General features: G+C 33.8%; 1 protein-coding gene across 3 annotated transcripts; it reads right to left on the bottom strand.

The window, feature by feature from the left end:
- Positions 1-43,763: 43,763 nt before the first annotated feature.
- Positions 43,764-129,262, bottom strand: LOC123564397 (neuropeptide SIFamide receptor-like). Of its 3 annotated transcripts, none has more exons than XM_045357945.2 (3): positions 128,912-129,262; positions 50,330-50,429; positions 43,764-44,787 (listed from the first exon to the last, which is right to left on the bottom strand). In XM_045357945.2, the coding sequence occupies exons 1-3, from the start codon at positions 129,255-129,257 to the stop codon at positions 43,971-43,973; spliced, it is 1,263 nt and encodes a 420-aa protein (XP_045213880.1). In that variant the 5' UTR covers positions 129,258-129,262; the 3' UTR covers positions 43,764-43,970. The 3 variants fall into 3 exon arrangements, with proteins under 3 accessions (XP_045213880.1, XP_045213879.1, XP_045213881.1); XM_045357944.2 differs by lacking the exon at positions 128,912-129,262 and adding an exon at positions 105,373-105,859; XM_045357946.2 differs by lacking the exon at positions 128,912-129,262 and adding an exon at positions 70,110-70,710.
- Between the last annotated feature and the right edge of the window lie 14,917 nt (positions 129,263-144,179).

Here is a 144,179-nt window from a genome sequence, read left to right as displayed (position 1 = left end):
AAAATGCATATAATAAAAAGATAAATTTAAAATTTTCAATAACAATCTGTAATATATTTGGACTTGTACCCGTCCGAGCTTACTGATTTGTCAAATAGGCTTCTTCGGATTGGTACTCTTCCAGATATATCACCGTATTGTATAAAAGCATATTAAATAAACTAATAGCATTTATGAAAATGTAGAAATTAGGATTAAAGACATTTTACTATTACTGTGTTTACAGTTGTTATTCTAGCAGTTATATTTCACATAACATAAAAAACGTCCTCAGAAAAATATAATGGCAAACATATAACATAACGTGAGCGTTGCTGAAGTATATATTCTCTGTCAAATTCAAGCCGTAGTTGAATCAGTATACAAGTCTTAATTTACATCAGCAAACGTCCTGAAATGTTACCATGTAGTCAGTTCGAAATGTTGCAACAAAATTTTGGTTACGTATTTTGACACAAATACCAGTTTGTACAAGTTAAAGCATAGCAAAAGTTCCTTCTAGGGCACATCTATATAAATATATAATGATCATTTTGTAAAATTTTGGTCATCAGTGTGCGGGACCCCAGGGTCGGACACAAGGACAAGACCATTCTACAGTATTGACATTCCGTATCCTCCCGTTTAATCAGGCAGTCGGTGGCGCAGTGGTTAGCAGTTTGGACTACAACGCCAGCGATCCGCGTTCGATTACCGGACCCGGATCGATTCACGATTGCGGCTGATATCCCGACTAGTGTTCAGTGCTGGGTGATTTACTTTAATTTGGTACTGTTTCCAACAGTATCAGTCTAGACTGGATGCTGGGGAGGTAAATGACGCCTGCCGTGAGCTCGGCGGCTGGAAATAAGTTGTTCCATCCATTCCAGGTGGGGGACTTTCGTCGACAAGAAACTTTACTTATTTTTAAGCGCCCCTTGGGGCGTTACTTTTGCACCAAGAGTGCGTTTATTTCTGTACCAAAATACAAAAAAAAAAACACTAAAATTTTGAAAAAGAACTATATTGTTTTATACTGCCCAAACATGTCAAGTAAGTATTTACGCTAACATAAATTGTGAATCCAACAACAAAGTAAATACGTTACCACTTTCAGTGGAGTGAATACGGCAATAAGAATACACTGGCTATACACAATCATTTGACCCGGTCAATCCATTTCCACATGTTACGTGAATTTGTTGCGCATTATTAGAGGGTCGCAATGGGGTTTGTTTTCACATATTGACCATGCATTCGAAGGTAACGATAATATTTATTTTGTTGTTTACATGTAAATTTGCTGATATATGTCTATCTGTTTGTACATATGTTATGCTCTTCAAGAATGGTGGAAATAAAAGAATCAGTCAATCATCCTATGTTATCCGCGGAGCGCGTTCAGTCAGAGAGTCGCCTCAATTAGGAAATAATAAGTTTAACGTTAGAGGTTATTTCTAAGGTCACGGAGTTTGATTGGCCAGCTTGTAATGACAACAGCTTTCGAGGTTTGCTCAGTCAAGTGTGACTTACCTGCCCTAAGTGTTCCTTCTCAAGAGAAGGAACAATAATAGACCTTAATGGCCAATAATATTTTTAGTAACGAGCATACATGATTTGAAAATGAAGATTTTCTTATAATGATTTTTGCAGATTACCTTTAAAAGGTATTATCATTGACAAAAAGCTTTAAATCGATGTTTTTGCAACATATTACAAAAATATTAAACGACCATTTGTATTATGATGTCACGAAGGACTTCCATAGGACATAAAAGTTCTTAAACGTTTTCGCTTTTAAATGAGTTATTTTTAAATGCTTGACAAATGACATAAGAATTGCGCTGCAGTTGCACGTAACTAACGGGAACTAATTTCCTCTGTCTTGACCTAAGCGAGTTTAAAATGTCTTTGCATGGTGAAAGCTGTAAATCAATTGACACAGACGATTTACAAGAACTGGCACGCAAATAGGTCTAAAGAAACAAATATGATGAATAGAATTATTAATTTTTAAAATAAACGTGTAATCTAGCACTTCCATACAAATTTAAACAGAAATTTGATGGATAAATTTCTATTACATTGCTAGATAGAATCTTTCTGCATTTATCTGACAAAACGTACTTAGATTTTGGAAAAAGTAGGTCAAGCAAATAATTAAAATGAGTCATTAATTGCAGCGCTGAAATTACACTAGCGTAACACAAGATCTTATCGCTTCCTTTGTAAAAGTAACATTTCTCTCCCTACCAGTCAAAGCATATCAGATAACAATATTATTAATACCAGCAGTGCTATAAAACTTGCAATAACTTTTGTATTGTGTTTTGCCATCTGTTACCAATTGACATAGACAATAAACACGAAAATGTTCCTATTCCATAAAAGTCATGGGACCAATATTTGCAGATGGAATTCTTGAGAAACGATTAGGTTGCCCTAGGCAATGTCTAGCAAAATATGAAATATTTTTATCAGTGATGATTTAGACTTACGAAGAGGCGAAAACTAGAAGTCGATCTTTATGTAATAAATGTAACTTTTAAATAATTGCTGATGTATGTGAAATGTTTAGACTAAAAGGTCCACAATGTTTTAAATTCTTATCTTAAAAACATTAAACAGCTTTCCAAATAGATGTTATGCGTAATTACATGGTTAGAATAGCACTACTTTTAATATTGCACATAAACTGCTATTGTTCGAGCTATAAAGGGAGGTAATAAAAACAATAGAATAAAAAAACATTCTAGTATGTTCAGCAATATTCAAATGGTCGACAAATGATAAAGAAAGCTTTTATCGGAAAAAGGATTTAACAAGAAATTAATGTATTTCACGTTCATAACGGAAAATGTGGCTGCCATATTTTATACAAAGGCATACAATTACATGTACCTTTTGAAATGCAATATTTGACAATAGGCGTTAGCGAATAACATTTTGCACTAACTATTTTGTTTTTAGCATTTGGCAATTAGCATGCCGCATCGGCCTTCAATATTAAAACGAAGGGATAAAAATGTACGTAAGGTGATACATGGAAATAGTGATATCACCACTAAAATAAAAGGTTAGGGCTGATTTGCCGAAAGCACATAGCAACCCAAACATGCCAAGAGATCCATGCGTCGAAATGTAGGACTGCAACAAAAAATGTAGTGGAAAGATATAGCAGATGGGTAAAAATCCAACAACAAGAACATTTTGATTATATGCAAGATACAAAATTGGGTAAGGGGTAGAGAAAATGTATGTAAGGTGTTTTGAGAATAGAGAAAAAAAGCAAGGATAAACGTTTAACAGGGGAAGACATGCTTCACAAATGCAGTCTTCCTACACCGAAAACCACAGCAGCACAAACATGGGTGTATACAAGACAAACACACATACAAACAGACAAAGAAAAAACAAACAAGCAGACAGGAAAAAACAACAACGTTAGGTACTGCCAGGCGACAGCCGTGGCCAAAAACATTGGTTGAAACGTAACACAGAAAACGTAGAGAGGGCGTAAATGCAAGCGGGAGATAGGGGCACCGCCTTGGAATGGTCAGTCAGCTCGGTCATTCTATTGTAGTGTATATCAAAATTCTAAATAGTACGTTTGTGTCACAGGATATAATTTATTATAAAAAACATTTATATTGAGATATATAGAAGAACTGGTTTGACTTCTGAGTGTTAGACAACTGCACTTAATGAGCATAACTGTATCACTTACTCTGGTGCAACTTTTACTGTCTAGCAAGGAAATAAATCTATATATCAAAATATTTAGCCGTTACCAAAGAAATTCTGATGTCATCAGATATGTCTGTATTATTTGTTTAAGGTCTTGAATGTACAAATTCTCTCAATGCCAATTACATTAAAAGACATCAGTTGTGTCATTTAATGTTCCAGTAGGCTCTGTGGCTATGACAAGAGATGATCGAATTTTATGTTGAATAAAATTTTCAGTAGACCATTATAATATATAAGCGCTCTTTATAATAAAGGGTTTTTAAAGAATAATGTACATATGAATTCGAGAACTTGTACTCTTAAACTTGAAACTGTAGTACAATTTGACATATTTCAGTAACATGTGTAATTTCCGAAATACGAAAAGCACACTGTACAATTCCGAGTGTATGTCAAAAAAGGTTCAGTTGGATGTTAGAAATGTATGTATTATATTTCATATTAAGAAAATATATTTTTAAGTCTAAAATAGAGGCTGAAATAATTATATGGATGGCTTTGAAGTTGTACCAGCATTTAGTTATAAACTGTACACGCATTAACTCCATGACTTTATCAAATATGTATTTAAACTGGAAGAAATCAAGTGGTATATCTGTATTAACTAAATATCAGTAAGTGCAATGATTTCGAAACTCGTTTAGAACCGATTTATATTTTTCAAAACAGTTATCACGGAAATGATCTAAAAGCCTGAACCGTTATTTCCCTGTTGTTTAAAGTGACCATTATGTTTTTATTACTTGATGCTTTGTTTTCTCTTGTTTATGGCCTTTTTTCGTGTCCAATTGATTTAGCTATAATTTGCCACGTTAGTAATGCTACATGTAGTGCCTAAAGTAAGTGTACATCTTCTGTGTTATCTGAATGCCAATTTGGAAAGCCTGTTAAAGCATCTCTGACACCTTTTACTGAAAAAGCAGTACATTTGTATATTATTTGATTCATTTTGCCGTATGATCGAGCCACTGCGTGAAGTGCAAGGATATTCAAAGTTAAAGTTGTTAACGTTATCTTTAAAATCTTCTCCTCCATGTAAACCTCCAGTTACTGCGTACAGAGGAAGCAACGAAATTGCAAAAACATTAATCTTAACTATCAACATTATTAAAACATTTATTTTAGATTTGTACAATGATAACACTTGCAATTGTTTGAATCCTACGCGCATTTTTTCCAGACTTTAACGTAATACAACAGAATCATAATTAATGGTACACGAAACAAGGCTCCAAAAATATCCATAAATAAGCTCTCTTGTCGACCGAGACACGTACCAAATGGAATGTCGAGTGCAGCATGCAAAATACATGATAATATCAATGTTTGTATAAAATATTAGCAGACAATCTTTCCAATTCTCTTTAAAAATTTGGACAGAAATTTTAATATAGATATTCATTCAGACATACTTGAAGAACGTATGATATATCTATGTACATGAAACGCCCAAAATTGCTGTAAGTAATATGTTGGAGAAACGAAACGACCACTTAATATCAACATAATTAACATAAGAGCATGCTTTTGAAGATAAAAATATATTTAAACAATTAATTTTAAACAGAAGAGACCAAGACAACCTTGCGCTTATCATATTTGCAACAAGTTAGACAAGACAGTGTAAATAGAATAACTCACTGCTGAGAAATGGCCCAATATTAATGACGTAACACCAGTTTGTATAAAATAAAAAATGTAATTAAGGGCCAATCTCACATATAAGTACACCAATTTCCTCAACAGCTTGCCTGTCTGAAGTCAGAGAAACATGAGACTAAATTTAAGAGCACGAATAAGCAAGTTGACAGACAGAATCACATGCCTCCGTCCGTTTTTGAAGGATTTAGGAGAAAAGCATCACCGACTCTTGCGCTGTATTAGTTATCGCACCATTAGATAGGAAAACAAAACAATTTACTGCACATGTATTTTAGCTAATTTATATAAATTGAAATACACTCACAAAACAGTATAGTTCCATACTTCTGAAGCAGTGAGTATGTTTCCATATAGATTCTTTAATATACTTTATCATTGTATTTGGTTGTATTCAAAAGCATGTAGGGAGAAATCATCGAACTCATTGCTATCAATATAATGTTATCATTGATTTGTTTGAACTTTAACATAATAGTTCTAACATTTTATCTTTTCTTGTGAAAATCAATAAATCATCTGAAATATTCATTACACATTCTAAGTTACTGTTTCGTTTTAAGTTAAGTTAAACTCACTACTATCAAAACTCTATTACAAATCCGTGTTCTTTATAAAGCACATATTTCTGAAATTCAAAAAATACTTTTTTTGTATAAAACTTGCTTTCTCACTCAAGGGTAAGCCTGAATATATAATCTTTATGATCTCAAAACTGAACAGATCAATAGTATTTTGTGTATTTATTGATATTGTATCCAGTACAATAGTGATACAATCAACTTGAAATGACACAGAAACAAAGATTGTGTTATATATTTTGGGCAATTTCTTAATTAACAGAAAACAATCTCTTGATGTACCCCTTGAAGGTAAAATAAATGTGTTGATAAATGTGGCTTAAATGTATTGTTTATGTATGTTTTGAGTAGAAGCAATGGTAGAGTAACGCATTTTAAACTCTGTTACTGAAAATAATCTCGCTGTCTGAAACATACTGTATTCTTTGAGTATAAAGTGTGTGTGTGTGTGTGTGTGTGTGTGTGTGTGTGTGTGTTCGGGTTTAATGTTTTCTAAATAAGGGATGCAATAAGTTATTCAAGTGATAACGTAATCTGTGCAAAGTATATAACATACTGATTTCTTCATTAGTGTTTATACTATAATTATTTTTCAAAATTATAGCTCACAAAATCATCAATTTATTGATGACAATCAATTTGATATTTTATTCAGTGATAGTGATATAGTGGTTCAATTCAATTAATGCGAATTAGCTAAACCTACCTAGTTCGGTGTAAATTGTTTACCTTCAGAGTAGTCAAATAATTGCATCCCAGTGGGAATCAAATAATTGTATCCCAGTGGGAATTAAATGCGTTCCACCTAATGCAGATTTATTTTTATTCTTTTACAAATAAGATTTTATTTTATGTTGCCTACTGAGAATCGGTTTGATGTTACTAAAGTTTTTTAAGCAACTTCATAGTATGTTGATGATATTTCAAAACTTTAATTGACAATTATATTTTGTTAGAAATGGTGAAACACATTTATATGGAAAACTTATTAAAATTTATTCCTTAGACATAAAGGCCTCATTGTTTGAGTGACAATTAACATGGTAACTTAAAAAAAACATAAGTGTTAAAAGTGTTTGACAAAAGAGAATTTCAACTGTAATATGTCCCTTGAGCAACATCACACATATCACTAATAAACTAATTCGTTCAGATTTAGCTTGCTAGAAATTCATGGACTTTAAAAATGAAACTTTTATATTACAAAAAGCAAGGTTGCCGCTTTTACAAACTACGGAAGACTTCCACTAAATTTTACTACAAATCGTTGGAACAATTTAAGAACTATACAACAAACTTTACATCACTTCTTTTTCCTGGTCCTACACACCTATTAAACGATGAGGATATGGAAAATTAAATTAAATACTTATTTTAATGACATTTTGTAAAATCTGTGAGAAACTTTGGATACAATGGAAATCGCATCGCGCATGTTTGTAAATTGATCCCTCAACAGTCAGTCGCATTCATTAGTACTCAAGTGTGAGACGCTTAAATGTTCTTCTCCAGTGTCCTACTAAAACGGATGGAGGGAGTGGATTTTTTCTTTTGATTTGCCTTGGCGTGCTAGATACTATAATTTTGTATGATTTACTTTATACAGTCTGAAATTTGTTCTCTTCTGTTAGCACTTATCTCGGCAGGAATTTATTTCATTTATGCTGTCTTGAAAGCAAAAAAAAAAAGATTGTGACGTCATTGGAAAACAATTTAATTTAATGGTTTGCTCTAAGTCCCCTATTCGAAATACATCTGTAAAGTTAAAATGCATTATCAGAAGAAGTATAAAGGCGCACCCTTCCTAATAAACCTACCCATCCTATCCTATAACAAAGTTTCAATTATGTATTTTACTGACGAGATTTTAAAGAATAAATTGGCTTTCCAAGTAAACGTACTCTTCGTAAAATGAATATGCAGCTACAGCTTTTTGAATTACTTTTTGAATTACTAATGCTGTCAATGGGATAACGTAAGAATGCCTTGAACATAATCCACTAAACAGAACTGTCACTACTGAACTGAATGAGGTTTTAATACAGTTGCAATAACTCTGTTTTAAATGTTTCTTTTATGTCCGTAAATAAATTGTCGTCGCACTTCCTGTGTTCAGAATCTGTTCTGGGAGCATCGGAACATCAGTTTACTGGTAGCTCTTGGTTTGTGTTGCAAAAAGTAAATACATCTGTTGTTATTTTATTGTCAAATACAGCTTCAGATTTATGGTGTTCATACTGTCAAAAATGTATTTCCAAGACCAGATTAATTGCGAAATTATTCGGATAACAATACTATAGTTTCTGTTTGGTCTTGAATCATTTTACAATAACTTTCCAGTAGTGTTTATCATCAGTATAAATAAAACCTACATCAGGAAGATAATCCAGCATCACGCTTTACGGAACGTACATAGTTTAATTATATTACATATTTGCTTTGACCAATCAAGCAATCGGATATTTGGACAGATGTTATTTTAGTTTTACATCGTACATTGTACTTTATCCCGAAAAAATTCATATGCGCTGAATGTGCAGCTGTAACAGCAACACATTCCATAGATAAAAAGGGTCGGCTGCTTGTGATTAAACATGATTGCCAACCATTTTGATTGATTATCTTCAAATCCTGCTTCCGTCGAACGAACATTTATAATTGCATTATTAGCAGCTGCAGTATGTTTTGACATGTTGGACGTAGTACTATAGATAAATTATTTTCCGTACGTACGGACATAGGAACTTCTGCAATAATATTTAGGTAGTACTGTTACAACTGTACGTATTCTACAAATCTTAATATATGTCTTGAGATCATCTATGAATCATAATGACCTTACTCTGACATTTGTAAGCATGTAATAAATTGTTAAAAACATTCCTAAGAAGAGAGCATTGTACAGTGAAACGTTTTTAAACGCAACCGTTGATTTAGAAATGTTTAGGTTAAAAGTTTGGTTTTCTAAGTCTAAATACGTTGCATTTTATATTTCTCATACTTGACTTTTTATTATGAAAATGTGCCGGTTGGCATAACTGTTTGCTGTATAAGACATAAACTACGAAAAATGAAACGTTTGCAAGATCAGTTTTTTTTTTATTAAAATGATATTTAGCGCATTCTTCATTGCCCAGGCCAATACAGTTTATTAACATTGAGTTTCATGTGTTTATACGAATATTACACAGACGAGTGTTTATTCTTATATTGATTTCTGCAGAAACTATTACATTTAATTTATAAAGCACATTTTTGGAAACGTCACGACTTGCTTACATGTTATGTAATCAATTTAACAATCAGCATGTAATCAAGTTATTGGAAAAAAAAACAATCAATTGCTCCTTTGCGCAATTTAGCTGTAATTCTAACTGACTGTTTTACGTCATTATTGATCAGGAAATATGATATACATTTTACCTGATATCAGCGGAGTAATAAAATATTCGAAGGAAGTGTTTCATTGCGCCATAAATTACCTCTATTTAAATGCCACTGCGGCCTGTCGCTAACTACTTTAATATATTCCTAATACAAACACGTGAAATAATTTTAATTAAGTTTATCTATTGATGATCAGAGATTGTTCAAATCATAAGAACAGGTGTCAGTAATTATCTAATGCACTTTGCATGTAGACACAATTTCCGTTACAGGAAAATAGTAATTTTATTTAATTTGTTATTCCTGTCAGAAATTAATTTCTTAAATCATTTCTTAATCATACAAATATTAAAAGACTTAGTGGGAGTTTTGCATGTATCTTGTGAAATACAGACAAAAATTGTAATACTAAACTCAATTCATAGTTTATCATAGTCCCAACCTTGTACACAATGGTAAGATAATAAAATGACTATACTTAAATAATTGCAAAGCTGTTTTTAAAATAGAAGTACAAGAGATAAATTACATTTAAAATACGTTTAAATGAAACTATACAAGTATAAAAAAAGAAATAAAATAAATAATTATCTAACCTACTATAAAATACCATTATCTCCACTATTAGCTTTTCTAAACTCACACAATGTATTAAACTAAATTGTCTTTATAGAAACAAGAAAAGAAGCATTTGGAAAAAAATGATATTATTGTTTTTCTCTTCAACAGTACGCGCTTTCAGCTTAGTTAATTGACAGTAATCCGTTGCAGGCTTGTTCTTCTTCCGGCTAGCTACGGCATTCCTTGTCATCTATTAAGTGGCCAACGACTCCCATACTACTTTAATCAATTCTTTAATTACAAATATTTGGTTATGTGTTGTGACAGTTTGTGACAAATAGGTAACACTTCGTTGTCTGTCAGTCCATCCGTCTGTTCGTATATTTAGAGCTGTCAATTATATATAAAGGTATTTACATCACTCTTGAAATGATCGAAGCTCTTGTCATAGGTTACATTGCCGCCTTGGCGTTCAATCAAACGTCAAATCCTGCAGGTGGCGCTTGTCTGTATGTCATGAGTCTCTCATTTGGTTTTCGGGATGATAACAAATGTTTATGTCGTAAATTTTATAAAAATCTCTTCCCGAATATCAGTATATAGAGGGCATATTAATAATAATAAATTGGCTCCTCATTAGCAAAAAAAAGGAAGCCCACGCGCATACATTTAAACGGGGTGATCCCTGCGCGTGTACCCTGGCTATTGACCAATGCAAATGCGACTTTCGTTTTCAAGCTTAGCCTCTTTGCCTGTGTACTTTCATTTTCTTTTCTTTCGGGAAAAGTTGAAAGTCATCTGACGTCATTTTCTGTGTTGTCAAAAACATACGTATGCCTGGCGAGATCTGGCCGTCCTAAGGATATATCTAAAACTATACTGAAAAGAAAATGACTGAATAAGTTTGCAGATGAAGTTGTAAAAACACATTTATTCAGGGAGGGCCTAAAGTGTCCTCCTGTTATCTTGTAACATAGCTGTATTATACCAGTAATATCAGAATGATTTACACGAAGTTCATGTGGGAGGAAAAATGGATCACATGCTCACGTAATATGCCTGATTTTAAAATCGCATTTTAATTTGAAATGCTGTTTCAAATGATCCGTAAACTACGCAAGATATCAAAACCTTCCTACGTAATAAGTCATAATAAGTTTATCTCATTGATCAATGATGTATCGCTGCATATGCACTCTGTCGGCAGACAAATATGCGTCATTAAAAAATAGCAATTTAGTTAGCCCCGCAAGAACTTTTTTCAATTTAATATTAGTTTGTAAAACAGTGTGGGATATTGTGCAGCAGGCTTTGGATTCTGTACGAAGTTATAAACTGTTTGAAACACAAATAAAACCAAACAGAATGTAAGACCCTAAACAAAGACTTGAAATTTGTATGTGATGCTATTATTTCATAAATATTCTAAAATAGATAGACTTTACTTTGTATGTCCGTGGTGCAAAGCTGTATGTACGAGAGTTGTTTTATAAAAATGTACACTGGCTCTGCAGCTTTGTTCATTTTATTTCGGCCCGCCTCGGCGTTTTAATGTTATCCATGTAAAATTACCAATAACTGCAAACAGAATTACATAGTAATGTCTGCAATAGAAAATCAAATCTATGCAGTGACTTCAGTAACTTGGCTATGTATAGTGCACCTATATAAAGATTGTTTAGTGATTTATTTACCTGAACAGAGACTTAATCTTAAACAAAAATTTATGAAGACATCGCTGACATCGGCCGGGAAGCGTAAATAACCATAAACAAACGTAATGCATGGATTTAGCAAAGATATAAAAGCAGATCAATATTTTCCAAAATGATGCAAATTTAAGATGACTTTGACTTTGTCCGCTAGTTTGGAATTTAAGGCATCATTCTACGTATTTTGAGAACGTTCTCGTATTAGGTATAGTAATAATTGTTGAAATGGTCTAATTGTACCATGTATATTTCATTATATAATATCTATATTGGACAATATCATACAAACTATAATGTCTTTCATGTCCTGAATCATTCACAAGCAATAAATAAGTATAAACGGCTATAAATTTTTACTGCAACCTGTCATTTTATCAGTTTTAAACAATACAGGTCAATCTAAATCGGTTATTGTGAAGTTGTTCAATCGTAGTAATGTCTTAAAATAGCTATGCATGTTCAGATCAAATATTTTTCTACAATGTATAATTTCATTAACCCTTAATTATCGAAACGTCAGAATATACCTAGAGCATTCGGTGAATAAAAAGATAAGGCCGTGTGCTTGAGTTAATGCTAGACTGATTTAAAACAATTTGTCCTCACAAAAAAATCATAATTGGAGTCTATGGGAAAATCACAATTGTAATAACATTTTCGCGTATAGAATTATTTCTACCTTGTAGATTTTAGTTTAAGTTATCAGTCAAAAATAAACATATGTCCTATAATATGATGAAATAAAATGTATAGGTCCGTTTGCTTGTTTTCGAGATATTTGCCGATGGTTATAGGGATTGGCACATTTCAAGCTGATTTTAAGACATTTTATTATCATTTAACGTGTCAAATGGTCTATTATCATTTTCTAACTTTAGAAAGATAGTAACATTGCCGTTGTTATAATTTACCATTTATTCATATAATAACGCCGAATTCTGGCTTAAATCTACGTTATCCAGGTAAATGACATCATGTCTTCGCTTCCGCTTTATTAAACGACGTGCAGAACTACCTTAACATATCTCTAGTTAAGGATACATGTTCTGTCCCAACAATGCAAAGAATATTGAACATTATGATTGTTAACAGAAACATAGCAGTTTTCATAATTTGATAATGGTGGAAATATTTGACTTTATCTTTGTTTCATTCTTTTATAAATTCTTTCTATGGAAGTATGGCAATAGTCATTTGTAATATCAAGAACTTACTCATATTTTTTCTATTCTTGGCTGTGATAATGATTTTGGTTAAAGCTCACAATTCAAATACTTTTTTGTATACAAAAAGACTATTTAAAATCTTGTGCATGTATCTGTGTAAAACATCAATATCTTTACACCTCTGTTAATAAATTGAATAAAAACAAGCGGACTGAAAAGTTTCGAGTGCAATTCCACTCAATGGTGTTCTGCTACCCTAGAAAGAAGCATACGCTCTTCTTTGTTTGCACATTACATCACCACATTTCTGTACGATCTGCAAAACTTGCCATCCTTGGAGTTTAAACATGAAAACCGTCTTACACAGGAAATGAAAACAATAAAATATTTTTACTTTCTATTTCTTTCGATTACACTATGGCTGCATATTTTTACCGAATTTCTGACCTTATTCCTATAGGTTCTTAGGTAAAAACAGAACCATAACGATTTGTCAGTTTGGAGTTAAGAGCCAAGGGTATGAAGCATCATGTTATGCTAATGTTTGTAAACAATGTCGTTTTTACTGGCCAAACTGAAAACAACTTCGAATGCAATTAACTTATCTTTATGATAATTTATACTCTCGGATATATAGGTAAAAAATATGTATTTCTATGTAGATAATGTCTTTTCACGCTAACAATAGTAACTGGATTTAATAGCAACTTTATCATTCAATGAGGTATTTCATGTGCAATGTAACAGTTACATAATAATTAATGATTTGAATGTATCTTAAAGGATAACTGTTCATATCCTTTCCGCAGCCTTAACGTATTAAAACGTATTAGCGTCTGATGGCCCTTTCACGCTTCCATAGAAACAACATTTATTACACGAAATTTATTTTGAAAATATTTCTGAAATGTCTAGGTCTGCAGCTCTCAAATACGGTTATATCTTACATCCAAGGCATATACTGACACTCTCAGACAACATCAATAATGACCTTTTGAGCGATTTGATGAAGTTCCAAAATTATCAATGTACCTTTGGTCCGTTACGGACCCCTGTGGGATTTGTGTTTATCCCGAGCTCAAATATCTTTTCGTAGATGTAAAGCATACATGCCATACTAAAGCCCAGGTAATTTCAATTGGTTAGAAAGTTCTGAAAAATGACTCCCCAGTAGAAAAGAAAAAGAAAAAGAAAAAGAAGAAGTCCACGCGCATACATTTAGACGGGGTGACCTCTGCGCGCGACCCCTGACTATCTACGAATCAAAATACGGCTTTCGTTTTCAAGTTTAGCATTTCTACTTTCGTTTTCTTTACTTCCGGAAATAGCTGAAGGTCGAGTGACGTCATTTTCTGTGTTGTCAAAACATATATGAGCCGTGCCATGAGAAAACCAACATAGTGGGTTTGCGACCAGCATGGATCAAGACCAGCCTGCGCATCCGCGCAGTCTGGTCAGGCTCCATTCTGTTCGCTTTTAAAGCCTATTGGAATTGGAGAAACTGTTAGCGAACAGCATGGATCCTGACCAGACTGCGCGGATGCGCAGGCTGGTCTGGATCCATGCTGGTCGCAAACCCACTATGTTGGTTTTCTCATGGCACGGCTCAAATATGCCTGGCTGGATTGCATAAATATGTGCTGGCCGTCCTAAGGATATTGAAACAGAGACACAACCAAAATATTTCCGTTAGAGTTGCTAATGATTACAAAAGGGTTTCTAAATGTTGAACAGAAGTGCATTAATATGCCATTGCAATAAATTTTACAGATCTTTGTTGCATTGTAACTGTCTTTTATAGACTTACAGACTAGAAATAATATATCAAATTTAAACTTATTTCAAGAAATCTTGATAAAATGAGTTTCTCAGTTGAAATATCATCTGTCAAACAGGCTATGCATACAAAATATCCCTCAAAGCCAATTACATTAAAATTTTACTGTTATGTCTCTACTGATGTCTTATAGGGCGCCGTAAGGTTAAAATATCTTGCAAAACGTTTTGTTATCTATACATCAGGCGAGTAATGTGTCGCCTATCTTAACACGTCAATGTGTTTCAGATTTTGCTTTGCTTTTAAGATGAGATGTGATGTGAAAGTTATGTGATGTGAAAGTTATATTTTATTACTGATGGAATAGTTATAAAGGCATATACTAGTACTAACATATCTTACACGAGGATACAATAAATAGAAGTAATTGCATTAGCTGCATACTTTTAGTGAAAATAAATACAAGAACTAGGATCAAGTCATGCAATAGCCCCATACTTATATACCAGTTCACATCCAGTCCTTGGCTAGGTCATGGTTAACATTACATATTAGTATTAAACAAAAAAATGATTTCAGAAATACAAGTTTCCAAACGTGGCTAGTTTGATGCCTTAAGTTAAAGTGTAATATTTTTATATTTTCGTTTTATATTGTTTTTATTAGTTGATTAAATTGGGTGTGTCACTACCACTTTCAGCGTACGTTCAATGGGAACATGGAACTAGTTTCTTTCATAGGTAACATTTTATCATTGTTGTATCTTTTGCAACCGCATACAAACTGTTAGGCATTTTCGAACATTTTGCTTTGAATTTTCTCTTGTTTGTAAAAAGTATCTATCTGGTAACGGGGCATCATTCCGCAGTAAAAGGTAGTCAGTTTTGTTTTGTGTTGAACTGCATGCATTTAAATCAATGTATTCCGTAATTTGGTAGTCGAAGCTATAATCTCAGCGATAAATGAGTTTTAAAGTTTCTTGAAGAGTGAGAAGAGTCCAATTATTTGAAATAAAGAGCGTTAATATACATTTACTATTACTACCTACATTATTGTTTGTATTTTTAATGTTGTAGTTTGAAAATATCGGGCAAGATGGAGAGCAGTAGTCTTATTCTACAACCAAAACAAAACCTATCAAGGACAACATACATGCAGATTTGTATTTTTTTCTCCTAAAGATAGCTTTTCAATACAAAAATACCTATTCAAATTTTACTAGTTTGTAAAAGTCTGCTTAATTCAGTATTGTATGATTATATATTACAATACTAACCTTAATTCTTATTTTCAGGGTTGACTTCCGTGTAATAAAAATCGGAGGATCTCATCAGATATTGATGCACAAAACAAGCACAGACAGATAAAATACAATCGAAACCGACCATTAAATTGTTAAGAACTACTTTAAATACTACATTTTCTGCATGATAAAGTGAATGAATTTACTGAAAATTGTTTCACTATAAAACGCTTATATTCTATGTATTCAAAGGGTCTTCTTTCAGATTTTATTTACATTCAACAACTACAATAGATGACTGCTTATAACATGTTAAAAGGCTAAATGTCTACAACAGAAAGGAAGAAACTGTAACAACATTCAAATTTGGTTCACCAAGATCGTTTTCTGTTAAATCTTCTGTAATGTTAGGTACACTGCGTAAAGTGAACGTTACGAGAATACAAGCAAAATCACAGCTACTGCCAACATTTTTAAAGCCTTCACATCAGATTTGTAGATTATTAAACTTGTATTTGTTTGAACGCCAGACACGTTCCTTTCCAATTAGAACGTAACACAACAGAATCATAATGAATGTTAAAACCTAACAAACATAAAACAAAGCTTTGAGATCTAAATGTTGCCTCATTTGATAATACACTGGTATGTCGTGAAAATCTAGATGCATATAATAAAAATGGAAACATGATTCAGGCGCACGATAGATTCCACGTAGGTATTGTTGTCCGGAAAACGCAAGTGTCAAGTTTACCGTCTGACAAAAGATGATATCATCAATTGTAAATTGCATTATATTTATCAGAATGTCAGTAGAACAAGCATCTAATTTCCTCTAAAGATAGGCAAAACTTTCAAATAACACTACATAAAAATGCCATATATTTATTTTTTTAGTGTCTTTTGAAGATGTTCCAGCATATTTTTCCTACGAATGGTTACACTGTTTTAAAACTGAATGGTAGTTCTAGATACTGGATATTGATAAAATATGCGCTAAGATTAAGCCGTTCTTATAAAAACACGACAGAGTTATCCAAGTTAAAATAATATATTCCGAATTTGTCTTGAATTTGCAAGTACCAAAAGGTATCTGTTGCAACTTTTCTTGTTCAATTTGGCTTACTTCTCGAGCGAGCTTTTCGGAGAGAAAACAATGTTCCTGTTTTATTAGTCTCAGTCTACGCAATGTTGAAAGAACACTAACGCAGTTGATTTAGAGGGTAATATGTGGCCCTTCGTAACTTATATGTTTAAATATATGTACTTCATTATGGAGATATTTATACTTTAACATCAACGATGGCTAGTTTGTATGGTAATGTTTGATTATAGTTTATTTATTATTATATTACGCGACTTTTGCAGAGTACAATACCGCATCTTGTATCAATTTTAAGAGGACCTATGTGACATCATGATACAACAGTTGTCTGATGCTTAACCAATATGATCTCATGTGTGTGTTATATTTAGAATATTATGTCATTTTTGTAAAGATTTTTTTTCACGCATAAAGCTATATGAAGAACGAAAAAGCAATAAATAAAAATCAGACACATAACCTGACTTTTAAGAGACAGGCAAGGTTACACTACAAGTAGTTTCCAGTCCCGAAAAAAAACATATACCCCGCACTACACCCCCATTCAGTATTGCCGTTAAAATTGATATGTACAATTGTGAAATGGCGGCAAAGGAGTTATAAGACGTAGTGCAAATTTAATTATAGGTTTCGCGGTTTTTCACAAATTCATGTTTAAATTTTAAAACGTTTGAAGGGTTTGTATTCGTAATATTATCCTTAGATTTTTGTTCAAATTAGGTCTACATTATCAGAAAGTAGATTTAGTGCGTAAACGCCTCCAGCTTAAATTAAGAGTGTCTGTAGTTACTGTCTAATCTAAGGATTATCCGAAACAAAAAAACTTTACAATAGTATATCTGCAAAGCACGGGATGATGAAACAGTAACGATTACTTTTTAAACGTGCTTGTAGATTAATAATAGTTCTCAATTAGATACAAAACGTTTATGTTTACGTCATGAATTTGAGTTCATTCTTAATTTCCATTTTTGAAATTAGCTGCGTCGTCATACATCGGCATTGCAAATAAATAAATCAGAAGCGAAAGTTATAAAGTCCTTTCTTTGATGAATTTGATAAAAAAATGAAAGTTTCTAGATAAAGGACAAAAGCTCGACAATTTGAATCACACGTACGTTTACTTTTAAATATTGTCATAACAAATTATTTTCTTATTGCATCTTATAGATTTTATTTGTTACAAAATTGTAGAAAAGCTCCAGTATGAGATTTGATATATCAAAGATATATGAATAGTTTTATGATAAAAACTGAAGAAGCTATTAGTTTTTATTGGAAAACAGAAATCAGTCGCAAAAATGAGTCACTTAACCGGAAATATATTACTTGGCTTACGCAATAATTTCCTCTTTACCAAGACATTTGATATACTTGACATTCTCCGTATTTGAAAATGTAGGTCAAGTGTTATTACCATGTTGTTTAGGAAATCGGAAATCTTAGTTACTGGACAATTTAAATGCGTATATGTACGTAAAACACATTAAACATTAACATGCTTTACAAAGTTTATATCAACCTTAAAATCCTTTACAATGATATTAAATTTATTTGTTCAAGTTCTTAAAAACCCTGTTACGATATTGGATACGCAAAGAGCAGGTAGTAAAACATATTGTTAATAATATAACAGGTCATCATTTATATGTGGAGAAATACTTATGGAATTGATAAAGAATGACAGTGTAGAAAATTGACCGCTCTGTAATTTCATTGCTAGTAAATGAGCATGACAAAAATATATTATATTTCTTGCGTCTGTTGCAGCCTTGACTTCTAATATGGAAAACAAATAATATATATCATAAGACTAAGCGATTTACTTAGAAATTATTGAAATGTGAGCTATATTGATATATGTTTGTCTTACATGCCTTCATTATTAGTGATGGGCCGACAAGAGGCGACAATTGGATAATAGGTCGCGGTTGCCGACATCATGATTCACCATCCGATTAATTACTTGCCACCACAAGCTGAAATTTTGTATTTATCTGACCCAGAGAACAGAGCGTTTGAAATGTGTATTCATTTTAATCCATTTGAGGTTAATTTGCTCAGTATTTAACCAATAGTATTAATATAAGCATGCATTTTGTATGTTTTAAGCCAAACTAAGTTTTACTTACGGCTTCGAAAACGTGTTGATGCAATAAAAAAATTTGATGGACATGGCTAAATAATGGTCATGATTGAATGGGAAAATAGTTAATGGTATTTTTTCCTGGCCGTATAAAAAGAGTATCTGTCGATATCTACGTGAAGTGCAGGATATTTTGAAAGTTTTGGCTCTAGGACATGGAGATAAGTCAATAACTCAATCAAACCACATTTAAACACAATCCACATATGTGCCGGTCCCTTTTGCATTAAACGTACCGTAAGTTTAAAGGTTTTTTGTCTTTACGAGTAAACTATTGCTGATTAAATATAAAAACAAAATAATCGAAACATAGTATATATTAACAGACCTGGAAATAATTTTCTGATTTTATATTCTGATAGTACCAAGTACATACACAATTAGGCAATTTTGAATTTATCTCAGCAAGTGGGTAAATACATTTTTGTTTAATTAGATATAAGAACGAATATGTAAACACGAAAGTGACAGGTTTTTAAATATTCAAACTTTATCTAGACATTTTCTCAAGTCATGTTGATGCTGCTTCCACCTATTAGCTGGCGTTTTGATTATAGTTACACTGACACAATTTAAGTCATATGGCGCATTTCCCAGCTCTAGGAGGTGGAGGTAGACCCCAGGTTCTCCTATAGGCATAATGCCGGTAATGGTAGGACACCTGGGTATATATTTTGCAAACTTCAAGTTATCTATGTTATGATTTAGACCAAACGAGAATATGAGATGCCAGTGACAATGACATTAATATTGTCAAACTTGAAAATTAAACATCTTCATTGGCTTTGATTTAGGTGACTGATTATTTCTTGGACTGTTTATTAATCCACCGCCGTGGCGGAGGGATTATAGGAATGGTCTGTGCCCGTCCATCCTTCCGTCCGTCCTTCCGTCCGTAACAAAATCGTGTCCGGTCCATATCTCCTAAACCCCTTGAAGGATTTTCATGAAACTTGGGTCAAATGATTACCTCATCCAGACGACGTGCAGAACCCATGAGTCAGCCTTGTCGGTTCAAGGTCAAAGTCACAACTCAAGGTCAAAGGTTTGAGCCTGCCATTTTGTGTCCGCTCTATATCTCATAAACCCCTTGAAGGAATTTTATAAAACTTGGGTCAAATGATCACCTCATCAAGACGAAATGCAGAACCTATGAGTCAGCCATGCCGGCTCAAGGTCAAGGTCAAAACTTAGGGTCAAAGGTTTTGAGCCTTCCATTTTGTGTCCGCTCTATGTCTTCTAAACTCCTTGAAGGATTTTCATCAAACTTGGGTCAAATGATAACCTCATCATGGCGATGTGCAGAACTTATGAGTCAGCCATGTCGGCTCAAGGTCAAGGTCACAACTGAAGGTCAAAGGTTTGAGCCTTCCATTTCGTGTCCGCTCTATATCTCCTAAACCCCTTGAAGGAATTTTATAAAACTGGGGTAAAATGATAACCTCATCAAAACGATGTGCAGAAATTATGAGTCAACCATGCCAGCTCAAGGTCAAGGTCACAACTAAAGGTCGAAGGTTTGAGCCTTCCATTTTGTGTCCACTCTGTATCTCCTAAACCCCTTGAAGGATTTTCATCAAACTTGGGTCAAATGATCACCTCATCAAGAACCCATGAGTCAGCCATGTCAACTCAAGGTCAAGGTCACAACTGAAGATCAATGGTTTCAGCTCTGTATCTCCTAAACCCCTTGAAGGATTTTCATGAAACTTGGGTCAAATGATCACCTCATCAAGACGTTGTGCAGAATTTATGAGTCAGCCATGTCAGTTCAAGGTCAAGGTCACAGCTAAAATCAAAGGTTTACCCTATCACTATCCATAGCAGTGGCGGGGGATTTAGCTGTCTTTCCGACTGCCTTGTTTTACTAACAATTAGTCTTTGTGTCCTTTATTGAAATGTATGCTGAAATACTTCAAATATCAGGCATACCCTTATACTAGATATAATTTTCTTACAAGAGTTTCAAAAGGAGAAATTATAAACAAATTAAACTGGTGTATCAAGAAAGCATTTCGGACACTTGATATGTATTTGAAACGTAAAATCGTAAGTATACATTTGTTGGCAATGGTTATTGGCATGACACTGTTAAGTGGTAATAATCTAGCCAATGATAAAGAACTTGAGCTGACGGTGAATTTGCCATCATTTCGTTTTCAATATCAAATAAATATTCCCAAAACTTCTTGCTTTCAGATGCATTCTGCATGATGCACGGCTGCTGATTGAAACATACACACAGTGACTCCTAACAAAATATGTTCTCAAAACTAAAACCACAGTTTTTTTGTTTTGTTTTTTTTTTTTTTTTTGTCTTTTTTTTTGTATTTTGGATTAATGATCGGGATCGTTTATCTCGTTTATCTTTTTTGCACAAGTAGTTATAATCAATCAAAAGAAACATCCATAAAGTCCCCATTTTGTTCTCTTAAGGCCACGGGAATAGTCAGCACATTCTGTTTCCAGGTTTGAAGGCATTAACACGTTTGGTTATACTATCAATTTCTTTTTCTGAAGGCTTTGTTCATATATCAATAACATTGATGTTTATTTAAATGTTTGAACAGATGTCGTCTTTGAGTTAAACTAAATAATGTCGAGTATAATGTCAAGTTACATTCTTTGTGATAGTTCATGTTATCATCAAAGAGATTTAAGTCGTTTCAGTAAATATGCTGACAGAAAGATCTGCATCAGTTGCACCATAACATACACGCTACTTTAAATACCATCCGGTATATTATTGATTCCAGAACATTCCTGATAAAAACCTGCATAAGCTAAGGTGTGTGGTTTTTAGCAGTAATATGTATTACAATTACCACCTAAACAATAAATAAAGTGATATTAATAAACCTTTCAGAAAATAATTTGTACAATAACTTTGAAAAACAAGTCTCTGTGCGTTTGATATGTTTTCTTTGCCTTAAAATGTCAAGGTACTACCTCTATATGCTATACGTGTAGATAGAAATTCAACTGTAATTATTTTCGTTAAACAGCATTACTTTACATATCTGTCAGTGAAATTAGTTTGCTTGGTCACCTAAATCGTTTTACGAAAATATAAAGTACAGTCTTTTTGTCAAAGATGACGGAAAATCTACCTCAACGCTAATTACGTTAAAAAGGATTTTATTTTGATCAGTTTTCTACTTCATTTCTTTAAGGCTAATGTTGAAAAGAAATTACAGTTACTTTAGAGAGTAATATACTGAATTTAATGTTAAAACAAGGTACTTGCAATTAAATACATTGAATTTTTTCGTAAAGTAACGCGAAGTTTCCTGATTGAATTACTATACTTACACGACTCGAATGGCGAATTCATTGTATCAGTCATGATGATTATTCAAAATTACATGATTGCATAATGATTACTAAAACTATTATGTAAAGTTAAGATGCATACATATATCAAGAATAATAAACAATAAGTTAAGAGAAAACACATACGCTTGTTACTTCAGAGTGAGCATGCGTGCATGACATCATGCATACAAAAATACATTATCAAAGAGAACTAAATGATAAACATATTTAAAAACATTGAGGATACGTACACACCGGGTCACCGCCTTGGAACCGTTAATAAAGAAATGGGATATCAAACCAAAAATATTTATCATTCCACGTTTGTCCTCAAGTTACAGGACATTGCATATAAACAAAATAACCCGCCATTTGAATCACTTACAAACTTAATGGTAATTAGCCGAATGATGTATAAAGTACAGAAATGATTAATTATATAAATATCTCTAAATATATACACAATGAAGCATTTAAGTACATACAAATTGAGGATGCAGAAGGTAGAGAAATAACAAAAACAGGATTAACCACCCACTAAAACAGAGCAGAAGACATAAATCTGACAGTTACCATATGCTAACGCCAACATATTTATTTTGAAAATCAAAATACATTTGCTGATGAAGGTTTTTTCTGATCTCTTAACAGTGTTGAATCATCAGAGTACATAAAATAAATTGAGCATGACATCATTGCTAATTGTAACATTAATTGTAACATACGCTTAAGACTTGTAGCAGATGTGTCTATGTCAGCTGTATGTTTTTAACTTGGTTCTTGGACAACATAATACTGTAAATCACTTTATATTCACGTGATCTTTATTTCGCGATTTCCCACACCCCGAATTATTTCGCGGATTTATGAATTCGCGGCGGGAGGGTCCGAATATTAAATTCGCGACGATTCATAATCTTATATTCGCGAAATTCCAATTCAGCAAGTCGTTATTATATTAATGTCCCGTACCATACAAATCTTATGCGCGCCAAAGACTTGTTAAATACATGATCCGTAACGGTAATTTAGTAATAATAATCGGTTACTTTATCCACACAAATTGCCTTTAGTCCGACTGAAATTGATTGAAAAGAGCCTTTAAATCTTATGCGATTATTCTGATATGTATTCACCATAGTTTTCACGAAGTACAGTTATCTCAAGTAACAGTAGCCAAATTTATTCCGTACTAGTAGTCTGTGCATGTAAACATGGCCACAGGACGGATTGATTCGTTTTTTAATAATGTTGGATCGGAAACTTTGCCGATTCCGTCTAGTCCTGTAGAAAAATCTGCAAATAATGCTGTTAGTGAAGCTGTGGTTAATACACCAACAAAAGGAATTAAACGAAAGCGTGGACAGTATGGGGAATATTCTCCCGAAACACGGTGCAAAATCGCTAAATTTGCTATTGAAAATGGCAACACGAAGGCCGCACGTCATTTCAGTGACATTCTGAAAAAGGATATAAACGAAAGCACAGTTAGAAGCATAAAATCTTCGTACAACAAGAAAAAAACACTTGAGCGACAATTCATGGGCACATCACTTCCAAAATCACCCCGTGGCAGGCCGTTGAAGATTGGAAAATATGATGACCAGGTTAAAGATTACATAAAAAAACTTCGACTTTCAGGTGGAATAGTAAACAGTCGAATCCTGATTTCTGCTGCCAAGGGCAGCAATACGGCGGGACAGTTGAACTTACCAAAGCATGGGCGATTTCGATGATGAATCGCATGGGTTTGTCAAAAAGAAAGGGGACTAAAGGCATTAAGCATCTCCTAGACGACTTCAACGAAATTCAGCGCGTGTTCCTAGATAGGATTAAAACTACAGTCGAGAAACATAATATTCCAGATGAACTGATCGTGAACTGGGACCAAACAGGAAGCAACTTTGTCCCCGTTAGCTCTTGGACCATGGAGGAAAAGGGATCGAAACAGGTAATTATTATTACACTATTTTAGGCACTTCTGAATGATCGCTGTGATATGACTGAAATATTGTTATTTTGCGATAATGCATGATGAATTCGTGCTGCATTAACGTTTTTTACTAAAAATGATAAGAACGACATTAATCAGATGATTATTCAATCCCTTTTTAGGTTCCTATAACACAGCTAGACGACAAGCGTCAGATGACCGTTCTTATGGCCTGCAGTAAGTCTGGAACACTTCTCCCCCCGCAGCTTATTTACAGGGTCAATATGGTGCTGCGATTTTGTATAACGATAATGACGTCAGAGGTGGTAATTTATTCCGCACTGAACTACATTTTACAGCGGATAGGTACGAAATAGTTGTGAGACAGTCTATTCCTGATTAAATTCTGCGGGGACACGCAGAGAAGATGATTTTGATTAATCATTTTCCAAACATTGTGAATTCCACAGGTCGTCCACAAAGACATAAATAAAAACGTTGCATGCTCGGTTTGATGGAGCTTGTTCATGAACTATAGTTTAAATGCTACACCCGCTAGGCCCGGATTGAACAGAACTCAACCTTCACACATTTGACAAGTTAAGAGACGTCCGCTGACGTATTCATACGGTCTTTAATGATACACAGAGTGCAATTCCATGTAAAGTGGTGTATAGTCCCCTATCAAAACAAAGGGTTTGCCTTAAACGAGAAAACAATGGGCAGAACTATGTTAGCTTGAATTTAGAGAGAGGGCCTGCGGTTTTGGAAACTGCATATCACAGAAACTGCCAAAAGACAAAATTAAAGGGAAGGCATCATATCCAAAGGAAGATTAAACCAACTTACAGCTATCAAGGCGGAAGTATTGGAACCACTTAAGCCGAAATGTTCAAGCTTAAATTAAACTGTACGATAACATAACAAAAATGTTTTGATGAATGATCAGAAGAGATTGAAATTTTACAGCTCTGATTGAATCTACGGATATACATTTTACGTCTGCTACACGGCACTAACAACAATGATGTCAAATCATGTATAGAATAAGTATGAATGTTATGTTCTTTTAACTTTGGTTACACTTTGGAGCGAAATAATTAACATATAACATAGAAAGGAACATATCTATCCCGATTTAGCTATATGGATATTTTAAAACCTAGGTTAATTAATTTTTGTGATATATATATATATATATATATATATATATATATATATATATATATATATATATATATATATATATATATGTATATATACCAATCCCGTTTTGATTATCTGTCTGTAAAATAGATAAAATAAATTTTAAATCAGAGTGTAATTTAAAATTCGATAAACGTTCTGTCTTTTGAAAAAGCTACAGCTTTCATTAAAATATATTGATTATTCATAAACATAGACAGTAAATTAAGTAAACTTTATTGACAGGCTTAGTTTGTACATCAATAACCCATATGCATTTCAATGTACATCTTTTTTCGCGACTTGTTATCATAATCAGCAGTCCTTTTCTGTTGTTGTGACCACAGGAATTGTTATTTGATTGACATATACAGCTCCTTATCAATGTCTTATTCATACTGTAATGGTTTCTTTCCAAGCTGTCATCTTTTCGTTTAAATGATCAGAAAAGTAAACTTCCTACAATGTACTGGATCCAAACAACATAAAAACACATATAGCTCGTTCATCGCTAATGCTAATTCAAGCTCTTGTACTATCACTAATATTTCTAAGTTTTAACATGTCTTGTCAAAGCAAACTTGAAGAGGTAAATTGCGATAAAGTATACGAAAATACTTCTTTTGGTCTGTAAGAAATTCCCGTGAAATCATAGATAAGTTTAGAATTATTAATTACAAGCTTTTCCAGTCAGTATATATGATTTCTTATTAGTCGCCGGTAGAAAAACCGGCGACTATATTTGACACACTTTAGGGTTCTTCAGCTGGTAGGAGGAGTTATTAAAGTGTGACAATGAAAAACTATTATTGTAAAGAAAAGAAAAATAAGGCAGTTAATGAAAGGCTTACATAAAGGAATTAGAAGCTGATAATTGCATAAGATTTTTATAATTTCTAAAGATAACTTTATAGGAAAATAGGACAAAATGTATAAATAATATCCCTATCCTATTCAGCCGTTAATAAATTAACGACTGCTAGAGATTCCAGCAGGCATTGATTGGTTGAGTCTTTATATGGGCCTACGTCATATTAAGAATATACTACGGCAGACGACAAAAAAAAAGATCAACATGAGCGCATGTAAGACAAGGGAAGTAGCACAGTCTAAGAGCAAATTATGTGACTGTCTATAGTCTGTAAGACAAGGGCAGTAACACAGTCTATATATGAATATAATTAAATTTTATGATTTTATTTACTTTATTGTCAAACTATGGGCCTTTCATTAGAAGATATATAATGGTTTCGGCTGCAAGAAATCTTTTGCATTTATTGTTTGAAAATGTGAAAAATATACGCCGTAAGATGGTAAGATGATTTCTGGCATACAATGCACCGCAATAGCTGTTATAGCTGTATTAGCCTTTTTTCAATCCAATCTTCAAAATATTAGCCGACAGTTCTCCGGCGACTTGATGCTCTGCATCAAAATTTTACGTGTATTTTTTTATACCACTTACCACATAATTCAACAATGAAATACTTACAGCAAGACAATTCCAAGGGGGAATTCTGCATTTCTCGCATGCAATTTCGGCAAAGCTGCTTTGTTCAAAATTATACCATGTTAACCTCTGGCCATTTTATTAAACAAACATTACGGCAGTTTTCCTTCAAATCATTGGCATTCCCATGGGAACAAATTGCACATCCCTTGTAGCAGATTTGCTTTCGTATTATCATATAAGAGAGATTTTATGTTGAGTCTTTTTGCAGACATGCAGAAAGACATTATTATTGCATTTCAAAATACATAACGTTATCTGGCAGATATTCTTGATATGGATAATCAATTTTTTACCAGTGGTAGCCCAAGTTAGATACAAGAGGGTCATGATGACCCCGGATCGCTCACCCGAGTAATATGAGCTACATGTTTCAAATGTCAAACTGATGATTTTTATAATTTTTTGGAAGATTTTCCGATGTACAATCAAGTAACCCCTGAGGCGGGGCCAATTTTACCTCGGGGGTCATGATTTGAACAAAGTTTGTAGAAGTCTACTAGGCAATGTAACATATCAAATATCTAATATTTAAGCCTTCTGGTTTATTTTTAGCAAATTTATGAAGATTTCCCTTTGTACAATCAAGTAACTCCTGGGGCGGGGGCAATTTGACCCTGGGGGGTCAAGATTTGAACAAATTTTGTAGAGGTCCACTAGGCAATGCTACATGTGAAATATCTAAGCTCTAGGCCTTCTGGTTCATTTCTAGAATTTTTTTGAAGATTTTCCTATGTAAAATCAAGTGACCCCTCGGGCGGTCTATTCTGACCTCAGGGGTCATGATTTGAACAAATTTTGTAGAGGTCCACTAGGCAATGCTACCTGTGAAATATCTAAGCTCTAGGCCTTCTAGTTTATTTTTAGAAAATTTTTCAGATTTTTCTATGTACAATCAAGTAACCCCATGGGGCGGGGTCAATTTGACCCCGGGGGTAATGATTTGAACAAATTTTGTAGAAGTCTACTAGGCAATGCTACATGTCAACTATCTTAAGATCTAGGCCTTCTGGTTTATTTTGAGAAATTTTTTGAAGATTTTCCTATGTAAAATCAAGTGACCCCTGGGGCGGGGTCAATTTTGACCCCGGGGGTCATGATATGAACAAATTTTGTAGAGGTCCACTAGGCAATGCTACATGTGAAATATCTAAGCTCTAGGGCTTCTGGTTTATTTTTAGAAAATTTTTGAAAATTTTCCTATGTAAAATCAAGTGACCCCTGGGGCTGGGTCAATTTTGACCCCGGGGGTAATGATTTGAACAAATTTTGTAGAGGTCCACCAGGCAATGCTACATGTCAAATATCTAAGCTCTAGGCCTTCTGGTTTATTTTTAGAAAAGTTTTGAAGATTTTCCTATGTAAAATCAAGTGACCCCTGGGGCGGAGTCAATTTTGACCCAGGGGTCACGATTTGAACACTTTTAGTAGAGGTCCACTAGGCAATGCTACATGTCAAATATCTAAGCTCTAGGCTTCTGGTTTTTAAGAAGATTTTTTAAGATTTTCCTATGTAAAATCAAGTGACCCCTGAGACGGGGTCAATTTTGACCCCGGGATCATGATTTGAACAAACTTGGTAGAGATCTACTAGGCAATGCTTCACACCAAATATCTAAGCTCTAGAGCTTTTGGTTTTTGAGAAGAAGATTTTTAAAGTTTTTCCTTTCGGTTGCCATGGCAACCAGAGTTCTGCATGGAATTCAATTCTTTGAACAATTTTTGTAGAGCTTCACCCAAGGAATATTCCTGTGAAGTTTGGAAGAAATTGGCCTAGCGGTTTATGAGGAGATGTCGTTTAAAGTAAAAGTTTACGGACGGACAACGGACGACGGACGACGGACGATTGACGACGGACGCCGGACGCCGGACGGTGAGTGATCAGAATAGCTCACCCTGAGCCTTTGGCTCTGGTGAGCTAAAACTAACAATTCAGATATTACTGGTTCATAATACTACACATACCTAAATTTATGACAATAGTGATTATTTTGATTTAAGTATTAAGTATGTAAAATTAATTTCCCTTATTTGGATAGGAATGTACCGAAGGCAACATCTTATGGGATATCTATTCGGTTTGCCAAAGCGTATTATCATATTGAAGAATTCAATAAACGTAATCACTTTATTACAAATAAACTGTTTCAGCAGAGCTACCGTTAATGAACTTCATAAATATTTTCTAATATTTACTATGGTTATAAGTTTAAGTAGTAATTCAAAGCAATTTCGGCGAGAACCTGATTTTTATTTGGGTTTTGTTTAGAAACTTCGTAAGGTTTTGGGTCTTGATAGTTTCCCAACTGTACTTGTTAAAATTCTAAAACGTTTCATTAAAAGAGGATATGATTCAACTGTCTTGAGACACACCACATGTTTAGTGTTAAGTCTTTTATAGATGGACGCTACGCTTTCCTCTTTTATTGTGTCTGGGATATAATGTTAGTTATTTTTTAAATACCACCGAGTCTGAGCTGTATTGTTCACTTTATTATATGTTTTAATCCATTAATACTGAATTTCTAATATTCAGCATACGCTATTTTTAAACCCACCAAAGTTTGGAATTTGTAGACCATGTTTCAAAATATGACTGAGTGCAAATTGTTACATTACTGAATCATAGATATAATCAGTTCCGCCTTCCGGCATCAGTTGGATGTAATATAATTTACAAGCATTATATCCTCCATCGATACTCAAATACTATCTTTGGAAACGGAATCTTGCACTGATCTTTCAGTTTTACACAAATGGAACAAAAGTTTGTACATAAATATGTAGTTGACATTTTTAAAGACTCACATATGTCAAAGAAATACATTATTTCTTGAGATGCAGTCAGAATAATTTGTATATGTGATGTATTAGTAACGTGATGATTTAGCACAACTAGTGCTCGATTTCACTTACATCCGTTTACAACTTTTTATTGCTATATCTATATTTAATTTTCTGTACATAAGAAGATTTATGGTACTTAAAGTCGTTATTGATAGTTATATCTGGATTCCTATATCACGCATTATACTATATACAATTGTTAAAGAGGCAAACGAATTGTTTAGATAAATACTAGTTGTAAACTGTTATTTATGATTTTCATCCAATCCGAAAAGACTTTTATTGATAGCACCAATCAGAGCACACCTCGGCTAACGGTAAAGGGAGTGAGAATTGATAATTGAGCATTCGGAATCCAGCGACCGACGAGACCATACCGTAGCGTTACTACTGAAGTATAACCAAGACATCCTGGGTATACCTTCATGGTAGATGAATGCTTTAAGTGATAACATATATAAACTGAGCATCAGGGAGTCAGGGCAAATATATAAGTTGCAGCCTTAATTTAAGAAGACGATACATCGATACGACAGCATGTAGTTGAATCAAAGAAATCGTTTAAGGGGAACTTTATCAAATCGGTCAGTAAAGTATAAGTTCCAGCCTTAAGGAAATTTACCTGCACATTAATTACTTCAAATTATGGAGCTCCTAATCAAAAGCATTTGAAAATCTTTGCCATACGAAGCATTTAGGCTAGGTAGCCAGAGAAAATTGTATACGGGATAGATAGGTCTCACCAGCTGTATGTTCTAATAAAGGACATTCAATTTTGTTTGTCAGCTAGTCAACTTAGCTGCTGGACCTCTTTCATTGTTCAAGATAAGATAAAAACGATAAACTTCCTTCGGTTATATACCGGTACTAAATATCTTTTCAACTCTATAGATTATAGCAATATTAAAAATTCCTCACACTTACAAACAATGTAATAAACCATCTTAACACTTACAAAAAGCCAATAAATATTGACTGAATCACATAAAAAATACCACGATTTTGGGTATTTGGGTACGTTACATGGTCCGCGTAAAGTAGAATATAGAGGATATAGTGTTAAAAAATATCATATATCTGTAGAAGCTATATGTATTCACTAACTAGCTACGTTATATGAATTTTAGAAACTTACTTGTAGTTTATATGAATTAACTGTTGCTTTTTCGGAACAATAAGCTCCATTTCTGCACCATTTAACAGTTATGCTAAACGAACATTTTTTATATTAATGTAATTAAGAAAATGCACAAGCAAATATTCTTGATTTAACATTACGCACATTCTGATTGCACTTTAAGTCATGAAAATACATGTGTAGTCCTTTATTAACATATTCCAAAATTCTGACTTTGCCTAGGTGAACATGGAAACTTGTCTTCTCATTTTAGGGGAAATACATTAAACAAAGGGTTTATTTAATGGTAAATATTGCAACTGAAATTTATTCAGATATTTTACTGTTAAATCGCGATTGAACCGGAAATGCTATCAAAGAACGTAAGATAAATGTCGAATCATTACTACAAAGTAAGTGGAGTTATAAACATATGCAATAATTTCAATTAAGTTTATCTATTGATTATCATGGACTGTTCAGATACTTAGAAGATGTATTCGTTGCATGTGCTCTTGGCATGCAGACAAATATGCGTCAATTAACTTTTCCAGCCAGGAATTAATTTCTCAATTCAATACAACTTTGTAAATCGTGATGTAAATTCTGCAAGTATGACAAGGTTGTAATTTGTTTGGACGTAGAATCTGTGTTCGCCAATCGGTTATTAACAAACTATGAAACTATGCCAGCGTCATAATATATCAAAAACACAAGCCAGAGGTATGACATATTGTTAAATTGAGAAAAGTAATACCACCCGAGGTGCCAGACAAAGGTGTTTTCATTTTAACCACGTCCCTTAACACTCGCACAGGATTAATTTGTTCTAATATGTTATTTCAATTCATGTGTTTCACTTCCCTGTCTATGTTACATACTGAATTTTTACATTATTATGTTTGAGGACCATAATATGATGTTAGACATGCTAGATTTCCGTAGCAAACCATATTATCCTCTTTGAATAAAGCTATTATTATTGTTATTTTTTTTAAACAGCAATGTTGTTAACAGCGGGGCATAAATTCATACTTAGATAGGAAGAACACATTAATTTTAGAAGAGATTTTTTAAGCGACACATTCGCCTGATCGACTTGTTTTGAACAATAGTAGACCTAGGGATTTGGAAACGAATAATACTTGGATTATTGACAAAATCAACAGCAGGATAAAATCATTGGAAAAATTTTCTGTACAGGGTTTGGGGTCTGGGTGATATTCAAAACTTAACACACCTGTATATTGCTCGAACTGTAGTACTCACAAGAAGCTCCATGTTGGTCTATGGAAATTATACATTCAATTCAGTGTTTATTTTAGGTATAATTATACTCGTACGCATTACCGTATCTCTAATTAAAGGCAAGCAACTCGTATTGTAATGAGAACCATTATGATTTGCAATTATAGTAAAACAGCAAAAGCTATAACCCGTGATAATCTGACTTTCTGACTTAACTTAAAGAAGATTCCTTTAGTTAACAATAATTATTTATGGACTTCTGATGACAATGATTAAGTAATTCGTCATAATAAGTGAGTGAGTTAATCACATTTCAAAACTATTTCAGAACATTCATTCCCGTGTTAAATAAAAGCAAAACCTGACATAAAGGCGGGATTAAGGTGTAACTACAACTATTTGTTTTCGTAACTAATTACGTAAATAATGACAACGACAACGACAAAAAACATTTGACGGTTTCAGCTACACTGTGCAAAGCCCGAAAACAGTTTAAAGTTTACAGTAAAACTGATTTTTAAAAGATGACGTTTTCGGTTTATCTACCTTATTGAAACAGCGAATTGCGACTAGTGCGATCATTTTAGATTTCCTACAGCTTGTGTATTTGATTTCCAGCTGAAATATTTAGTATATTGTACATTGAATTATAGGTAATGTCCTACACGTATGGCATGTCAAACGTTGCTAAATTATATATGTATGTTATTATTATTGTATATTTGTTATTGTTATTCAATGTCGTGTCATTCATATTCTAAAAGTCATTATTGTTATTCTGTATTTCGTTATTCTTATTGTATCTTTGATATTGTTATTCAATGTCGTGTCATTCATATTCTAAGTATTACCATTGTTATTGTATATGTCGTTATTCTTACTGTATGTTCGATATTCTTATGGTAAAAGTCATCATTGTTGTTCAATATTTGACGATTCTATTTACAAAACGTGTCATTCTTATTATATGTTATGTGATTGTATTTGTATAGCGTCGCTGTGCTATTTATATCGCTGGAAATCGCACATACAATAAGAATATTAAGCTTACAAAAACAATAATGAATATACAACAACAATAACGTCTTTTACAATAAGAATATCGAACATACAGTCAATAAGAATAACGACATATACAATAACAATGGTAACACTTATAATATGAATGACACGACATTGAATAACAATATCAAAGTTACTATAAGAATAACGAAATATAGAATAACAATAATGACCTTTACCATAAGAGTATCGAACATACAATAAGAATAACGACATATACAATAACAATGGTAAGACTTAGAATATAAATGACACGTTATTGAATAACAATATCAAAGATACAATAACAATAAAGAAACATAGAATAACAATAATGACTTTTACAATATTAAGAATATCGAACATACCATAAGGATAACGACATATACAATGACAATAGCAAATTTTAGAATATGAATGACACGACATTGAATAACAATAACAAACAAACAATAATAATAACATACATATATAATTTAGCAACGTTTGACATGCCATATACAAGTGTATGTTCCAGACACATACTAAGTAGTCAAAACAGTTACGAAATATAAATATCAATACATTTAATAGACAAACAAAATACTTGGCCTAAAGTTGCTAATGATTACACTGATTAAAAAGCAATTCTTCCATTATATGTCTATGCAACACATCTTAACACGCCTCTGGTGCTTTATATTTGTCTTGTTCGGCGGAAGATAAATTACATATCCAGATGTAGACAGAAATGTCATTTGACAAACAAGCTTTGATCCTACACAAATATTCCAAGCCAATTACATTACATATCATGCATTGGGTCTTTTTTATATCATCTAGAGCACCAGTAGGCTCAAAATTGTTTCGTAAAACTTCAGAATGTGTTTGTTAAAGAAAGTTTGAAATGACTTAACATTTATATTTGGAGATTAATATGTAGTCCATGTAAACGCAACGAGTTTGAGATCATTGTTTGTAATACAGTGGTGGTCACCCTGAGCAACAGATTATATCGTAAATACCTAATTTAATTTGAAAAGTACGCAAATGCGTAAAAATCTCATATAAGCTAGAATCAGTTACCTAAATCGTATCCTGATGCGTGCGTATCATTATATATGTCCCCGAAAATTTAGTAGTTGTCGCTGGTAGTCTCAGACATACGTAAACCACGATGAAGTCCGAAAATACCCATATTTATTGATCTGTTTCAATAATGTGCTAAAATTAAAGCGTCTCTGCGCACTATAATACAGTCAAACTTGCTTAAGAGACCACCTGTATTAAGCAAAAACCTGTGTTATAAGACCTTTAATTTTAGGTCCCAATATAGTGCCTTTCGTATAGAATAAAACTGTATTAAAAGACCATCTGTCTTATGAGACCATTTTTTGCTCTCTCTTAAGTGGTCTCTTAAAACAGATTTCACTGTATATATTTGTCGAAACTTGGAAGAAAGTTACGAATACTTACGGAAAATGAAAAGTTAGTACTAAGGTCTTTAATAGTAGTAATGCGGCCTCGGCGTAGCCTAGGGAATAAAATGAGAAAGTTATAGCATCATATCGAGTATTCTGTGTACTTTTTGCAGTAAATGTGTGCATTTAGGCGATTGTGTTGAATTAACTTTAAGTGAATGGGCAAGTAAATGTCCATTTCTGCTCAGAATATGTGAATAACATAGCTGAATATACAAAATGATTGAGTATCCTTTATTTTGTTTATTTCTTTGCTCTACAGAAAGCATCAACAATTGATATAATTTTAATCAAAGTAACATTATTAGTAAAGTGTTTTAGAATACCCTAGTATGTCTAGTCAGTACAAAATTTAAACTAAAATGATGAGGTAGTACCTTTTACACTCTGAAGCTTATCTTCTGCCCTGAATAATCATACTCTGAGTTTCGGTATTGTTATTTTCTATGTTCCTTTGAGAAGATGGGATGCATTCAACTTTATTGTATTAGAGTTCAAATTAAGCTTATGCTTAGGGGCGTAAGGGGTGTTGAACATTTCAATATCCCTAATGAACAGACAGAATCAAACAAAGTCTACCATTAATTTGCTTAGTTGCGTTCATCTTCTTGTAGATTTGATTATATACCTAATATGAATTAGCCTAATATGAAATGTTTATATTGCAGCGATGAACAATTTGAATGGCACATTGGCGAAATCATGATGATACCAGCAAATGTCATTAAACCTCTAGGTTCACAATACCCACGCAGCCATGTGCCTGTGATTGGGACAATAATTACTCTTGAACCACGCACCATATCCCAAACACCTGCTTTATTAAGACTGGAATTTACATAGTGCTATTTCACAAATTGTGTACACAGATTTCGGCAAAACTAGTATTCAAATGTTGTTTTGGTGTAGTTTGATACTTTGTCGCTGGTTTTCTGTTTTGTTCGAAATTTGATGTCGCTACCAAATAGTATTAAAGGTGCGTTTAGTTGGTAAATGGTGCTAGTTTGTGATAACTATTTTATTTTGTTTCTGTCTGATCGTAGATTATATGATATGAAATGTAAGAAGTTTTCAAATTTTATCTATCTTTAGGGGCCTCTATGACCGAATGGTTAAGATCTCTGACTTCGAATCACTTACCGATGTTGGATCGAAACATTGCATCCGGTGTTGAATTCCTCAGGGGAGGAAGCCGTCATGGTTTGAGGTTTGTCCGAGGTGCAAACAAGCTCGGGCATGGACGAGCACCTGGAATCTTCCTCCACCAGCAAAAGCTAGAAAAGTAGCCGTATGATCTAAATTGTATCGTTGTGAGTCTTAACCCAACAAAACACTATTTGCCATTGCATATGGCATTTTTGTTTTGACATGTGCTTTATTGAGAAAGTAAGATGAACACTAAAGATCAGTTTAAAGACAGTCTTTGTTAGCATGCATTTCAATTTTTCAAAACTATTTAAAGCATCATGCTATTTTCATATTGGACTTATTTTCTCAGACTAGTATTTAGGCACTTCAAGTGATGTCAGTCAAAGTAATAAATTATACAGACGTATTAAACAAACATTAAACTGATGCATAGTCAAGATGTTTTCAACGGTATTGACTTAATTACAGTACTGCCTCTTAACATACGTCAATAAGATATGTCAAATATTATAGTTAACAGACTGATAGCACTACCTTTGTATATGCTGTTCACTTTTAGATATAGAATTGAATTTTCTTATAGTATGTAATATAATGTTATACTGTGTTCGGCAGACACAAAATCTCAGAATACCGATTTTATGATAGATATATACAGAAAGAAAACTTACTATATACGGCGGAAACAGTATACTGAACAGTCCCGAAAACACTTTCCGCTGGTAATGCACTTTTTTCTTTGTACAAAGTACATCATCAAATACATAATTACGATATGCAAACGAACATGTTAGTGTAAGGTAACATAGTATAGTGGAGAATGAATACTACATCAGAATGAATATATTTACATATTAAAATTTAAATTCTTACAATAATTGTCAAAATATCACATTTTATCATCACATTTATTTAATTTCTGTCGAAGGCAAAAATGTTTTTACCGAATTGTTCTGCGCTTTCTAACAACCGGTTTACGTCGTTTGGTACTTTTTAGATTGTAAAATGTACATGGTACAATATGTTGAAAAATAACCATCAAGCAGTGTAATAACACGTTACGCTGTGTCTTGTTTGACATCTTAACTTTCCAACAACGGCATCTGACAGGTATTTAAATCTCTGCTAAGTAGATCTGCAAATAATCTGAAAATCAATGTATATATGATAACAACAATACATGCGAATTTTTTGTGAAAGCGTCCTGTAAGACTGAAATCTACTGTATTACTGGACTATGCCCCTGGTATATCTACTTACTTTAGTCTACCAAATGGGCCGGTCACATAACTCTAGTTAATCGAAGAAGCTGTTACGTAAGTTTGAAAAAGACGAATTGAATGACCTAAATGGATTAAAGTGATAAATCATTCCTTCTTCTTCCATACAATGTAATAAAATCTTTCTTCAGAAGAGGGCGGAAAGACCTGTAAGTGCTAGCACAAGCTATTAAATGGAATTACAAGTACATGTAGTTCTTCACGTCAATGGTCAGTGTTGATTTCTGTAGAATTCTGCATACTTATCCACTAATATAAAATGAAACAGGATTCTCAATCTAACCAAAGCTTGTGATAAAAGCCATGATAAAAGACATCACGAAAAGGCACCTGAAATATAGATGTCCTGTTACAGTTATTTAACTGCACTGTATACACATTAAGGCTGCCCGAAACGATGGTGTTCTTTTATTGTTTATTCCGTATGTTAGGTATTCTTTAACCGGCGTAAAAGGATTATGTTCATTTCAATATAAGACCACAAATTACTGTCGCTTTGTTTCAATGGTCTTTTAAATACTTATATACATTGAACTTTCTTCATCTTTAAAGCTATTTTACTTTTCTTTTTTCAACTATAACGACGGGAATTATCAAGCTTTACATCCTAACCGGAAGACATTGAAAGTAATCTGTGTTAAAGGATATTTGTTAAACGAATATTTAACCCGTCTGTAAGAGACGTTATAAACACTAAAATGGTTTTCTTGAATTTTAAATTGCCATTATGTAATTTTAATGGTGGTTCGATTCAATCTTAAAAAAAAACTTCCAACAATATGAATCTCTGGACGATGGCGTTATATACAATATGGGCAAGGTAATTCTTCATCTTAAAATAAGCTGTTACAAAAATGGTGCTTACAATGTCTTCCGTCAAAAATGAGGTTTGGCTATACAAGGCGAAGAATACTCGTGGTCTGAATGATAACAAATATTGGAATACCTGTAAAATGTGCTGAGTAATGGAGAAAAATAAAAGCACCATGTTTTAATAAACCTCGTTTGATACATTTGATAAAGGTCAAGATTGAAAATCGCATGGCTTAAAGTATTTTCAAATGCACAATAAATTTAATTTAAAATATAGCACAAAATACAGTGGACATTATCAGTAACACTATTCAAACACTGGGCACATTATTTCAAACGTAGAAACTCGACATAAGTGATGTAAATTAGCAATACTGGAGGAAGCGTTGAATCGCTGTTTTGCCCCACTTAGCTGTATTAGATTTCTTCTATAATGTCATCAAAGAAATCAACCAGGAAATATACTCGTACCTGGTTTAGCGGAAATCTGAAATCTGTTTTCAGTTATATAATAAAACATTTCGCAGAATTGTTGCAGCACTTTCTAAATTAAAATATACTCTGAAATGCATTCCTGGTCAAAGTATTTATGAAACATAACTCCGTCTAGGTTTAAAATCATACAACACATGACCCTTAGCAATGAAAGAGAATCTCAAGACTATATTAAGAACTCTTAGTGGAGTTATGGGTCTGGTACACTGCATTTTTTAACTTTAATGTCCTCTGTCATTGAGTGAAGGGGTCATAAATGCTTTTTAAAGTTTTAAATTTGTGCTTCGGACAAAATTGTTACATGAATTGTTATAATGTTCATAATTTAAAATCTAGCCAGGTAGAGTACACTTCCCTCCTTCCTTATGTTCTTTATCATGGTGCGAAGTGACGAAAAGACGACTGGTTCGCTTTGAAGCTGAGTATGGGAGAATTAACGTTGCAACTGTAAGTAGACTGGTTCGGTTGGTCAATGATCATCTAAGTGGTATGGAGAAAAAGGAAGTCACGACCCTTATTGCCATTGACTTAAGTGCGGCATTTGACACTGTCGACCACGACATTCTTCTAGATGTCCTAAAAGCACAACATGGTGTCTGTGATACAGCTCTTCAATGGGTAGACTCCTATCTAAGGCCTCGTACTTGTAAGATTAATATCAACAATGTATATTCATCAGACCGCCATCTTGAATGCAGTGTGCCCCATGGCAGTTGCCTTGGTCCGTGGCTGTATCTCACCTATGCTGGAAATCTTTTTGATGTCATTCTAAAATCCATATCAGTCTACGGTTTTGCTGATGATCATATAGCAAATAAAAGCTTTCGTCCTACATCTGTTTTCATAGAATTAAAAGCGATCGGAGACCTTGAAAGGTGCGCAGTTATATTCAATGACTGGATGAATAGAAACAAACAGAAAATGAACACTTCCAAAACTGAATATCTTATGTTTGGTAGCAGACCTCAATTGAACAAATGTTTTACAAATTCCATTAACATTGCTGGTGATGATGTCAAACGTGAAAGCAAAATTAGATATCTCGTTGCATTTCTTGACGAAACCTTGAACTTTAAAGATCATGTAAATCGCAGATGTCGCACAACCATGTTGAATTACCTACGAATTAAAAACATCCGAAACTATTTAACAAAAGCAGCCACTGAAATTCTAGTTTTGTCTCTAGTTATTTCACATGTGGATTATTGCAATGTCATACTGTATGGTGTAACTAACTATGAGGTGCGTAAGATGCCACGTATTCAAACATGTGCACAAAACTTGTCCTTAACAGGAGGAAATTTGACAGTTCTTAACAAGCATTGTATCCCGGTGAAAGCAAGAACTGAGTTCAAGATACTTTCTTTCATGTATAGCTGTCACACTGGCAGAGCATCTACGTATTGAACAGAATTGCTTAAAGAGTATATTCCTAGTAGACAAGTTTTGAGATCGTCTGAAAATTCTGAATGTCGTTATGCTGTTCCATACAACAAGTGCAAAACATTCAATGATAGAAGTTTCTGTATTATTTGTCCAAAACTTTCGAATGAACTGCCGTTAGAACTACGCAAAAGTAAATCACTTGACACATTCAAAAATAATCTTAAGACACTGTATTTCAGAGATTGCGTGGCATTGTTTTAATTTGTTTGATAACTGTGTATTATGCGAAAACAGCAGGTGATCGGTTTTACATTTCAAACATTTATATTTCCAAGGTTTGTTTAATTAAACGCACTTGTTGGTTCAGGCTCTATAGGTAGGGTAGTGTGTAGTATTTTTTTTTTAAATAGTATATGATGGCACCATTAACCTGGAGGTTTGAACCTCTATGTTCTGCCCGACTGGGCGCACCATATGATGCTTTAAGCACTGGTATTGGCAATAGGGGTAAAATGACCTCAAGGGGAGGGATGCGTTCATGACTGTTTGTTAAAATAAGGCTGTTATTATTGTAATCATTATTTTCGTTATTTATATGATTATTATTATTATTATTATTATTATTATTATTATTATGTACAACGCCATTGAATATGTCATTGTATAAAAATAGGCATTTAATCAAATTGCATGTATTCAGTTTCAGTTTCAGTTTTAGACCTGGTTCTGATTTTAAATCATGTTTTAACAGAACATATTGTCTGTCAGGTACTGCTGCCTATCGCATCATACATGCTGATTGCTTTGGAATACAAATATGTGCAACGATTTTCAATTAAGATTATCTCGTGATGATCAGAGACTTTTCAAATATTTAGAAAATATATTGTTACATTTGCATCTGACACGCAGACAAATATGCGTGTGGGAGTGGTTTATTTGTGTCGAAAGTAATCAATATTTTCATAGATTAAATAAATCATGCATGATGTATTGTAACTACTTTTATTAGAATAGAATTATTATATTATTTGGATGGTATCAAACAAGTACTAGTAATAGCGTGTCTTAAATGTCCTTAACCATGTACAATCTAACTTTTAATTGTCTTCAATGTTTACTGTTGACTGTAATTAACATTACAAAATCTCAAGGTAAAGTCTAACTCTATTCAACAATAGAGTATATGCCAAAAAAGGGTGTCTCCACTATTATAACTGTCGTCATAACATGTGTAGCGGTACTGCGTGCCATATGCGATCAAGTGACTATCAGGCATTATTAATAACAAAATCTTCATTCATTTGGACAGCGGTAATTGTTTGTAAAAAACTTTTGCACATCACTTGCAAGTAATGGCTGTATTCAGTCGATAACATACTTTATTTTCTAGTAAGAGAATTATTTTTTACTGTTATATCTTGAGAAACGACAATTCAAAATGTTCTGTATTTTCAACAGTATATTACGGTGCCCCTAAAGTGACATGTTACACACATTTTTTCCAATTAGGTAATGTGAGACTTTTTTTTATTTCGTTTAAACGAAATAACTTATTCACATTACCTAATTGGAAAAAATGTGTGTAACATGTCACTTTAGGGGCACCGTAGTATATCTATAATTGCATATAAAATTGTCCCTTCCTTTCAAACATCTGTTAAACCGACATTATCAAATAACTGCAATTAAACTAGTATGCAGAACTAGTAATAATTTACCCTTCACCAAATTGAAAACAAAATCTAATCAATGTATCGCACCTCAATTTTATTCCCTTCAATACCGCTTAAACCGATGCTAGGGGACTGAGGAGTGTTACACATTTTATTACCGTGTCTGTTATTATGTTGCTTGGTTACGTTATATGTTTCCAAAAGATCTGTTCATAGATTTTATAAAATATCACAAAAGCAGTTTTAAGTGCCGTTCGGCGACAGTAAAATGTCTGCCTGTACTTTAACTCAGTGCTGTTATATTTTCTTGTCCTTTTGGCTCATGGCGTATGTTAATGTTTACTATTACATGGCCCTCCGGACCAGCCTAAAAGTTCGGTTTTTGGAAGTTTCCGGAATTCAGAGGTTTGAAAGTTTGTAGGCAAAATGGACGTGGTGCACAAGAGTTATGTTTTCTTACACGTAGGATGAAGGAGATTTTTATCCTTTTTAATTTTACAATTTCATATTAAGTTATTAATTAATTAGATAATTAATCAATTATTTTCAAACATTAAGGATAATAAATACACAAATAACAAATATAAAAAAAACAAAACAGAACTTTAATACAATAGCATTTACGCAAACATTTTCCATTTACATTTTACCATCTTTGGACCCGAGTTCGTCAACATTAAAATTTAATTAATGTTGATAATGCATAGTTTAATCCATGTTACCAAATCATTTAAAACATCCATCTTTCTTTCGTTCAAACATTAAGAAAGTTTTTAACACATAAGATAATTAATTCATAAATTGAATACAAATGAAAATAATTGCTAATTACTTCTTTTCTTTTGCATCGAATGATCATTGTGATTATATAACGTGTCAAAATAAACGCGCACCGCTAATAAATAAACAAAAGAACATGTTGACAGCGTTTCTGGATTATCAGGTGACACTTTTAATCAAGCAAATATTTTGCTGTTCGGTTTTCAGAAGTCAATGTTAGTGTTAAAATATAAACGATGCTTCAAAAATCGTCCGGTTTTCAGAATTCGGAAGTTCCGGTTTTCAGAGGTTAAAAATATATAGAAATAAGAACAGAAAAAACGGGACTTTGAGTTTCGTGCGGTTTTCAAAGGTTTCCGGTTTTCAGAAGGTCCGGTTTTCGGAAGTTACACTGTATAAAGTTCCGCTTAAACTGGTGTTGGGGGTGTGTGTTGGGGTGGGGGTGGGGGGCTGAGGGGTATTGAACATTTCATTTCAATTATGAACAGACTCAATCAAACTGAGTCTGCTATTTTTCTTGCTTAGTTGCGTTATATGTTTTCAGATGATCTTTTCGAAGAATTTTTAGTCTAAATGTAAATGCATGTTATAAATCTAAATTGTAAATGTCTTCAAATTTATCTGTTGCTGTGGTGATTGTTTAAAAATGTCATAAAATACAGATGTTTGGTAAACAATCGTTAGTCAAACGTTAAGGATGTTTTTCACAATGATCTAGTTTCAAGAATAATTCAGAATAACGTTAATTTTCTACAGCCGCAGTCATTTTTAGTATATATACAGTCTTAACTCTTTAAACTAGAACAGTGAATGTCGTAACTACCAAGGACTGTATTCCAGAGTGTGTGTTCGCAGCCATAGTCTTTAATAAACGGATAATCCTTAAGAACCGGGTGCAGGAGCAGTGCTTAAGGACAAATGGAAGAAAACTTGACTAATGAAGTAACAATACAACTTTGTCGCTTTTATTTAAGTGTTGTAGAATGTATTTTATCGTAACAGATATCAAATCAGACATTTATTCCAATACAATGCAGATTAACGAACATTATGAAATGTTAAAATGTAAGCTGATGTAATGTGACTAAACCTAAAAGAGGACTCTGGAAGCATAGAACGCTATCAAGCAAAATGCACGAGTTGATTGATAGCTTTCATCTAGAGTACGGATATTCGCAACACCCTCAACGCCCATTACATATAGCATCGATTTAACGGAAGTCTTGTAGAAACATTATAAAGATTCCACAGTCTAGAAGAATATCAACGTTATCAGTGGTCTAGTGGTTAAGATGTCGACCACTTAACACGCGTACCGTTTTTTTCTTCAAATAAATGTTTTTGCAATCCTTCGGTAGAAATAATACGTGAAAATGTATGCAGTTTACCAGTATTTTTTTCCTCGAACCATTTGTTGATAATGTAATTTCCAGGATAAATGTGTTAATGCAAATAACAGAAATACGATGTTATAATAAATTTTAATGACGTCCTGCATCATATATAATATATACATTCCATATTTATATTTCATATCTATTAAGAGTGGAATTATATCAACACAAATATTTAGATAAGTTGACATCGGTATAAGCATTGGCTTAGATAGCTCAGTCAATATCCCTTTATACATGCTTAAATACAGATGTCTAAACCTGTAAATCAAAACCTAAAAACTTGAATCGTCAGAGGCATTTTCTTTCCTGAACGACACTGTCATTCTCCCGTTGTTAAAAGCGACCACCATGTATTTGTTACTTGAAACTTTGTTTTCTTTATTGTGACCAGTCTTTGTGTCCATTTGATTTCCGCTAGAATTGTCTACATTTATGTATCTAGTGCTTAAAGAACGAGTAGTTCTACTGTGCCTTCTGAATGCCAGAGTCTGAAATCTGCAATAGAGGAGCTTTTTAAAACCTCTTCGATACTTTTTGCTGAAGAAGCAGTATATTATTGGATTCATTCCACAGTTTGATGCACCAAGCCATTGTGCGAATGGCACCACTATTTCGAATATAATCTTGCGATCGTTTTCTGTTAAATCTTCTGCTCCAAAGTAAACCTTTAGGTACACTGCGTACAAAGGAAGCCAGGAGAATGCAAACAGAATCACAATTACTGCCAACATTTTTAAAACCTTCACTTTAGATTTGTAGATAATCAGTCTTCCATTTGTTTGAACGCCAGGCGCATTTCTTTTCCAGACTTTGACAGCAATTAGGACGTAACACAACAAGATCATAATGAGAGGTAAAACGTAACACACACAGAACAAAGCTATGAGAAAATACCCTCTTTGAAGATCAAAATTTGGCCACAACTGATGACACATCGGTACATCATGATAGTCTGGATGCATATATTTCTGATAGAATACTAAAAGAGGAATCATGATCGAGGCCGCAAATATCCATATAGAAGCTATTGTCGTCCGAGAAGCACATGCCGATATTTTGGAATGTCTGGTGTAGCAAATCGCTAGGTACCTGTTGAATAATATTTTATCGATGAAATTTACAAGTACGTTCAATAATTTAGTACATACGCATTTACTACAAAAAATCTTTAAACGTAAGCAATATTTATTTAGTATGATAGTCATAATGAAACATTTCCCTAAACTGTCGTTAAACAGAAATTCTGTAAATTATCAGAGATTATACCCCCACCAAACACCTCTTTTCAACAATTATAATCAAAAGATTTCGTAGGAAACTAGCGTGAATAAATACCTTGTTCATTCTTATCGTAGGTGTAATATCGACAAAATCGACTGTAGAGCTATAAAGACAACATTTTAAGGTATTTTCATGGCCGCTTTATCTTTTAAGGTGGCATGTAATACTTTATGAAATTTCGTTCGCTGAAATCTGTATTATATTTAGAAAAGACATATGACTATGTGAATTTCTTTAAACAGATAAGATATTTGACGATAGAGCTTATGACCATTACACAAATAGAACAAGATATCCTGCCAATCATTCATTTTGAATGAGGCTAAAGGAGAACTTAGAACCATTACTACATGTTATTTATTTGTACCTAAAATTTAACAAGAGGACCATGATGGTCCTGAATCGCTCACCTCTTCCCACATGACCCAGTTTTGAGTATGACGTCGTCATTTTTTCTATTATTTGACATAGTGACCTAGTTTTTGAGCTCATGTGACCCAGTTTTGAACTTGACCTAGATATCATCAAGATAAAAATTCTGACCAATTTTCATGAAGATCCACTGAAAAATATGGTCTCTAGAGAGGTCACAAGGTTTTTCTATTATTTGACCTATTGACCTAGTTTTCGAAGGTACGTGACCCTCTTTTGAACTTTACCTAGATATCATCAAGGAGAACATTCTCACTAACTTTCACGAAGATCTCATGAAAAATATGGCCTTTAGAGAGGTCACAAGGTTTTTCTATTTTTATACCTACTGGCCTAGTTTTTAGCCGCACGTGACCCAGTTTCAAAACTGACCTAGATAACATCAAGTTGAACAATGAGATCAATTTTCATGAAGATCCATTGAAAAATATGGCCTCTAGAGAGGTCACAAGGTTTTTTTATTTTTAGGCCTACTGACCTAGTTTTTGACCGCACGTGACCCAGTTTCGAACTTGACCTAGATATCATCAAGATGAACATTCAGACCAACTTTCATACAGATCCCATGAAAAATATGGCCTTTAGAGAGGTCACAAGGTTTTTCTATTATTTGACCTACTGGCCTAGTTTTTGATGGCACATGACCCAGTTTCAAACTTGACCTAGAAATCATTAAGATAAACGTTCTAACCAAATTTCATGAAGATCTTTTGTAAAATATGGCCTCTAGAGAGGTCACAAGGTTTTTCTATTTTTAGACCTACTGACCTAGTTTTTGATGGCACGTGACCCAGTTTCGAACTTGACCTAGATATCATCAAGATAAACATTCTGACCAACTTTCATAAAGATCCCGTGAAAAATGTGACCTCTAGAGTGGTCACAAGCAAAAGTTTACGGACGCACGCACGCACGGACGCACGCACGCACGGACGACGGACGACGGACGACGGACACCGCGCGATCACAAAAGCTCACCTTGTCACTTTGTGACAGGTGAGCTAAAAAAACGCAAACCTATTTTAAAGATTTTTATATCAGCGAATAAAAAAATACAATACTGCTATAGGAAATTCAGTATTGTTATACCCGTATCGTACTAAACGTATTAAGTATACATACAATTAATTTAGGTATGCTTAACCTTTAGCATGCTAGATAAATTGTCGTCTGCTGGAAATGTCGTCTGCTAAAATTGTAAAGTCCATTCAATTTGCTCCAAAAATGGAAGAAATATTGTCAGAGTAGCAAACAGCTTGGAACCTGATCAGACGCCGATTTAATCGGTTCCAAGCTGTTTGCAAAGGCTGTTAAATTCGCCTGCAGCAGGCTAAGGGTTAAAAATACTAAACGTTTTTTCCGCCATTCAACGTAAAGTTAACTTCATGACGTCATGTCTATTGTTTTATTATGTATTTATCCTAATGAAGGCGTAAGCGCCGAAACGTTTATAAAAGATTAATATTCACGTGTTGTTGTTGAATTTTACCATCGTAAATCAGTGAATAAAATTTCTGATATAGATTAAAGACTACTAAGGAAACACATTCTGTAAAAGATTTCATAAAGCGCTATACGAAGTGATTTCATTAGTCCTGCATTAGCTTACTTAAGAAGGTCCTGGGTGCTTTTAACAATAGTAATGCAACACAGATATGTGTATTTGTCGAAATTTACTCTCAAAATACATTTGCACTGAGGGTTTAAGGACAAACTGTAAAAATGAGAATACAAATAGAAGTCCATGAAATCCGCATATACAGTTTCGGTTCTAACGAGGTATATATTGTGTCTTTTAAGGGGGAATGGTACTTTGTCAAAATTTAAGATTTGCTGATTGTCTTATATACCAAAATAATCTTGAAGATATTTCCAATTGATATCATCATCTTTTAGAGCAATAAACATGCGTATGACGTTACCATGCTATGGTATTCACTGGAAGAGGTCAATATTGTCCTCCTCCGTTGAATATCACATCATATCTGATGGCTTAACAGTCAATAACTGTTTTTAATCCCCCGCCGTGGCGGAGGGATTATAGGAATGGTCTGCGTCCGTCCGTCCTTCCGTCCTTCCGTCTTTCCGTCCGTCCGTCCTTCCGTCCGTAACAAAATCTTGTCCGGTCCATATCTCCTAAACCCCTTGAAGGATTTTCATGAAACTTGGGTCAAATGATCACCTCACCAAGACGATGTGCAGAACCCATGAGCCAGCCTTGTCAGTTCAAGGTCAAGGTCACAACTCGAGGTCAAAGGTTTGAGCCTGCCATTTTGTGTCCGCTCTATATCTCATTAACCTCTTGAAGAAATTTTATAAAACTTGGGTCAAATGATCACTTCATCAAGACGATGTGCAGAACCCATGAGTCAGCCATGCCGGCTCAAGGTCAAGGTCACAACTTAGGGTCAAAGGTTTTGAGCCTTCCATTTTGTGTCCGCTCTATATCTTCTAAACTCCTTGAAGGATTTTCATGAAACTTGGGTCAAATGATCACCTCATCAAGACGATGTGCAGAACCCATGGGTCAGCCTTGTCAGCTCAAGGTCAAGGTCACAACTCAAGGTCAAAGGTTTGAGCTTTCCATTTTGTGTCCGCTCTATATCTCCAAAACCCCTTGAAGGAATTTTATCAAACTTGGGTCAAATGATCACCTCATCAAGAAGATGTGCAGAACTTATGAGTCATTCATGCCAGCTCAAGGTCAAGGTCACAACTTAGGGTCAAAGGTTTGAGCCTTCCATTTTGTGTCCGCTCTATATCTCCTAAACTCCTTGAAGGATTTTCATCAAACTTGGGTCAAATGATCACCTCATCAAGGCGATGTGCAGAACTAATGAGTCAGCCATGTCGGCTCAAGGTCAAGGTCACAACTGAAGGTCAAAGGTTTGAGCCTTCCATTTCGTGTCCGCTCTACATCTCCTAAACCCCTTGAAGGAATTTTATAAAACTTGGGTAAAATGATTACCTCATCAAAACGATGTGCAGAAATTATGAGTCAACCATGCCAGCTCATTGTCAAGGTCACAACTAAGGGTCGAAGGTTTGAGCCTTCCATTTTGTGTCCACTCTGTATATCCTAAACCCCTTGAAGGATTTTCATCAAACCTGGGTCAAATGATCACCTCATCAAGAGCTCATGAGTCAGCCATGTCAACTCAAGGTCAAGGTCACAACTGAAGGTCAAAGGTTTCAGCTCTGTATCTCCTAAACCCCTTGAAGGATTTTCATGAAAATTGGGTCAAATGATCACCTCATCAAGACGTTGTGCAGAATTCATGAGTCAGCCATGTCAGTTCAAGGTTAAGGTCACAGCTAAAATCAAAGGTTTACCCTTTCACTATACATAGCAGTGGCGGGGGATTTAGCTGTCTTTCAGACTGCCTTGTATTATTTGGGTTCAAGTTTATAAATAAGTAACAAATATTGTTGCAATATATGTAATGTTTGAAAGTAACAATAACTGTGTGAAAACTTATCAAAGTTTACACGAAAACAATTAAATATGGTCAACTTCACAGATGCCAAAAAATTGGAGCAATTCTGTAAAAGCTATGGAGCCCGATATTCGTGCTCAATTGCATAAAGAGGCATGCAATTCTGGACTGATGTACAAACATATTATAGAGGACGATGACTCTACAGCAACGAAATAAACATAGGAGAAAGTTAATTCTGACATTGTAAAATTTTCAGATCCAGCACATACAAAACGGATCGTAGGAAATAAACTTGAAAAGATTAGTCGAGCCTGTCCATCATTAACCGAAAAAGTGAAATCATCATTCATTAAACAATTCACATACGCTGTCAATCAAAACAAACAAAAAGGAGAAGCTGAATTAATACAGGCGCTAGAAAGCATCGTTCCACATATGTATGGAGAGCACCATCTTTGCAGCCACTGGTGTAAAAATAAGGCTAATAATGTAAATATTCACGTGCTTACGTCATGTCTTAAGCGACGTTGTTTATTGCGTCACAATACTCTAATTTAAACGGTTGTACTAGAAAAATGCTACGGTGAACTTTTTTCTATTTTGGCACAGCCATTAACAACATAATGAATTTTTACATACAAAAATTTGGCAAAAATTCCACGGGCCATTCTTTGACAAAATGGATCAGAAGCGATTTTTTTCCTGAATTTTCTTAAACAACCAAAAGTCTGTTTTCGCACCTCCTTCGAAAATTCGGATAGAAAATACCTTTTCAAGTTAATGATCACTAAGAAATTGCTTTATTCTGTCGTTTGATATATAATCTAATGCATTGACGCCAACAATACGTTTGTAGTATCGAGTTTTATACCATTTTAGTGCTACCATTAACGGACGTAAAAAGCGCGAAAACGGGTCATGTTTGCGACGTCATGGTAACGTCATACGCATGTTTATCGCTCTAAAAGATGATGATACAAATTTGAAATATCTTCAAGTTTATTTTGATATATACGACTATTAGCAAATCTTAAATTTTGACAAAGTACCATTCCCCCTTAAATACGAATTTTCGCACATATATTATTCAGATTAACAATGATGGCAAACTTTGTCATTTAAACTTTGTGCACTCAATCAAGGGATACTAATTTCATAAATTTCGTTTATCGCTTTCATTATATTCTAGCAGAATAAGGTTATATTTAGTCTACAGAGTTGGAAGTTCTTTTGTAATAAATGCATTTGTACAAAAATATTTACATCAGTATGAATATTGGCATTACATTTATCAAGCATACATGACTGATTTACAAAATTATTGAATTGCATCTTGTATCCTTTATATATATTTAAATTAGAATAAAATATGCAAAACATTTAATCAAAATACATGTTATGGTGCTCATATTTAGGCTCCAATTGAAATATTCATGCATTTAAAACCGCTCTCAAACGTAAGATAGAAAGCAATATACCTGTCAAATGCGATCGCTGCAAGAGTATTTACAGAGGCGCATTGTACAACACTCTGAACATAGGGTGTGATTTTGCAGAGAAAAGCACCGTATCTCCAACCTGAAAAATAAAGACAGACATTGTTCCTAATAATCGCTAGTATTTTTATCACATAAATACTTTCGCACTTTTTTTGCAGTGGAAAATTGTAAGAATATTTACTATCCTATTGTAGTGCAATCACAGAAAAAAAAAACAACTGCTGTTCACGATTGTGTCTCATCAGAAGGAGTTCCATATGGATGATAATAATTACAGCAAATCCAATAAATATATACATATCAAACATGTTGCAAAAGGAAAAGAACAATCTTTTTCCGGAATGGTGCGAGGTTTGTTGCGTATGGGTTTTAGATAACTATCAAAAATTACCCTGCTGAAGTACTTTATTTGCAATATATTGATTAAGTTTGTTTGCTGGAGGTCAAATCGCGACTTTCTAGCTTTTGAAGATGGAGACAGGACACAGCTGCATCTCCCTACATTATTTCATCACGTGCGGGCTCCTATAGGTAGATCCGCCGACTTTTCGTAACATAAATAATACAACGCTTCGAGCGGAGCTCGAATCCACATCTGTGAAGGGTAAGTGATTTGAAATCAGGTACCTTAACCACTCGACCACGGAGACCCCTGATAAGTGTGGAAAATATTTATTCTGCAAGATGTAGCATAAAGCATGCATGACAATATCAAAATTAAAAATATCTGCCTTATCATAAATTCATGTAAGTACACATCGACGTAAAGCAAAATACTAGATGAAACGGTATCATTTTTACATAGATTTCAAGTATGTACAACTGGAGGAAAACCAGATTATAGGTATTAAAAATATCACACTGACAATATTTCATTTCAAATTAGATAAAGCATTGGCTATTTTAGGTATTATGCATTATTAAACGGGTAGAAAAACTCTCACTATAGAAATTCAGATACATTGTATCGTTTAACGTCATGAACAATTCAGGCTGCAATACCGTAAGGTCAACATAATTATTTTCAAAATCAAAATCAACACTATGATCTGCTGATAAAATTATTCTGTCTCATTTCTGTAACTTTTAGTGATTCATCTTCTGATGACGCATGTATTTTTAATAATGTGTTCCATGACTGATAATTGCAACATTCAAGCAAACACTCAATCAGATTTTTCTCAGTAATATGTCTGTAAACCTTCTGCGACAAATATAGACAGACAGATCCAGAAAAAATACAAGATAAATTGAATGTCCTATTTATTTGACTGAACTCCTGAAATTATTGTTTTAATTAGCAAACATTGCTAAGATGAAATTCTTTTCCATAGCACCTACGCGGCTGAGTGGTTAAGGTCTCTTACTTTGAACCACTTGTCCCTCGCCGAAGTGGGTTCGTGCCTTTCTCGGACTACTGAGTTCTTTATGTCAAGAAACCATCCAGCTGGCTTACGGAAGGTCGGTTGATCCACCCAGGTGCCCACTCCTGATGAAGTAATGCACATAGGGGCACCTTGGGTGAGTCTTCCTCTACCATCAAAACTGGAAAGTCGCCGTATTATCTTTAAGTGTATCGGCCCGATGATAAACCCAACACATAATAGAGTTTTCTTAATGCTTAATACTTATGAAACGATCACTTTGATTGATGTTTGAACAGACTTACACTTCTGGTGTCAATTTCGTTCTTAAAAGCTTTAAGAGTTTAGCAGTAACCAGAGTTACAACATTTCTTCCAACTGGAATGTATCTCTGAATTAAAGAACAAAATAACACAGAACAAAGTGAAATTGAACAGACAGGTGCCTCATATTTTAAATCAGAAGCATTTATTTTACTTCAATGCCAAATGGACATGAAAAAGTACTAAACCAGACAGCTCACGTTTAGCGTATTTATGGCTTGTTACGTGCCAGTTGCAAAGGCTTCTGTTTTGACCAATGAATTGTTCTATGATTGACATATATGGCTTCGTATGTATGTTTTATTCATATTGTAATAGTTTCTTTCCAAGTTGTCAAGTGAATAAGCCGGGTAATAAATCAAACGACCGTGGTAATATTACGCATTATTCTGAATAACAAACTAAAAGTTGCTTTGACATAAAATTAATAGTGCTTTGAAAGCATATGATAAGGAAAAAAATCTTGAATTTTGAGGACACAACATTTAGGGGAGGGGGAAAGAAAACCCAGTTTGATCCCTTCATGCTCGCCTCGGTACGCACTGCATCAAATGACCGTTAATATAATTACGTCATTAAGAGAATCAATAATTTAATTAACACAATTTACATATTGATCAGATTATTTAAATCGTTTTAAATTGGGTGTTTTTTGTTGTACCAATTATAAGTTTCTAACGACAAATGTTCTAGCGTGAAAAACACTTTGTAAACTTACTTTTGTGCACATTTTTGTTTTTGTTTTAGAAGATTTTCAAACGTAATTCTATATCTCTATTGCGAACATAGAACCTAGACCTTGGATGATGTATACTGCTGCTTTTTAAAGAATTATCACAAGAGGATGCACTTAATTACTATTTGTATTATATTTACAGAAATTTGAAACAATATGTAGGAAACTGGTAAGTTTTCAATGTAGCACCGTTTCTGATTCTTGCTGCATAATAACATAAAAGACAGATTTGTCCGATGATATTACCGAGGTAAAGTCTTATTTTCAATGTTGTTATTATAGAAATTGCATCAATTAAATTACGCCAGATCTGTTTTGATTCAAACAATAAATAAAATAGCCGCCTGCTAAATAAACATGTTTAAGTGCATTGTATGTATTAAGACACTTCTGCGTGAATTTTTACAGATACAAATCGATTCGGAAAACAAAGTTCCTTTAAATGTATGTTATTCAGTTGTGCCGCCAACAGTAATAAATCTTACAATACCACTATATTAAATCTCTTCTCCTCCACAAACTGCAATGTATGTAGCCCAAGCAGAATTCGTATCAGTCCCGGCATTAACATTACAATTATAATAACATTTGTGATGGCATTTTCTTTCAGCTGGGATCATCTGATATTAAACAAAGACGTTTATATAAGGTTTGAGTCTTTAATAAATCATACATAGTTTACATGATTGAGAAGACATCCAAGTCGATGGTGACAAAGATATCATGAAAGAACACAATTAATTTGACGGTGTGTAGTATCTCTGTTCAATAAAATAAAGCGAACAATTTTTCTAAAAGCTATGATTAATTTTGTTATAGTAATCTCCCTGAATATAAAAAAGTTGATGATGTTTATCGGATTGATGGGAGTCTTCACTTCATTATAACGGGACCGAGATTAGATTCTGGGAAATGGTGTGTAAAATGGCACTAAATCAAAATTTATATAAAATATGGCGTGCCTGTGAAGATCATTGCGTTTTAGTACGACTGTTTTACAATTAGGTCGATTTCAATGTAATTTGGTCCAATTAAAAATGGTAACATTAATAAATTTTATAACCTATAAATGTTATATGTTATATACAGAAACAGACAGACAGACATAGTGTTTTCTACCAACTAGTTACTATTTCAATGCTTTGAAATGAGCGGATGTTCTAAATAGACGCTGTTTGACAAAATATGCACATAATAGTTATGCGATATATTTTGACAGACCTCTAGAGTGTTGTAAACGTCGTTTCGTAGTTTTCAAGAAAATCCGTTCAAATGAGAGTTTTCTAAATTTACATGTTATTTGTCGAATAGGCTTTATACACACAAATTCTGTCAAAGCCAGTTACATTAAAATATTCTGCTTTTCAGACAAGCACAATTTTCCTCTTTTTTGTCTCAGATTAAGTAATGTAGAAAGAACGTAATTTATCGCCCTTATATCTATATTTCGAGTTGATATATATATAGTTTAATACACCTACCGTAATGTGAAGTAAAATTGTGTTTCTTTACAACTTGTACGAATTTAACATATATTAGTTACGCGGTCGGTAACTTTTTTATGAAAAAAATATATGACATTGTGTGACAGTCTTCGATTATATTCCTATGGGACACTGTCAACCTCATATGTTCTTGTTAAAACTTAGACTAGATGCCCACGGGCAACATGTCAACTCCCGAACTGTGACCTTGACCTTTGAGATAGAGTCCGTCCCTTTGAGGTAAACATTGCCAAATATAAACAAGTCAATGCATGTCAAAGTTATGAACTGGACAAGACCTGACATGACTTTTGACCTCAACTGTGACCTTGAACTTTAAGATAGGAACCTGGGGTTTGTGCAAGACACTTCGTCTTACTAAGGTTAACATTCATGCTAAACATAAACAAGATTCCTCAATGCTTGTCAAATTTATCGGCGGGACAATATCTGACATAACCTTTGACCTCCAACTGTGACCTTGAACTTTAAGATAGGAACCTGGGGTTTGTGCAAGACACTTCGTCTTACTAAGGTTAACATTCATGCTAAACATAAACAAGATTCCTCAATGCTTGTCAAATTTATCGGCGGGACAATATCTGACATAACCTTTGACCTCCAACTGTGACCTTGACCTTTAAGATAGGAACCTGGGCTTTGCACATGACATTCCCTTTCACTTAGGCTAACATTCACGTCTAATATAAACAAGATTCTTCAATGCATGTCAAAGTTATGGGCCGGAAAAGATCTGACATGACCTTTGACCTCTAACTGTGACCTTGATCTTTTGGATAGGAACCTGGGGTTTGCGCAAGGCACTCCGTCTCACTGAGGTTAACATACATGCCAAATATAAACAAGATTCCTCTATGCATGTGGAGAAACAAATTCGGACGAACGAACGCACACACGCACGCACATACACCGAACAACCATTTAGACAACTTTATGTCTTCGCTTCCGCAGGCGGGTTTGACAAAAACGAAACAAAAACAAGCCAATAACTTGAAGCAACAGCATCAGCGTGATACATACACATAAGTCACATTGCAGATAATACGTATCAAGTCGTATAATAACCCTAAACATTGACATCCTACCCTACATCCCGTGTTAGATTAAGGATGACGGCATGTACATACTAGTACTCAACATGCTCGAAAAATAGAATTCAACCTTAAACTGATATTGATATTCCACAGATTTAAAGTTTTTAACATAGTTTTATAAATTAAGGCAATTTTAAATATTTCAATTTTGAAGTTTTACGTGTTACAAACAAACAGCTGTAAGTATCCAACATACTTACCAAATAACACGTAAGTTTCCACTTAGTGGACACAAGTCCCTTTTATATTACGTCTGTAATTTGTTACTGCTATATCTTACGGCATCTAAACTAGCATATATAGAATCTTCTCTTAAATAATGAAATAACTGCAATGATACATGTACTTAACACTTTTACATGCAGAAAGGAGAAAAACCGCGCAGGTATACCCAGAGATTTTTAAAATTTTATTTCATTCAGTAGTGCAAGGTAAAAGGAATAAGGGATGTAACTAAGAGCCAGATGAATTGGAGAGTGTTGGTATACACAGGTTAAAGTATGATTATTTCATCAAGAGGAATCCCAGTATCAATTTAGACGCAATTCTTCACTTGGAATTCATAGAATAAGTGTACATTCCTTCTTTGAAACATCATAAAACATTCTCCAGGAACAATGTTAATTTCTGTTATGTAAAATAATTCATTTAAACATATAATGGTAATAGCCTTAATTATGAAACGGCCACAGGAAATCGAAATCAGAAAGTATGACAACTAGCGCAAGGTTGCTGGGTTTTATGTATTATTGTAATGATTTCCTTATTGTCAATATATTTAACATATCTGACATTCACCTTATTAAAAATCTAGGTAGAAGTATAATTTATTAAAATATTCCAAGACATTGGCAAGTGGGCGCAATAAATATAGTATACATGTAGGTCATACGAATGGTGATATAGGGAATTTTTTTAGGCAACAAAATTCTAAAATTGCAAATCACGGCAAAAAACAAACAAACAAAAAAAAAACAACATCAAAACATCTGATACCACAATGTTGAAATACTATGCCGGACCGACAATATAACCTCCATTGTAATGACGTAAATTGAAATCAAGACTGGCCATATGGAATATTGATCTTACAGTGTATCTTATTTTTTCTACAAATAAAATTTATCAAGTAACTGGCGGCAGCAAAAAATGATGTAGAAATGATTTTAGTGAAAGGATCGTAGTTACGTGTACTGTTATATCAAAATTATACAGTACTAAATGAGCGAGGAATGTTCAATCAATTGTAGAACATCGTAATAGATAAAACATGTTAATATATCAAATACACTGCGTTTTTATCTGTATTAAGCAAGCTCAAAAGTTAAAAAATAAAGCTATATGACATAACAGTCAGCATTGTTTGCTGTTATGCCCAAGTTAGACTAATATGTCTATATATTTTTGGCTTATTTTTTAACTTGTTTCGATCATTTTAAAGTGTATGTCTAAGCTAGACATTACTCAATGTCACTCTATGAAACTTTTGTTATCAAAAATGTTGACACTTCTTTTCTTAAGACTATTTGGGTACGCAATTTCAAAGCCGTTTACAATTAGAGGAAAATATCTTTTTACAGAATTAACTCAGTTAATTTATTCCTAAAACCCATGATGTAGGTAGACGTTCTGTCAGTGACAGTAACACAAAATAATCGAAGCTCATCTCACCTGAGTATATGTTGCCCAATAACGTAAATGGTACACATAAGACGGCAATAAGAATATCTGCAACTGACATATTTAAAATGAAATAGTTAGTCACGTTCCGCATACTTGGATCTTTATAAATAACAGCAATGACGAAGCTGTTGCCAATTAATCCAAAAATAAACACAAGACTATATGCTAACGAGTAAACAATTATCATATGTTGAGGTTGTTTAATTAATGGGATATCTATTAAAGTTACATTTTCAAACGTTACACTTTGTAATACTGTAGATCTTTCCATTTCTATTTCATTGTTACATGCATTTATATATCCAACACTGCTATTAACATTAATATCCATTGCTTTTCATTTGCTTTTCCTCTCAACAACTACAATAAATGTCTTCACTCTGTCTCAGAGATTTACTCTTGTTGATTATAGGAAAAACGTTTCCGCAAGAAAAGACCTCTCAGTCGCGCTCTCTCTTTTGTAGCGATCAGGACACGAGAGATTAACCATCAGAAAATGGAAAACCGAAAAAGAACAAATACTTTGTGATTAATTACTATTAAAGCGATTTTGCGGGAGCGAGAAAAACACCATGCACACCTGGTGATTGCGGCAAAGGCAATAACGGTGCATTCCGTCATATGTAAAAGTTGTCAGCCATTTGCAGAAAACACAGAAACATAACCACTGTTTTAAACAACCTGTCTTCAAATGGCCATTCGTTTCATTAACAAGTGTTTCATCACTGGACTTCAGATGTAAATCGCATTGAAACGTCAAACGTGACAAACAAATTAAATACATAACTTCGTGTATATGCTTTTTATATTATTAAAATCATTTTTTTTATATTTTCAATTAACTTTTGTATTTCAATGCGTTTTAAACAAGTGACCGAGTATTGCAGTGGCAATACAGAAGTCCTCTACCGGTAAAAAAACTTTGTTAATGTTCGTCCCTTGTGGTTGTTGGCAACAGTGTTAAGGCTAAAATGCTTCAAGGCATTTAGGAGCTAAGTAAAAAAAAACTATTTTACTTGAATTTCAGTAGTAACCTTGACCTATAAGCACAGATCATGTAAGCGGCATATTGTCTCATCATGGGGAATATTTGTGTGCAGTATTAAGACAATCCATCAATACACTTAAAAGTTATCGAGTGGAAACGATTTTTCATGACCTTCAATAGTGACCTTGACCTTTGACTGATTTCAATGGTCCAACTGCATCACATTCTAATCATGGGGAACTATTTTGTGAAGTAATAAAAGAAATTCTTCAATGAAATTAAAAGTTATGGGGAAGAAACAAATTTTACTTGACCTTAAACAGTGACCTTGACCTTCAACCGACAAGCATAGATCATGTGCTGACACATTGTCTCGTCATGGGAAACGTTTGTGAGTACAACTAAGATAATCCATCAATTCATTTAAAAGTTATGGAGCAGAAACGATCTTTACTTGACCTTCGATAGTGACCTTGCCCTTTGACCTATAAGCATAAGTCATGTACATGCATAATCTACATATTGCGCTCTATTCATATACCAAGTTTGAAGAACATAGCTTGAATAATTCCTTTTGAGTGATTACAGGATCAAGATTTGCAGACAGACGGACGCAGGGCATTCCTACAGCCCCCTCCGGTGTTCCACCGGTAGGGGAATAGCAAACATTTAATAGATCGTTTGTCTGCCGTTTCGTTAGTAAATACATCCTGAATGTCATATACTAGGATATAGCGTTGAAAGCTTGATAGCATCAATTGACCCAGAGACAAAATAGTTATACATGTTGCCTCTTCCTTTAACCTAACTTCATACCTTTAACTATTATTATTTCTTTATCTTCAAAGTGTTAGGCGAAGGAGTTATAATGTAATTTCATAAAAAGGCGCTAGGCTATTGTTTTAAAAGACTAAATTATTCAATGTCTTGGAGAGTATATATTCATACTCTTGACCTTTTAAAATTGTTGAAACATAAAACTGACAAGTTATCGTAGCTCTGGGCAGGTTAAGACATAACACCAGGAAAACTACATCTTAATTTGGTAATCAACAGTCTAGCCGGTGCATATAAAAGGTCTATGTACTAGACATTCAGGGAGGCGAGGCGGCAGAGCCACCAACCGTGGTTCTGCCAACGTAAGTCAAAAATACTTTTATGCCTCCTTAGGTTAATTTCCAAATATGTTATGTAGATTTCATGAAAGACAACTTCAGAATATACATAATTAGTTCTTAAAATTTATAGTAGCTAAATATTATTTGAAAGATGGACACTGAGACAATAAAACTACTTGTACTAAAAGAATTTCTTTAAATACCTGAAATTAAATAAACATCAGAAAAAAAAAGAAAGTATTTTACTATCCTCGAAAACTTTTGAATGTTATGAATTGTAATGCAAATATAGGTGTTTGAACACATATGCTTGTTTCTTATAGGTATTATCAGACGTTTTTGCTGACAAATACACAGATTTAAAACAAAAAATGATGGACATATAGCTAACAACCAAAAAAAAATATTCAAAACGCAATGGGTAAATATCTGAAATGGTAATACATGTACATAAAATTCCACGACTATTTAATCTGCTGTGTTTCGTCGTTGCCCTGTGGTATTACGTGCAGACATCGTCATGTTGTAGGCTTGTGTCGTCAATCGGCATGTATTGTGTAACCTCATCGGTGAATTATCATATACTGAAATTAACTAAAAGTATGGTCAGCAAATGTCATGTTGTTATTGAATTTCGACAGCTCATTCCTAAAGGCATTTTTATATTCGGCTGTGATCTTGAAAGAGTTTCTCCGTCTAAAATTAAAATTGATAGGTCATGCTTAAATGTCGATCAAAACGCATGTTATAAATTTATAAAGATTCTATGATAGTGTCACCATGATTGTTGTAAAACATTCATTGTTTCTATGGATATATTTTCTATGGATTTTTTAATCCGAAGGCTAGTCCATGTGAAAACGACTATTTGAATTCCCCTTGTCAAGAGCTCGAAGAAATCCCCAATCTGAATATGAATTTATTTTACTTCTTTTTTTTTCACAGAATTTCCAGTACGACTTTGCATTTTTTTATTTTTTCCATGATGACTTCTGATTTTTCACAAACTTGCACAGCATATTTATGCACATAGCAAGTGTCTTCGCCCATTTTTCTTTCCCCTTACGTGTTTTTGAAATTTTGAACAAAATAATTGCACCAAATTTATTACTTCCTTTATATAAATATTATATAATTTATATTTAGATCTATACGGTTTCAATACAAGAGAACATGACATACCAACTTTCTGACAGCTGGCGAAAGGCCTTAATAAAAAAAAAATTGCCCTTAAGAAAAATATTGATATTAACCATCTTCTATTTTCATTTACATTTATTTTACTATGCGTTTTAAATTCTATTTTGATGAACTGTACATTTAAGCAAATTTTGGTCTTATCATTTTTTTACGAATAATTTTTAACTTTTCTTATGTATAACTTATGCACATCAAAGATATATTTTCTACATATCTATTAAGTTGAATTGATGCATTTTTTTTGTAGCGTCTAAAGAAGACGATGTGTTGTGATATAATATAAAAATCTCTTCAGGTTTGGAGTTGATTACTCCAAGTAATATGTTGTAGTACATATTAATTTGTAATATTAATACAAAAAGGCTCAGGGATAAGGTATGAATATATACTCTCCAAGACATTGAATAATTTAGTCTTTTAAAACAATAGCCTAGCGCCCTTTTATGAAATTACATTATAGATTCATTGCCCCAAATCGAATGATTTTGTATTGTAATTTATATTCAATGTGTGCGTTACGTCAGCCCTGTGTTGATGCGTGCTGAACATGTTTCTATGAACAAAATTAAATGAACCATGAAAATTTTCCGTGATCATTATCAGATTTGAACCTGCAATTAATTAAATAACAAACAGCTCTTTAACTTATCATTCCACATTAAAACTCTATTTTTGTAAACTGCAAAAGTCTAAGCAACGGGTACGAAGTTGGTCGACATTTTGAGAAGTTTACTTAAACGATTCGAGTACAAAAATCGGTGTTTATTTTAATCTAAGTCAAATATGAAATAAAGATTTCCAATATTACAAAAATATGATTACTAGACTATAAGCGTATAAGTATATTTTATTGTTTCGTTTATAAAATTATTCACTTATAAATTGGAAAAAAATAAAATAAAAGGCAAATACTTTTCAGCAGAGAACGAACTTGACGAGACGCACCTTAACAGAAGTGTCAAATCTTTTGATATTTTTTTCTACAATCAGACTATAAAGTAGTTTGTTATATTTTTCAAAAAAATGAATGAAGTAATATCTTACCACTTGATTTAAGCCATTTCAAGTAATATAATATTTTTGACAGAGTTTCACACCGATTATTCGCCCACATTGGAATTTTCACAGTAAACATTGCGACCATTGATAAGAATTGAAAGCATCAAATGAATAATTAATTTCTAAAAGGCGACTTGAAATATAGAATAGTTCGGACCCGCATTCTACGTTTAGTAATGTGTGTGAAGTTGGCTCTGGGATTGGTTATCGGCATTCATAAAGTGAGAAACGAATGCCGAGCTGCAATGCCTAGCTCGGCCGCCGGCATCCGATTTTATATAGCTGAAAGAAAAAAGTACGAAGCTAGAATGTCGAGCTCGGCAACAGGCATTCAACCTTTCATAGGAATAAAGGAATGCCTCTCTAGACTGCAGAGCTCGGCTACAGGCATTTGATTGTCTAAAACTGCGGGGTCACGCTCAATGTGTCACGACATTGTCTCTAATACTTTTTTCTTAATACTTAAGAGAATGACAGACCGGAGAGACAATCACTTAATTTATCGTTAAAATATCGCGTCATTGTAAATGCATCATCGCATGTTCTTTCAAAGAAGCAAGTACACATCAAGTTGTTGGCTTTCACATACACAAAAAAAAAACTAGAACTCCGTCGCTAGGATACGGATGTCCCATTTTTACCGTTTTTTCACAAAACGAAAGCATTGACATTTATTCAACTTTGAGACTACATGAAACTTTTATTACATGTGGTGACTGTAATGCTTTTAAAGACCAATTTGTGTCGCAATATCTCACATATAAAGTCTGAAATCTAATGCAAGGACCGTAACTTAACCACTATTTGCCAGTCAATACATCTGTTCAGTTTTGCGACTTTGTGGCAATTACTTTATTTCGTAGAGGATTATAATTCTCCGGTTACTGGTCCAATACCAAATATAAAATTGCCACTTACACCTCATGAAAATTGGTTTCAAACTTGCTGAAGATGAATGCATGTCAGAGTATGATCAATTATGTTTTTTGCTCTAAATCAAAGGCCAGAACTGCCGAGTATGATCAATTATGTCTTTTTACTCTAAATCAAAGGCCACAACTGCCAGACCATGATACAAAAGTTAAAAAAAACCACGTAGTTAAATTCACTTGCCAGGCCATTTTTGTAATGTTTGGTGATTGTCTATCAAATACAGTAACTATAAAATACATCAAACTGTTTTCATATGAATTTACTTTGTCTTAAAAAAGTTACCTCAAACTTAATTTGTTGTAAATTCTACAAATTATTTGGGGACGTCCAACTTACGTTACTATCAGTGTTAAATATTTACGAAATGGAAGACACATATAAGTACAGTCCATAAAAAAAAAACGTGTTTGTAAACATGGACGGATCCACACGGAAGGGGAAAAAGCATTTTATAGAAATATTTCCATGGCAAATACAATACATATCCTTAGCCCTGACCAACCTATAAACCGGGGCAGTCTATTTTATAAGTGCAACAACACGGTTGACCCATTTAAACGAGCTGTACCGCACAGTATTATGGCATTTTTATTTTTAGCAACATGTAAATAAACAATCAGTACTTAGCACTCTCTTTTAAAATCAAAAGATATAGGAAGTTAGTTCAAAAGTTGGCTTGATGGCGCAGCAGGTTGAGTGGATAGATATGTTATCATTTTGATAGTTTTGATGGTTCGAACCTTGCATCCGTCCAATATTTTTTTTCATTTTGCATTTAAAATAATTTACATACTTTGAGTATATTTGTTTTTCTCTGGTTTCTAATTCATTCATGAAAGCTTCAAAAAAATTAAATCATATTAAAGACGAAGCGTATTTAAACATAATTACTCAATAATTTCAGAATATTTCAAGTACAAATGACATTCATTTTCAAAGGGAAACAATTTTTTCCGAATATTTTAAGTATTCGTCGAGAAAAAGTTGTCTCCCTTTGAAAATAAATGCCTTTTGTGAAGAAATAAAGATAAACAATTGCTGAAAACTGTGTTCCACCTTGTTATGTGAAATTCCACCACTCGCACGCTATTGCAAATGCATCAAACCGAACATGTGTAACAGATCTTTGAAAATGGTGAGTTTTTAAAGGCGTTTGACTGTCCGAAAGTGGGGCCCCTTTAGGCAGTCATTTTCTGGAATTCAATGTTTATAACAGTACACTGACACTTGTTTAGTAAAGTAATATACATGTTTTACATGCTGTTCAATTTTCATGTCAAACAACTCTTTCTTTCTGTGATTTGGTTTTGTTTGATTTTTGTTTCTCAAGGCCTAATTCTATACCTTAAGAATCGCATTAGCGGCTCGTTTCTTTTGTGTATTTTTTCATGTTTTTTGCGCAACATTTTATCAGGTACTGTACTGCACAATATGTGATAGTCATTTCAGTGTGTGTATAACCAATATTCACAGATAGTCTGATGAATTATTAATCTAAATTTATCATTATAAAACCTCTCTTGTTAATATTATACAATAGTTGTATCTCTTATAAATCTCAATTGTTTCGTAATGTAAAGCCTATATTTATACCTGAGTTGATATTTCAAATGTATCAGGTACTAGTTAAATTCACTCACTTCTGCGTAACGCATAAAACTCAGTTCGTAACTTGAACGACCTAACATTATTACAAAAACAAGTTATGCTAAACTATCTGTATTTTATATGATCGCGCACACTAAGCATTGACACTACCTTCTCGGGTAAGTCTTCGGAAATGGTTATTAACGGAAATTCTAGATTAGTCACAGTGCGGAAAATATTAATATGAAGTTTGACGTCTTCTACAGTTAATAATCCGAAACGGACAGACGAACGAATGGAATGGACGGTCCGATTTCTATATACCCTCCTGTTGGATGGCATACACATCTGTGAATACTTTGTTTTGTAAAATACCAAAAGTAATGAATATATCAGTCAATAAATAACTGTACATACTCCAACTTGATAGTGCATACCTTCTCGTTAACATGTTTTATTACTTGGCAATGCCAAGTGTTTTCCAATTTTCAAAGATCAGACATTTATCGGGTAATTAATCAACAAACATTTGAAGTTTCAGTTGATATCTTTATCTACAATTTGCAGTGCTTAGAATATAAAGAAAGGAATTGACAACATTTTCTTCGATTAAATTTAATTAAGCGCCAAGTGACACAAATAAATGTATAAGATCAATGTTAATATTTAAGATCTGAGTAACCGCCTTTTAATTCTAAATGAAAAATCTCTCAATTCGTTTACATTGAGCATTGAGTTTTTCTTACATGCGAAATAAGGAATCTGAACATTTCTTTGGCAAAATATCACATATACACTGATAGACTTTTATAATCGGTCATTGTTGTAATTGCGATAACATGGATAATATTTAAATTACATTACTGAAATTTTCTCGATCACTGTTGTTTCCATATGCTATTTATTCGTGAGGGTAATTTTCCATTAAAATTGCTGAAATAAGCCATTCGTGGTATACTTTATTGTTTTGTTTACAGCGTAGTCTTAACGAAATATATGACAATCATAGGTGACCGATTATAAATGTCTATGAGAGTACATGATTTTCGTTTTATCATATCAAAATCCAAACTTGCGCGAACGCATAAAAAGAAATGTTGGAACAGTACTTTTTAAATTGTCATTACGCTTACAGCTAAATCAGTTCGTTATGATAAATGTACGGCAACCTATAAATTACTATTATCAAAAACCGCAAACTTTACAAGTTGCAAAATACCCTAATACCATAGTTGTTGTACTGACAAAATGAGGCTGGAACTTACTCTCAAACCATTTCAAAAGTGAACCTGCTTTTAGTAAATTATTAGTGCATAAGTTTTATCTGCGGATATGTGATAATTAGATACAGACAAAAGACATTTTATATTGATTGCTATAGGCTTTCAGGTGACGTGTGTCTACTCGCAATGGGTGACAGTTACTGTATTAATTTATGTATAATAACTAATAGCTAATTTCATTTATTGAAAAATTCCGAAATTACAACATAACATTATAAACATATTATTATCATTTCTGGTAATTTGGAATCATAATGCTCATTCGATGTTATTTTTAAGAGAATTCCGTTTAAGCCAGTGCTCTTCCATCTCCTGCACATAATGAAACCGCATCATGGTTCCGCTCTACATTTTTCTAATAAATTTGTTTAGTTTTTTTTTTAATTTCCTTTGAACCGATGTTACCTGAACGCAGGTGTGTTATATGTTATGTGTGTTATATGTTATATAAGTCTTTCGTGATGTGTATCTAGCCTGATATGAATAATGTCATTTGTTAATATCTATAAGATAAAATAATTCCTCCGTTCTTGTGCATTTGTTTTGATTCTGAGAAACGAAGCCCTTAAATTGTGCAGTCAGAGTTTATTAATGATAAATTTCTTGATATACAAGAGCTAAGAGTTTACAGGATTAATCTAAAACGTGCAGCATATCAACAAAGGAAATGACACTGTTGTAGTGATGATGTTACTATCCTGCAATTAAATTGCTTCAGCAATAAGAGAGACAATTATCGAGACAAGTTCTGCCCACACATGACCAGTAATAGTGATTTCGTGTTTCACTCCTAACTTATCGCATGGCTACACATTTAAAGCTTAATGCAGAAATGTTTGAATTACATGTCACGTAAATGACGGTTTGTTGTATCTAATACAATTATAGATGAAATAAAACACACGTTTCCTTGATAAATAAACACTTGCCTTTTCATTAATGTATTATCAGAATTGGAAGTGTTCAATGCCAAAATGTTGACTTCAATGTACATTTAATTTTATTGGAATAACGAAGTAAATTCAATGTTCTTTTTGTTCTTTTCTCCTGTTCCACCTCACTCGCCGCTAGGGGACTTTGTGCATGGTTATCACCTCTCGTGAATGTTCTGACAATTCGAGATAGCTGTCATTTTTCTAGGTTGCAACAAATTAACAGGTTGATACAATTCACCAGAACATAACAACACATCTAAAACTTTGCAGCGCTTCCTGGATGGTCATTAACTACGCCTCTTTGCACATTACCATCCTGTTTAAGTGACGTCATTTCAATAGCCGAGAAAATAATTGCAAAAGGGTTTGTCATACAATATGGACACATTTGATAAAGACTTTTAATCAAATGAAAGTGGATTGTGCAGTTCAATTTTTACTAGTCAATTTAAACGAAAATGTGTTTTCTAGTTACATAAATGAAAGTCTTGATTTATATACATATTACTTTTACCGAGAGTTACGCTGTGTCGTGTAAAAGATGCAAGTGTATTGTTACATCGTCTCTAGTAATTAAAGTGTGTTTCGATAATTGCTTAAGAGCCTAAATCAGTCACATCTTCAGCTAAATGCAGGTTTTCGTAAAAAATAGTTTTAATAAACAACAAAATCACACGCGTTTTCTCATAAATGTGGTTTGCTTGATTGCATGGTAGCATTCTCTACTATTTTCCAAAAAGCATTTACCCCCTTAGTTTACTAGGAGGAAATAATATCACAGAAAAGATACAATTTCAATAAGATAATTATTTCACAAGTTTTACAAAGAACTAAGACGTGATTATTTGTTGTTGTTTTTTTTGCACAAAACATATAAATTACGAAACTTATTGCGTTCCATATCCCTTACAACTATTTCCCTAAGCAAAACAATGTTTTATCTCTAAGGTTAGCCAGTAAGACTGTGGGTAGCAATTATTTAGATGTTTATGTAGGTTACAGATCATTTAGTTACATTGTAATGAAATTAAACTTGCCGTAGTAAAGACAAAATTTAATTCATTAGCATATATTAAGTTGTCTATAACCGACTTATAGTTATAATGATTATGTTAACTCGACACATCCCCGTCTCAAGTAAACTAAACCACGCCTTTTATAGTTTCTTGAATAGCGTTTGCTAGTATTTATCAGCACTCATGTCCTTTTTGTAAACATGTATCATCGGGACTTCAGGGTCATCACATAGCCAAACGACCGATGCGCCGTTCTTCAGTGTTTTGATGTAACGAACCTTAAGTAAAATTGAATATAGAAGACATGAAATACGTTACTTTTATTAATTAATTAAAAACGGAAGGCCTGTTTACAGGGTAACATGAAATGTCACAATTAGGACGATAATTCCAATTTTTCGCCCTTTAAACTGTAAACGAACACATTAATAATGTATTGGACACGGATAATATAAATCCACAGAATACCTCTTTGTCAGTATCTTTGCATACATGTGGTAGACTTAATGACAGGCAGTGATTTTTGTCTGCTGTTATGTTTCGTTGGACCCTTAGCGATTTTTACTGTTGCAATGCATTCTGTATGTTCGCTATTTTCCAAATTATATCAGGAATATCTGTTCTTTACTGCTTTTAGACCGTTATCAGATAGCTGATATCCATTCGATTTAGTTGAAGATACATGCAACAAATTTCTACAACCTATATGAATGAGTCACTAAACCTGACGCCTCATGATACCCATCGCCACAAGGATATGAGAGAAGAGAAACCAGTTTGTCTTTTAGTACTTAGCAGCAAGCAAGAAAATTGCTGGCACCATTTTTTTCTCGTTTTTGGATTGATGCGACCAGGGAGCGAACTTATGACGTCCCGCACTCAAAATCGGCACTCTACCGCAAGGATACTAAGGCGGCCCGTGCAGATGAACGCCTGTTCCCTATCTTCTATAAATCCTTGGACGGCTCAGTTAATTGTGAATGCAAGTGCACAGGCTAGTTTGCACATGTATTGGAATAAGGACTGGGTTGATTTCTGTCTGTGAGTACACACACGACAGCTAGCAATTTCTGTACCGCCGTAATGTTTGTCTCATAAATTTTCACCGTCTTTATCAGTATAGTTTGCTATGTAATTTGTGTTGGTACTATAACTGATAAATCATAATTTATCATTTTATTAAGCTCGTTTAATAAAGTCAATATAAAAAGACACTCGTATAAGAACTTGTCTTGTTCTTTAATCATACCGGTGTGTTGCGCAGATACAAGCAAAGCCGATTTTCTTGGGAAGAACCAGATCTGGCCTCTTGAGCAGGCCCTTTAAAGAAAGCTATATTGATATAATAAGTTGTTCTCTATTTATATATATATGTTTAGTTTAACATGAGAACCAAAGCTAATTACGACAAACGACAAAGTTTAAAAGTAGGTGGAAGGTGTATTATGATAATTTATATAGCGCAAGTATGTTAAGCAAAATGACCGTAATTAATTGTTTATAAAGAAATCATGGTTAATACTTAATTACCTTATAGCATGTTTATCAACTTTTCCATAAACAAATGAGCCGTGCCATGAGAAAACCAACATAGTGGGTATGCGACCAGCATGGATCCAGACCAGCCTGCGCATCCGCGCAGTCTGGTCAGGCTCCATGCTGTTCGCTTTTAAAGCTTTGGAATTCGAAAACTGTTAAGCGAACAGCATGGAGCCTGACCAGACTGCGCGGATGCGCAGGCTGGTCTGGATCCATGCTGGTCGCACACCCACTATGTTGGTTTTCCCATGGCACGGCTCAAATAACGTTGACAAATGGATTATGTCACTTGTGTATGCTGGCATTTATTTCTCAATATCGAATACAGATTCATATTTTATCGATATTTTACAAATATAACGCTACTGAACTAATTAAAATGTTTTCGTTTGATAGAATTCTGTGTTAATGAGGTAAATTCAGAAGCATAAAAGGGGCTTTCATTTTAACCTTATTTTCACATGGTCCTTATAATACAGAAACGGTACGCTACAAGACGTTAAAAATGTTGACGTTTTTGGTCTCATTAACTGTTGTTGATGTTTTTTTCTTTGTTTTTTTTTAATTATATGGAACATTAATTGAATGTATAGAGGAGAATAGGTGAAGATGAGAGAAATTATGAATGTGTACTGCGAAATTACAAAATACCACATGTACGTGTCAGTTTGTGCCGAAAGAGAGAGAGAGAGTAATAGTTGGTAAAGTTTCAAGCATCTCTTAGATTTGAAAATTCCTGTAATATAGCCAGGACGTTTTTTTCTTTTGAAGCATTTAACGATTTAAGGACTTAAGCTGTCTTTTTTTTTTTGCTCTGTAACAATTAGCCATTGCTGAGAAAATGACAGGCAGAGTTAAGGCAGAATTAGAAATACAATATACATTTTACAATCAGCAATGTAAAGGTAAAATCATGAATATTTTTGTTTCCAAAGTTAAATATTTGATCTTTGTACATCTTAAATTTCATCCTTTCTCCGCAAGTGAATACGTTCGAATTATTTTGATATTAAAATTATTCATGATCAACTGAACATTTTTATATATGTTTCGAAACAATATTTATTACATTTTTATACCAGAAATGCATGGGCTTTTAAGGGATTTATCTAATTGTACATGGGCGTTTACATAGGTATTCTCTATATTAGGTATTATGCTACATTTGATAAGTTAACGAGTAGTTTCAAGTTGACAACGAATTGAAACTTATCATTCCTCGGTCCTTAGCTGTGACTTTTGGTCGGCAAGCCATTCGTAAGTGCATATTAATAAATAATGATAATAATAATAATTATTAACATTAATTTGTAATAATTAACTCTTAATATTTCAATGATGCATAATCAACAAAAATCCAAAAATATTTGACAGTATAAATAAAATATCGACCTACCTGTAAATATGTTTGTGAATAATGTGATAGGCACACATAAAAACGTTACCAGGATATCCGCTACAGCTAAATTTAGAATAAAGTAGTTTGTTACATTTCTCATGCTAGGCTCCCTTATTATCACGGCTATCACAAAAATATTCCCAATTAATCCGGATATAAAAACCAATCCATATGCCACTGAAAACACTGCAATTAAATGAGCAGGTTGTTTTAATAACGGGATTGCAGGTGTTTCATAGTAAGTAAAATTTCCATCATATTCATAATAAGGAAGTGATGTTGTCTCCATTCTGTTTTCTATAACAACTTTTCCACAGTAATCAATGTCACTAATGTTTTTATTTTGTATTTTTAACGTAACTATCGAGAAAACTATTCATTGTTTTTGTCATTACTTTCTTCTGGAAACACCGCTGGCGTAGTTCTCCGCTGTCCTATTAAGATTGTTATGATCGCTGAAAGGCGGTTTTCGCAAACAAGTAATTATCCAAATATTGTTAAGGTAAAGAGAGCGCTGGCACTGATTGTCAATATATCGTTTTATATTCGGATATGTGGAGTCAGCATAAACCAATGGCACCTAATGGTACCTAATTAGTTTAAGATATACTGATTTGAAAAAGAGCTTTCAAGAAAATGTTCATTATCTGTTCATGAAAAAATAGTTTCCTCTGCCAGTATCTACGACTAGACAATTCAGTTTGAAAGGCTTGTATCTATGTTTCCAAGGGATTTTAACTATCAGAACAGCAGTCTTTAAAGTACCATCCAGCGGCCGTAAAAAGTCTCCCCGTACTTTGATTGAGTGTTTTAATATTTTCGGGTCTTTTGGGATCACGGGTCTATTCAATATTTATGTAATATAATTCCATTTACGCGGGTGCTTGCAGACGTGAGGGGTGTTTCACATTTCATTACTTATTTTTAGCAGTTACAGTCAAACCCAGTCTGCTATTACTTTACTTGGTTGCTTTCTATGCTTCAAAATACCTTTTCACGGATTTTATTGACTGTCACAATAGCAGTCTAAGTGCCATGTGGCGGGTATAAAACGTCTCTCCGTATGTTGTTATATTTTCTGGTCCTTTAAGATCATGGACATTATTAAATTTTAATATTAAAGAATTCCGATTTAACTGGTGCTATGGGCATGAGGATGTTGCACATTTTATTAATTATCTCTCATAAAGTGTTTCAATCAAATCGAGGCTGCTCTAATGTTGCTAGGTTGTGTTCTGTGCTAACAAAGGATCTTCTCGAAAGTTTTATTATAGATTTGATGTTTGCAAAACACATTTGACACAATGGTCAATGAACGTAATATTCATTTTGCAAGGCCTTTCCCGTAATACTGCTGGTACTCGCAATTTCTTAATCAGCTATTGCACGACTGGATTTATTCTTCCTCTGCCGATTAACATTAAATAAAAGATATTCAGAATAACTAGATATTTAATCAAGAGCACAACAAAGTATTAAACACATCAAACAGAGTAGTCTATTGGTAATATGCTTGACTGTCAATCAAATAGTCGCGAGTTCGAATCCCTTGTAAAGCACTGAACATTTCTAAGATGCAATTAAGTGTGTCTCATCCAACTATGACGCCAGTACTGGAAAGAGGGTTTCACAAGTTTCAGTGCCAGTTACCAGGACATGTCTGTATCAGATTTCTCGGCCTCTGTTAGGAGGAAGCGGGTAGGGGTTTCTATTTTCTCTCTTGTCAGATCGTTCTTTGTTTGCACTGATAGAAAGTGCATTTATTGCCCTGGTTGAGTGCTGTTGTATATAAAGCACATTCCAACGTGCTTATCAGGAAAAGGCTGCCTTTATATTAAGATGTTTTTCCAACGAAGTCTTTGTTTATATAAATGAGCTGTTCTATAAACACACTCAGCAACACGAGAAGTTAGACTTATTAATCGCACGAAGCAAATAAACTACTACTAAATGTTGAATTAAAAAATAAAAGATATTGTAAATGAAATCTGTAAGAAGATGCTTTGGAAGCATAAAATGCAAACCAAGCAAAGTAATAGCAGGCGCGGTTTGACTGAGTCTGCTGATGAGAGCTAATGAGAAGTGCAACACCCCTCACGCCCCTAGCACTGGCTTAAGAGGAATTGTTTAACGCTCGTATTGAATAAACTCAATGATCTCACAGGACCAGAGAAGATAACAATTATACTCAGTTCCAAAAAAAAGTGTGCACTTTTTAAGTTTAAATATTTAAAAAAATTCCCTGACGTTTTTGTTTCATTATTTTCATACACTAACTGTCAGGTATAACTCAAAATCTAAAATGCATACAAATTTGTTTACGAACTGATTTAAATTTTGGTACCAAACATTATAAGTTTTCATGAAAATAACCGAGAAAAAATAACAGAAAACTTAGTGCACACTTTCTTTTGGAACTGAGTGTACTGAATCAAAGTAGAGTGAAAATTTTCACAGCCACCACACGTTACTTAAACATTGCTGTTGTAACGGTAAATAAATTCTACAAGAAACTTTGGAAGCGATGTAACTCAATGCAGACTTGGCAGCGGATCTTTTTGCGCATGCCAAAGTGATTATCCGTTCTACGCACGGCAAAAACTTTGCAATTTTTGCATGTCGCATCATTAGTGACAATATGCATACATACTGATAAGGTAGGGTTAGTATCACCATGGTTCACAAATATACATTTAGATATTTTCGTTACAATTAAGTTATCGGTATGTACGGAGACTGTAATTATACAGCGCCCAAGTCTGATTGAGTCACAGTCTTTGGAAGCATAAACTGAACAGAAAAATATGGCAGACTCGGTTTGATTGAGTGTTCATAACAGGAAATGGTAGTGCAAACCTTTCACTGCCTTAGCAGAACTGTATTACACACGTTTTGAATTGACTATATGATGCCAAAGGACCTGACAAGATAACGATACTGGATCCAAGTACGGGGGAACTTTTTACAATATCTTTTTTTTAACGGAATAAGTGGAATGGGAAAACAATATTTATAATAAAGGGTTAACGTATTTGTTTTGGTGTCATGCATGTGCAAACTGATTATAGCACCCATTGAATAAAGCACCGAAGAGGTTTTGTGTTAAATGTATGCGTTAAATCCTGGGTGTGCGACAATATTGATTTACAATGTAGTTCTAAACTTCAAGTATTTTCGTTTTTAAAAAACTTCCTCACACGTATTAGGTTAGGGACCACCAATTGTTTTCCCTGTAACTTTCATTTGAAAATTATGCTACGGCCTTCCATACATCGAAACATGTATATCTAATTACAAGTTTTTCAAGAACTATCCTAGTTCTACCAAAATATCGGACGAAAAACATATGAATAGTGATACTTTATTTAAGTAATTTTCGTGTGAATGAGATGACCCCCTGTTTACATCATTGACATGGCGGGAGAAATTCGTTTGATAAAACTTTTTTTCAATACACATAAAATGTAGCAAATTTTGTCAAAATGTATAATAAAATACTGTAAATGCAGTGAAAAACTATCAATTTTGAAAAAATAATCACTTCCTGGGTTTGTTTACATGACTGACCAATCAGAACGCACAGACGTTACCTTATTCCCAGGTATACACTTACCTCATTCCCAGTAAGTTCCCTGTACTTTTTTGAATTGGTGGTCTCTGACCATTAAACATTTCGAAAACAAACTGTTATCAAATTTTGCATGGAAACCATGATCGATGGATAGGAAAAATGGTCTGATTAAGAAAGTGATTGCATAAGCATATGTTTCTTTCAAAAATAAGAATGTTGTCGCCGTTTTACTTATATTCGGCATTGGGCCAACGCTGCAATACAAGCTTGAATACAAAATGATATACAAGGAGCTCATCGATGTGTGCACGTCTCTGCTAAGCCAGTCAAATTGCTTGAATAAATAGCTCTGAGAATTATGTATAATTCCGACAAAATTGTGCACACATAATTATGTCAAATGGTGCGTTCTAAGTAAGAAATTTGTCTACAACAAATCTTTAATATTCCTTAACTGACGATGCGTTTTGTTGGATTTCCGATCATTGAAATACTAATATCCCTGTGATATCTGTTGTTTAAAAAAAAAAAAATAATAATAATTCAGTTTATTTTCCTAACGAGAAACACCATCTTTTAAACAAGTGCAAAATATCTCCATGAATCACATTAAGTTACTGCAGACGGAGACCTTAATCGTTTAGTGCGTGTGTGTTCGGGTTTAAAGTCTTTTTCAACAATTGTTCAGTCATATAAACGAAGGAGTGAGCGCAGTGCCCAACTTCATAGTGCTGTCTTACTGGAATATCACGCCGTAGACACGTGACATGATACCCCAATTCGGCACATTATACTGACACCGGGGTAACCAGTCCTAGCACTAGTCCTCATAATGCTGTGCGCTATGCGCGTATGATACTGGTACCATTTTTTACGTCTTTGGTATGACGCGGCTATGGATCGAACCCACGACCTCCCGCACTCAAAGCGGGCGCTCTACCACTAGGCTACCGAGGCACAAAATTCCTGTTATAACCTGAACTTTGGTTTTTATAAAGTTAGTGACATAGTACTACATATGTTTAAGCTTGTGTATTATTATGAAAATTTTTTCCAGGTTATGTTTATTTGCTTTGAACAGAAAGCACTTACAGAATAGGCTCTGTTTATATTTTCTACTGAAGCTTCACCCTGTGCACGTCTTGTATGACTGTTTGTGTTGTCAGATGTACTTTCATGCGTTAGGTGTATTTTACTTTGCTTGTTTTTTGACAATGTCAATAACATCTTCGGTGGCAAGTTCGAAGCATTTAAATACGATGTGCCAGGATCATCCTTATCATACCATTGTTAAAATGTTTAAGTATTTCAAAATACAAATCCTGTAACGATTTAAAGAACAATTGCATTTGATTCGAGTTTTAAAAATGAATCGGACACATGTTTCCATTACTTCAGTGAGGGCCTTTTTGATTTAAGAAACTGGAAGCATGACAAACGACAATTTACGTATTATCTTATGTGATATTTCGACATTCTCCGGGTTTTTCCGGAAAGCCATGTACACGTTGAGCTATATTTACATCCGTAGAACGCCGAAAAGCTAACGAGATAACATATTTAACGGAAATTACCGAATGTCAGTACGGGGCCACTATCTTACTCATAAATGGACACCAGAATATTATACAAAGTTTGCGTCATTACGAACATTTCAATACAGAGATGTAATTGCCTGCTGATGAACTTCTAAGAGAAATGAGAAATGAAATGACAAACGATCACATCAGTGGTTTGCATTTGTATTAATGTGGTCACTGTCGCGTTATATCAGTGATGAACTGATGGGAAATACGGTCAAGTATATTATCAAAACAGAGCTGACAGTTAATTCGCTAGTTCAACAACCAAGATCTATGTTGTTTAATGCCCTGATTTCTAATACGATTCAAACATCTGCCTAGTAAAGAGGATTATTCTTATTACAATGTGATAACCTTAACAGCATTTGACCTTGAAATAAATATGAAAAAGAGCCTGTACATCTTTAGTGCGTACAAAATAGTATAGTTTTGATTAAGCAGCTAAATGTAACAAACATGAATTGTAACCGTTTTTATCGTAACGATTCTAAATATAATTCTATATACCGTTAATTTACGATTTGAAAAACACAAGTACTTTGTAATAAATTGCAAATGTACTAATTATACGCAATGTTTATAGTAAACTAACTTTATGAAAAATTCCATAGAAGTTCATGGTCATTCTTGGCATAGTTAAATTGCATTATGTTATGCAAAAAAATAACTCACTTCAGCAACAGCAAATTACAAATTTAACGCAACTGCTTAAAGTAAAACTAACTTTTTTTTTTACAAATTTCAATATTCTCCCAGTCAGCTGTTAAGACATGGCTTCTTTCGTTCCATGAGTTAACTTAGAATTTCTAGATTTTAGAATAATGCAAGCATATTACTCGTGCTAATTCGGCCCGAATCTACTGCATTATATTTAAGATAAAAACTTATTCGTTTACAAGTAGAGGAATATATGATTCATTGCATTTCCCCCCTGAATATTTTGATGTATTAACTCTCAAAAACCGGCCGAATCGAATTTGCATGCTGCACTGACTTTTCAAGGTTCGTATAAAGGAAGACTCTTCATATTTTTTATGAGCAGATCTATGTTTTAAGTCAAATAAAAGTTAGGAAGGAAAAGACACGGATCTAAATGTTGTTTCAATAGCACATATAAAAATCAGTGTAATAGAAGAAACTGCAATTGAATAGCTCTTGTTTTAAAAATATTTATATAATTACCACCTATATCAAAACTTTTGACCTTTTACTGTCAAATTTGCCATGCTGATGAAATGAACATTTGGATATACACTGACATTATCTGTCATCTATACATTTTTTCTGATGACTACAATAGACGTTGACATAAAACACTTATATTTCATTCGTAAGTCTGCAACATAAACGTTTGCCTAGAAAAATGTTACATGTGCCCATGATCATGAGGTTTTTTTAATTTTAAAAATATTTTTGATATTAATAATATTTTCGACTGATATGACGTGGTATTACAACTTCGCTTGCATTACGAGCAGTATGGCTGCATAAGAGCATATTATAGTCACACGTGATTTCTCGTGAAGCCAGTAACGAAAGGTACGATTATCAATATTTACACCCATTGTCCCTAGAAGTCTTTCACAAATTGAACGATCACTTATTAGTAAACACATCATAACAACTTAAAGTGATTGTGTAAAGATACATACAGTTACTGCAATAACCGGAAACATGATGGAATATTCTTTTTAAAAGGAACTTTAATAGTGTCAACAAAGCTGTAATATTTGAAGGAATTAGAAGTCAATTTATTAGTTATTTTTTTTCTTTCTATCTTTGAACAAAATGGGTTCTATCTTCAATCAAACTGAAAGCCCTTATTTACGCGACAGACATGACCATTTAAACCCAATAATCACATTATCCGTATGACAAGGCATCGACCACATAAATAACAATGCTGAACATTGATGTGACGATGATAGCAAGTATAATTTCCCCCAGAACTTCTAGCCGAGGTCCATCGGTAATAAAATCTGTAAGAAGTTATCTGGAAGTATATAATGCAAATAAATAGACAATTCCCGTTTTGTATTATCTTGATAGATAGAAATTTCTTAATGACAAACTATGATGTCCCACTTAATATTGGACATGTTTTAATTACAGAAAGAAAACAGTCCATTATAGGAAGGTTTGTCCGCTCTTACATCAAACTCGATTTTTTTTTTCATGTTTGACAGTATTTCAGTTGAACAATGTTAGTTAGATTTTAATGCATTGCCAATATAATTGAATGCATTTTTGTCATTCTTACCATTGGTCAACTGTGTTATACGTCTCATCGATGGAGCGTTGTAGATAGTTTCAAAATTGAAGCCCCGCAAAATGCGACCTCCACACGCATTGTCACATGACGTTTGTTACGAGATAAACGATTTTTGTTAGTGTTTGAATTCAATACGTTAAACGCATGCTGCAATGGTTTATACTAACCATGACTTTTTAGTATGTTACTTACGAAACTGTGTTTGAAATTCATAATAGAATTCCTTCTAACATACAAAGAAAAAGAACGCATATCACGAAACGTCCTTATTTTGCAATAAAAATATGGTAATTGTGCACATTCGGATAAAATATTCCAAAATGTAGAACGTTTGATTTAAACCAGATTTTCAATACGCCATAATACTGAAAACATTCAGACAATAAAAACAATGCGGTCGTATGCATGATTTATTTTGTACCGCAGTAAGCTAATTTGAACAAAAGGACATAAAACAAATGTTCATAAAAGGTTCCATGGGAAAATCGCTGTTGTGATAAAAGTAAGCTCCTACGATACAGATTTTTACGAAAATTTTCTCTCGTAAAACTTCCTAACTTTTCTCATATAGTTAATATATAAGATCTATTGGCCTTGAGATAGATTTGAACATGATTAAAGTAGGCCAAAGAAGTAACTATAAAATATTTATTTTTATAGAACACAGAACAGAACAGAACAGAACAGACATTTTATTATATCTAACTTGAACATTTACAGTTCATCGTTATATACAAATAAAATCATACATGCACGCAGTAATGTAATAAATAATACCAAATAATGACAATAAACTAATGCAAGTAAAAAGAATATAATTATAATCTATTGCAATGAATTCACATGATTTGATCTTAGCTTAAAGGCTTTTTTACAAAACAGAGCCAATTTATTCAACACTTTAACATTTGTAGAATTTAACAATTGAATAAATTTTAACATACTTGGGTGTTTATAGTAATATCTAGGAATATATTGTGCTCTTAATAAGGCATACATTGGACATATTAAAACAAAATGATATTCATCTTCAAGGTCGTTACTTTGACAAAGTATGCATTTTCTATCGTTTCTATCTATATTTCTATGTCTACCAGTTTCAATAGAAAGCTGATGTGAAGATAAACGTAATTTAGCTAAAATATTTATTAAACTATGACAATTCATTTTACTAATATATTCTGACATTTCAAAATCTTGTTTTAATTCTTTATATAAAAACAAAGAAGATCTTGAACATATATCTTGTCTCCAATTATTTATATATATATCTATAAGTCTAGTGCGCAAGACGGGTACAAACATATTAATATCTATGGAAGACGGAAATATCCATACTTCATGAAAGCCTGCGCTTTGTAATAAATCCCTTACTTTTGAAGCCCAATTTACAACATTATTATTTTCAGCATCATTTCTTAAGACGTTTAAAGTGCTTGATAAAATACAGTTATTATTCTTTTCAGCATATAACTTTAAAAAATATTTGACAATTCTAACTTGTCTTGCTATATATAGTGGGTATCTTCCCATTTCCCCATACAACGCAGAATTTGATGTAGACATTTTAACATTTAGTATCCATTTCATAAATTTTCTATGTATTCGTTCAATGTTTTCAGCTCTATCAAAACCCCATACTTCACAAGAATAATTTAATATAGAGGCTACATATGAATCAAATAAATTTAACATGATCTTTACAGGAACTTCTAAATCTTTTGTAATGGAGAATAATGATCCCATAGCTTTAAGAGCTTTACCTGCTAACGTTTTAGTTGCGGTCATAAAAGATCCGCCATTGGATAACACTATACCCAAGTAATTGAAACTTGAAACGAATTCTAATTCTTCGCCATCATAGTAAATGTGTTCGTTTTCATTTATCCTTCCACCTTTTTTAAAGACTAGGACCTTTGTTTTATTAACATTTACCTTTAGCTTCCATTTATTGCAATAATCGTTTAAATTGTTTAATGAATTTTGTAGTCCTGACGCCGTCTCTGAGAAAATTACGGCATCATCAGCAAAAAGCAATAGATATATCGTTAGTTGATCTAATGTTAAACAAGAATTATTGTCGCTTTGTAAAAACATCTCTATATCATTTACAAACAATGAAAATAGTATCGGAGAAATTATCTCCCCTTGTAATAATCCAACATCACAGTTGAAAAAATCTGACAAGGAACCCATATGCCGTACACATAATTTAACTTCGTCATACAAAGATCTTATAATACAAAATAAGCGACCATTTACACCATTTTTTAATAATTTTACCCATAATGCATTCCTATAAATAGAATCAAAACATTTCATAAGATCCACAAAGCAACAATACAATTTCTTTTTCTGTTTTAATTGTCTTTCTATAAAAGCTTGAAGGAGAAAAATAGCATCTACCGTGCTGTAATTAGATTTAAAACCAAACTGAGCGTCGGTGAGAATATCGTTCACATAGGCCCATTTTTTTAATCGTTCATTTATAATAACAGTAAATAATTTAGCAAAACAGCTTATTAATGTTATCCCTCTATAGTTTGTCGGTTCATTAGAATCACCTTTTTTAAAAACAGGTATAATCACACCTTGTGACCAAGATTTCGGAAAACAACCTTTATCTAAAATGTAATTAAATAAGATCTCTAAGGGTTTGTCTAGAATATCAATACCTTCTTTAAAGTACTCGTACATAATATGATCAAAAGAGCTTGCTTTATTTGTACCTAATTTTTTAACTGCCTTTCTTATTTCGTCAATCGTGAAAGGTAAATCAAGCTCCTCAAATGCAGAACTTAAGTTTGCATTATTGTCAAAATTATACAAATGCTCCTCTATTTCATCATCTTGCTCTACTGACAATTCTGATGCTAAATTTTTGAAATGATTGTAAAATTCTTCCATTTGTATATTATCACCAGAACCTGTAGATTTACTTTGACGGAACAACTTCCAAAAATCTTTAGGTTTCTTATTTCTCATTTCATTCATAGTTGAGGCTTGTTTTCTATTAAAATTCCGTCTTGCTTTCCTACAGTGATATTTGTAATCCTTTTTTCTTAAATACAATATTTCTCTATTTTCAATTGTTTTGTTAGCATTAAATTCTGACACGGCGTTTTTATATAAAGTATATTTTTGCTTACAACTATCATCAAACCATTTGTTTTTTCTATTGTTATCGCTAAAATATGTGTGAACTGTCGTCGTACGGCAGTTTTCAAAATACACATTACCTCTTTCGGATAAAAACCTTGTAAATAAATTAACTAATATATCTGGATCATGATTATTTTGTTTGCATTCATTTAAATCTCGACAAAGCATTTCTATGTCGCGCGAAATATCGTTTATGAAATCCGCCCTGTAATCGGGGTTCCATTTATATATCGTACTTTTCCGAGGTTTTGCGCTGATTGGCGTTGTCATTACTTTCAACGAGAATGAAATCGGAGCGTGATTTGAGTGGGCGGTTAAATCATGAACATAAAACTTGGAAATATTTTCAAAATTGCACGCTTTAGTCAATAAATAGTCAACGACGCTATTCCCGTTATACGTATAACATGTCGGTTTACCGTGATTAGCGTCCATATCTAATCGCCCGTTCACAATGCGAATACCCGTTGATTTGCAAAGATCAAGTAATTGTTCCCCAAAGCGGTTTGTACCACGATCCGTCGTCGTCCGCGGTAAAAATGAATCAATATCAAAATAATCATAATCTCGTAATGGTACATCGTAGTCTGTAAAATCGGATTTAGTCCCAATCCTTGAATTTGTGTCCCCACACACAAATACCTTTCCTTTATTTTGATAAAGTATAATATCATTCTCTAACTGTCTAAATAAATCAGTTTCATACAGACTGTGTATCGGTGAATTTTCGGGGGCAATGTATGTAGAACATATATAAATATCGTCTTGTACTTGAAAGAAATGCTTATCCAATTTTAGCCACATTATACAATCAACATCATTTTTTATTAATTTTACACCTTTAATAATAGAGTTATTAACATAGGCTAAAATGCCCCCACTGCTCCGCTTAGCCCTTTTATTCTGAAATTTCCTATACGAATGAAAAAGTTTGTATCCATTTAGCTCTATATTTGATGATTTATTGGTCCAAGTTTCACTGAGAAATATAATATCGTATTCTCCAATGAAGTTTGTGAAATCAGTGTTAGTTCTTTTTAACTGCGAGAGTCCTTCAATATTCCAACTTATACACCGGATTTCTGCCCTGTATCTCTCCTAGCCAGAACCGGAAGCCGTCTCACCCCTGTATAAACGACCATCGATGTAGAGCTTGTCCGTTACCAGATAAGCTTCTTTTCCAGACTTCCTTGCATCGAGCATAACCGGAATCAGTTTCCGTCGGCGTTCCATCACTTCAACCGGAAATTGCTGACTAATACCATAAGGCCTACTTAACTTTTTGGCGTCCATGCGCACTTTTTCCCTATCTGGAAAATATGCAAACTTTGCAACTATAGGCCTTACACTTGCAGGCTTGTATTTTCCTATTCTGTGAGCCCGGTGAAGCTTAACATCCGATGCTGCATTTTCATGTCCTAACTTTTCTTCTATAAAAGACAGCACCTTATTTACACAATCGGAGTCCTTCTCTCCCTTTTCTTCTTCAATTCCAAAGAATAACAGGTTATCACGCATACTCCTCCCTTTATAGCTCTTTGAGTAGACCTTCCTACAGGTTTAATTATAGATTTAATAAATAGGACAAACATTTAACGCAGTTCTCACTAAACGTGAAATTAGAGAGGGTATCATGTTATGCGTATTGTTCAAATAATTTTCTATTATTTAAAGTTATTAAACAGGTATAATTATTAAGTTCGTGTTAGTTTTAAAGAAAATACAATGAGTCTTTGAAGAAACAAAAACGATTTCCATCAGGTTTAGACATAAGATGTGGATATGAACAGTTAGATTGTTTTATCAGCATTATAACTTAATAAATTGCGTTAACCAATAGAGCTTGTAGGAGGCATTGGAAATTGATAAAACTGATATCGTTAAATGAAGAAAGGGAATCATAGATATGTAATGAGATTTATAATAAGACGAAAACGCTGTTCTGATGTATGACTCTAGATATGAGTCTACTTGGCGAATAAATTCCCACTGTTCTTTTAAATTTTCTTGACACAAGTATATTAACATATGCGTAATTACTTTATAAAATTATTTTATACCTATGAAAAGGGTTTGGCTAGATCTCTGATAACTGAATAACTTATAGATATATATCAATATCCAAGTTGTATCTTCATATGCACACAGACATCAAGGATTACTTGACGTCTTAAAGATGTTGAAAAACCTAATGCACGAAAGTTTTATTTGGAGCGATTCCATGAAATAATTGCTTATTCCAAAACTGTGATAATAAGTGGGGAATAAAACATTAAGTGCAAATTGAACATGCTGCAGATGAATGACAAATGCTGTCGTGATTTAGCTGACATGTTGACGCGGTTAGTGTCTTTTAAAATTCCCATAACGTTCAGTTTTTTTTTCTAACAGTCAATCTGATTGTCTAATATTTTAGACAAATATGGTTAGATATACATTATTTATTTAAAATCTCCACATTACGGAATACGTTCAATGTACATTTCATACTGAAGCTTAGTCAAGTTTGTGTTCTGCGTCACGCATTGTTTAATGACAGAAACGCCTAATTGTGTGCCATTATTTAAATTTGCAAATATTTTGGTAACTGTTTTACCTATCAGACCCTAGCAAAAATTTTAAAATTGCGATGTGCGAGATATTGGCTTTGGCGTATTTGTGTCAAATGATTTATAGTATAAAATATTTGAATAGCGCTGAACTCAACTGCAACAAAGCTATCCATCAATGCATGACGTTAAAACAAGTGTGATTTTGGTGGCTGTAATATGGAACAAATCCGCACGGTATCGTTATTTGTATAACCTTTCGGAGACAGACTGTCTATTAACGAAGTCAGGCTTTGACCGAAGAAATAAAGAAGAAAGACATCAGAGTGTGGCATATATTTTATGTTAGTATCCAAATAAGATAAGATTCACTAGCTGATAATGTTCTACGGGAAATTACAATTTCTACGATCAATGATGATATCAATATTCTTCATCTATATTGATGTGGTCATGAATTAGGAAATGACGTTGGAAGAGATGGCAATGATTTTCTAGAATCAGTAAACATTCAAATTAGTGCATGCACTAATTTGAATGTTTACTGCAAACACGTTCAAAAAACTACATTACAATGTCATTTTGTCACGCTTGTTCCTGACAACGAAGTAAGTAAAATTACATTTTTTCTTCAGACATCCAAGAACACGAGCACATTTAATGCAAATTCTATTTAAGACCAAATCAAGTCAATTCATAGCTCTTCTGATATTTTTAAACAAAGAAGGGGACGAGCGAGCAATTTCTAATTATTAAAATTCGACATTTTAAAAATTCACTTGAAACAAAGTATATACACATATGCATAATTACTTAATTTATAAAATTATTTTATACCTATGAAATCATGTCAAGACAAGGAATTAAACTAATTGTTCAGCTTTCACCGATTAAGTCCTACGTGAAATTGTCGGACTAAAGAGACTGTAAAGAAAGGCATCTAGAACATATTCTTTTAAAGAATAAAGAGTTAATCACGGTATTTATACAAAAATAAACTATGTTCTTATTGATGCAATCAATTGATGAAACCATAGCTGAACATCTTAATTATCGACATTTACTTTGTTGCTATATTACAAGTCCTTCTAATTATACTTTTTAAGAAGCGTCGTAAAAAATTTATTTCCGGTCATATCGCCAGACTTGTAAAAGTACCTAATGCATCGACTCTACCTTTTAGGTCATAAAGAGACATTGCAATTCCTCATTATGTTTTTTAGCATGCCATATGCAGTATCAAGCCGTTTACCTAGTGACCATTTGTCAATTAATGGTAACTTCCAACCATTTGTTTTACAGTAAGAAATGCCTTCCTTTTGTTCTGAAGGAGTTCCAAGAAGTTAAACTAATTTTCATTCCATTTTAATTCAGATTCTTTGAAATCTGACACTTTATCTTTTCAGAAGGCAGCACCCAGGTGTCTTAAATTACAAGTTTCTAAATGTTTAACAGATCATTCATAAGCATCTTATGCATATTAAGTATAAGAAATTGATTATTTACTTAAGTATTACTTAAGTAAAAAAAATATTTTACTTAAGTATAATTTTTTATTTGTTATTCATAAAACAACTTAATAAGTAATTCTTGACTTTTATTGTGGACGAAAACATTAAAAAAGAACAACATTAATTTCAGACAGATACCACATGCACAATTATGTTCAAAGTGCTTTTATCTGAAAAAAAAACAACACTTTAATCGTACTCACGACGCCATTTTGTTTTCTGACTTAAGGCATTTCTTACGTATCTTAAGTTCAAGCTGTTTTATGAATAGGACTTAAGTTTTTTACTTAGACTTAAGTTGAAATCACCACAAACTTAAGTAAAATCTTCAACTTAAGTCAAAACTTATACTTAAGATGCTTTATGAATACGGCCCCAGGTCAGTTATATTATAAGAGAAAAACAAGTAGACAAAATTATTACGTTTACTCTGCTTGTCAGGTTTATTCAAGAATTTTAGTTTGACGTCTTTAGGGTCCCTTTATAAGCAGCTGTAAGAAAATAGTAGCAAATGAAACGTATGTGAGAATTTCATTGACGGTGCTGACTGCACACACACCGTAATCAACACCGTTTATGTTTGTGTTATAAACGCTTGATATTCGAAAATAGTCTCGTAAAGTTTCTTGAAACATGCTGTACTTTTGGACTGTACAATAACAAAGTTCACGTTGGCGTTTGTATTTTTGAGAAATCGTTGATGTGGTCGCTGATGGACACACGATTTTTCACTTTAGAATTATTTGACTACAAAATGGCATGATCTTGTAATTTTAGTCTTTTTATCGCACAGTCGATCGTTAGTGCCTATATTATTATAAAATGCAATTGTCTCTGGTTTAACGAAGATTTGAACATTAAAATATCTATACTGAGTGAGTTTATCATAATACTAAACGAGGAAACCAGGGAGTTTAAAGCTTAAATTCGCATCAATTTAAAATTAATCATGACCTACTTTTGATACCTTCCACCGACTCTATTTACAGACTGAAATCAATGCAGTAATATTATTGTATTTTTTGATAACATCTCTGATAATTCTTTATTCTACTTTTATATGTTGAAGTACACAACCAACCGGAATATCAGCATTTTGCCATTATAACATGGTGATAATATTTGTCTGCGTAATAGTTCATTAAAAAGTAGCGATAAGCGGGCAAAATTCACACAATAATAGTAATTAATTGTATTTCTTGCTAAGGAAGACACAAGTCATTTGTTTAATTACTAATTAATATACATCCTGCATGCTGTAAACTTTTATTTTCAGCTATCTTTGTTTTGTAAAAAAAACTGTTAACACGTTTTTTTTTTCAATTGTTTGTTCTTAATGCACTGATATCAAACAACCATAAGATCAATGTTTACATGAACTAACGTTAAACATATGGCACGGATAGTTCTTACATAAAACTTTATAAATATATGAATATCAAGGAAATGTAACGGCGTGTAATCTGGCACCATATTGCAACTTGTAGTAGAACAATTTAATGAATTAGAACGATTATATACATATAATTTGTACATGTTAACAATGTTGTACAATTAACAATTTTTCCTTAAACGAGGACGCATTTGTTATTCATAACTTCAGATAGATCTTTTTCATAGTTTGTTAAAAAAAAAAAACATGTTTATAAAGTTAGAGTTGTGTCTTTATTTATCGAAAATTCAAGGCCTTCAACAGGTATGTCGCCTGATTTATCATGGTTCAGATGCGCAGGAACTGAACGACAAGGGCGTTAGCCCGGGTGGATCCTAACGATTATCCGAAGTAAATTAAATGATTAACCACAAGGTCTTGGTTGATTTCATTCCTATATGCTCAATGAAAAATTTTAATCAAAATCATGCTGGAGTTCAATTAAGCAGTAATAAACCGGACGACATGATTGGCGTTATAATGCTCTCTTACCAGTCCGCGCGTAAAGCGTTGTTTATCGCATAGCCTGGTCCCCCCTTTTTTTGTTTAATTGACAATTAAGTCACTTTACAAAAGCTTTATCAAAACTAGACCATTTTTTTTTACCTGACGACAGTCGTTCGCCTAACATAACTCCAATCCAAACAGTACACCAAAGACGTAAAAAATGGTACTAGTAGCTTCCTCGCTTGGCGCTCAGCATTTAGAGGATAGTACTAGGACTGGTCAGCCCGGTGTCAGTATAGTGTGACTGGGTGGGGTATCATGTCATGTGTCTACGGCGTGATATTCCAGTGAGGCAGCACTATAAAGTTGAGCATTGTGCTCACTGCTACAAGTAGACACCGTCGTTCATATGACTGAAAAATTGTTGAGAAAGACGTTAAACCCGAACACACACACACAAACAGTACACTTTTGAATTTCAGTATCACAAATAACAAACGGAAGCGTGATTGTTAAAAATGTCTGCTTAAATTTCTAATATTTTACTTATATTTTTATATAAGTATCATATATTATAAAGAATAAGTTATAACATTCACCACATTTGTATTAGGATACCCTTACAAGGAAATTAAGCTGGAGTTTTAAAATAGTGTTCTATTTCTCTTGCTATTGGGCTAGCATGGTTTGCATTATATATATACGATTTTTATACCTCTGTTTACAAACCAACAGGAAAAGCCACATTCAAAGTTGCAGCTGCCCATACATCATTCTACATGACAATAGGGATATTTATGTATGGGCGAGTCAACATGTACAAAGTGCCCGGGCACATAAATGAATGTAATAATAATAACACAGACGAGACACATAGATACAAACAGACAGGAAGAAGGAATACCGCCGTGTACCAGTTTTAAACAGTCAACTGACGTCAACCGCACTTGTTTAACCCCTAGTATGTATTACATTTCTAGACAGTGTAAAGAAAATTACTCCCCACATGGTAACCGTCAAATCGTACATGTATGTACTTTGTCATGGCACTGAAGGAGGGAACACATTTAAGAGCACGACGAGGTAGCACAGTGGTCAGTGATTAAACCAGGTCTTCGCTAACGGATGTTTAAGAGCTGGATGCCACGGAGTCCCCAAGCTTTCCCGTCATAACACACTCAAAGTAGAGTCGATCATAGTGACTAGCTATAAACGGACAAACCAGTAAAATGCATTATGTCTCAGATCTATACGGTCATAGGCCTCTTGCAGTAAACACTGATAGTTTAAATAAATAATGGTCGGATTGCTATGCTCGAGACTTTTTACAAAGCTCCATGAAAATCAGGCTGAAAAATGCCTTGTCACAGAAGAGCAAATTTAATAATTTCAAATCACGTTCACAAATTTTAGCAAACGGTAGGGGCGTGTTTGTTTTGGGTTAAACGCCGTTTTTCAACAGTATTTCAGTCATGTAACGGCTGGCAGTTACCTGGATTCTGTACCAGTACAAACCTGTTCTCCGCAAGTAACTGCCAACTGGTGTAGGGTGTTGCTCTCTCTCATGTCATAAACAGACTCAGTTTAACCATTGCTTTTATTACATTCTATGCGTCCAAAGGATCGATTACAGATTAACGTCAACAGGAAATCCAATATACCGAAAGTAATTGCAATAAAAATATCTTATTTCCAATCCTAATTTAATGAATTCTGTCTTAGAAACTAACAAATGGCAACGTTAAGTCCTTTTACTCTCAGGCATAGGTTTCTTTTAAACAAATTGATCAGGCTGATAAACTGAAATCATTGCATCCAGTTTGTATACCAGACGTAGACGTTAATAATTTATTTACATAACTCCGCTTCACGAAGTAAGAAATCAGTTGGTGGAGACAAAAGCATCTGAACATTACTTTGATTGATATGAGATTGTATGAGTGGGAAATGATACATCATTGAGAGCAATTTAGCTGCTTTTGGGCATTAAATGATCACAGACTTGTCTAGACACAATGCCACTTGAAGTTATCATGAGATGTACGAGACGTATTGATACATTGATTTATATCGTAGAAACATACTTGTTTGTGTTCACAGATCTCTTTTTGAATTTTAAAGATAATCTTTACATAAATTACCTGTTTTGTTATAAAACTTAACTTTCAGGTTTTGTTGCACATCTGCAAAACATTATATTATACTTGAAAAAAACATTGAACCTCGAGCAAATTTGATAATGAGTTTCATGAGAAAATCACAGTTTGATGACATATATGCGAAAAACAATCAACTTAATTTTTATGAAGCATATTGTCATTGTAAATATTATATTATCATATTCTTAGATAAAACATTTAGGTGTTGGTGGTACGTTTTCAGGTATGTGTACATATTTGAAAAGAACTGCAAAATTCAATTGATAACATTATTTGGAATTGTTTCGCGATCAAACCCTTTTTCGTCATTTTCATAAGCATTATGACATAGGCGAAAATTATTCCAATAATTTAGGATTTGTTTTGTTATTCAATAGTAAGTTTTATTTGTTGTTTTTATCCTTTAAACATTATGATGAATAAAACATTTGAGACATTAAAGCTTCCATAGAAACAGCAGGTATTGCCAAATTATTACCTATTTGCCAGGTTTGAAATTCTTCATAAATTATTAGGAATTCTGTCACTTCAGGAATATTTAAGGCGGAATGCTTAGAAAACATACAAGGTTACCACATGTCTTTTTTCATTGGTAACTTTCACGCATGCTAGGTTTACGATAAGCGAATGCGAAACTGATTTTACATTTGTGAAAGCTCACTGAAGCTTATATATAGATTAGGTAGGATAGAAAATGTCACACTTTTGGTATTTTACTGGCTAGCAGGGACGTGAAGTCCATGCAAATGACTTTTATCTTACATGAGAGAGAATTTCTATTAATCTCTCTGCTGCGTCAAATACGACAGTGTTGTTTCTCTTTTGGCTTGTTATTCTGTTTTTATGAGGTTTTGCAAATCTAAATGTACTTTTATTGTTATTACTTATATAGAAAACTTGCTCATTCCCTCTTTAAATGTGATACATATTATTAATCATAATAAAATGTTGTTTTCTATGGTCATGCTATTTTGTTACATGACTGTATAATTTATGGACCCCCAACAACCTTGCTTTTCTTTTGAATTAGAATTTCAAACTTTAATCACGCTGTTTTGGCCATTGTAACCATACTTGAAATATAAAAGGCTTTCTCAAATATTGTTCTTGCAAATTTATTCCGCGATTTAATTTGTTTTACAAGGTTGTATGAATTATTACTTTGCTTGAGATTTACAATTGCCCCACTTATAATTTTTATCAATACAATATTTCAGGTACATGGAATCAGAATAGGCGAATCTGAACGGTCTTAGTACTTTACGAATTAAAGCAAAATGGGGCCTTGCATTTTTTTTATGTAACGACATGGTAATGCTCTGGCATGACATAAATCTAGTCTTTTTCGTCTCTTTACAAAACCAAACTTGAAGAAATAAATATAACGACATCGGAGATAAAGGAATTGCACAAACGCAAAAATGTTATGTGGTAATCCTTATCTATATTGTCTACATCTCTTCTGAATGAACATGGAATAACCGAACTCGTTTTTTTTTGTGCATTTTTGTGTTTTACATGCCATGCCTTTTGTTTTCATTGTGTGTGTTAGAGATTCACCTGGCGGGGATTTACACTGTCCCGTGACTTTGGAACATGGTGGAGGTAAGAGTGAGGTTGGGCGCGCACCATAAACCGGTTTAAGCTTCCCAGTGGTGTTTTTGCCACTGGCTGTTCCAGTGGCGGTGCCCCACTGTGTTCATTTATTTGTGTGTTTTGTCCTCGTGTGTTTGCTTTGTATGCGAGTGTGTGTGTGTGTGTGTAGAAGTGTGCACTTCTGCGTGCTGTAGATTTGGTTTGGGGAGACGTGGTATTTCCCTGTTTGATATTTATCCTTGTTTTTTTTTTTTGATGATAAATCATTCAAGGTTAATACTCCTGTGTACAACTGGTGTTTTGGACAGTTCGAAAAACTAATTTTGATAGAAACTAACTCGACCTGCAGATGTTTGAGATATTATAGAAATTTTCTTTATTAATGGTCTGTAATTGTATTTGCAGCAATTAACAGGGACATTAACTATTATGTGTAACTCAGTGACATATTAAGAAGTAACGTACCAGTTTGTCTTTCATTTTTCATATGTCAGTGATCAGACGTTTGGTTGTTCTTATGGAATATTGATTTAGGGTCTTGTTTCTTTATGTTTTAGAAATCAAACAGCGGGTCTATATTTTTCTTTAGATATCGCGTTTCAGATTTATAAAATAGTCAGAAAGCTCCTGGAGTGTTTTTCTGTAAACGGTAACCCTAAGTACAATTTCTAGAAGATCATATGACGCATAAAGAAAAAAAGTGAATAATTCTACGTTCACGATAGATTGCATGCAATGTATCTTAAAGGCTCATAATGCCTTTATTTGAAATGTGACTGCCATGAATACAAAACTATTAGTATGTTGTTAAATCCTATTTTCGGTAACTTTTTTCTCTTACAGTTAAAGGTTTGAATATTGATGGATATAGTAGAAAGTTTATATGGATCTATTTGTTTTGGTTAACTCCCTTTATGGCTAGCGCTCTAACTGTAAATGTTCATGTACAGTATTAAAATAGCACTTTTCTGACCATATAATTGTGCATATCATCTCTCTTTGTTTTTATTATAAAATTTAAAGCCTTATGGAACTTTAAAGTAATAACATACACGTCGCGGTACAAATATATTTTTAAAGAAATGTGTGTTAACTCTTCGTTAAAAACGTAAACATTTAAACATAAATTTCACAAAACATTTTTTTTTTGTATTTCAATATTCAATATGACAAAACAATTCAATTTCGACAGTAATTGGTCATCTGCGTGTGAAAACATTAGTCAGCAGTGTGAATGGCACACACTGAAAAAATGTTACAAAAAATATTCGCAAAATACTAAATTTAGAATAAAATAATTCGTAGCATTCTTCAAATATCACAGCTATCACAAATTTTAAACTGTGTCCCACTCATCTGGGACGAATCAACCAGAATACAATGCAGCCCACTGATCAGGTTGTTTTAATAATGTTATTGCATGTGTTTCGTTGTAAGTGGCATGTCCCTCAGGAAACTGTTAAAGATACTTTACTTATTTAACTTTCCACACTTGAGACTGTACGTTTCTGCTTTATCTTTTTTTAACATACGTGACAACTTACTTGCATTACAAATATCCATACAACTATCATTGATAATTGCTAGTATTTGTTATCAGTAAACAGCCATAGAGAAACTCTCTATAGCAATAATCGACACAAGGCTGGTTCCGCAAACGAATCATTATCCAGAAATGATGCCGAGACTGTTTTTCGATTCGGATCTCCGGAGTCGTAATGCATAACAAGAGGGCCATGATGGCCCTATATCGCTCACCTGAGTTTAATTGCTTTCTTGAAAAAAATTCTTTGCTAAAGCTAAACAAATAACCCCATGGGGTGGGGTCAATTTGACCCCGGAGGTAATGATTTGAACAAATTTTGTAGAAGTCTACTAGGCAATGCTACATGTCAAATATCTAAGATCTAAGCCTTCTGGTTTATTTTTAGAAATTTTTTGAAGATTTTCCTATGTAAAATCAAGTGACCCCTGGGATGGGGTCAATTTTAACCCCGGGGGTCATGATTTGAACAAATTTTGTAGAGGTCCACTAGGCAATGCTACATATGAAATATCTAAGCTCTAGGCCTTCTGGTTTATTTTAAAGATTTTTCTATGTACAATCAAGTAATCCCATGGGGCGGGGTCAATTTGACCCCGGGGGTCATGATTTGAATAAATTTTGCAGAAGTCTACTAGGCAATGCTACATGTCAAATATCTAAGACCTAGACCTTCTGGTTTATTTTTAGAAAATTTTTGAAGATTTACCTATGTAAAATCAAGTGACCCCTGGGGTGGGGTCAATTTTGACCCGGAGGTCATGATTTGAACAAATTTTGTAGAGGTCCACTAGGCAATGCTACATGTCAAATATCTAAGCTCTAAGCCTTCTGGTTTATTTTTAGAAATTTTTTGAAGATTTTCCTATGTAAAACCAAGTGACCCCTGGGGCGAGGTCAATTTTGACCCCGGGGTCATGATTTGAACAATTTTAGTAGAGGTCCACTAGGCAATGCTACAAGTCAAATATCTAAGCTCTAGGGCTTCTGGTTTTTGAGAAGAAGATTTTTTAAGATTTTCCTATGTAAAATCAAGTGACCCCCGGGGCGGGGTCAATTTTGACCCTGGGGTCATGATTTGAACAAACTTGGTAGAGGTCCACTAGGCAATGCTTCACACCAAATATCTAAGCTCTAGGGCTTCTGGTTTTTGAGAAGAAGATTTTTAAAGTTTTTACTTTTGGTTGCCATGGCAACCAGAATTCTGTATGGAATTCAATTCTTTGAACAATTTTTAAAGAAGACCATCCATGGAACAACCCTGTGAAGTTTCATCAAAATTGGCCTGTTGGTTTAGGAGGAGATATTGTTTAAAGGAAAGTGTGGACGGACGGACGGACGACGGACGGACGGACGGACGGACGGACGCCGGACGGTGAGTGATCACAATACCTCACCCTGAGCACTTTGTGCTCAGGTGAGCTAAAAAGCATAAAATACTCAACTAATGTGAAAGGAAAATTGATCTAAAAGTGTTCTCATGAATTCACACCAATATTTAAGATTTGATAAGTTAGATGGATTCTATTAGGACGATTTATTTGACATGTATACCGAGGTAACATCACACTATTCATATTGCAAGTTCTATTACTCGCTATTCCAAAACTTTTATAATTCGGTTCTATCATTTATTATTCCATTTCGATGGAAATTTGGGAAAGATATTTAGGAGTAAAGTTTTGAATCAAGCACACATTAAGCCTTTGATGTTTTCCTCTATGAGAAGTCTGTTTTGTTTTATTTACATCATAACAGCAACCCGAACTCATCAAGTGTAACACATGAACTAGCAGGAATGTATAGGTATAATGCCAGTTAAATTGATAGAATTAAAACAAAAATAACGCATTATTACGGTAAAGATGAAGTCTGACTTTATGATCTTCACTTATCACATCAATCTTTCTAATGAAGAATTTTGTATCGAATCTTTTTTCTAGCCAAATAGTTAAGAGCAGTACGTAATTGAGTATAATTATTATTTACTTATGAATTTTTACTTAACGTCTTGGGGAACATTACTGTGATTGTAATATCAAGGTTTTGCTTTTGAACTAAATATTGTCATTGACTTGTCATAATGGTTGTGCCCAGTCTCATTAGCATCTTTATTGTCAACAGAGAACGACCACATCAATGCTCTGCTACATTAGCATTAGCCATGGTGATAAAAACAGATGATAAAAGGTCTGAAATTGGACTTATAAGTCATTATATGAATTCGGTATTATTATAAGCAGGGTACTAAGAAATCTTACGCTGTTTTCAGAAGCTGCGAATCTGAATTCACACTAATGTTCTTGGAACTTACTGATTCTAATAAACTTATAATGTAGGATATAAATTGTCACATTTCAGGTGCTTTAAAGACTAGGTTGGACTTGAAATTAATGTAAATAACTGTTATGAAATACAACAGCCAATATTAGCACGTATCATGCAAAATCCTGTGAATACTACATTGTACATTTGAGCCGTGCCATGAGAAAACCAACATAGTGGTTCTCCAATTCCAATAGGCTTTAAAAGCGAACAGCATGGATCCTGACCAGACTGCGCGGATGCGTAGGCTGGTCTGGATCCATGCTGGTCGCAAACCCACTATGTTGGTTTTCTCATGGCATGGCTCATTTCTTGTTTATGGAAGGTTAAAACATTTTTTTCGACAAGAACAGAGAAATACGGATTGAATCTACATTCACAAATTGCAAGTGACATCAAACCTTTTGTGGGATTAAAGGAAAATTACAAAATGTTAGCAACATCACAGCTTGTTTTTGTTGAAGCTTTATTAATGATGATGAGCGCTTATATGATTAAAGACAGTTCCCTGAAAATAGAACTAACTTTACGATTTTTAATTCATATTTTATAATTGTGTTAATAATTCATTAGATTTTCAGAGGCAATGGGAGAATTACGAGGATATTAGGATGATGTAAGACCTGACTGACAGATTAAAACGTGGCGTGCGAAAATGTCTTTCATTTTTCACAACGTGCTATTGTTAGTAGAATGTCAGTTAAGGATATTAGTTTTTTCTTCTGGATTTAGAAATTAATTTATGCGTCTGAAATTGTTTTTGGTTTATTGTGTATCAGAGTTTCTAAATTGTTTGAAAGCTGTTAGGAATTTGTTTTTAAACATGTAGCCCTCAATTTTAGCAGAACACTTCACATATTTCACTGGTATATAAAGGAGGTGACCTCGACGTTGTCTGAATAATTGTATATAAAATATCTTGAAATAATGACAAATACGACAAACGTAATACCCAAACATGATCAAGTAATGCATTTTAAACAGCACCTGGTCATCAACCATGAATGTATATCACAGCTGTTTTAGTAAGTAGAATTTCAATTTATTCATAATACATGCAAAGAAACTGTTGATCTTTTAATACTGTTTTCATAACATCTTTTCCTCAATCGTCTGTCTAACTTTCTGTAATATTTTCAATGCTTTTCAACTAATGTACATTATAACTGTCAATACAACTGCCATTGATAAGTGACATTGTATTCATGTAACACCTCCTTGTTCTAATACGATAATAGTAATCGCTGCAAAGCGGGCTCCACAAACAACAAGTTGTCCAAATATTGTTAACTGGAAAGTATTCAAATATTTATCCAAATAATGCCCAAGTAATGACGGTGCGGTTTATTTGATAAATCGATCTGTTTTCAGATATTTTGAGTTCGGTGAATGAATGGAATGACACAATTTTTTTAAATAATGTAAATTAAACTTATCTAAAACGTGTTCTCAGGAATGTTTATTTTAGTTCGCAAAGAAATTAGGTTCCTTCAAATAACAGCTAGGACTTGATTATCCGTTTTTACTGTAATGCCTTCTCTGTTGATGAAAAGTTGGAAAAAAGTACTTTTAATGTTCAATTAAAGTTTGAATCAAAAGCACAGTAGGTGTTTGAAGAATACCAAACATATGTTCGTTTGCTTTTCCTAGATGAGAAGTCTGGCTTGTTTTATTAACATTAAATGTTAGAATACTTAATCGGGCGGAACAAATGAGCTAGTAGGAAATGTTTAAAGGTTTTATAAAACTAATATAGTCAGATAAATTAACGGAATCAAAATAAAAGGTCAAAACAAAAACAATGCATGCATGTACCTCAGACAAAGGTGATATCTATTCATTCTTTTTAATGTCCCCGTTATACAAATAAAAACTAGAATGTGTTTGTAGGACACAGGGTGTGCTCCCACCGGTACATTTGTTACAAATAAGGGACGACAATAATTACAATGTTTGCAGTCTTTGGGTATAGCCTCAACAAACATTTTATATAAAGGATTCATTATTCTAGGCCATATACTTTTTGAGCTATGATCATCACAAACACAAACTTCACTATTTTGACTATTTCATGGGCTGTAACTCTATAATTAGCGCTAAAATTTCTAGAATGCCAGGTGTGCAAGGTCGCATCATGATAAAGACTCAAGCAAGGTTTCATGAATTTACATCAAATACGGTAGTAAACTGTTACAACTCTTCTGAAATAATGATGAAAATGTACATTCCTCTTGCAATACCAATATCTAACTTTTATTTTCACCCATTTCATTTCTCAGTGTCATATATACATTTCATGCCACACTTAGGCGGAAATGAACATGTTGAAAAATGTCACACAAATTGTGAGTGAATAGTTTTAATACAGTTTAAATCTTTATTAAAGTCTCATCAATGTATTATGTACATCATATTAACAATTATACTAATACAAGTTGACCGAAATACACTGACATTCAGCTAATGAATTATAAGAGACTATATTAAGAATAAATATCACAACTGAACCAGAAAATTAACAGTTTTCTAAAATATAATATCAAGCAGTAGTAGCTGATCATTGTAAAAGAAAATAATATCTTCATTAAAACTATATATAATACTAACATACAGAATTTAAAAAAAAATGATACAATTAAGAGAAATTTGGAAAAATGATCGAAAAGACAGTTATTATTAAACATATACATGTAGCCACATGCACGCAGTTGTAGAACTGATTAGCTACTACTTCTTGGGAGGCAGTAAAATGACGAATTCAAAAACTATATAATTAAAAGACATTATTAACACAAATAAAATGCTCTCCTACATAAAATATTATGGCAGGTTTTGGCACAAATTCTTATCAATGAATGTTTGGTAAAAATAAATTTCATCTTATCTTAATCTAACATATTTAAAAATTTCTGTTCAACAGAAACAGCTTTATGAAAAAGACTAGTACGTAAATCATCATAAATATTACAATTTATTAAAACATGACTTTCATTTTCTACCGAGTTACAAAACGGGCTTTTGCGGTCCTGGACTGGAAGATTTTCGTATCTGCCTGTTTTTATTCTAATAGGAGCAACGTCACACCTAAACTTACTAAATGCTGCTCTGTGAGAAGGAGGAAGGATGAGTTTGCAATAGTTCTCAACATGAAAGTCTGTTTTAAATGTGCAGTAAGTTCTGAGCTTATTGCGACCCATTCCACTAGCACTATCATGTCTGCAAACCATATTCTTCCATTCAGCAAAATATTTCTCCATAACCCAGCTAGTAACGTGTTTACAATGAATTTCTAGATACACGATTAGCAATAGAAGCACCTGTCAAATTACACTGAATGAACGTTAAACTGTTTAACAAGTGAAAACCAGTTTTTACATGAGCTTCCTGCTTGATTTGCTGCCCAAAGTGCCACTCTTTTATTTACTCTAGATAATGCAGTGTTACAAATGCGTGTCCAGAAGACAGAAACGGCTTTCAATTGTCGAACAATAGGTGGATCCCAGGCCATGTACCCTGCCACCGCAGCATTAGGTGTGTATTTTCCGATGCCCAAAAAATATCTCATGGCCCGATTGTGCACTGCATTGATACAGGAATATGTTCTATGACCCTAAATAGGAGAGCTATAACTAATTATCGGCCAAACAATGGCGTCATATAACTTAGTAAATAAATACATTATATGGAACTCCTCCTGCCAATTTACATTTAGCAATTAATAAACCAAGAGCTCGACGGGCACTCTGAGCAGCTGCCTTTGCTGATACATTATGATCTGGATGCTCATCAATTAGCATACCCAAATATGTATACTTTCTAACAACAGCCAATTCATCATTACTGCAGGTAAAAGTTCTATCAACACACTGAACAGAAGCTGGTCTGAAATGAACGATATTACTTTTACCACTGTTAATATTCATATCATTATTATTACACCAGTCTGACAAAGCTGTACAAAGGGTTTGTAGATCATCAGCAGATTCAGTTAAAATGACAATGTTTTCAGCGTATAACAAAATATTTTTTCGTCTCTTACAGAGATACCAACGTCAAAACTCTTTAAGTATGAAATAAAATCATTAATGTATAAATTAAAGAGCAAAGGAGACAGGACGCAGCCTTGTCTTAAACCAGAATGCACATGGAACCAATCGGTATTAAGAGAATTAACCCTAACACAAGAAATTACAGATAAGTAAAGTGACTTTATAGCTTTTAGTATTTTACCAGAAATTCCAGAATCACAAAGCCTTTTCCAAAGTTTCTCTGTGTTTATAAAATCATAAGCTTTTCTGAAATATATAAATGCTGCAAATGCGGATTTCCTACGTTTCTTTCTAGTGTCGATAATATTTGTAAGTGTAGAAATTTGATCTATAGTACTGTTTTTTTTCCTAAATCCACCCTGCTCATCTGACAATTTATCATCAGCCCATTCTTGAAGGCGATCATTTAATATATTACAATAAATTTTATAGACAGCTGATACCCCTATATGACAGAGGATCTCTTGGATTTAGTGTAGATGTTTTCGGAATAGGATTAATTACACATTTCCCCCAACAAGTTGGAACATTTCCTTTCTCAAAACAGACATTAAACAATGTATGCAAAAATAAAATAGTGGTGTCATTTTTCAAAACTTCTGCATGAATAGAATCAACCCCGACCGCTTTCCCGCATTTTGCCCTATCAACAGCCCGTTTTACTTCTGTAATAGAAATACAGCTATTGAAAGGTAAATTACTGCCCTCGTTCACTACATACGTGTTAGTCTCTGGTGTTAGAGTAATACTATTAAACAGAGTGCTAAAATCATGCTTCCACTTATCTAAAACCTCAGACACTACTGTAGTGGTGCTGCCGATATGTAAAATAACTTCCATAGGTTTTGTTTCTTTTTAAATTGATTTACTCCAATTTTTCCAAAAAGATTCCCAGAACTTATTATAATCACTATTACAGTCATTTACCAGATTAATTTGCATTGTATACCAATAAAAACGTTTTGCTTTCTGGACTTCCCGATCAAACAACTAACGCTTACTGACAGAAACAGTCTTAATTTATCACTTCTAACTTTACATGTAATCCAGTTACTTTCAGCAATACATAAATCAGACCATAGTTTAGACAAATTATCCGACTATCATGGTTTTCCTGGTCTACGTTTTTTGTTCGAGATACCAACACTTATGGTTTTGTACGGAATGTCATTATACATACTATGCCTAACTATGCCACACCATTCTTTATAAATAGTATCAATATCAGACTGGGTACGCAGACCCTGTTCAAATTTATCTATAACGCTATTGATCTGTAATACAGTGCCACGTTCCCCAATGAAAGCACTGGGAATATTGCTGACATCAAATTTGTCAAATTTAATATCTTGCGACGTATCGTCAGAATGTAAAGTTAATAAATCACTACATAAAATATTCCAAACCAATAGCGAATGGTCTGGAAAGCTCGTAGGAGTTAAAGTGGACACGTCCCCAGCACTGTTAATAAAGTCAGTTACACGTATTACAGAGAAGTCTTGAAAACAGTTTAGACTGTCATAAGGAGTTATACAATAATCAACAACAGCTAAACCTTTAACAGAAATTGAAGTAAAATCATTTTTATTGTATTTCTCCCATTAAGTATACACATGTTAGTATTGATAAACAAATCTACAAGCATTTCGCTGTAAGTAAATAACATCATCTTGTTCCGGTAAACTGTCGACCCCGACTATATTCTAACTGCCCACATCTGCTATTCAAATCACCGCAGGTGAAAATTAAGCCATCATTTTGAAAACTTAAAATGTCTGTTAAAAGCTTATCAAAAAAGGAATTAACGTCAAAATACCTTGACAAGTTTTCAGGAGGAAAGTAACATACACACGGCAGTAAAGTAAAATTTTCGCTCTTATGTTCCATCTTAAGCCATAATATACCTTTAAAGAAGAGTCTAAAATAGATACATCAAAAATGCTGTCTTTAATTAAAAACCCAACGCCACCAGACTCAAGTCTGGCACGTTTATGAATATTTTGGCGGTTGAAACCGAACCAGCGGTAACCGGCAACATTTAACATGGAGCCATTGGTTAAATGCGTTTCAGCGACGCCTAAAATATCAAAGTCTTGAAAGTCTTAAAACACAAGTTAAACGTTAAATAAAATTTCCAAAACCCAGTTTTCAGCTAGTATCTCCTGGAACCTTGACCCCTGGAATTGCCATGACCGCCACCATTACTTGATCTATTGTTGAAACGGCCATTACCCCGGTAAGTGCCACCACGCGCGTTGCTACCCTGCTGTCTCTCCTGACGATCGTTGTTTCCACGACGTCTGTGCTGATCACGTGGAGAATCGTATGGCCCCTTGTTGGAATTCTGGCGTTCTCTGGAACTCTTCCGGACGACACGTGAACCTTTTATTCAAGGCCATGCGGTTTGAGAGCAGACAAAATAGTCCAAAGTTACTCGACATGACACGGTCTGCTTTTGTCTGATTATGATTCAGGTACACCGAAGCATACTGGCTACTAGATTTCAGATCCGCTTTTTTGAACATGACTTTACGCTTGTCCTCATGAGTTTTCATTGTTGCGATAAGACACCAGGCGTGGAATCGTTCGCCGAAGACTTAAGCTCCGTTCTTGCGCACACAACACCCTGGACCTTTAAACCACCACTAATTAAACTGTTCACTTTATTAGTAACATTTTCATTTGAAGTTTCATGAAGGCCACGGATAATGATGTTCTTGGTATGTCATCGCCAGAATCGCACTTGGTACCATTAGAAATACTTCGCCGTATTGTCAGCTCGAATTGACTCTTGAAATGATTCGAGCTTACCATCAATGTCCTTGCGTATACGACTTAATTCCAAGTTAACCCTTTTATCTAGTAGTTGTGATACCTTATTTAATATGCGCTGTTCCAATCCTGATTCTAATCCGATGATAATAATAGTCAATAATGGTCAATAAATACAAATTGCAACCTCCAAATATTCCAAATGAATCACAAGTAAGTCCCTCTTCAGTATTCACAAAATTTACTCCAAAAGTCTCTGTTCAAGTCAAAACTCACGATAAGTAACACTGCTAAATTGTAAACAACCTGACAGGTAAACCGAAAGTTATATATACACGTATGGTTCTATGTCAGTAAAACAAACCAGTCGTATAATTAAGGTTTACATGAACAATATTTTATGTATAATAAAACTATCAACTTTCCTTCAATGATAAACGCTGATAAAAATACTTTACATTAAAATGTAATGGTGCGCACAATTGTTATAAATTTTACTCAAAACTGATGTCTTTCTTTCGTATTTGCCAAACCTATTACTACATGTATAAGCACTGACATTTTACACCTGTCACTGCAGCTGTATTACAACAAAGGAACCAAGTTTTTTATATCTGGCATACCCTGTTGATATTAATATAACAGCCGGTACTAGAAATAGCTTCCCATCAACTCTTGGTGATATTTCACACACTGACGACGAAGCATCTGGCATTGTTGCAGAACTAGTATTAGCAAATGCCAGATATGAATTTGTCGTCAAAATAACGTTGTTTTTATTTTCTGACACTTTCACTAGCTATTCTTTTTCCTCAAAGGGCCCATGGCAACTGAAATGTTTTATGGTCAAATGAAGTGCGAAATGGCAACTGAAATGTTTTATCAATCTTAATTGATTAAGAAAGTCAACAACAAGTTTTACCTTGATTATCCGCATAAAAACGACTTGATAAAAAGTTATTTTGTCAGGCTGGTAACAGGAAAATATTTTCTCATACTTACCTACTTTTTAGAGGGGTTTACTAGACGTGGAAATTAGGTATAAACAATTCAAATACTACATTACTCAAAATGTAGACAGAGCGGACACTTAAATATCTGAAAGTAATATCATTACTTTGATTGATGTGAGATTGTAAAAGTGACAAATGGTACATCTTTCTTTTTCGTGTGAGCTATTTAACTGCTTTCGGACGGTTGCATAAGAGCATTACATAGTCACAGCTCTGTCACGATCTGCACGATATTTGATTAGCATTTATACCATGACAATTGTATTCTATGCACATTATCTAAAACAAATCGTAATCATAAAATTATTTTAGACTTCCGAGACTCTTTTTAAAATACAAAAATAATTCTTATCTTCATGGCATGTTTTACAGGTGGTTTTCCGAATTCGGTTGAAAAATTCCAACCATGTAATAGATATTTCCAAAAACAATAATTAACTTTGAAATTGCTTGACATATGTTCAGTTTTGTTCAACGTTCGTAACCCTGTTACTTTTAAAGTCGTCGATGAATGACTACTAGTATCTCTTTAAATATATTGTAACTAAAACCAGATGACTTTAACGAGCAGGATTTCTATGATTTTTAAAATTTGATGAAACGAAACCTCGTTTCTGTCTTTGAATATTAATTTATTAGGTTTTTAAATTTTGTGTGATACACTTTAAAGAGTCACAAGCGAAATTACAAGCGAAATTATGTTTTGTGGGACTTTCGGGTTTTCGTCATAACAACAATTATTGCCAAGTCACTATTTGCTGCCTTGTTATAAGCAGCGTATCATATCATAGCCATGAACATAAAATAACAACGTCTTAGCGAGATAAGAACAAATAATAACTGTTTTCAGAACAACTTTGCCAACTTGAAAATGAGTCATATTAGGCTGTTCAGGAGTATACTTCAGCAATATACTTAAAATAATGAGCTGTAATTCCTTATTTATTTATAAAACAACGCTGGTATCTTTTAACTGTAAAATATATCAGCAGTGAAACTGGTTTTACTTTTGTGAAAGCTTACTGCCGCTTAGCATTCGGATTATGTAGGATAAAAAGTGCAATACTTCCGGCAATTTGCAGCCTATGATGAACGTGAATGTCATGCAAACGGCTGCTGTTTTCTTGAAGAGATTTGTGATTAATCTCTCTGCTTGGATATACAAACACTGATGATTTTGTCATAAGATAAACTTAAATCGCATATCCTATTCTCGGGGAAAGGAACCTATACTAGTATTTAGATTTAAGAATAGGGTTTGCAGTTGTTTATAATTGATTCAAATGGAATAAAATCTGTTAAAAGATAATTTGGGAGAAAAGAATGCAACAAAATAGAACACTCGCAGACTGCTTGATTGAGTCTGTTCATGAGAGGTAATGGAAAGTCTAACACCTTTACTGACATTAATCACTGTTTACTTGCTCTACATCAATTTAATTGGTTCACAAATAAGAGTCTTAGACTTTAGAGTCATCACTTAGGTTGCAGAATCGCTTTATTTAATGTATTTGCCCTTTCAATACATATCATGAAAAATAAATCGTTCAACACTTCACAATATCTCCATCTCTTTTATTACAACCTATGTTATCCACGTTTTTATTTGCTTCAGTAAATCTAGTTTGAAAAATGCTCAATGAATTTTTATACCAGTAACAAGACTGAGTATTTGGCCATAGTAAAACAGAAGCTGTAGAAACTTATCCTAAGCTCTCTTTGATAGTTTAGGCATTCGAAGACCGATGACAGAGTTTATTAAATCACACTCGTACGAGTATATTAGGGCTTGCTCGGTTCGACAGTTATATCAATGCCAATCGGACTGCCAATATGTGACCCTAAAACAGAAAATTATGTTATGTTTGTCATAATAAGGAGTCTATTAGCTAATATTCACTGACATGACATAATTTTGTTCTATACAATTGCAAGAAGGAATTGTTGTTATTCTCTTATTATCATTTTGACTTCATATCTTTTCAAACTGACGGTAAGGGAAGACGTGCCAAGTAATAGTTCATTTAACTGCATAACCGTATATAAAGTGGTCTATTTGTAATAATATTAGTCTGCACATTTGGGACTTTGACAGACTTGAGCAACTTATTTTGATTTAAACAGAGAAGGAAGCAAACATTGTAGGTGCACAGACAACATCTTTTTAAAATTATTTTGAAGTATGACAGCAAAAGAAACGTAGCAACGTCAAAAAGTGTCTATTGGCAAGTATTTGTTTAATAACGTAAAATTAATAAACACTTTAAAGATAATGAACTACTAACAATATCCCTGCAATCTCTTTTAAAATTTGATTATGCTAATAATACTTTATTGCATTTAATTATTTTCATCGAACAAAAATCGATTGGATTTAAAGAGGTCAGTTTGAGAATACATGAGGTATGACTTGACTAAGAACTGGCGTAGACAATTTTCCTTCTTCAAGATGCAATATGATCTATAAAAATGTGTGGCATTTACAATTTATCTGATGTTATGCCGGTTTTCAACAGTATTTCAATTATCTTAGGCGGGAAGTTAACCTAGCCAGTGGTCCTTGATTCTGTACCAGTACTAAATTCTTTTTTTAAGCAAGTAACTGTCGACTTTTCAAAATGGAGGTCGAAATGAATTCTGACAAAACAGCTTCCATTAAGTCGTCACGAAGAATTTAGGGCTCCTTGAGGGATCGATCACGCGACCGCTTAATTAAGCTAAGCGGGAAGAATCAAATATATTGCATCAATCTATCAATATTTCAAAATAGTTTGATGGCTCTTGAAGATAGCTCTTGTTTTCTTTTTGTAAACTGTAGCCCTTGTAACAATTTCTAACTCAGTACATGGCAAACTACACTAGTATTTAAAGAATGCATCTTAAAATCGAGATAAATACGACACTGAAGAAATAAACCATTTAATTAATGTATGAACTTGTGTCCCTTTAAATCCGTAGTTTGATAATTAATATTTAAGCAAAGTTTTCAATTCCTGTTTTAAGCCGGTGCTAAGGGGCGTGGGCAGTGTTGCTTTTTCCATTACTGCTCATGAACAGACTCAATCAAACCGAGTCTGCAATTTTCACTGTTTGCCTTGTTCTCGGTGCTTCCGAGGGTCTACTTTCCAGATTTTATTTAAAATGCCCATGACGATCAAATTATTTAAGTTGAACTTGATCATCTAAATATATTCTGTTAGACAGGTTCCTGTCAAACTAAACAGCGTAATTATACTGGAAGCACAGGTTATGGTATTAAAAGAAATATAAGCCTACCTGTGAATATATTTGTTAGCAATGTGATTGGCACACACAGAAACGTTACAAGAGTATCCGCCACTGCTAAATTTAGAATGAAATAATTCGTAACATTCCTCATGGTAGGGTCCTTAATTATCACTGCTATCACAAAACTATTCCCAATTAACCCGGTAATAAAAACCAAACCATATGCGACCGAATACACTGCAATTAAATGAGCAGGCTGTTTTAATAATTGGATCGCGGGTGCTTCATAGTAAGTAAAATTCCCATCATGTTCATAATAAGAAGCTGTTGACGTTTCCATTCTGTTTTCTGTAAATACTTTTCCACAATCATCAATGTAACTTTCTGTAATATCATAATTATGTTCCAATACATTTTCATTATAACTTTGAGAAAAATTGTTATTGATATTTTCCATTGTTTTCTTCTGTAAACACCGCTGGAGTAGCTCTCCAATTTTCTATTGAGATGGTTATAATCGCTGCAAGGCGGGTCTCGCAAACTAGCAATTATCCAAATATTGTTAAGGTAAAGACAGCACTAGCACTGTTTGCCGATAAATCATGTTATGTTCGGACTCTATAGTGTAAAATGAACCAATGACATAATCTGTCTCATTAGTTGGCGGGGTCAGTTTGCACTTAAGTTTTCATTTTCATATTCGAATTTTACCACTTCTATTAGAAATTATAAGTGAAAATTCTAAAACATTTTATGTGAAATCTTTCTAATTCGGTCATTGAACTGATAAAATAAAGAGCTCTTTTGAAATCTTCGATTAAATCACATAAGCTATTATAAGCATGGAACCGTTTTAGATTTTTAGTTGTTTTCTTTTTTCCACGTTTTCAGCTATTTCAAACGAGTGTATTGTTTTATACTGAAACAGACATCACGATTTCTACTTCCTGCAAAGTAAAATGTTATGATAATTAATCGGTCGTGGCAGATGTATGCAATATTTAGTTTGAAAGAATCAATTCCGTAACTTGAAGTAATACAAGACGAAGTACAGAAGAATAAGCTGTAAGTAAACATAATTTATACAATCAAGATTATGAATGAAAGATGCATGTATTTATAGGTGTTAATTAATTGCAGGTTGTAAGCTATTTGTTGCTTACTGCAACGATTAAAGCTTTATAAATTGGACAACTGGTAACCGTCTTGAGTGTCACGTGGCCTCTGTTCAAGTTGTCGTCAGAGCTCTGTATTACATGCAAATAAATGACATCTGATTGGAGAAGAAAACTTCTTGATAGAATGGAACAATGTTGACTGCTTTGGTGAAAATACGTAATATTTATTAATAGTTAACGTCACGCAATCCTTTGGTACTTGTCAAAGGAAAACCAATTATGTTTTAGTGTCCCAGACGTGTTTCAATAAAGCAAATACAAAGTGAAGGTTTAAGGTATAGGTTAAACTTGTTTAGACGTCAAAAGAAAAGAGAGATCACACTCATACTTTGCTGTTATATTTGCAGTTAATTTAGAAAATAATCAAATTAGTGATGACATTCAAACTTTAAGAAATGCACTTGACATTAAGCCTTTAATCAGACAAATAACAGATGTTTGTATGTATAACCCCTCATTTGGATGCATATATCCCCCTAACAATTACTCTCTTATCAAATATTCTACCTCTATATTTTTTTCAAAAATATTAATTAGAAAAACTCAGAAGTCTACTGCTGATTTTCCTTGGAAATTGAACTTTTATATAATTTATACCTGCACAAGGATTTTACCGACTTTTTCACACACACACACACACACATATATATATATATATATATATATATATAAGAAAAATATTATAGAAAATATATTTAAAAAATATATTTAAGCCAAAACTAAACAAATATTGATGACGTCATAAAATAACGTTGCGTACACATGTGTACACATGTGACGTTGCGTAGCAACTACACATTTTTTATATGTCTGCCCTGATGATTATGATATGAAACCGGTAGGTGGACAGAAATACAGATAGAGGAAACCCATTGGATGTTTTTCTTTTTATTTTATATATATATATATACTTTTGGATCATATAAAGATTGATAGTCCAATTTCTGCATGGTTATATGTATAGTATTCAATGACGTTTGGAATGATATTTTGTGAAATGTTCTATTTTTCCTATTTTTTTTATCCTGCCAGAGATACAAGAGAAAATTGCAAAAATGACAAAACATGACTGTGTGAAAAATGTTCTTCGTAAGCGTTTTCTAAACAAATTCTCATCTCATCAAAGGTTTTCATTCTATAATACCGTAGTTGCAAGGAAACCATGTTAAGAAGTAGAGACTACTGTGTTACGTTTCTCACCGTTGTATATCAAATCTTCGAAATCAAATAAGAATTTAACAACATAACGATTTACCGGCTATGAATCCACTTTTCAATGCTCTTTTTATGTTGTTTGCTTTGTCACGCTATGTTTTTCAGTTTTAAAACAAACAAAAGGTCCAATGATTTGGACAGTAAATGCATAGAGTTAAATGGCACGAATAAGTCAACCAGCACTATTCCTCTAATAGAGCATATAAAACATCTTGGAGACAGTTGATTCAACATGCAATTGTATTATACAACGGCTCGGTATCAGCGGTAGGATTTGATGGAAACTAAGACATGAAGGGGCTAAATAAAACTAATCACATACATTGCGTGTAATTTTGGACTTTATTCATCCAGCCACATATTACACAAATGACATTTTCTACAGTAATGATTTGCTGATGAACTTCTCGAGGAAATGACCATTTCTAGAGTAATCAAAGCAATGTCTTGTGGTCATTGGCTTGCCGTATCGGTGATCAACAGATCTTATTACTTTATTGTTAATTACTAAGAAACGAACCGGTTAGTCAGTCAATATGCTGCTTTTCCCTGAGACAGTCATATCTTGCTGGGATAGTTTATTTTTATTTGTTTTTCTTTAACGGGTGAAGGATGACAAGGTAGAGATTGGGAATACGTAATGAAATGACATTTGTTATTTCGGGTCAATTCCCTCAAGTTATTTTAGGTAATTAATATTTTCTGATGTGTTGATATACTAGAATCCTTAGTTATAATATTGTATCGTTACCTGGCGTAATCTTACTATACCCACACCTGAGACTGTAACAATTATTATACAACCAATCTGACTGAAGTGCATCTCCTATTACGCTACGCATAGGATCTGAGAACGACCTATTCATAGCCTCGTTCTGACAACCCTTTCGCTAGCCAATCAGAGCCTAACTTACAACATCTTGCAAATCTACCTGTAGCCTTGACTTTTGATATTTACAATTCTTATGTCGTAATGTATCAGATAGCCGGTTAGCTAAGTCGATAGGCCACTAGGTTTGTAAGCGAGGGGTCCCGGGTCCGAGCCCTAGAATGACTGCACATTTTTCTTACTCTTTGACATTCGAACAAGTCGTCTGATTGGATAAAATAAAAATAGCAATACTGGAAATCCAAAATATACAGAAGACGAATGTGAATGGGTCGTTCTCAGATCTTCGTTTAGAAGATCAAGTACTTTAGTCAGATTGATTATACAACAAAACAGTTTTCAAATAATAGCAGTCATTAGAAAAACTAACTTAGATTTAAATATTGTATTTTATGCCAAACATGACTAGAATTCGAGTGGTTGTTTTTTTTATTTTCTGACTTGATACGACCCCCATGTATTGTCAAGAAATAGTATTATACAACAGCTCGTCATCGTATCATTTTAAAAGGACTTTACTGTTTTGAAGTATACATTTCTAAAATGCTCACGTATGAAATGATGAAAGCATGCTGTAAATTAAAATGAACATGCAGTTTTGTTCTTCTTGTAACCCTAATACGATAAAGTGCATGTTCACAGAAACCAAGAGTATTTATTTAATCAGCACTTTTTTCCAGGCGAGGATATATCCGGCGCATCATGATGTCCCTCAGCAGAAATTAGACCAAGTTAAACAAGACACATCTCTGCTTTATTCCTTCCACTTTCTAAAGGTCTTTTACGAGATGAAAGGTGATACGTCTGCAGGTGCAGCCATTTGACATATCTTGGTTCTTAATATGTTTTTGCGACTTCTGAGAAATAATTATTGCACTAATAGTTTTGTCCATTGCTCTCTTTCATCAAGTCTAGTGTGAAATATTTAAGTTTAACCAACCAGAACAAGCATGATGAAATAAAAACTAATTTCATATTTCAGATGTTACTAGAAACGAATTATATGTGTATTAAGCAGTTTTCGTTATCTTTTGTTTCGGTTTCCTATAATTTAATAAAAATCTCAAGCTTGAAACAATGATTTGTAGAAAATATTTAATTATGATTGAAACGAGTTTCGCTACTATCTTTTAGAAAGGTTTGCACACATTTAATTGTAGAGAAGTAGAGGATATCAAGTTTACCGTGTTTGGTTGTTTTCGATTCTTTTTTCTTCTATTTTTTGGGGGTGGATGGGGGGGGGGGGGGGGGGGGGAGGCGAGGGGTAGTTTCGAGACGGTTTGCACCAGTATGGTAGGCAGTTAACCTGGCCAGGTTTCCTGCATTTTTACTAGACTAGTACTAAACTGTTCTTTAAACGTCATTTATACGGAAAACGTAAAATAAAGCCTAGATTCGGCGTATGGAACTGAAAATCATTTTATGAATTGCGATTCAATTGCATATTATTACTTCTGTGTTTCCTTTGTTTAACTGTTTGTTTTGGGTTTAACGCCATTTTTCAACAGTATTTCAGGTATGTTACGGCGGGCAGTTAACCTAACCAGTGTTCCTGGATTCTGTACCAGTACAAACCTATTCTCCGCAAGTAACTGCCAACTTCCCCACACGAATCAGAGGTGGAGGACGAATGATATCAGACACAATGTCTTTTATCAAATCGTCACGGAGAACATACGATCTGCGCTCTCCCTATTGAGCTAAGCGGGCGGGTTCTGTGTTTCCTTTGACACATAAAAAAACCTATTCTGTTGCCAAACCTGAGCGTTATCTTTGATTTTGTGTATTTACCTTCCTGAATGAAATTTTGATTTGTGTCCTATCATTGTGTCTTATATACCCCTTACAATAATCACAGTTAATATGAAATGCACTGACAATCAATCCATGAACTGTAGGATAACTACATCAACGGTGACCGCAAAGGATAATTGATTTTTAAAAATAGATAGATATCGCATAGCAATATGAAGGTATACCATTAACTGCTGTTTGTAGTGTTTTGGGTCTTCCGCCATTCTGCAATCTGGGTTTAGGTGGACAACAGCAGGAAGTTATTCTAATTTCAGTTTTTCGCTAGAAACTGCAAATTTCTCCACAAAAATCAGAGGGAGGGACGAATGATTTTAATGCCTTCTACCAAATTTGACAAAGTACATACGCCTTGTCCAGGGATCAAACTCACGGTCCCGCAATCCTTATATCTGCGAACTCCCTATTGAGCTGAGAAGGATTAACGATTATGTCTGAATATATTTTAAATCATTTATGTAACGCTGAACAAGTTCAGCGCTGGTATCTGAATTTACAATTATTACTACTGAAGCAAGCACACCAGAAGAGTTAGATGAATGTGGAATACTTTCCTTCGATCATCTAATCAATTCCTACCATCACGTGAAATATAATTATTTTTTTAAAAAGTTACAAAATTACGTTTCAAGCTGAACATTTGTAAATTACGAATTATCATTAAACTGAACATACTCCAAGACCCCAAAGGACAAAACATATAGCAACTTAAGAATTCCATCTTTGAACAATTCGATCATATTAGTTATTTTTAATACTAGCTTGTCATATCTACAGACATGCATGCGCTTTATTATAGATATCTGTTCAGTATACGCTAGGTAATTTTAGAACCATGTTCAAATACGATTACTAGTATTCAGGGTATACGTGTCGCTTCAACTGACATCATTTTTATAAATGCCTTACTTTTCTCGAGTATACTTTTATTTTTACAGTCTAAGAATGAAATTTGATCTATTAATAGACTATTTAAAAGCGCTTCCGGAGAGTGAATTCATTATTCTACTACAACACAATTTCATTTATAACTAAACGATGATTTCATTTGGATTTTATGTATTCTTAGAACAATAAACAACAGTTTAAAAGTATGTTCATCACCATAAAAATGCCCATAAAACAAAAAAGTGGCTTTACAATACACTCGCATTACATTTTTTTCGATCTTGTTTTTAAAGTATAGATGTTTTGATACTTTTCATCCAACTAGATCTAAGTATTAAAACTCATCCTGGATTTTAATCGTCCATAAAACAATATTTATGCCATATCATATTATAATCATAGTAATAAATCTATTACCAGATCCTTTGGAATCATAGTATAATGATAGAAACAATCTGAGTTTCAGAGAGAGGTGATAAAATCTGCAGCATCTCTCACATCCCCTAGCATTGGTCTCGGCGAAACCTTTTTACTACTGAAAACAATAACCACCGTATATATTATATACTGATATAAATATAAACTGAACTTTTATACTCCATCAATTCCCAAATAATAACTAGCTGAACATTTTTATGCATTTTTGAAATTGAAACTAATGGCATTCAGCTTTACCGATAATTGTCGTTCAGCTCTATATACTAATAAATTAACAACATTTATTCTATGTCTATTTTATTTATCCAATCGTAAACGTTCATTTGCAACACGTGACCGTACAATATATAACCTTATTGGACGCACGTGCGTACAAAAAAAACTGTATTTTTCCCGTATTTGGACGGTTCAAAAAGTCCTTTGTTAAACATATGATAAAGCCCGAAACGCGTGAAAATGTTCCGAATGTAAATCGGGTGAAGTGGACGCTCTATGCACAGAGTTTGATTAGGCGCCTTGAAGGCAGAAATACAATATTCAGTGAATCATTTTTAATTTACGATATAGAATAAAAAGGTTATTGAACATTGAACTGTACAATACGAGATATATTTGGACTCGTACCCAGCTGGGAAAACCATATTGGACTCGCCTAGCGGCTCGTCCAATATGGTTTTCTCAGCCGCCTAGCGGCTCGTCCAATATGGTTTTCTCAGCTGGGTACTCGTCCAAATATATCTCCGTATTGTACAGAACAACGTTAAATAACCTAATATTATTTGATGCATGAAAACCTGATACACATTTAGTGTATCATAAAAAAAATTATTCTTTTCATGCACTAACATTTTTTTTCGTATTTTTATCCGATTTAGAGTTATAACAAGATATTCATTGATACGTGTTTGAATAGTTCAAAAAAAATAAAAATTATTATATTTACAACACTAATGCGATTACTTTTACAGGACTCGTTACTATATAATGTCCAAAGGACCATTAATTTGACAAATTAACTGACATTTTCAATATATTTGACATCAATGCTGTATTGGTTAATCTGCCATATAACAATAGTCTAATCAGCCGTTCACCCATTATTAATATAATGTTTCCTGTCATCTGGTTACTTGTAAATAACAATTGTGGGTAAGCCTAATTTAATTCAAAGTAATATTGATGTGCCATTGAAATCTGCAGGAAAAATGCTGAACATTTTACTTCAAAAGTTGCGGTATAGTCCTTCCAATTATTGAAAACAAATATTCAAGGAAATCACCGAAAGAGTCGTACTATTCTACAAAAATCAGCGATAAAGAAGGAAAAACGATTATTTACACAATATTTTAATCAAGATATTAGCTCTTCTCCATATTCAACTAAAACAAGTGTGTTCAACTGAGCTTATATCAGTTGAACAGGTTATATATTCTAACGTTATAAATTTAACCATTAGGCAAATAATTTAGTCAATATGGATCATTTATTTAATGACTATTAAATTTTTACCTTGAACATCTTTGGAAAAAATGTCTTTGACATCGGTCACGAAATTTGACCAGCACCATAACTTCAAAGGTGTCATTACAAACGATCTGATACCGCAAAATGAATTATCTCGTGTATCGTTGACCTTCTCAATTTCATTATCGTCCGATTTTCGATATACTTAAGAGATTTTCCCTCGTCAATGAAAAATGCAAGAAATGATTTGATAAGTGACTGTGTTGATCGTGGGAGAACCCGCTCACGTGGCAAAAAAGTAAACAACATTAAAAATTATTTCAATGAGGAAAATTAACTAATCTTTTCTCAATGAAGTAGTTTTCCACCATTTTACGATGTCCATTTTCTGATCTTTGTAAAATCTCTTTTTTATTATATTAAAATTTGATTGAAATATGGTTTGTCTGTAAAGCTTTACGGTCAATGTCAGTTTTTAGGATAGATATTTATTTGTAAGCTGGATTAAAGTTATGGTTCTAAAATTTCGTATTCTGTAAATGAGCCGTGCCATGAGAAAACCAACATAGTGGGTTTGCGACCAGCATGGATCCAGACCAGCCTGCGCATCCGCGCAGTCTGGTCAGGATCCATGCTGTTCGTTAACAGTTTCTCCAATTCCAATAGGCTTTAAAAGCGAACAGCATGGAGCCTGACCAGACTGCGCGGACGCGCAGGCTGGTCTGGATCCATGCTGGTCGCAAACCCACTATGTTGGTTTTCTCATGGCACGGCTCAAATGGTTTCTTTTCCTCTGTGCATATGCATTTTTCTTTATATATACTCTTTTTCAATAACAGCAGCTTATAAACTGAATAAATTGTAAACTACATCTAAGAGGACTACCTTGTAAGTACAGATGTTGCCCACAGACTATACTAACCAATGCCCAACAAACAGTAAAAGTGCAAATCATGCCAGTCTGAAGGGCATCTTTTACATGACAGCAAATAACGTTGCCTTTGGAATAAGAAGAATATTGAATTCTCTGAACAATGTGACTTTCTATCAACTGAAACTGTTACATTATTTTTGCACTGTGTTCAGTTTCATTTGACCGTCCACCTGTCATGCAAATGGCGGGGTTAAGTGTGTTGTATATTGTTTGACATTTCTACGAGTACACAGCAGAATGAAGTTAAAATAGATGTTTAATTAGAATACTGTACATTAAATTTGCTTAATGTTTGTATCTTTCTGTTCTTTTTTTTTAAATGTTTTAGGATTGCAATCACTGAGAGTGCGTTAGGCTAACGCAAACTGGATTGTCAACGCAAACTAACTATTTATGACAGTTTTACACAGTCTTCATAGAATTTCGATGAAATCTACTTACTAGCTCTCTTTTACACCATTAAGTTCCCACTTCACAGATTTCACATATTGGTTATTAGCCACACTTTTGATCTTTGACCACATTTAAAGAAACTGATACAGTTCATTCCTTGGGCAACTATTTTCATTCGTATCGAAGCAGTTTAATTAACAATATAACTTTGTCAATTATTCTGTACAAATAAAGAAAACAATAAATACAACTTCAAGGTTTATGTTTCCTTTATAGGCTTTGCAACTCGATTGAGTGACATTTATTCACAAAAGGGTACCTTGAATTTAATTATACTGACCCGTGTATTCCTGTAGCGATTCGTAGAAAAATCAATACGAATATAATAATCAAAGGATCTTATTTTATTTGTTTCGTTATTTTAAGTTAGTCTCCTGAACCACACCACCTTGAAGACGCCTATTATTTGTTTGATGTTCCAACCTTCTGAAAAGGTTATTTTCTCACCGGTTGTCAGTTAGATGTATACGCATTCTAAATAGAAATACTATGTAATTCAACTCCGCATGAATTGCAATGAAAATGATTATTACTTGAACATTCGTTTCAATATTTCTTAGTAAGGCTACTTGGGTATATTATCCTCAAGGGGTTATGTGTGGTATGCTTGAAATAAATAACAAGTGGTGATACTAATAACTAGGGGATTTGAACCTTTAATTAGTGTTGTTTATATCCTTGGTGAACATGGGAGTATATTCACTTTACTACAACAGAATTACGTTTAAGCCGGTTCTAGTTGGGTGTGAGGGATAACGCACATATTATTACTTCTCATGAACAGACTCGATCAAACTAGGTCTGCCAATAGTTTGTTAGTTGCGTTCTGTGTTACCTAAGAATTATATGCCGATTTGCATGTAAAGTGTACCACAAAATACAAACTTTGATTTGTTATTTGTAATGCAACTAACTTCTCTGTATGATTGTTATTTGGTAGTGAAGCGGATACGCAAACATGTTTTATGCTTGTTGTTTTCCCAAATAGGAAATGTTGAGGTATGATTATCGGTAATTCTTTAAGTGTGTGTAATCAAATAGAGTAATTTTCATGTAGCATCCTGAAAGTTTATCTTAATGGAACGATTTGTCTGTAACAAGTCAACAGGAAAATGCTGTCATAAAAGTTTCAATGACGCTGAAGCACTTTCTTATCGTTATATCGCCAATGCTTTTAGTAAACAGAGAAAATTTATTATTGCATGCCGGATATGATAACTATAACGCCAACAGAATCGTCTATGGTTTTAGTAATAGTTTTATCTCTTAAAGGTCCATTACTAAGGGAAAGTGAGTTGGCAATTTTTTCATAGCCAGTGCATAGACTTCTGCAAGACACTAAATAATGAAGATTGGCAGGTCAAAATTTACAGAAGGTCTTTGGAACTCAAAGAAATATATGTGTATTATGTTGAAATTTCAATGAATCGACAGAATGACCCCCCAGGTCTTTTTAACTTTCTTCATACTTCATAGAAAAAAAATTGTACATATACTGCGATTTATTTCGAATTTCTACATACCAACTTTCATTTTCCAATAAAATGAAACAGTTTCTCTGCTTTTTAAAAGAAATTTAAACGTTCACTTTCCTTAGTATTGGACCTTTAAATACCGTACGTGTAAACAATTATACTACAATCGGAAAACATAAGACTTATTTAGATTTAAACTTACTGTATATCTTACCGTATATTAGTTTGTTACTAAGTGTTATGTTTTTGTTCTCTCCTTTTTTTTTTAAATAACCTTGTTTTCTAGAGAACGAAGTATACAATAAGGAAAAAAGTACAATCAAGATAAGTTCATTAAAACGCTTATCATCCAAATTTTTATTGAAAACAAACCCAATTTACCGAAGCGGAAATGATCAATCACTGATACAGTTCAGATATAACATTGACGTCTAGAAATAAAACTTTTGTCAACCTGGCGAACTTGGTTTCGTTGATTATTTGAGCCGTGCCATGAGAAAACCAACATAGTGGGTTTGCGACCAGCATGGATCCAGACCAGCCTGCGCATCCGCGCAGTCTGGTCAGGATCCATGCTGTTCGCTATTAGTTTCTCTAATTCCATTAGGCTTTGAAAGCGAACAGCATGGATCCTGACCAGACTGCGCGGAGGCGCAGGCTGGTCTGGATCCATGCTGGTCGCAAAGCCACTATGTTGGTTTTCACATGGCACGGCTCATTTCTCTTTTTTCAAGACATTTTCAATTAAAGTTTACGTTGAAGATTAAAGTTTGTCCGGGTGTTAGCACAATACAAATGAACTTTAGCCACATATTCTAAAGACATGATAGAAAATTTTCAAATAATCCTTATCATGTTGAACACATTTGTTTATTTGGTTAACCGCGTCATCAATGAAAATGTTTGTTTCAGAAATTGACACATTTTCAGCAAGACGTAATACATAAAAACATTCAAGAAACTCGTACCTCAGGCCAATATTTATTCGTAATATAACATTCTACCCACAAGTTGAAGCAAATCATAAATAAAAAAAAGAAGGAAAGTCATCAAGACTTTTGTCAATTTGTTTTTTTTATGTTTTGAACCTTTATGTAAAAACAAACATAATGTTAAGAAATTAAAAAAAAAAACGAGAAAATTGGTATGTTTTCATTTGCACATAGAAGACTTGACAGTGATGTGAAAAGATTAGAATTAGTGAATCAGCGGAAGGTCTCTAGTTTTAGTAAGATGTTCCATCATCGACTGCAAATTGAAATTATAATTTAGGTATCACCATCTTCCCAGTATGAAGGAAAATAAGTCACAATACAAGGATACGTCTATTCCTCACGATTATCATTTTCAAGTCCGCAACAATATTGAAGCATCAAGCACTGCAGTGCGTGTAAATGAGTTTAAATATGATACATATCAGCACTTTAAGAGCGTATTCCTTGCCATGAAATTGCCGTGATTGCATCAGATTCCTCTTAAAATTGTGAAATCTTCTTATCAGGACACATGTTTTGGTACTTAACAATACACTAAGTATTTAGAGTGTAAAATAGATTTTGTTTCTGAAATATCCTTTTTGTCCTAATTTACTATAACCATTGTAATACAATCTGTGAAAAGGGCTATAAAACTAAGCAAAATTTCGTATTCAGTTTGTTTGACTGTGTCTGTTCTTCAGAGTAATATAACGCACGGAACACTTGTGCCTTCAGCACCAAGCCATAGCAGAATTCTGTTATACATATAATTGATACATCACAAAATAACTGCTTCGAGACCTTGCGTGTACTTGTACGTGACACATTACAATATTCCAAAAAGACCATTCATTTGACAAATTAACTGACATTTTCAATATCATTTGACATCCGTGCGAAATCAGCTGATCTGCCATATAACACTCGCTTAATCATCCATTCAGCCATTACTAATGTAATGTTTACTGTCATCTGGTTATGTGTAAGCAACCATACGCTGACCTCCACTATCAGTTACGTTTATGTGGAGAGGATTCAAGAAGTAAATTCATAAGAATATCTGAAGCCTATAAATTGATATTTCGGTAATGGAGGTAAAGTGCAACTTTCATTTCCTCTCTTTAGGATACCGCCAAATATATCATAACGTTTAACAAAATAAACCATACACTTGTTTACTGATAATGAATGAATAATATATATATGATATATAATATATGATAGTCAGTAAGATAACTTGATTTTTACACAATATTTAACCTACGGTTGTTTAGTGGTACATGTATGTTGGTTCAGATTCTGGACCGCAGATGTAATGAATTCACATTTTTGTACAAAATACTCGACTGAAATCTTTATCAGAGCCGAGCCAAACTAAATTACTGTATACCGAATTGTATGCCTTTGCAACCCTGCTACATTTTAAGACACTACGGCATGCACACACGTTTCTCTTGCCTAGTGTTTGGAACGACTGATATTTAAGTGTACAGAGACTATTAAAGATTAATATTAGTGTTTTTATATGTTTGCGAAAAAGGTAAAACCAATTTATAGTTCACAAAACTATTTGGTGGCAAGACGGTTCAGAAAACTTAAGATTCGATACAACTGCAAACTAACCGAAGTTACATTCAACAATTCAGTTAAAGTAGTTGTTTACGGTGAGAAACAAAATGGGACATCAAAGGGATATATTCACTTTATTTCATTCCTATTTTACTGGCTAGTTGTTTTGAATGATGTCATTTGAATAAAATTAAACGGAACATAGTTGTCTCAAGACCAAGTGGCATTATTATCGTCTACTATCCTCTTGATGCTGAGCGCCAAGCAAGAAAGCTACTAGTACCATTTTTACGTCTTTGGTATGACGCGGCCATGGATCGAACCCATGACCTCACGCACTCGAAACGGGTGCTCTATCGCACGGCTACCGAGGCGCTCTGTAACTGATAAGACCACAACTTATAAGATGCTACTCCTATTACCTTTTACTTTATTGTAATGCCATGATATCATTTTAGCTAGTACTTTATGACATCATATACTAGAAAGACGATCACAAAGAGAAGACATAGGGGCACCGACTTTAAACGGTTTACCATGTTATTTTTACCTGAAGACGAAAACATAATCATTACAATGACTGTCACTATACGCGTTTGCAAATCTAATTAGCTGGTAGATCATTTTCATATTGACAAAAGAAATTACATTGTTATTACAAAATTTAGCTACATCACGGCTATAGGTATATACTTTCTTTATTTCGCGTAAGCATTTATTCTTTGCATGGTTCAATTTATGGTTTTATAATGGAGAAATAATTTACGCTTTATCACATCTGGGTTTAATTAAAATACCAATGAGATTAATGCATGTAAGCCGTATTTCGCTTATCGAGGATTTACCAATGCGATATACAGCGTTACAATTACAAAAAAAAGCTATCTAGTTAAATAGTTTGGCAGTTCTGCACGTTTGGAAACCGGAAGTGAAAATCGTTCTATGAACTAACTGCAACCGGTTAGTAAATGTACTACAACAACTATCTTTCTAAAATTAGACATGACATCAAAACATGACAGGTTAAATGATTCCAAAACTGTCTTTAAATTAGCTTGAAATACGCAGATTTCTTTAATCATGGGCAACATTCCCAAAATCAAGCACACGAACCAATACAATTTATTTCACCATATTATAGGCAATGTTTTTTTTTTATTTACGACTGTTAGAAATTGTATTAAAATCTACATTGTAGCAAAAATTCTATTCGCAAAAATGTAATTAAAAATTGTGATTTTTTTCATATTTTACTTGCCGAATTTTCTAAGTATATTCTGAAGAATTGAAAAACAGGACTGTAGAAAAAACGATCCGAACGTGCAGAATTACAATAAGAGTGCTATGCTAAAGTCAAAACTTGTCTATTAGAAGGGTCACATTTGCGCACTTGCCTAATAAAGTTTGCTAAACCGATTCTATAAAATGGATTTTCGTTAACTTCCTTACTTATGACAATTGTATTTCTAAATTCATCAGATTTGCCAGAGAGGTGCTGCCAGCTTTCTTGAGCAGAGGTATCGTTATCGTAAGCTATATGTACATGTATATTGTACTAGGTTTTATTATAAACTTCAGTTTTGAAAGTTAATATTCATCAGTATACAGTTCTGCGACTTGGTAAATCACAAATACACTATCTCTGAATCTTGGCAATTGTGCTATGATAGTCAGTAAAAATATTGTTTTATTTAATGAGATAATTACCTAACTATTTGTAAAAGCACCGCATGATGAAGAAATAACACAAGGAAAGATTTTTATTATATAATTTTTAGTTCTACATCATCAATCATATCACACGACACAAGGTTCGTAACTCTGGCACAATTATTTCATGAATTCAGGCCCTTTTTACTTAGAACATAGCACTAGTGTCACGGTATAGAACTTGATTACTAAAAAAGGGAAGAGCCTGTTAGCGCAGTCGTTAGAGTATTCGCCATGTAAACGAGAGGTCCCTGCTTCTAGCCCCGGACTGCCCACACCATTTACTTACACTGTGACATTTGTCGCCCAATGCTTCACGTGTCGGTAGTTGAAAATTGACATTAATTTATATTTTTAGGTCTGTCTTGTCAGGTACCTTACATCTAAATGAATCTACGAGTTTTTTTTTCAATAATTTGCATCATAAATATGTATAAAATATTTTCTGAAAACAGAATTCGCATAGCAATTCAAATATTTGATTATCATTTAACTTTTCATGTGTCGTAGTAACGCATATCTGGAGCATTTCAACTTAATCATTGGACTGAAAATGGTATGATCAAATTAATCCAATACTAAAGTTATCCATGTATTTTTTTCTATAAAATTCGAGAAACATTTTTTACGATGGGTGCTTCCGTTATACGAGTCACGCGAATCTAAGGCAGAATTTGTATCAATTTCAAATCATTACCTTCTGAGAACACTTCACTCAATATAAAGTAGATGGTTCTGGTCAAGCAGGCACTTCATGGTCTTATTGGAAACATTAAAGGTTATATCTTCCAACAATCAAATCTCCTTCTGAACGTATTTTCTCTCAAATTGTTAAGATTTATCAGTTTTCTTATTAGCCTGAAGAACTAACTATACGAGCATTTTCCTAATCATATACATTGAATTTATAAAGATCCAGTAAAGTATGTATATAAATTTGTTAACCTGCATTGTTCCAAGCAAAGTCTTCATTCACATAGTATGTTTTGTTCTTGTATTTCATCTGTCAGCGTTAACCGTTACATGGGATTTGCACAATTTCTTCCCACTGCAGCCGTTAAAATGCAAACTTTTTTTGGGGGAAAGACGTAATAACAACTATATAACTACGGCAGAGCTTCCGGCTCGCTCATTACGATCAAACTTTTGAAAGAAAACACTTTAAGGACTTCGGACACTATCATATGCTTCTAGCCTACATTTTGAAGGCAAAATTCTCATTAAGTATTTAAACAATACCCAAATCGTTTCAAGTCAATGATAAACCAATGTATTAGTTAATTTATTACAGCAGAAACTGATTTGTATCTGTTCCTATCAAGATGTTTTTCTTATTTTATCTGGGCCAGGGTATATTTTCTTGAAAAAATAAAATGTTTAATTTCCGTAAAAAAATAATGTCATCACTTTACGGAAGTTTTAAATATATGAATTCCAGTCGAAAAAAGTGACAAAATCTGTTTATTTAAGGAAAAAATAACATTTTAATATTAAAATGCTATAAATAAATATAAAAAAAGAACGATATTTTTGCAAACAACCTGTACTTGATTTATCTATACACTGTTCGTAATGTAAAGTTATTGATGCATTACACGTGTGAATAGGTATACATGTATAAGTGACTGGTCAGTTTTATTACAGTGGTTCAGGTAGTTATGTAAGTACATGTACATGTCTGTATAGCTCTGTTATAAGTGATGGCAGATATTTGTGTGCTGTATAACATAAGTACTAAAAAAAAGCAGTAATCTTATCAAGGCCGTAGGGTGGGTTCTTGCTTGGGATAAGTACCAGTGGCACAGATATTTGAGCCGCGCCATGAGAAAACCATCATAGTGCAATTGCGACCAGCATGGGTCCAGACCAGCCTGCACATCTGCGCAGTCTAGTCAGGATCCATGTTGTTCGCTAACTGTTTGTCTAATTCCAATAGGATTGAAAGCGAACAGCATGGATCCTGACCAGATTGCGCAGATGCTCAGGCTGGTCTGGATCCATGCTGATCGCAAAGCCACTATATGTTGGTTTTCTCATGGCACGGCTCATTTTGCTTAAACATGTTATAAAAATGTATCCAAAATGACAATTCTTACTGAGACTTGCCTAAGGAAGCTGGATCGGAAAATGTTAAATCGGGATAAGTCTGACAACAACCTTCTATAGATAATGTTGTCTATTCAGGACTGAAGTTGTGGGCAAAACATATTCGAAATGTGTCATTTGTAGGGCTAAAGTAGAAGCAGGTCGCTGCATAAAAATTCCACCTGAAACTCGGCTGGACCGTTTAGTTCGTTTTCGCGTCTAGCCGTATTTGTATATGCCATCTGCATGGAAAGTGACACATCACTTTCGTGGCATCACAATGAATGTGAAACCGTCACTGATATGACCTGCCAAGAAGCTACTGTTCTGGACCTATGCATCACAGGCATATCAATTCCAAGTGTTATTTCTGTTGGATAGACTATAATCAGGATCAGATTAACTGCTGTGCACATATTGCCTCTTTTTGGTTGTGTTTAGGCCTAGTACGCCGCAAAGAACAATCTTCAATTCAGTTTTCACAGAAGGAAGAACATGAAGTAATGAATGCGTGTGACATTTAGTATGTGTCTAAAAAATAAATATAAATGCACAGAAGATGAAGAAATAAAGAAATGAAAAATATATAAAAAATACAAAAAATAATAAAAACGAAATGGAAAACAAATTACATCCTCATCGCTAGTGGCGTGCGTGTCGCGAGGAGGGCATGCAGAAGATTACCTGGTGTGTTGCTAGTATTTTACAGCACACATTTGCTAATCTACTACAACAAATAACCAGGATAAGCCAATGAAAATTTAACCCAACGAATAATAATGAATTCACAGTATTTGCTTCTCTCACTACTATACATGTATATAACATGCCTATATGTGCCCTTTCAAACATTTGTATAGTATTTGAGTTACAACCATATGTAAAAATATGTGACTATCAAATTATTAAAAATAAATATAAAAAGTATTGGTTACTTAATATTTTTTGTTTAAAAGTACTGCTGCACCTCTTGCATCACCTCTTGCATCAACACAATAGTCACAAAAAATGTGTATAATTAATATGTACATATGCTGGCCAGATATGGTTTTGATGGGAGGTGGGAGGGGACAATATTGTTTAAAGCAAAATAGCTTTTATATGTATATAACAGGGTACGTAATTCTATTTAGGGCAAAAATTACCATTTTATGAAACAAATATTGAAAAATTTGACTTTCAGAAATAATCTCAAATATGTATTTTGATGGTATATGTAATTAAATACTTATTTCTTAGTGGTTTATTTTTCACTCTTGGGGTAGGCAAATTCATACAGAAAGTGTCCGAAGTCCTTTTTCCTAATTCCATTTAAAGTTCTTGGCGTTTGTATTAGGGTTCTTTTAAAAGAACATAAATTTATTGAGACTTGTACATCGTACATCGTCTAAACACCAACATTTACAATATATACTGAGCAAAACTTCCAACTTTACAAGATAATAAATTTTAACATCGTTTTATCGATCTGAATGCCTACACCAGTATCGGTAAAAAATTTTTTACTTGCTTGGCTGTGCACGTGCAAATCGTGATTTTGTCATTTGTATTAATAATATTTTAATTTTTGTTGTGTATCTCGAGAAGCCTGGCATTTTGTGTAAGCAAAAAAGCAGAAAACATCTGAAATAAACTGATTATGCATCGGATGCGACTCGATGAAAGTGCGCGTGCTATAGGAATGTTGGAAGTCACGACGTCAGGTAAGCATTGCGATTCAATATTCTTTGAAAGAACGTTCTCTAACATCATTACACATGAAAACAATTATTCAGAAGTGACATTTAGTACGTTTCCTGCTTTTGTCAAGGTGGACAGGATCATAGACAGGCATGTATCAACCATTCCTGCTTCCAACCTTTATTTTCTTACAAAAGGTATCCTGTAATACTAATGATGTTGTTTTTGTTCTGAAAGTGCCTAAAACAAGTTTTAGCCAGTTTGTTCTCTGTGCATGATAATCAATCATTATTTAATTCTTTGATTTTTTTCTTCTTTTCGTCGCGGTGCTGTAGATTACCACACTTCCCTTTTATAGAATATGTGCGAAAGTACTAAATTTTAATGCTATAAACAAATATTGCATTCAAGAGTATCTCTTTATTATCATGCTAGAACAGAACTGTTGTTATTTGTTTTGTTCCAGGGTGTGTTTTAAATGGACAGTAAACGTGTCTCATATTACGGTCCCAAGATGGTTCTTCAAAGTGAAATGACGCCAACGTTATAAAACAACGCTGACAAATATTCCCGAGAATTTCAGGGATATTTAATGACGATGATCGACAATATGTTTATTTTGTAGCTTCTAACTCGTTTTATGTAGAGACTTACCCTAAGCCCGCTTTACACAAGATAAAACAATCTGTTAATAGAATGAAATTATTGAGTGAACACCGTTTGTCAATCCTAATCCTGATATATCATTGTAATGGAAAAGTAAGCTATCTATGTTAAATATGCTATTCAGGATAACGCGGTCATGCATCTAACAGTCCTGAAATTGATTTCTTTGATTTTTTCGTATTTCTGTATATTTTCCCCATACTTCAACGCATATATATGGGTAGCAGAGGTAGTTCTCTTTTCAGCAGTAGCTTTTTCAACATATTGTACCTCGTGAAATTTTGTGGGTTTTAACGTTTTCAAACAAAATCTTTTGTTTGTTGACAAATTTCATCACAATGAATGTCACACTATCCCCAGGGCATTAATTATTTTGATCTTCACATAGTTTTCTATTCAGACTGCTAATCCTCGTATTCATTATGCATGATTTTTAGACGTAAAAAGTGCATGGTTTGCTTGCGGTACTAGGTCAACATGCATCTAAGCCTACAAGGAAGTTCTAGCGGAGTTGCCTCCATTTAATTCCAAAAAATTTACCCGAGATATTTTTTTTTTCAGCTCAAATAATTCTTTTGCAGAAAATTATATTTTAATTATTTTGCAGACTAGATATGTTCTTTGATGCAGTTAACTACACATATATCTAAAATAGGTAGTGTTTATCTGAAGATATTTAGTTTCACTGTCTATTTTATGCTAAAAGAGCTTTTGCGCAAATTAATTTCGTGTAATAACATATAGATACGTTAGTACACTTGCCCTACAGTTTTTGTTCATCAACACATCTTCCGTGATTGAGCAGATGGGGTGGCGGTTGTCAAGATTTTTCCACGTTGTTCCAAATTCCCGACAAGTGGCTTTTAGGTCAGCCTCCACCAATAGATCTTAACGTTGTGTAGTAAGACTTTTTTTGTTTCAAGTATACTGTAATAGGCCTCTGTTCCCAGGGCCTCGACATCTGCATTTTAACCATATACTTTATATCATATGTATGTACATTGACATAAATGTGAAGCTGTGACCAATGTCTGTCAAACATTAATCAAAACGATATTAGATATTAATTGCTACAGTACTTTGTTAATAGTAAAAATAATGTAATCATACAATTGTCTTCAGTTGTTCTTATTTAAACATTAAAAACAAATAAAAGTTAGGGTAGATTTGCCGGATTTACAGAGCACCCCAAACACAACCAGAACGCCATGCGTCTCAATGTAGGTAACAAACAGAAACTGCAGTGTTGATACATTATAGCAGACGGGTTGCTTAAAAATTAATTGTATGCAAAATACAAAAATAGGTTAGGCGTAAAGAAAAGAGTCGGGTCGTTTGGGCAAGTGGAAGAAAGCAAGCATGAGTATTTATCATTAAAAGTTACATTCTAAACACGCAGTCTTGTTACATCGTAAACTATAGCAGCCTAAACACGGACGTGCACAACACAGACACACAAAGGACAAACAAAATGACGGCCGGTAGCCAGAAAAATGGTAGGCACCTAACCTTACTCACAGTAAACGGGAGATAGCGTGAATGCAAGGGTGAGATGGAAATCAACAAACAAGCATATATACATATGAAACATAAAATATGACATTCAAAAAGCACGCTGAAAGTAGGGACACCGCCTTGAAACGAAGATAAATGCTGGTTAAAACGTGTTTATGGTATGCCAAACTATAAGCGTGTTTATGGCATGCCAAACTCGCATTTACCCTATTTTCAACAAATAAGACAAGGAAGTGTAAATATAATAACACCCGCCAAGAAAGGCTTTAACATAAGTTTGATAAGTCAGATTATATAAAGTAAAACATAATATAGGGTTGATCTAAAGTATGATTACATAATGTATCAACAACTTTCCTGAAGTCAGACCTCCAAGAGCCTACTTATTAAGAGCATGACTAATGAATTGCGAGACAAAATTTCATTCCCTCCGCCCTTTTTATAAAAGTTCGGAGAAAAGCATAATGGAGTCTTATACTGTACTACTCTTCGCACCATCAAACAGGATAAGCGTTAAGGTCACAACAGTCAAAATTTTATGGTAGGCTTAGGTGGCTATTGACCTAGAACCTAATGCAAACTATGCACATTTTACCTCTAGGCGGGGAAAAGCATGCATAATTGCGACATGGATTAGCAATCTGAATAAAACACTATGTAAAGATCAAGTAAGTTAATGCCCTGGGGAAGTGTGACATTTTCTGTGGTGAAATTTGTTTCCCTTGTGTCTAAAAAAATATTTGATTGAAATAAGCATTCTGTTTAATTTCCGTAGTAATAAATATCATGTGTAAGACAAAGTTTTAGAAGTGTTTAAAGGTTTGTTATATTTCTTCTAAAAAATCGGACGATATGTAATAAAATCTAGTAAAAGCCCTCCGTAGTTCATGACATCGGTAACCTTTATAATAATGTTTTGATGATGTTAAGATGTCTATGATTAATTTGCTCGCTGTTGGTAAACAAATAAATTTCGAAATACAGAAATCATTTATGCCGCTCAAGGGACATCCCAGTACAGGTGGGAGCAACTGATAATGTCAAATTTTAAATCTTCTCTTTTATCATACGTTTTTGTGTTTTAGTGTTGTAAAATGCATTCGATATGCATCTTGAATATTTACAGCATAATGACATATCTGTTTTTGTAACAAAATCACATGTAACAGTAATGAAACAACACTATAATATTTAATACGCGTGCGTATTTACAAACGTTCTTAGCTAAAATTGTGTCTTCGATACACAATTAATAATACTTTTGGAAAAAAAACACTCCATTGATCTACATTCATTCATTTCACTGCGTATGTTTCTTTTCAACCCGCCCAGGTTACTTGAATAATGAAACTATACTGACCATATATGTATGGAATTTTTTAGATATTCATTTACAGAGGCCAATGAAAATGACAGGTCCTGGGTAACTGAAAAAATACATTTGTCAAAAGACCACGTGAGTAAGTGACTACTTTATAACCTTGATAGTTTTAGTATTATACAAATGTATACATTTCCAACGAATATAATGTGACGTAATTAAGCGTTCACCAGCACCCTTTAGTTTATTTATTTGGGTTTTACGGCGCACAAACACAGTATAGGTTATATGGCGCCAAACAGGACTACAATATTTGGTTTCACATCTCATTTACATTGAGATAAAAACATGAGGTATGGAATCAAAATTTGCACACCTGCTGGAATCACAGAGTTACAGCAAACCAAGTGTTAAGACCCTATTAGTCGCCTCTTACGATCATGCAAGGGTAAGGCAGTGGTTCCAGTTCTTTTAGCAGCACCCTTAAGAAAATATTAATTGGATATCGGAGTACATTTATTTTTCAATTAATATAGTCTTAGGGGCGCAAGTAACCGTAATAGATAGGTCGTTGCCGTTTATTGCGTGGTTGTATTTCATACATAAACATGGGTACTCAATTAATTTAAATACTAATTCATAAAGTTATAGTGTAAAATGGCATTAAAATGACGTCATAGGCCCATGGCGCACCAGTAAGTGGATATTGTGTGTCGGTATTGATAACATGATTCCGTCTTGTACATATAGTAAAGTTATTTTATAATGATAACTTGTATCATCTGTTACGTACCATTTTGCTCGTCTCATATTCGTTTAAATATCAGACACTGCCTACTCAACATTGTTGTAGGAGTTCCAAATAATTCTTATCTCAAAACATTCTCAGAAAACTAACATCGTTAGTATTTGATTTAGTTTTGATATAAAGACACATTCCTGGTGTTGTAATCTTACGTTTATCAAATGTAAAATGATACATAATGATAGATATCAATCTGTGACTTTTCTTATTTCTATATATAATCAAGCTGTACAAGATATTTTTTACTTGTGTCGGACGACATGGTCGTTTAAAACGCAACACATTTTAAACGGAACATGAGTTTTCATAGAATTTATGGCGCAAATAAATATATCTCTGATTCCATGCGATCCTTAATGTAAAAAGTTTTTTATATTTTAAAGTTTACACTTAGTCTAGCGTTTTACATGACATTAATATTAGAGACAATATCAAACGTCACGTTACATTTCATCTAGAACCTAGAATACTAGCGGACAATAAAATGAAGAGACATTCATTAATTTATCTTACCTGTAAAAATGTTAGCCAGCAATGTGATCGGTACACATAATATAGCCACGAGGATATCCGCTACTGCCATATTGAGAATAAAATAATTTGTTACATTCCTCATACTCGGGTCTTTGATTATCACAGCTATAACAAAGCTATTACCAATTAATCCAAAAATAAAAACTAAACCATATGCAATAGCATAGACCGCAATTAGATGTGGAGGTTGCTTAACTAGAGGAATATCTGACATTTCATTGAAGGAGTAATTTCCGTAATATTCGTAGAAAGATACTGAAGCAGTTTCCATATTTTCAAAATTTTCTTCTCCGTCACTAATATATCCACCGCTGATGTTTTCCATTTTTACTAAATCAGAACTCGTTGAATAAATGAAACTCTCTGTTTACTCATACGTCCTAACGATGAAAAACCAATACGCATAAAGGGTGATTATCTAAACGCATGTAACTAAATTAAACGGGTAAGATTCAATATCATTACAATCATACACGAAAAACTTGTGTATTTTTCTCTGAAAGAAAACATTGTTAGGAAAATACGCTTGCCTTTAATACTTTATCATGATTGTAACAGGTTCAAAAACAATGAATGACAACCTTGCGCACCCACAGTTTTGAAAAGATATTTTCTACAGCATATGCTTCCTCTGAAAAACGTTCATGTCTTGTAACTAAAACTTCGAATTTCAATTTCATTTTTTCCAGTGTAAAACGACATTTATTATATGTACATAATTTTCATCATCTCTTTATTAGAACAGACATATTTTATAACCTGACCGTCTAAAATTATTTGAAGCAAGAGAACATATCCCGTATTCACCAGTTCTAATCGATATCAAAAGTCCACATAGGTAAATAAATTCAGTAGACTCGTAACAATAGCCTTTTTTGAAATGTCTTTTATCTTTCATTAAAATCATAATACAAGAATAGCCTAGGGTCTAAACTTCATAAGTACTTAATCGCCCGCTTAAACGATACTGAAGGTAACTGACGATTTTATAATGTTACAGTAATTAAATTCATCAATATTTTTTAAACTCACAAACGCCATCAAGGTATGCGGGTACTGTTATATAATGTAAAGTTGTTAACAGTTATGAAACCAATATCAATAGTAAATAGATGTGGATATCTACAGTTAATCGCTTACATTGTTTGCAATGGTAAAACATTTTACAATATGTTTGAATTATTTTGTATTTCATATGATGACAGTCGCTCTTTGTGTTACATATGAACCCTATTTTTCAGCGAAGTAACCGTTATAAGTCAGGTAAAATGCTTCCATACGTTTACTTTTTTCAGCGAAGTAACAATTAAAAGTCAGGTAAAATGCTTCCGTATGTATACTATTTTTCAGCGAAGTAACCATTAAAAGTCAGGTAAAATGCTTCCATATGTATATTTTTTTCAGCGAAGTAACCATTAAAAGTCAGGTAAAATGCTTCCATATGTTTACTTTTTTCAGCGAAGTAACCATTAAAAGTCAGGTAAAATACTTCCATATGTATACTTTTTTTCAGCGAGGTAATTATTAAAAGTCAGGTAAAATACTTCCATATGTATACTATTTTTCAGCGAGGTAACCATTAAGTCAGGTAAAATGCTCCTATATGAATCTTATTTTTCAGCGAGGTAACCATTAAAAGTCAGATAAAGTGCTTCAGTATGAACCCTATTTTGCAGCCTCAAAATACGTAACGTGAAACGAAGAAATGATATGATGAAAGTTCTCAACATTCTATTTAAGTAAGGTAATGGTAGATTTTCTTGTTATTTAATGTCAGATTTACGTTTTAAATTAAATGATGTGAAAACAAAGCTCACTCGGAGCAAGCATCTTGCTAGATGTTATTAAGAAAAACTTCAATATTTGTATTAATAATTCTGTTTAAGTCAATTTAATTCTTAGAATTACCCTGATGCATTTTCAATTCTGATGTACCTTCTTTTTCAAGCTGGGCCATGTACACTTAACAAAATTCCTAATTGGTCAGTTTATATTATATTACTATTTTGTTAATAATGCATGTATTTACACGAAATTTTACATACCGATATTTGAATAGGTACTGCAGCTAATTATTGATTTATTTTTGGCCGATTCACAGGCAGCGTAACTGCATTAGGCGTTTTGACCAATATTGCATATTTTGCACGTGCTGAGCATGCGCACCAATATGCACTTGTTAGTGAACATTTTTGGCATTACTGACGAAAGTCCTACTAGAAAAACACATATCATTGTGAAATTGACACAAGGGCAACGCGCCCGGGCTGTCAGAATTTTACAACAAAACTCAAAATAGGTCATTTTAATGAATTGTCCTTGGAATAAATTTTGGCAAAAGAGCGCGGATGGTAGATAATCAACGATTGAAGGTTCTTGTAAACGGAAATAAGGTTAAAAATGGAAATAACCATCAAAGTAACAGCTACAAACAAATAATATCAAAATTCTTTTGAAATTGCAAAAATAATTACACACGTGCCGTAAATGTGTCCCGGCTAGCAACATTCCGACAGCTCGATCGCGTTGCTTTTGTATCAATTTCACCAGTATATGTGTTTTTCTAGTAGGACTTTCGTCAGTAATGCCAAAAGTGTATACGAACACGTGCATGTTGGTGCGTATGCCCTGCACGTGCAAAAAATGTAATGTCAGTCAAAACGCCTAATGCGGTTACTTTGGCTGTGAATCGCCAAAAATAAATCAATAATTAGCTGCAGTACCTATTCAAATGTCGGTATGTGAAATTTCGTGTGAATACATGCATTATTAACAAAATAGTAATACAATATAAACTGACCAATTAGGAATTTTGTTGAGTGTAAAAGATATGAGAAAAGTGTGCGTGACAAAGATTTTTAAACAAATTTAGGACATATTTTGTCTGTCTGATTGTTGCTGGGAGAGGCATTTTTTCCTCTTGACCAATATTTTACATTAATTGCCGATTCAGAGTTGTTACCATTAAATATGCTTGGAAAGGTCTCGTCCAAACTAGATGGGGAAAATATTGCAACTCCTGATACAAACAGATACGCTTGAATTTAGTTTTGACGAGACGGTTTTTGGTGTCAAATACTGCTGTAAAAGATACGGAAGTGTACAATGGTGGATATACCATTGAGGTTGTTAATTTTATAGTTTTTGTCAGGCTTTAGATATAGTTTTACTTAATCACTAAGTAAAATGAGTGAGTGAGTGAGTTGGGTTTTACAGCGAATCGACACAAAACGGTCATATATCGCCGAGAAGAAGGCATATTGCGAACGCCAACTGTAAGGCATAAACATTTATGTAAAAATGTAAAACGTACCTAAAAACATCCATGTAAAATCCATGTAAAAATGTAAAGCACACTGCATAATGTAAACCATATCTAAAATCATCCACGTAAAAGTGTAAAGCATATCTAAAAGCAGTTATGTAAAATGTATATACGTATGTGTTAAAATATCAGCTGCAAACATGATAATATTGCAAAAGATGTAAATAAAAAGATGAAATGTTAGATTTTTTGATAAATTCCTATCTCCTTTAAAAACGATAAATATTTCCGACTGAAATGTTTTCAAATAACTCTTTCATTGAACGTCATAATATGTACTGCGTTGTGTAGCAAAGTCCTCACAGTCGATTAAAATATGTGTAATAGTTAGCGGTGTTTGACATGGTACACATTCGGGTTGATCTTCTTTATTCAAAAGATAAGAATGAGTCAAACGGGCATGACCTATTCGACAACGAGAAAGAACAACTTCCTCCCTGCGAACCGATCTGTTCCCTTGGTGCCATTCCCCTAGAGTAGGTCTGATATCATGAAGTTTATTGAATGAAGCATTGCCATTTAGATAAAATATATTTGTTTATATTAGGCCTAAAATCGGTATGTGGTAATTTCAAATTAGATTGTGATAATGAAAGGGATTTCTTTGCTGCAATATCAGCATCCTCGTTTCAATGAATACCAACCTGACTGGGAATCCAACAAAATAAGACAGACTTTTTTAAAGATAGTTCATGAACCCTAAGAAGAATATTTTGAATGAATGGATTTTCCATATTTCGGTTTTGAATTGACTGTAAAACAGAAAGCGAGTGAAGTGACAACGCCATTTCTGTTACTTGGAGGTAGCAAGACAATATGTCAGGCTTTGCAGAACAGTATTCAGATAGATTATTGCTTTCGTCTGATCTTGTTGACATTTAATATTAGGTGTCTTGAGTTAAAGTGGCATGAAAGCGGCGATCTATATAAGAAGATATCAGACATTTAATGAAAATTGATATTAATAAAGGGTAACAAACGTAATAAACATTATGATAATTTAACTTAGAAAACTTTTTTGCGTTTTTTTATTTTTAAATTTCTAGCCCTAAATTGAATATGTATTATAGAATAATTGTGAATCGCAAAAATTTCTATCGATCATCTTTTTTCAACTTACATATGTTTTACCTAGTCTGTTGGAATCTGAATCTGTTGTTTGAAGTCATTTTGGAAATAACGATTAGAAACTCTTTACCTTATTATATTTTGGAGAACAATTCTGACATCAGATAAAGTCACAAATTTCAAAGAAATTACTAGTAATTCTTTTACTTGATTAACGGTTGATATGGAAATTAAAACGTTAGCAAGGGGTCAACACGAAATATATAGCAGATGTAGAGAAGGGAACCAGTTCTATACCTATACCTGTGATTATGATGTGTAAATGAGTACAAACGCATATCAGCAAACATCTTTTTGGAGGATGAAGAATATAGTTATACACGTTTCATGCATATCTGTTTTGTTTTTCGGGTATTCTTGGTTATTTTATACGTTAATATGATTATTTTAGATGCAGATAAACTAGCTGTTTTACAGCCTCCAGAATTTTTTTTTATAAAATATGTAATGTCATGTTTAGGCGACTTATTCATATTATTTCTTGTTCATTGACGCCTTCATATTCACAAGTTATGACGATAATATAACTTTTGTTATGAAACGGATCTCTGGGACATCAATCATTTCGGAAATTTCTATTTTAGCTGTCAGAATTCGATTACAGCAATCAAAGGCCCCCGCAGTTTCCCGATATTTCTGAAGTGCCAGTATTTCCTAAAAGAAAATTTCACGAAATAAAAGATAATATCGGATTGAGCTGGGTTAGTTTTTACTACATTGAGGTATTGATATTAACAATTAAAAAAAATATATAGAGCTAATTGGGATAGCAATGTTCCAAGAAACACAACCCCCTAACATTGTAACCCAATAGTACTATTGTAATTAAAATATCAGCAAGCTTAACATATTAATGAATTCGACATAATATAACTGTGAGTACTAAATTATCGGCAGACTTAAAATGCTTGATAATGCATGTATATTGTATGCTAGAGTTTCAGTTTTAAAGACACTTAAATATATCGAATTTATTTTTATTTCTTTTATTTGGGTTTTACGGCGCATCAACACAGTATAGGTTATATGGCGCCAAACAGGACTACAAATTTTGGTTTCACATCTCATTTACATCGAAATAAAAAACATGAGGTATGGAAAAATGAAAGACAATTAAAAGAAGTCACGTAAGCATAACCATTGAATTTCATACAGGCAATTATTATATTTACATAAAGAAGCTTTATCAAGTTGGGACAGCTTAATAAGTTAGAAAAAATGGAAGGTTAGCCTATAAGCATAAAACGTTTTAAATATAGAGCACAAAAGGGGTGTTCATAATAGAAGACAGCATGTACATCCATTATAACGACTACTTTAATAGTTTTGTGTGTGTGTGTTTTCGGGTTTAACGTCTTTTTCAATAATTTTTCAGTCATATAAACGACGTTGTCGCTACTTATAGCAGTGAGCACAATGCTCAACTTACAGTGCTGCTTCACTGGAATATCACGCCGTAGACACGTGACATGATACCCCACCCAGTCACATTATACTGACCCCGGGCTGACTAGTCCTAGTACTACCCTCTTAATGCTGAGCGCCAAGCGAGGAAGCTACGAGTACCATTTTTACGTCTTTGGTATGACGCGGTCGGGTATCGAACCCATGACCTCCCGCACTCGAAGCGGACGCTCTACCACTAGGCTACCGAGGCGGTTACTTTAATAGTTTTAATTTGGCTTTTGTTGTCGTAACTTTCGACTTTCTTTTTTAAGAGATATATCGTGTAATTCATCTGCTGTATAATTATTATCTAAGACAGTAAAAGTCTGGATGAAAGCACTGAAAAAGTTTTACTAGGGCTAACGTACTTTATTGAGTGTGCATAACATGTGTTGTTAAAGGAAACAAACGTATTCACACACATTGGAGTCGACATTATTTTGTCTCTTGACACTCACAGTGACATTGTGTTTCTTAATTAATTCGGTGCAAGAAATGAATAAACAAAAGTTACAATCGCTTACTTTTACATCTCTTTGTCAGTCTTGCAAACCCCATATAGTTTGACAAATACGTAGTCATACAGTAACATGGAATTAACCTGAATACAGGTTAAAGTGGAAACAATTAAAGGAGAAAAACGACACTTACGTTGCTAGTGTGTGTGTGGGGGGAGGGGGGGGGGGGGGGGGGTACATTTCATTACCTCTCATGAACAGTCTCAAACTGAGTCTGCTATTTTTTTCCTGGATTGTATTCTATCTTTTTACAGGACATTTTTTATTTCATTTATAGCAGAACATTATAAAGGTATCTTATAACCGAAATTAGAAGCTACTTTTTCAGACGAAACAAGTGGACAAAGAACTGAAACAGGTAAACTAAGAAATCCCAACACAGTGATTGCTTATCATTTTATTCTATAAATTGAACAAAAACATTTGAAGAAATATACCAGTACGGATAACTTTCATTTAAAGAACTCTATGTATAATATATATAAATATGTAATTTATAATGCGAATTTGTATCCTCGTGGATCTCACGTATGTGAAAGTCACCAGTTCTAATTTCAGTCATATATCACTTTATGCCAACTATCTCTATAAACAAACTTCAGTGTATCCTTAATATCCAGTTAACCTTCAGAGAGAAAGAAAATATACTTCCTCTGGTCCCAGTTTAAAAGAATTAAATGTCACTGCTGATTTGTGAGACATGAATACAAATATTTGAACAAGTGCGAATGTGTAGTACAATTCGGATGCGTATATAAAGCAGCATCGAAGCTTATCTTATCAGGTTAATGGACTTGTTGTGAAATCTGCGCGCTCGTTTGTACAACTAAGCGCTTTCCCGTAATTTGTCTCGTATATTTTGGTTGTGATTAGTTCGTCTAAACATTGATGTAGACATAGTAAAGTACTCATTAAGTACACAGTAGTTGAAAACCTGGTCGGTCAAAAAGTTTAGTTTTTTAAAGGAGTAATCCATCTGTCCAGTCCTAACAGATAATGCTACAGATATTATTTTAAAAAGTAATACAGAATATTTTTCTCTGATGAACCTGGTATAAGCGTATGGACAGTCATTTTTATATGATCTCAGCAGTCTAAACAATGATCGTTTGTATTTGCTATGAGAGACAATGTAATTATGAACCATTAAGCATCACTGGTTGACAGCGTTCATTGACAAATAGTATGTAAACATAAATGAAGCAAGCTGAAAAAGTTAAACAGGTTTCTTTCGGCGTGATGTTTTGTGTTGCTGCAAAACAAACTAACCATATAATCTCATTTATGAAATTCATTTCACTGATATAATAAAATGTCCAAAATGTTATAAATACATGTTTGCGAATATATATTATAAGGAAAAAAAAAGCTTGTACAGATTCGTATCAGATATATTCTTTAAATTCTCCATTAAAATATTCATGTCCATATCTTGGTGTTTGATTTATTTCTGTTAACATTTAGAATCCTTGAAATTACTTATTATTATTAGTTTTCTTGCTATACTGGTAGCCGCTACCTATCTGCTACCTTTTCATGCTACCGAGCTGCTACCTTTGAGATTATTGCAGAATATTTCGTGGATGTCATCTAATCCACCCAGGGTAACATAGTAAAGTATCATGAAGATTGGACCCCACAGTGTTCAAAACTGAAAAGGTTGACCTAGATATCATGACTAAGACTCATGAAGATTGCAAAAAATATGGCCTCTAGAGTGACAGGATGGCAGATTACTGACGAATGTAGTCTCAAAAGCTCACCTGATCACACCGAGATCTTGGTGAGCTAAATAAATGTAGAAGTTCCAAAGACTGGCTCAGAATACAGACCCAAAATCAACAGAAGTGAAAATTAACAAAATATAAACCATTGGTATATTTTGAGACAAAATATTGACTAGATCAAATTTTATTTCATAGAGCTGTCATTGATAGGAAAGTTTGTATTGATATATCAAATGGCAAGCATCGATGGTAAAAAATAACAGGCAACTGTCATTTGATATTAATGTTATCAGGTCGAGGCTGATATGCCGCTGCCGAGACCTGAAAACATTTGTTTCAAAAGACAGTTTTTGTTTTTCTATTTGTAAATAACTTAACCTAACTAGAACAACATATGCCCTCATCTCTTGTTTTGTTAAATTGACTTCTGAAGCAAACAATAACTAAATTTTATATTTTACGGATTTGAAAACTTTCTGACATTCTTCTAAAACTAACAATCAGAGAGATTCTTACCTGCGTGAAAATAAAAAAAAACCTCACCCTCTTGAGTAAATCGGAATAGACAACATTTTATACATTTGAATCGGGCAGCTACATCACATGTCCCCAGCACTGAACATTTTAATTCCAGCTACAGACATTGTGATATCATGATAAATGTTAGGGGGCCTACACAATGACATCACATTAAGTGCTACTTGATTGCTATGGTAGCAGGTAGCTGCTGTCATATTAGACTTAATGTGCAATCAAAATCGCTTTGTCGCTACCTTATGTCTGTGCTAGCAGGTTCCTGATACCGGAAGCGGGGATCTCTACTAGTAGTGAGTAGATAGCAGGTACATAGCATCTACTCACTACCACCTGCTTCTTTCCTGTTACTAGTTCTTGCTATCAAAAATATAAGTGACTAGGTAGCAGATTGGCTTGCTAGCCACTACCTTTGTTTCTATAAGGGTACTTGTTACCCATATCATAAAGATAATGATAAAATTGTTGGTTATCATGTTGTTTTGGGCGGCCATATTGGAAATAAGGCAGTCATATTGGATATATAATGTAATATTGGATTAAAATGTTGTAGGGATTATGTGTTATGAACGTTGTTGTACTTTTCTGTTATCATATGAATGTTTGACACACTCAGATGCAGTATAAAACATGCTATGAATCAATTCCAGAAATTCTCTTAAGTTATGGCGGCCATATTGGATTTGGCAGCCATATGGGATATATATTGTTTCAAATATAATTTTCGGTGACTGGTAATAGACTCTGTTTATATCCTTTAAAATTTTGACATGTTTAGATAAGTATATATGAAGCTATAATAGAATTTCAAAAATTCGCACTTTCGTTTCATTTTTTCAACATTTACCCCAAAAATAGGGTAATTGCATCATTGTATTTTGGTAGATTTTTGATGTCATTCCTGATATGTTATAGATCACACATGCCAAAAATCATTTCTGTGCAAATTTTTTCCCCTAAATTTCGTATTTTTACTGGACTATAAATTCGACGTAACGTCGCACGCAGATTTCAACTGCACTTTATCTTCAAAAGCTCTGATTTGCTAGTTAAAGATCTAGTCCAATAGTATGGTTTATTTTGCCCGTAAAATCAAATTAAATCGAAATATTTGCCACATTTTAAGGTAAAAAAGTACACACGAAAGTATCTGCTTAATTACAAAATACAACAATAGTCATTGCTCGTTATAGACCGTATTAAATTGATTGACACTAATTTTGTTTCACCTACTTAGGCGATTTCACAATGCTATTAATTGCACACAAGCATTGGTGGGAAGTTAATTTTATGTACTTTTGACGTTTCCGCCAAATTGAATACTGTTTCTTATTACTATACGACACGATACGATACGATATAGATGACGGAGCAGATGTTTTATTGGCGTGTTTTGTTTTTCATGTTACAGATACTGAATAAGCTTTTCGTTGATTAGATAACCTTTGCAGAGCGACTTTAAACGGAGGCAGATGTTTTGGTTGCTCTGGAGAAGTGTTGTTGTTCAGGGGTTATTGGTCGGTACGTAGTCAGTTATTCTATTTTAATACATGTAACAGAAAAATAAAGAACACGTTCGTAATTATAACTTTTATTTCTGTAATTATCAACTGAGCTAAACAATCTTTATTTATTTTTCCCATAACAATTACAGCTTCTGAAACACAATTGACTTGAGACAATGCATACAGACACATCCGTTCCTATTTTCCTCATTTTTACAAGATTGTACATATTTACAAACTTACCTTTGTCAAAGCATTATTGATAAAGTCGTAAATTGGACAACTAACTTCTTGGCAATGCGTACTTATGAAATTATTGAAATTAATCTAAAGAAAGAACAATCATCGGTGTTAACAAACAAGTTAATCCGTACTTATCTGCTGCTAATCTTTCATCTTCCACCCCAATGCAATGATACTGAGTCCCCGTGTTGTGTCAGGGATACAGTCCTATGCATGTAAATCTTATATTTAGACGTGTTATGAGTCAGTTTAGCTGTCCTTAACAAAGCTCGCTGGATATCCATTGTCGCTACTCGGAGGTAAAAATAACGATTGGGAACACTTACCGTTGTGGAGAGTAACGGCTTATCAGAGGAGGGGGGGGGGGGGGGGGGGAGGGATAAAACAATTGTTGTTAAGAGGAAGCTGCTCGTTAGGGTGCCTTTTTGGGAAGTTGTACGTAGTTCAGACCGGTGTTGACCATGGAAGTACACATGCTAATAAATCTGCTTTTATGCAGTTTTTTGCTTTGATAAATTCAAACTTCCGGGCAAAATGACAGAACTGTTTCTTTGACTGAATAATGAAATAATGTCTTATTATTTAGATACTAGTATTACACGATTTGGTTTCATGTAAGATATCTAGATTGAACATGTCATTATAAAACTATGAATATTCTCGACGCATCTGATGGCAATAGAGTAAAGATATCAAAATGTGTTTTGCTTTTTGTTTCATTTTTGTTTTATCCATGATGCTTCAAACGAATATTCAAAATATACATTTTGTCATTTATGACTTAAAACATTTCAAAATTATTCCAGATGTATCAACTTTAGGTGCATGTATATTACCGAGTGCAATTCAATTAATACAGCACCTAAATACATAAATATATGGAAAAATAAATAAATACACGATAAAATGAAAGAAATAACAGGTACTCACAAAAACAAAACCTCGATAACTTGAAAACAACAGGCAACAACTTGATACGCAAACCATCTGCCTCTGTGACATTTCTTAACAAATTGAAGCCCGTCATACAAATCTTGTTAAGGCCGTTAATGAACTGGTAATGTGTTAGAAAACATTACTCGTACTGTGCCTTCAACAAACTACTCTATTTGGCATCAATAGACACGATAGCTGACTAACGAAATAGTAGAGAACACAAAAAAACAACAACAAATATCCAATAAGAAAGTCACGTTCCAAAAACGCAGCCTCCCCAAACCCGAACCCAGCACGCGGACGTGCACACGACCAACAAACACAAAGCAAACACAGGAAAAACGAACAAATAAAGGAACACACTGGGGCACAGCCTTGGAACGGCATTAAGAGACCATTGGAAAGCTTAAACCGGTTTATGGTGCAACTAACCTTCACCTGTTCCGTCAGACACAGTCATAACTTCTTTTAACAACACGTTTAATAACGTTACTAAATACAATTGCCCAACAGTTTACGAAGTTTGTAAAAAAACCAAAGACAAATATCAAACAGGAAATGCCACGTACCAAAAAACGCAGCCTCCCCAAAACGAAACCCACAGCACGCAGACGCGCACACCACACACACATAAACAAAGACAAATATCAAACAGGGAATGCCACGTACCAAAAACGCAGCCACATCCCCATAAAAATTGGGGTTGAAGTCTTTCTCAAGATACGCAGGCAGACATTACTACTGCATTTAATAATACATCACGCTGCCTAGATGATACTCCTTTGTTTGTTCGTTTTGTCCTGGTGTGTTGGCTTTGTGTGCGTGCGCGTGTATGTGTGTGTGTTTGTGGCGTGCGCGTCTGCGTGCTGTGGGTTTCGTTTTTGGGAGGCTGCGTTTTTGGTACGTGGCATACCCTGTTTGATATTTGTCTTTGTCTCTTAATAATTATGGATAATCCGTTTTTGCTCAATTAAGTGGATACTAATTATCCACGAGAGCTCCAACAATTCGGATACAGTATTTTTTATGGGGATGTGGTTTACAAACTTTGTAAGGTCTTGGCCATGGTAATTTTCCAACTGTAAGATTATGAAACGTTTTATTAAAAGAGGTTACGACCCGACTGTTTTGAGACATACCGCATGCTTAGTGTTCAACCTGTACACTTCCCTCTTTGATTGTGTGGAGGACTCTATGATAAGAAGTTTTTAATTCCCACAAGGACTAAACTGTTTTGATATCTGTCTTCTGGCCTGTTTCTTCGAGCCCTTAAGGGTGTTTCTCTCTGCAAAGGCATTGAGTTCATATGTTTTTGGTTCTTAAGGTTTGCTTTTTATATATTTATACAGGAGCATTTTTGTGTTTTTCCATTTCTGCTCATGAACAGACTCAATCAAACCGAGTCTGCAATTTTCACTGTTTGCCTTGTTCTCGGTGCTTCCGAGGGATCTACTTTTCAGATTTTATTTACATGCCATGCCTTTTTGTTTCCATTACAGTGTTAGAGATTCACCTGGATGGGATTACTTTTATATACACTGTCCCGTGTTTTTGTAACATGGTGGGGGTAAGAGTGAGGTTGGATGCGCACCATAAACCGGTTTAATCTCCCCAGTGGTGTTTTTGCCACTGCCCGTTCTAAGGCGGTGCCCTACTGTGTTCCTTTTATCCTCGTGTGTTTTCTTTGTATGCGAGTGTTTGTGGGTTCGTTTTGGGGAGGCTGCGTTTTTGGAACATGGCGTTCCCTGTTTGATATTTGTCTTAGATTTTTTACTGCTGCTTCGTCTCTATTTGACAATATTATACATACCAATATTTATGACAAGATAAATGATTTTAATTTTAGTATAGTAGATTTCCCCCATTTGGATGGGAATGTACCTCGGGGTATACATTTCTCAATTAATTCTGTTAACCAGAGCGTGTAGTCATGTTGGGGATTCAATATTTACAAATAAACTTCTTCAGCAAGGTTACCGATATTACAAATTGCGTATTTTACTATCGTAATTCTGATTTGGTTTTAAAATTCAGTAGTAATTTTAAGACAGTTGTGCAAGAAGGTATTTCAAAACCCGATTTGTATGGGGATCCGGTTTACAAACTTCGTAAGATTTTGGGTCGTGGTAATTTTCCAACAGTATTTGGTAAAATTATAAAGCGGTTACGACTCGACTGTTCTGAGACACACCGCATGTTTTGTGTTCGACCCGATTAATTGGACTACGCTTCCCTTTTTGATCATGTCTGACGGAAGAAGGGGAGGACTGTGATAAGCAGTTTTTAAATCCCACCTGGACTGGACTGTTTTGATTTCTGTCTTCTGGCCTGTTTCGTCGGGCTCTTAAGGATGTTTTTCTTGATGCTCTGTCTTCTGCAAGAGCATTGAGTACATATGTTTATGGTTCTTTAGGTTTGCTTTATATATAATTATACAGGAGCATTTTTGTGTTTTACTGCCATGCCTTGTTTCGATTGCATGTGTTAGAGATTAACCTGTCGGAGATTACTTTTATTTACACTGTCCCGTGAATTGGAAAATGGTGTGGGTAAGAGTGATGTTGGATGTGCACCACAAACCGGTTAAGCTCCCCATTGGTATTTTTGCCACTGCCCATTCCAAGGCGGTACCCTACTGTGTTCCTTTGTTTGTTTTGTCTTCGCGTGTTTGCTTTGTAATGTGCGTTTAAGAAGTGTGCACATTTACGTGCTATGGGATTTTTTTTTTTGAACGTGACATTCCTTGTTTGATATGTATCCTTGTTTTTGATGTACCTTCTCGCAGAAGTGTTCTACTTTCCAGATTTTATTTAAATTACTGTTACATATGAATTGCTATAGTAAAAGTTAAAATCTAACAACCCTGATGACCCGCCTCTTCATGTAAAAAAACAAGGATAAATATCAAACGGGGAATACAATACATGTATTCTATAAACGCAGCCTGTCGAAAACAAGGTCGAAAAGATGTTCAGGAAGTTTGTTTGCTTTTTTTTAGTTTAACGCCGTTTTTCAACAGTATTTCAAAAGTATTTATTTATTTATTTATTTGGGTTTTACGGCGCACCAACACAGTATAGGTTATATGGCGCCAAACAGGACTACAAAGTTTGGTTTCACATCTCATTTACATCGAAATAAAAACATGAGGTATGGAAAACAATAGTAGTGTTCCTGGATTCTGTACCAGTACAAAAATAAAATCTGAAAAGTAGATCCCTCGGAAGCACAGAGACCAAGGCAAACAGTGGAAATTGCAGACTCGGTTTGATTGAGTCCGTTCATGAGCAGTAATGGAAAAATCAACACTGCCCACGCCCTCCAGCACCGGCTTAAGCAGTATTCAAACTCAGAGGTGAAGGACGAATGAGTTTAGTGACTGGATAGCCATCAGAGACTTTTACGGAAAAGAACAGAGTACATTTTGTATTTGAGATACAAGCGACTCCACTCTCTTGAAGTAAGTTCTCACCTGTATATCCGCATGCGCCTTTTTGCGTTCAGTATTTCCAATTTAAAGAAGATGAATAACTCGGAACAGCGTTGGATCATTTGCTTTCTACTGAGTTCAAACCACTTCGGCGACCATTTTGTGTCGATTCGCCGTAAAACCCAACTCACTCCAACTGATACCTCATCCCGAGTGTTGTAAATATTTATTTCACTGAAATACATTCCATTGCTGGTCTCTGACTTTTGAACATAAGAATGAGCTTGAAGTAAAGCCTTTACAGCATCAGAAAGAAGGCTAATTGAGTCGACAAGAGGGAACTCTAGACAGATGTTCTCCTTAACATACCTGTAGTTAATCTTGATATCGCACGTGGACAAAGTAGCAAGCCATCTGTGGATAGTGGCATCAAGTGTTGCAAAAGAAAATGCATA

Source organism: Mercenaria mercenaria, chromosome 2 (genome assembly GCF_021730395.1).
Source record: "Mercenaria mercenaria strain notata chromosome 2, MADL_Memer_1, whole genome shotgun sequence".
NCBI lineage: Eukaryota > Metazoa > Mollusca > Bivalvia > Venerida > Veneridae > Mercenaria > Mercenaria mercenaria.
Note: the sequence above shows the minus strand (reverse complement) of the source record. Positions and strands in the feature narration are given on the sequence as shown.

What these genes read in the sequence shown, in the direction of transcription:
- LOC123564397 (XM_045357944.2), bottom strand. Translation starts at nt 105,781, where the DNA reads ATGGAAAATATCAATAACAATTTTTCTCAAAGTTATAATGAAAATGTA. An exon ending in GCTAACAAATATATTCACAG is followed by an intron (nt 50,430 to 105,372) that starts GTAGGCTTATAT and finishes TTTATTTTTCAG; the next exon opens with GTTGGAGATACGGTGCTTTT. An exon ending in GCAGCGATCGCATTTGACAG is followed by an intron (nt 44,788 to 50,329) that starts GTATATTGCTTT and finishes ATTATTCAACAG; the next exon opens with GTACCTAGCGATTTGCTACA.